The 144,179-nt window shown below is 43.8% G+C and overlaps 3 protein-coding genes across 3 annotated transcripts; 2 read left to right on the top strand and 1 right to left on the bottom strand.

Moving 5' to 3' along the window:
- The first annotated feature begins 6,744 nt into the window (after positions 1-6,744).
- LOC142012189 (albumin-like) lies at positions 6,745-36,040 on the top strand. The gene is made up of 15 exons (XM_074992044.1): positions 6,745-6,839; positions 8,198-8,258; positions 9,881-10,013; positions 12,428-12,642; positions 14,508-14,640; positions 16,330-16,427; positions 17,127-17,256; positions 19,817-20,031; positions 23,409-23,541; positions 25,534-25,631; positions 26,013-26,151; positions 27,236-27,456; positions 29,788-29,920; positions 33,561-33,626; positions 35,879-36,040. Exons 1-15 carry the CDS (start codon positions 6,755-6,757, stop codon positions 35,897-35,899), a joined length of 1,881 nt encoding a protein of 626 aa, XP_074848145.1. The 5' UTR covers positions 6,745-6,754; the 3' UTR covers positions 35,900-36,040.
- Positions 36,041-49,906: 13,866 nt separating this feature from the next.
- Positions 49,907-73,558, top strand: LOC142012190 (albumin-like). The gene is made up of 15 exons (XM_074992045.1): positions 49,907-50,000; positions 51,805-51,865; positions 54,468-54,600; positions 55,831-56,042; positions 57,183-57,315; positions 58,916-59,013; positions 59,420-59,549; positions 60,464-60,678; positions 62,566-62,698; positions 63,765-63,862; positions 65,549-65,684; positions 67,147-67,367; positions 69,803-69,935; positions 72,062-72,116; positions 73,293-73,558. Exons 1-14 carry the CDS (start codon positions 49,916-49,918, stop codon positions 72,104-72,106), a joined length of 1,833 nt encoding a protein of 610 aa, XP_074848146.1. The 5' UTR covers positions 49,907-49,915; the 3' UTR covers positions 72,107-72,116; positions 73,293-73,558.
- Positions 73,559-79,003: 5,445 nt separating this feature from the next.
- On the bottom strand, positions 79,004-97,193 carry RASSF6 (Ras association domain family member 6). Its single transcript, XM_074993977.1, has 10 exons — positions 97,134-97,193; positions 94,451-94,576; positions 93,200-93,351; positions 87,889-87,980; positions 86,465-86,655; positions 86,193-86,294; positions 83,382-83,433; positions 80,910-81,028; positions 80,720-80,817; positions 79,004-79,121 (listed from the first exon to the last, which is right to left on the bottom strand). The coding sequence occupies exons 1-10, from the start codon at positions 97,191-97,193 to the stop codon at positions 79,046-79,048; spliced, it is 1,068 nt and encodes a 355-aa protein (XP_074850078.1). The 3' UTR covers positions 79,004-79,045.
- Between the last annotated feature and the right edge of the window lie 46,986 nt (positions 97,194-144,179).

A 144,179-nucleotide genomic window follows, 5' to 3' on the forward strand; every position in this document is an offset into this window, starting at 1 on the left:
AGTGGGGCTGGTAACAAGACTGCACGGGATTGCAGAAAGAATTAGAGGAATTGAAGCCAAAGCAGAGGAAACAGACCTCATTCTCAAGGAAGCTAAGGGCAAAAGGAAGGAGAGCAGTGGGGGTAGTACTTGAATAGAGAAGAGTTTTAATAGTCATAGGAATATCATGTTATGTTTGAAGGCTGAGAGAAATTAGACTTGTGTGTCACAGAGCAGTTCACTTCCCACTGTTCTGGTGGCTCCTCTGGGACGCTCTGGGGACTAGCTCATTAGGCCAGTATCTCCCTCCCTGATTTGCACTCCATCACTCCAGCTCTGGCCTGCAGCTCCTCTTGCCCCAGGATTCACAGTATCCACTTCACTACTTAGCCCTCTGGCTAGGTCACTCAGTGTACCCCTTCTAGGCTTTGATTGGTCATCACATGGTGCAAACAGAAGTCATTTCTAGCTGATACCGCACTCAAGGAAGGGACACAAAGGGGGTATGTGATTTCAGTACATGATCTTCCATGTGACTCCTCCCCACCCCTGTGCTAGGCTGGGCACCCTGGGTTTCCCTGTCCCCTCTGAACCCTCCCTTATCTGTCTAAAATTTTACAACAGCATTTGTTAAACAGATACTGTTGTAAAATGATGCATTGGGTCCATGGTGCCAGCTGCACTTGCAGGTATCACTGAAGATCCAGGAGCTCCCCACATTGAAAACTTCTCATATGAAAGAAGGACAGGAAGGACAATCACTTCACTTTCCCTTCACACACTCTCAGTGCCTCTCTTATGTCCCTTATGTCCAAATGAATCTTCTGCTCTCCAGTAGGCCCTGGAAAGTGAAGATTCTCTGCCTTACATCTGGATTTGATGGAAAAGAGGCATAAAACTCCATGTGACACATGCATGGAATTAAAGACCAATTTGTTTTATTATTTTCCTGAACCTGATATAAATGAAGGCCAATCAAAATCACCCTGGCAGAACATGTGTGAGAACTCTTGACAGGTGAACAATGGATCAAAATCCCCATTCTCTGTTCTCTTGGAGCCAAATCCTGTTGCCATTGAAATCAAAGGGAGTTTTGCTATTGAATTCAATGGGAACAGGTTTTGATGTTTGGAGAGGAAAGAACAAACACCATTCAAGCCAGGGCTGTGTTGCTTATACCACAGGTATCAAAGGCTGCCGACTCTAGTAAGAAGGTCAACAGACAGATGATCATCGTCCATTACAAAGAGCAATCAGAGTCAATGAAACTAGAACTGGCTATGCACCATATCAAACTACTCATAAGTCCCCATGCAAAGGCTCAGGGAAATAGAAAGGTTCCAGATCACCTTAAAGTCCTCTGTCCTTTGGTTAGGAGTATATTAGTATATCCAGTGCCTTTTTTGTAAAAAGACCAACTGATACCCAGCTGGGTCCCTGCCCCCGCCCCCAAGCCAATTCCATGGCTGGGGCTGCTGAAGTGCCGGTACCCAAGTACCAATATGAAAACAGTACTGGGTATGTGCCAATAGTGTATGTTCATAGTTGAGAGCAGGGGTGGGAAATCCCCATCCTGCAGCCCAGAATCAGACTGCAGCTTGCCTGGATCAAGAGCCTGAGGCTTGGAGCTCCTCTCCCCAGCATCCAGCTCATGGTGGGGAGAAAGGTGGGGAGCCGTGAGCCTCATGGGCTGGATGAGGCAAGCTGGGGTCAGATCTGTCCCACAGGCTTTGCCTGGCAGGGGCAGGAAGTGCCTTTGCAGCTGCCATGGCCACAGCCACCAATGCCTCTGACCCTGTGGAATTCCAGCCAATCAGAGCAGTGGAGCGGGTGCTGGAAGAAAATCCTCACCAGGACGATTTTCTCCTCTCTATTGTTCCTCCGGCTGCGTGAGGGGCAGCAGCAGTGGTGGTGGTGGTAGCACATGAAGGTAAATGTCCCCCCATTGCCCACCCCACGCCTGCACTCTTTCCTTCCCAGACCCCCCTCTTGCCTATCCTGCTGCTGCTCACCTCTTCTGACCCAACTCCCACCCTCAGCCCACTCCTGCACCCTTCCTCCTGCCCAGCCAGACCCCACATCTGTTCCACGAGAGCCCTTCTCCCACATACGAAACCCTGAACCTGTGAGGGAAGTGAGGTGTCTCAGTCAGGGACCACATCAGTGAGGGTTTTGTTGGCGGTGAGGCTTTGCTTCTCATTTTTATGTGGCCCCGGACTGGTTTTTCTGTGGGTCGGGGCCTCCGACCCAAAAACGTTTCCCTAGCCCTGCTTCAGTGGTTAGAGCAGGAAAGACGGAAAATGGAGATATTTTCAGGATGAGTGCCCATTGAAGAGAAAACCCTTGTCCAGCACCCGCAGACCAGCAGGCCTGGACCCCCAGCAGCCGCAGCACAGCAGGCTTGCCCTTACCTGCATGCTAGCCATCCTCCTGGCCACCCTCCTCAGCCTTCTGTGGAAGCAGAGGCCCAGGGCCGTGTGTTCTGCACCTCCACCACCCCCTGCTGTGCCCCCTCCGACCAGTCTAACATGTCTGGACCCATGCCACCAGCATGGACTGGTGGGACAGGGTCGTCATGGGGGAATGGGACAATGACCGCTGGCTGCAGAACCTGCAGATGAAGAAAGAGTCCTGCCTCAAGATTTGCAGCTGGCTCGCCCCCATGCTACGACATCAGGATACCTGGATGAGGCCAGCCCTCTCCCTGGAGAAGCGCATGGCCATCGCCATCTGGAAATTGACCACCCTGGACAGCTACCGATTCCATCTGGCAGCAGTTTGGGGTGGGAACATCCACCGTCGGGGCTGTCATCCTCCAGGTAAGGGAGGGAGGGAGGGAAGGAAGGAGGGAAGGAGGGGGCCAGCAGGCTCAGGGGACCCCAGGCACCAATTGGGATGGAGCAAGGCTGGCGGGGGGTGGGCAGGCCTAGCCCAGAAGGGATACCACATGGCCGCTGCCGGAGGGAGGGTGGGGGTGGAAGGGGAGGGGGGCAGGGACCCCTCTGCGTATGCCCACGAGTGCGCCCATTCCCCTGCAGGTCGTGAGGGCCATCAGCCATGTGCTGGTGCGGTGGCTGGTGAGCATCAGGGACCTGGATGCAGTTGTTGAGGGCTTTGCCTCACTCGGGTTCCCCCGGTGCTTTGGAGCAATTGAAGAGATGCATATTCCCATCAGGGCCCCAGACCACAGTGACAGCCGATACATCAACTGCAAGGGGTACCACTGCATTGTGCTCCAGGCTGTGGTGGACGCCTGTGGGAAGTTCACGGACATTTATGTCAGCTGGCTGGGCAGGGCACATGATGCACAGATCCTGTGGAATTCTGCCCTCTTCCACAGGATGGAGGCTGGGACATTCGTGCCCCAGCAGGAGCGCATCATCAGGGACGTCAGGATGCCTCTTTGCCTTGTGGGCGACTCGGCCTACCCACTCCAGCCCTGGGTGATGTGCCCATACACCAGCCACCCCACACCCTCCCAGGAGCTGTTTAATGCCTGGCTCACATGGGCCCGGTATCCCGTTGAGTGAGCTTTCGTCCGTCTGAAGGCGCTGTTCAGGTGTCTCCTCATGCGCCTCAATATGGGGGTGGAGAACATCACTCAGGTCATGGCCGCCTGCTGCACGCTCCACAACCTCATCGAGGCACGTGAGGGGACCCTGCCTCAGGGCTGGATGGTGGAGCTGGGTCCCCGCTACCAGCAGCCCGCTGTGGCTCCCGAACGGCGGCATGACCGGGACGGGCTCCGGATCTGGGAGGCACTTTGGGAGGCATTCACCCGAGGGGGCTACTAATCCCTGCACCCCTTCCCCACAGGCACCCCCTACACACATCCCTATGTGCACCTCCCGCACCCCCCAACCCTCACCAACAGTACTCAGTGACACAGGGGGTGCTGAATGCTACCATATATTTAACCTTGAACCATTACCAACGTAAAAATGTAAATAGTAAATAGTGAGTAATAAAAGTAGCAACCAAAACCTGATAGGGGGTAAACTATATGCGTGGGGGTAAGGGGGCAGGGGCACCTACACCTGGACGGGAACTGGGGCAGGAATATTGGGGGGCCCTAATCAAGGGATGGGGTGGAAGGCCGCTAGTCCCGGTGCCCACAGGCGCCCCTCCCACCCCAGGTGCGCAGTCCCCTGTGGGGCGCTGATGGGGCCGGAAGCACTGGCAGGTAGGGCTGGTCAGCATCTTGCCCAGCCTCAGCGGAGGGGCCGAAGGTGGGTGGGTTGTGGTTTGGGCAACCCTCCACAGGGCCCACTGTGGCCACAGTCCATGCTGCGAGGTCCCTCAGTGCAACATCGGGCAGGCCTGGGGGCAATAGGGTGGCCAGGGCCTCAGGGTCATGGGCTGGGGACACAGGAGAAGCTGATGAGCCAGCAGGGGGGTTGGGGAGGGAATGCGGGGGGGGCAATAGCGGGGGCCTCAGGGAGCACTACGGGGGGGACAGCCGGGGGACCTTGGGGGGCACTATGTGGGGGACAGCCATGGGGGTCTCGGGGGGGGAACCTCCAGGGAGACTGTGGGGGAGGCCTGCTAGGGCCCCGCACACTGTGCAGAGCATTCCCACCACCTCCCTCCAAGTGTCTCACCTCTACTGGAGCTCGGCCTTGTCGAGGGCCGTCCGTCTTTCGGCAAGGGTGTTCTGCTGGTGGAGGGCCGCCGTGTAGGCTGCAACCTCTTCCTTGTGGTGGCTGTGTTGGATCCAGCGCACCAGTGGCCTCCGCGCAGCGGGGGCTGGTGCAGGCCCAGCTGGTGGGCTGCTGGGTCCTCCGGCCTGGATGGGGCTGGCGGGCCCTGGGCTCCTCATCCGGCTTCCCTGGCCCTCGGATGGTATTGTTGTTGAGAGAGAGATGGTGGGGGTAGAGGGGGAAGTCAGTACCAGATCCGGGACCTGGGTGGCATGGCCCCAGTCTCCCCAGCTGGTCACCCCCTCCACAGACCCATGGGATGGGCATGTGCCAGGGGAGGCCGCCATGTGGGCCTGCATGCACTCACTACGGCAGCCACTGGGGCATGATGCCGGAGCTAGGGTGCTATCCATGGTGGTCCACCCTAGCAATGGACTTGTGGGCTGGGGGGAGCTCAGCCATGAGGGGTTCCGGATGCAGCTCTGCTGCCTGGAGGAGGCCTCAGCATGGTCGGGGGTGCTCCATGGGAGAGGGAGCCGGGTGCTGCTCGCAGGCATGGGTGTGCCCTGGGCCCTGACCGGGTACGGGCTTTAGGGCTTCAGGGCCCGGGGCTGGGGCCCAGGTGTCCCCCTCCCTGCACTGTTCTTTTCCACTGTGCGCACTTTCCCGAGGTGGGCTCGTACATGTCAGGTGATGCCCAACTGGAGGGCACCTGGCTGCTGGCAGTGGAGAGCACCGCAATGACAAGAGACCCGTCTGTGGACCCCCTATCAGATAGGACGTCTACGGTGGTGGGTCCTTCGTGCCCCTCCTCCAGTGCAGCAGGGGGCTCAGTTGCAGCTGTCACCATGGTGATGTGGGGTGGAGAGGCATCATCTGCAGCCAGGAGGTCCTGCAGCTCCCCGTAGAAGGGGCAGCTGGTGGGAGCAGGGCCAGATCTGCGGGCACTGTCCCAGGCCCACATGTACCCCTGTCGTACCTCCTTCACTTTGCACCACTCTTGTTCTGGTGTCCGGAGGGGGTGGCCATGGGCAGCCAGGCCCTGGGCTAGGCGGGCGAAGGCTGGTGTCCCGGAGGACATCCTCGTCATGCCAGAGCCCCAGGAGGTCCTGAAGCTCTGGTTAGTCCAGGAGGGGGCCCTTCGTTTTGGAGCCCAGTCGGGGTCCTGGCTCCCCTTTCCCGGGTTCCTGGGGCTCCCCTGGGCGGTGTGGGATACTGGGCGGCTGGCCATCCCTGCGGGTCGGGACTTGCTGGGTGCTGCGGAGCCTCGGGGGAGTGTGGCAGGCAGCTCTGCACATGTTGCCTGTCTCACACTCCCAGCTTCCTGCCATGGGGTCTCTGGGTCCTTGCAGCTTTAAAGGCTGCAAGGACCTGGGGACCATAAAGGCTCGCTGAGGGTGTCTAGAGCAGCCCTGCTCTCCAGCAGGCTGCCTCCATGGAGGACTGCTTCTTCTGGAAGAAGCATTTCAGGAACATCTACACATGCCTTCTCCAGGAAGAATCTTCATCCCATTTTGTAATCTTGAAATGTAATTTCAAGAATTTCATCCCATTTTGTAATCTTCCAGAAGAAGGTCCTCCTCCTGATTGTGGAACAGAATACAGAATCCAGAAGAGGGGGCACCTTCTTCTGGAAGAAACCCAAAAGAGCATCTTACATGTGTAGAAGCTCCGCAAATCTTCCAGAAGAAGGCACCGTTCTTCTGGAAGATCTTGCCTGTGTAGAAACGGCCCATTTGTCCAGGTCACTTTTCTATAAATATTGGCAAAGAAAATGTATTGTTATGGGATTAAGCTAAACGATATATTAATAAGAGCCCTTGAATCACTTATGTAATTTGATAAAGTAATTCACCCTAATCATTATCTGTCTGGGTACTGGAGTGTTAATGAATTTACATGGTGTTCAGAACCAAAAGTTCCCAGACATAGACTTCATAAGCATACAATTTCATCCCATTTTGTAATCTTCTTCAGGCTAAATGGAAAGTGTCTAGCATGAGGTTAATCTTTTACAGACATCAACTGCGAAGAGTATATTAATCAATGCTCTTTCCATCAGTCTTTTTACCATTCCTGAATAATTCATCCCCACAAAATAACTCTCCCAATAAAAATAATAAATGCTAGCAACGATGAAGCAGCTAACATTCATTTCTTTTATTTTCCTCTTCAGTTTTGCTACATCCAGTGATCTGAAAGGATCTACTAGCGATGCAGGTAAGAAAGATTTATGTTAGCTACTTGCTGTCAAGCTCTTTGCTAACTTTATATTTTAAAATTATTTTGGTGTTTGGTAGAAATACAAGATCAGTTATGAAACTGCAAAAGTAGGGTGTGATCCAAAAATCAATGGAAATTAATGAAACTACCACTGACATCATTTGACTCACACCCCAAAAAGGGAATGCAGAAATCACAAACTTAGACAGGCCTGAAGGCTCTTCCAGATAATGACTCCAGTGATTACATTTCATTTACTGAAAGTCTGTCTTGCTTCACTTAGTTATTTTTCAGTGATTAAAAAACCAAAATGAATAGGTGTTATTATTACAGAATAGCTGCTATGTTCCAGATGGAGATGCATGAAGCACAGTAGTATATGACAGATTACTTTATGTACACACGTTGCAAAGATCCTTCATCTGAACAGAGCTGCATAATCATAAGATATATTTTCTACAGGCAGGTCAAACTGATTTTTATAAGCCCCTTCCACTCGCAGAAGACACTGGTGATTTGCATAGAGTGGAACAAGAATCCAAACTGAATTAGCTTTAAGTTTGAGCTTGCAAAGCAAAAACCCTTCCAACAGTTCCCCAAACCAAAATGTGTTGTCCTCAGCTCATCTTAGGTATTAATAGTACAGAGATTGTCATTGAAAGTCTCTACTTGCCAATAGTTAGTAGTATTTCAGATATAGGTCTACAAATATGGTCGACACTCGAAATTAGATTGGCATACCAATGTTGCTCAAGTGTGTGAAAAATCCACATCCCTGGGTGATGTAGCTGTTCTAACCTAAATCCTGGTGTAGACAGCACCAGGTCAATGGAAAAATAGTCATTTGATATAGCTATCACCTGCTGAGGAGGTGGATTTCCTATACAAATGGGTGAATGCATCCCATAGGCATAGGTTGTGTCTATGCTGAAGTATAGACACATGCATAGTAATTATTTCCTGTACTTGAAATAGGAACACATTTATTCAGTTAAATGCTAAGTGAGAAAAATGCCAACAGTGGGAACATTTATTTAGGATAGATTAGTACATGTAAACAGCCAGGGCAGCCAATGGTGAGCATAATAGATGGGCCAGATGAGATGAGATTGGCAAGAGGGAGAACACAGTGTTACCAGAAATGCAGGTTAAAAAGGGGCTGGATTTCTCAAGTGCTCAGCTTTGGCCTTTCTCCAATCCCGCTGAAATCTGTTGGGAAATTCCCATTGATTTCAAAAGTTAGGTTAATGCCGTACATGTTTGAAAACCCTGCCACAAATGTCCAGAGCACATTTGCTATGGGAGCACGCTTCTGTAATATAAGCCTCATTGTTCTCTTTTCCTTTTTCACTCAGAACACAAAAGTGAGATTGTTCACCGGTTCAATGATTTAAAGGAAGAACATTTTAAAGCTATGTAAGTGAACATTCGAGTTAAGTTCTGTAATGATCATCTTCTTTTTATTTTAGTTGCCCAAAAAAACCCTACCAACATAAATCAATAGAATACGTTAGACATATAAACAAAGAGACAAAGCCTGATAAATGTCCATTTAGCTAAGATACAGATAAAATTTGACTCCTGAAGCAGTCACTCTCCTGCATCTGATTGATGCTCAGGGATAAGCTGTAGTACCATTGTCTATCCTACTGGCAACACAATTAATACTACTACATCCAAAATTTAGCCAAAGTACCACAGTGACCCCCTATGGCCTAGCAGTAGTGTGTATGTGATTCCCTCCGGGTGACTGAAGAGCTGCGTCTACACGTGCCGGCTACTTCGAAGTAGCCGCGCCAACTTTGAAATAGCACCTGCCACGTCTACACGTGGCAAGCGCTATTTTGAAGTTGAAATCAACATAAGGTGGCGAGACATCGAAGTCACTATCCTCATGAGGAGATGGGAATAGCGCCCTACTTCGACGCTGAATGTCAAAGTAGGGCACGTGTAGCCGATCTGCGTCCTGCAACATTGAAATAGCGGGGTCCGCCATGGCGGCCATCAGCTGAGAGGTTGAGAGATGCTCTCTCCAGCCCCTGCGGGGCTCTATGGTCACTGTGGTCAGCAGCCCTTAGCCCAGGGCTTCTGGCTGCTGCTGCTGCAGCTGGGGATCCATGCTGCATGCACAGGGTCTGCAACCAGTTGTCGGCTCTGTGGATCTTGTGCTGTTTAGTGCAAGTGTGTCTGGGAGGAGCCCTTTAAGGGAGCGGCTTGCTGTTGAGTCCACCCTGTGACCCTGTCTGCAGCTGTTCCTGGCACCCTTATTTCGATGTGGGCCGCTTTGGTGTGTAGACGCTCCCCTGCAGAGCCTACTTCGACGTAGTGCTGCCCAACGTCGACGCTGAACGTCGACGGCACCAGACCTGGAGGACGTGTAGACGTTATTCATTGAAATAGCTTATTTCAATGTCACTACATCAAAATAAGCTATTTCGATGTAACATTCACGTGTAGACGTAGCTAAGGAGTCATAGTTGTAGATCAAAGGGACATTTGTTTTTTTGAGACAAGTCAGCTTTTAGGCCTGACAGAGCTAGCTGAAGATCTGATTATTTAACAATAACTGTTACTTCTTATAGCCCCACAGGAATGCTGACTACTAGTTTCAGGAAACACATAGAAGAAAAGTCTGAGACATTTATAATCTGTCATGGTTTTACTAGAGAAGTGTTAAGATAAACTACACATCAGAAAGAGGGGCAGGGAGAGCTACCGATTGGGAAACCACATGATCAGATTTCTGCAGTTTAAGTATCTGTTTTTTGACTGCACAATTTTTGCCCATAGCCATTTTTGCAATTGTGCATACAAATTTGTGTACATGGGTACAAAACTGCATAGAACATTTGTCCTTCACTAATCTTCCTGAGCCTACAGCAAACTTCTTGCCTGCCTTCTTCATTAAGTTGTTCTCTGCCTCGTTACCACAGATAACAGCAATGTCTCTAAATCCAGAAACAGGCTAGCAATTCAGGAAAGTTTTTTTTTTTTTAAAAAATACGTTTACATCTTTAAAAATATGCTTTGTGTTTCAGTTCCCTGATCACATTTTCTCAGTATCTCAGCATGTGCCCTCATGAAGAAATAGCAAAACAGGTGAAGAATGTCGTGGATATTGCGCACAAGTGTGTTGCCAATGAGCAGGACCCAGAGTGTTTGAAACCAGTGGTAGGCAAAGAGTCCATTGCTGTTGTGATTCTTCTCTGTTTACACTGCTAATACAATGTTGTGATAAAGCACTTAGTCACAGACTTTAACAGCAAACCAAAATTACTTACTAGTTTTTCACCCCCAAGGTTCTCAAGCTGACACTGCTACTGAGCTATATATATTTCATATGGTGCTTAATTCTTGTACATTTTAAGAGTTGGATTTCCAAAAACATCTAAATGACTTAGGAGCTTATGTTCCATTGATTTTCAATGGGATGGAGGTTCTTTAGTCTTTGCTCAGATTTTCAAAGGTGCTCAGGAGTCTGAAATGCACATAGGGACTTAGCTTGCCTTGGCATTTTAGAAATTCCCAGTAGTAGGCACCTGAACAAGTTAGGTCCTTTGTGCATATTCAGGTGCCTAAATAATTTTAAACCCATGGACCCTAGGCAACTTAGAAAATGTTTGCCCTAAGTGCATTAAATTTCCACAGCTGATGCCCAGTTAAGTCCATCCCAGTTTGAACATCTCTGAATTTTGAATGCTTTGAAATTTGGAACTAGACCTGATTTTTGCAACTTGGGCTCAGTCACATTTGCACTTAGGCAACATTCTAGTTGGGACGGTATTCTAGATGATTATAACAGGCAATTCAACTAACATGAATCCCCTGGCTTCATCTCAAAGGTTGCCCAATTGATATTTAACTATAGAAACAATAGTTCCTTCCCAAACTCACCCACTGATGTCAACAGGGCTACTTTCATAAAGAGGGTGACCATATCTCCCCCAGCCAAATATGGGACACAGGGGAATGGCTCCATCGTGGCCAGAACAGGACAGATGGTCACCCTATCTGGGAGTCAGGTGGTGGCTCCCCTGTGGGGGCTACCACCTTGGTAGGGTGCTGTGGGGGTAGGGGGGGGCAGCCGTGGCTTTCAGCTGCCCCCTGACTTGGAGCACCAGAAGAAGGGCTCATGCCCTGCCAGTGAAGCTCCCAGCTGCCACCAGGGAGCTGCATCAATCTGGCTCCCAGCTCCTGCTAGCTGAGGAAAGCCAGGCAGCAGCAGTGCCGCCACATGGGTTCAGCTCCTGGCTCCCTGCACCCAGGGGAAGCCAAGCAACAGCAGTGCCACCATGCGGGTTCAGATCCTGGCTCTCACCAGCTGGGGCAAGCTGAGTAGCAGCTGTGCCACTGCGTGGGTCTTGCTCCTGGATCTCCCCAGCCAGTGAGCCAGAACTGGAGGCTTCAACCTGCACTGTAAAATGTGGAATACGGGCCAATCAGCCCCTTTGGAAAAATAAATTGGGATGCCAGGCTAGTGCCCGAAATATGGGTCTGTCTTCCCAAAAAGGGACAGATGGTCACCCTATTCAAGGGGAGCTGGACATATTCTACAGCCTATTAAGTCAAACCTCCAGTGAATTTCGATCATCAAGCATTAAAACAATCATGGTAATAGAAATATGGGACCAGATTTTCAGGAGGTTTCAATGGGCTTAATTAAGTCAATGGAGCCATGCCATGAGATTCTGGCTCATGAATTCTAATTCTTTGCATATTACATGTGTAAGGAATGTAGCAGCAGGAACGCAATGCTGCTGAAGGCTGGGAGTAATGTGTCTCCCAGAGATCATTTGCATGGGAATGCAAAGGTGTGCATGGGTGATACCTTTCAGGCAAAGCCTAATGGGTAGCAAGTAAGCCATAAGATTTTGTCTATTATAAACACATTGTTGTAAAATCACAATTTATGCCGACAGTCAGTGTGGGAGTTGTGGGATCTCACCGATGCTCTGGGTTGTTGTGGGGGACAAGGCAGTTGCCATAGCTGCATAAGACATTGATTACACAGGGCTCCCTGGTTTAAAGCATTGTAAGGCAGGAGGGGAGGGATATTAGTTGGGTGTTTTGGGCTTGTGTATGCCTTGTCCATATGAGTATAAGCCTGGTTTGACTAGCCCTCCCTCCCTGCCTGTTGAAAGGTAGAGCTGGGTACTAGGGTTTTTATGAAACTCCACCCTGGAAGTATTAAAAGCTGAAATCACAGAGTGGCTTCTGAGGCCACACAGAGCTGAACTCACAGGGTTCTGCCTGAGGGCAATCCCCCAGCAGGTGCTGGTGGGTGGCTGGTAGGAGGAGCGGCGGACAGCATGACTAGTGGGCAGCCGGTAGGGGGAGAACTGCCTTACAGGCACCCAGCAAGTGGGGTGAGTTTGTCCCAGGCCACTGGGTGGGGGCTTGAGCTGGTTAGTTGTATCCTTGACAGGAACCCCCTGGGAGCTGAACCTGGCCCTTCTGGCAGGCTCCTGGCATTAATAGAAAGGTTGCACATGTATTTGCTAAACATCTAGAAGAGTGAAACTTTACATCAGACACTTCATAAAAAAACTTAACTCTGACCCCAGTCAACGTATTTCTCCCTGTAGCCTACTATTATTCTGGATGAGATGTGCAAAAAACATGAGAGTGCTGACGCATGTGGTCCAGTGGCTGACTGCTGTAACAAAACAGACCCTGGAAGAAATGAGTGCTTCCTGTCCTTCAAGAAGTCTGTTCCAGGGCTCATCCCTCCATATCACATTCCAGCACCTGAAGTATTGTGCCAACAATTCCAAGAAGCTAAAGGGTTGCACATGGAACAGTAAGAACGTTGATTTTATGAGATACTTTTACTTGTGGACAACGGTCGTACAGATTGGACCTCTCAAAACGGGCATTTTCTGGTCCGGCAACATGGGTGTTATTGGACCAGAGGATGTTAGTAGGGGAAGGCTGGCTGCATTGGGCAGGGGAGCCCAGAGGAGGCTTGTGTCCCAGGCCTTCGGTGTCAGGCTGCTGGAGCCAGTCTCCAAGGGGCTGGGGTTGTACCAGGTGCCTGCTGGGCCGGGCAGTGTCCAGCACCCCAGCCAGGGCTTGAGCCGATGCCATGCCAGCAGGCCAGCTGGGGCAGAGCAGGCATACACAGGGCCAGGGCCATGTCTGGCATCTGAAGAGCCAAGGCCATGACGGCAGCCCAGGAAGGGCCATGCTGGCAGCCCAGTGGCTGGAGCAAGTGCCCCCCAGGGCCAGGGCAATGTTCAGTACCCCAGCAAGGGCAGGAACTGGCCTCCACAGGACCGGGACTGTGTCTACACTGACAGCCCAGTTAGGGTAGCATCTGTGGAGCTGGGGCCATGTCTGGCAAGGGCTAGAGCTGACCTCTGTGACTGGCAGCCTGAGGTGCCTGGGCATGTGTCAGTCCAGCAGGGGTCAAGTTCCAGGCAGGAAGTAATGGATCAGGAAGAGACAGCAGACTGGGTGTCTGGAGCAGGGGACCTCCCTCTGTCTGGCAAATTACCTCGTTCAGGGCCAGTCAGGTCCCAGGGGGCCAGACGAGGGAGGTGCAACCTGTATTCACCATGTCCCTGTGCTTTCCGACCACACATGAGCATATTTTAGAAACACTGCTGAGTGTGGAAGCAGCTGCACACACCCACGTGTGAACGCTGGACTATGTCACTCGTGCAGCTTTTAGAATAAAACAGCTGGTCACAATTTTTGAGAACTTGAAATTTTAATGAAAAGTTCATGGCAGACAGTTACTAGGCTGGATTGAATTCTTTCTTCTTCAAAGCAATGTTTTTCAGAAAAAAAGAATCAGGAATTTTATTTTGATATCTTGATTTTTGGCAAAGGTTTTTTCCTTATTCTGGTTTCTGGATTTTTCCTCCCTCTTTACTTTTCCAATGTCTTTTCCTTCCTTCCTTTTTCCATTTTGTTACTGAAGAGAGACAGGAAAATGGTGAAATAAAGAAGGAGAGCAGAAAGGTGTAGCATCCTACTCCCCAAAAACCTTAATTTTGTTTGTTTGTTTCTATTTTAAAAAATCAGGGAATACTGAAAGTCTTGCCCTCAAAATAATAGACAACAAAAATTTGAGCAGTTTAAAACCTTAAGGCTATGTCTACAGAAGAAGCATCTGTTGACAAAAGTCACTGTCAGAAGGGACTTCCTGGCAAAACTTCTGTCGACAGATTGCGTCTACACATAAAAGCATATCAAAAGAGCAATCTGCTTTGTTGACCGAGAACAGCCAGACTGTTTGGCCCTCTCTCGACAGAATGGCTGACCAGAAGCTCTCCAAACAGGGCTGTCCAGTAAACTGGAAGTCCTGTCTGTCAACAAAAGGAGCCCCAAAGCGTCTACATGGCTGATTTACTGACAAAATGTTGACTAAGTACATTTTACGTGTGGACGCTCTGTGGGTTTTTTCGATAAAAGCGTGGTTTTGCCAGAAAAACCTTCTAGTGTAGCCATTGCCAGGGAGTTCACATGACCATCTCCACTACAATTGAGTACTTCCTTTGTGATGAGAACTCCATTCTTGGCACACGTATCCCTGATAGTTACTAAAGCTAGAACCGGTTTGTTTTAGTATAGAATTGTTTCATGCATGCTTTGCTTTGTATAGACTAGAAGCTATTTGTGGTTGGCAGTAACAAGTGTGATTTTGTATTTTCTTTTCAGTCGCCTGTACGAGATGTCAAGACGCCATCCTTTTCTGTATGGTCCCACAGTCCTTGCTCTGGCTCTTGAGATTGAGCATGCAGTTGAACACTGTTGCAAAGAGGCCAACAGTAGCGTTTGTTTGGAGGGAAAGGTATTCAGATTGTCAGTGTGAAAAATGAAACACAAATAGATATTAAAAAGTTGCCTTCTGATCTTAATTGTACTTATGTTTAATTTAACAAGTTTAACTTTAAGAGGACACTATCACACCTTTAATAAACATTTTCAAATAATTTTACATACATTTTTACAATAATCTTCAGAAATTTTAAAATTTAAATTTCTCTCTCTTTCTGCCCCACCCAACTTATTGTATCTTGATACACTAATCTATGGGGGTTTTTAAAAGCAGTATACACCAATGATAGACTCTTGGCATTGAAATTTATGAGATGTGAAATTGGCAGGGGCAGGAAGTGTTGATAAAATGATTTGAAAATAAGTTGTGGTTATGCTCAACATCATCTAATTGTCTGGCAAGTTTATTGTTTGAGACATTTGCATATAGCAGGTGGTGTCATGCAGCAAAATGCATATGTATAAGCACATCCCATTTTTGCACGTTTGCGCATGAAGTTGATCTTCGCCTGAATAAAATTTTGGATTTATATACTACCTGACCTCTCACTGAAAACTATCTGCTCATGAAAAGTCAGTATCTTACAGACAATCAGAGATGGTGGAAAAATTGCACATTTTGAAATTTCACGATACAAGCACATTTTTTCCCCATTGAAAATTTGGAAGAATTTTATCCCTTTTTCAAACTTCTTCTGTCAATCTACTATCATTATTGCTCTGATGTACTAAGTACGGACAATACACATTTCTTGTGGGGAAAATAATCACACGCTGATTGCCGGGGTCTAGACTAAGACAAGACAGCATGGAGTACGGGCGTGCAAAGCAGGAATAAGACACGCCTTCGGTTCAGACATGCAGGGGTAAGCAGTTGCTGCACCTCTTGCCCCAGGCAGACAATATGCAATTTTAACAACATGGGGATAAATGGGAAAGGTTTGGTTCCAAGTGCACACACTCTCTTGATTTGATACCATTATAGACCAGTAGCAGAGTATATTCATGGAAAAGTTAAAATCTAGCCATTAACTCACTTAGACTATGTCTACACTAGACTAAGAAAGTCAACTGCAGATATGCAGTTCTAGCTATGCCAATTGCATAGCTAGAATCGACATATCTGTGCTCGTCTAACTTGGCCATCCCTACTGGGGAAGGTTGATGGGAGAGTTTTTCCCGTCAACCTCCCTTACTCCTCCTGTATCATAAGGAGTACGGGGTTGATTGCGACCCGGGAGGTTGATTTTGCGCATGTCTCCTAGATGTGCAAAATCGAACTTCCAGGGTAGTACAGACCTGCCCTTAGTAATACTGCTTTCACTAGTACTCAGAACCAATGACTGACCATTCAGTCCTAATCACTTCAGCAGGGTGGTTCAGGTGGTACAGAGAGCAGCATGTAACCCTACAAGCACAGGGCTGTGTAGTTCCATCCAAATGAACTGAGCTATTGGCAGAGCAAGGTGCTCCTTACAGATGAGGTGGTTAGCAGAACTGGGGCATGCAATACACCAACATATAAAATAAAGGGCTGGAGTATTAATTGCTGAGGATTGCATAATGCACCGTGGGTTTACCTGGACTTTTAATTAATCAGGCAAAGGCTGTTTGTGTTTTTGAATTGATGCTTTCAGTGTTTTCTTTTCCAATCTCTCATTTATAATCACTTCATCTGACAATGTGCTTGTAATTATGCTAGCTCCCTTTGATACGAAAAAGGATCCACTTTGTCAGCAAAAGGAACACGTATGGTTGTGAAATCCTGAAGAAATATGGAGAAAGAACTTTCAAGAAAGAGTAAGTATCTGGCCACTGTTTTATTATAAAAATTGGTGGTTATTGTCAGACCTGAAAATAATCAATCAGAAATGAATCAGCAACTTGTTTGTATGTGGTGACTTTGATGCTCCTCCTTATAATAAACTTGGATTTACTGTTTGCAGAAGGAATTGGTAGCACTGACAGCCATATATCTTTACACGAAATTTCAAAATTTGAATGTCCATCCAAATAGAACTTGACACAAATCAACAAATACAAAATTAATTGACAGCTTGTAAATAAGAAATGTATCTTGCAACATTTTCTAATAATCAGAAATGAACATTTAGAATCTGAATAAATGTAAACTTAGCTATATAATCACTAGAATAAATGTGTATAGATAAAGTGTGTGCTCCTGGTTAGACAGGAGATGACCAATTTTGTGTAAAGGCTTTTTTGCCAATCAACTTGTTTTAATGGCTACCAGTCACTCAGACTTGCTCTTTCCTTCAGGGGCCAGAAAATGTGCAATTACAAAACAAGATTAAAATCACTGATTTAATTCAAGCTTTTCTGCTTGCTGATTAAAATCATGAGTAAAATAAATAATTTACTATTCTCTTATTTAAATAATCCATCATGATTTAGCGTAACCTCAATTGCAATGACTTCTAAGTTTAAAAATTAAAAGAGCTTTAAATCAGAAAAATGTCTGATTTCTCCCCTTGATAGGACTTTTGCAATACTTAGCCAAAAATTTCCAAAGGCTCCATTTGCAGAGATTCAGAAAATTGAAGAGGATATTTCACATGTTCACATGGAGTGCTGTGCTGGTGACATGATAGAATGTGCAGATGACAGGGTAAGTTCCATTGTTTTTGTTTAGTATTGTTTACTCACAATGCTCCACCTTTACACTCTTCGATTCTTGGCATCTCAGTGCTTAAAAAGTCATAGACGGATCCTCAGTTAATGTAAAGAGAACTATCTCCACTGATTTCATTGGCCCCAGTTTACACCAACTCTGGATCCAATAGTTACATCAAAAGAACATTCAAGTTGCAAAGTCAAGCATTCAAAAGTTAGGAAATGTCAGGAACATATTTACGTGGTTCACCTTAATTTGGCCCGCTTGTGTTTATGTGTTATAGTACAGTTTTTAATTGTGTGACAATTCCATGCAGTTTTTTTCCATGCCAATATTATTTTATACAGTTTTTTTTAAAAGCTTAGGAAATTACAAGCTGGGGTAAAACCCGGAATGTGGTCATGTGGCATCTTATTGCACTTGAACCTTTAGATTCACCCCACAGTCTGAGTTTTAGTTGTAGTATGGCATTAATCTCTATGTGGACCTGTACTAAAGTATGGGGGGCAGGGAATGGGACACATTGCCCCTGGGTTTCGTTGATATTTGTTGACAGTGGAGGAATGGAGAAACTCAGATTCTGGGTTCGATTTTGGGCATGAGAGAGGCATGTGTTCTTATGGGAACAAACTGTTCTGCCTGTTCGCTCCAAGCTTGACACCTTTTTCCTTGGCCCCTCCAACTTGCCCTTGCCCTGTGTTTACATGTCCACTGGCTTCTGGTCCCAGTCAGTCTAAAGGCCACTCCTCAGCCTTCTGTTCCAGCCTCTTGTCCAAAAAACGATCAGCTCAACCCTGCAGCCTCTGTAGTGGTCGTCGCTCCATTCCTGATCTCCCGCACCCATAGGCCTCTTTGTCCCAATGTACTTCTGCCAGCCCTCCTCCTCAAAAGCATAGGCCCCCTTTGTATTTGAATTAGTTTGACTGCTTCTCCCTCCACAGTTGCATGAGTGCAGACAGAACCTCCAGTAAGAGCACAGCACAGTCTCCTTGCTCTGAGCCCCACTCTGGTCTGCCACACACACTAGAGGGAAAGTTGGCTTCACCTCCATAAATCTGGGCTGAAGTGAGCATGCTTAGTTGCTGTATGGGGATGGCACAGGCATGATGAGTACAGACTCTTCAGGCCTTAAATATTTAAACTGTAGCAAGGTGCTGTTGAGCATGGGCAAGCCATAACCATTCATAGGTTTATAATTTTGCCAACTCCAGGCACAAGGATGGCAAAAGGCACAACCTTCATACAAAGGCCATGACTCCACCTTCCACCAGCTGTCAAGTCCCTCTATCAAAGCAGAGGGAAATGGAAACTTTCAAAAGAGGTCACCAGAATTCTTTTAGCCTGTGTTTCAGTGCAGATATCCCTAGTCTTGTTCTCATAAATTGATATATATTTTGGGCTGAAGTTTTCCAGATGCATACAGCATGAAGCAGGTGCCTGACATGGAAAATAGCCACCCAATAGTTAAAGTTCAGCAAAGTTATGAGCAACTGAAAATGGAGGAATGGAAAACATTAGTACAGCTTATTATTGTCTGCCCACCTGCCTCCTGTATAATGCAAGCAGTAGCAACGTCTTCTTAGCTCGCAGTGCTCTGGGAGGTTCTTGCAATTCATAAACAGAAAGCTCTTGCCTACCCCATGTATAAAATTCAGATTAAGGTGTGCACAGAGGGAGGGAGGATGCTAGCAGGTCAGGTGTTTGGGTAGAAGGTATTTGTTCATTATTTATTAGTCTATAATTATAAGTAGGCTCCAAGACTCAGCTTAACAAGCCTTATTCAAGTAGTGCCTTTAAAACTCAATGGGTAACACTCATGGGTAAGTATCAGAGGGGTAGCCGTGTTAGTCTGGATCTGTAACAGCAATGAAGGGTCCTGTGGCACCTTATAGATTAACAGAAACTCAAAACTTTTCTGTTAGTCTATAAGGTGCCACAGGACCCTTCATTGCTGTTACTCATGGGTAAGGACAGCAGACCTGGGTCAGGAATGTGTGGTAAACAACTATTTCACAATGCCCATGTATTTCAGAACAATGAACTGTTTTCAGACCCATAGGCAAACTGTGTCCCCCAAGCTGACTTTCTACTTTTGGGGGGTTAGTGCATATAGCAGCCCCTTGTAGAAGCCGAAGTCACTTGTGTTATAGAAAGAGATCAGGTGGTTGAAGAGGCAAAGTGGTAACTCCTTGCATCAAGGTGCATAATGACTTCTGCTTTCATTGGTAGTCCGTCCACCCCTTCTAGATATCTAATGACAAAGGAAGGGACAACATCTCTCCCTACTTGGCCAGGAAGCAGTTTCAGGCTGTCATGGCTCCAGCCAGTTTTCAACAGGTGGGAGTGCCTAAGGCTGGAAATCCATTAGCTCTAGGTAGAAAGCAGTCTAGCTGAGTAAAATTATAGCCGCCTAGAGAGTTTCTATTTCCTTAGCAAATCGGCAACACTGGCTCTGACTTTGGCCTCAAAACTGTGAAAAGAAAAAAACTGAGAAACTAAAAATAAGTAGTTGCGTACAAAACCCTTTTAACTGACCTAATCATTCCTTTGGCAGGCAGAGGTGGTGAACTATATCTGTTCTAAACAAGATATCTTCTCCAGTAAAATAAAAGATTGTTGTGAGAAGCCAGTGGTGGAAAGAAGTGAGTGTGTTCCTAGGGCGCCGTTTGATGACAAGCCTGAAGGTTTGCCCTCGATAGCTGAGAAGTACGGGCAAGACCAAGAGATGTGCAAGCACTTCACAGAAGAGCCAAATGCCTTCATGAAAGAGTATGTATGGCAAAATGCCACATGTTCTTATGTCTAGCATTAGCTTTTCACATTTGTACGTACACAGTAGGACTGATTAAAATATAATTTATGATTTATAATCTGGAATAAAGCTAAGGGCCAGAAGTCCTGCTGGTGACTTTTCTGAATTCTGTCATTTTACACCACCTGAGGATCTGTCCTGCAGGGTATTGTGGTCAAGTCTATAATGGAGAGATTAGTTTATTTGATCCTTTGCGTCGCTGACTTTTTAGTTTCTTGAAGTTCTATCCACTTTCCTCTGTTGTAATTCCCATATTTTGTGATACATGGTATCCACTATCTTCCCTTTGAAGATGAAATACAGCCTTTCTTCAGTTAGCCGGTGGGGTAAGATTCTTTTTCATGCAGGAGTTCCATGTCCTTAATTTGTAATATCTGACTTACACAAAGTTTCTTGTCCCTTCGCCATCAGTCATGCTGACAGACTGTTCTTGGCATTCAAAAATATATATTCTATTAGTCAGATTGCTGCTCCATCATCTATGCACAGGAGAACTATAGCCAAACAGGAAAAAATTGTAACACCTTTCATTAATTATAACTAAGGAAGACACATTGGTTCCTTTTCCAGCTCTGCTCTCCTAAGGATGCATTATTCTTAGATGACTATTTTCACCGTAATCCCACTTAAAACAGATGTAAATTGGGAACAGCTCAATGGAAGCCAATATCAGTGTGCAAAAACTGGTAGAAGGTAAAAACTCCAGTTAGTATGTGGGAATCTTACCAGGCTGTACGTGACAGCAGATTTTTTTTTTTGGCCTTATCCTAAAAACCGGGTTGTTTGTTCAGTGTCTCAAAACTATCTATTTCCAGGGCTGTTTGTGGTTTTGGCCCATGACTATTAGCTCTTATTCTCTCTGGGCAACTTATCTCACATACTGGCACTCTCTTAGCTGATCTTCCCTCTGCTTTTCTATGCTGGAGGCTGACTGCATCATACTGTTGCACTGCATAGCTCATCTGCTCTTGTCTGACCCACAGCCCAGCTCAGTATTTTCATTTTGGCAGTGTGAAGTTGTCCTCTCTTCCTCCTTGTCTAGCATTCTTGCCCATTTGTCATGGCAGGCCTGACAATGAACTTATAAGCTTTCCTCTTTTGTTTGCTTTCCTGAAATAATATGCTGAGAATCCCTGTCAACTCCATCCCTTTACACCAAATCCTGTCAGTGCAGCTCTTAACACTCACATTCCCATCACAGCTCAGCACTGAACCAAGGTATTTAAATTGTTGTACAAACTAATTCTGTAACATTTAATTCTATTGGTGTCTCCTGGTCTATTGACAAACCCTCACGTGTATTTCATCTTTTGTTGGGTGATCCATAAGCACTTCTCTTCTGATGCAGCTCTCTGTGGTTTTAGGTCTGTTTCTGCTTATCTTCTCAGAACAGTATCACGTCACTAGTCAGAGACTCATGAGTTTCTGCCAGATGGTGTCTACAGCATTGTAACCATAAAAATTCTCTAGAAACTCAGTCAGAGATTTCTTTAAACACAAACACTAAGTGCCATTCCTCGCATTTCTCCCTATAAATTTCTGCAATAGTGAGGTTGAAAAACTACATCCACCATTGACCTTACTGGCATGAACTTGAAAGGTCAGTGCTCTAGCTCCTCCAAATAACTTTTTCCATCCATTTCTTCCTATGACTCACTAACTTCATTCAAAACAAAAAAGCAGTTGAGTAGCACTTTAAAGACTAATACAATAATTTATTAGATGGTGAGCTTTCATGGGGCAGACCCACTTCTTCAGATCATAGCCATACCAGAACAGACTCAATATTTGAGGCACAGAGAACCAAAAAAGTAATCAAGGTTGACAATTCAGAAAAAAATTATCAAGGTGAGCAAATCAGAGCGTAGAGGGGCAGAAGGGTGACTCCCTCCCCCATTCTGCCCCTCTACTCTCTGATTTGCTCACCTTGATAATTTTTTTCTGAATGTCAACCTTGATTACTTTTTTGGTTCTCTGTGCCTCAAATATTGAGTCTGTTCTGGTATGGCTATGATCTGAAGAAGTGGGTCTGCCCCATGAAAGCTCACCTAATAAATTATTTTGTTCGTCTTTAAAGTGCTACTTGACTGCTTTTTTGTTTTGATAGTATACAGACTAGCATGGCTTTCGCTCTGTTACTACTCTAACTTGATTCAGTAATTACTACATTTGTGCATGTCTTGATGATAATTGTATGTGAGAAGAGGGACTAAATATGCTTTTCCATTGAAGAATTTTTCCAGTCCAGAGAATTATGCTGGAGAAGATCAAATTGTTACTCCACCTAGTTCCATTTCCGTCCCATCTTTTAATCCTATTTAGTGCTCAGTCTGCACCTTGATAATAGGTGTTGTGAAGCTGTTGCTCATGTATACTTCCCCTCCAGGGATTTCTTTGCATTCTCTTCATTGAGCAGTTTCTCCTGAATCTACTGCAACTGCCTAAGGATTTCATCACCTTCTCCCAGAGCTCTTCCTTCGATTTCAGATGTCAATTCTAGCTACAGCATTTGTGTAGTTAGAATTGGCATATTGGAATTAACTTATTTCCCTAAAGAAGACCTATCTTCATCTTTCACAGCTCCCAAAGCCTCTGGGATTCTTTGCTTAAATCTTGGTTAGTCTGCAACTTAATTTCTCCTCTTCCTTAAATGATGCCTCACTCTGGGCCAAAAATGTCTAAAAGGACAAGGTCTAGTGTTCTACACAGCAGATTTTATCATCTGTCTAGGCACTTAAGTGGCCAGCTCCTACCATGAGCACAGCAAAAAGATATAGCATATGATAGGGTAAGTCCATGCTAGGGAAATAAGTTGATTTCAGATTCATAATTCTAGCTATAGCATTTGCGTCGCTAGAATTGGCATACTGGAATCGACTTATTTCCCTAGGGAATACCTACCCTCTCTAGTCTTGTTTTGACACCCCCCCTGACTCCACATGGTAACGTGGAATACAGGGGCTGATGGCTGAGCCCAGAGAGATTGATTTTTTTCCACATCTTCACCAGAATCGAACTCCTGAAGATACACTGCCATTGCATTGCCCTTCTGGTAAGTATAGACAAACCCTTAGAATGGTGACCCCTTCTCTAGCTGATTTAATGCCTTATAAAGTTATGCCATAGGAATTCTGCCCTGGAAAATTACAGTTCAACAAAAACTGGTAGAAGAAAAGGCTAATGGCTAAGAGAGTCTACTGAGAAGACAGCTCAAATCTTTGTTCACCACTGAGCAGCAAACATTGATTGACAAATAACATGGTAATTAGTGCTGACAGAGAACCTGGGACTACTACATTTTTAATCTCTAATGCTGGCAGTTTTCATGTTACAGATTTCTTTATGAGTATTCAAGAAGGCATCAAGACTTCTCTTCCCAAATGCTTTTGCGAAATGGGAAGACATTCCAATCCACCCTGACGGAGTGCTGCAAGAAAGAGACAGCTTCTGAATGTTACAATCATGCAGTAAGTTCTGCTGTTCATCACACATATTAGGAAAAAATTAGAATGTTTTAGTGATGAAGTCTAATGAACTGATTATGACCAAAGGGATTTCACTGGATAGGGATTTATTGGGCGTTAATAAATGGAGATTAGCTGGGATTCACAGACTAGAGGGTGCAGCATTTCTGTATTTGTCATTTATGACAAGGACCTATGGTTTCCTGGAATGAATGAACAAACTACCAGTTGGACATGAGGTACCCCTAGCCCATGTAAAATAACTGAGATCATTAAGTTAAATTTCTAAGGGACATGTACACATATTGAAAAAGCAACCTGACAGAGGCATCTTACATGTTCACTTCTGCAGAGGGGCTAAAGATTCTGTGAACACAGGGAATGGGTAGCACCGGTATTCCAGAAACGGTCCCTCAAACTGAGTGTTACGGCAAATTAGTGGAATAGCCTGTGTTACCATTAATTTTTGTTGTTCTCTTCTTATACATTGAACCGTGTCCAAAATGAAAAGCTCTGTAACTTTTCTTAGCACTAAATCAGTTGTAATAGAGAAAAAAATACCCTCAGAACAACTGTTTTGTTTTTATTTTTCCAAAACGTGAATGGATAGATCTGAATTCAGTTTAAAAATCCTGAGCTACCAGACTATGAATAAGGGCAGCATTGGAAGTGTCTGCCATGAGGATCAGGACCACACTGTTCTAGGCCTTGCAGAAATGAACACAAAGAGCTGACCATCATTAAGTGAGCCAGTCGAGACATAATGCAAGTGGGTCTGTTAGAAGGTGACAATGAACTTATGCAAGTTGTACAGAGCTATCAGATCCAATTGCTAGAAGGTGAAGCTAGAACAATTTCAACTGAAAGTAAGTTGCAATTTTTGCAAAGAGAATAATTAGTTATTGGAAGAACTTAGCGTGATGGGTTCAGACACAGAGATCCCCTTGAAACTGTCACTCAGTGTTCTGAAATACCTCTGAGTCTGCCTGCCTGCCCTCTGAGGTGCCCCACATCCTGTCCTTCTGAGCCAGGACCTCCAGTTTCCTCCAGTGACAGCACAGAGTTGGGTCACAGCCCACAGCAGCGTAACAGAGAAAGTGAGACCAGCTCAATTCTGGGAAGGCTAGCCAACACAAAGGAGCCTGGTGCACAGCCCCAATGGGACTAGAAGCTCAGATACATACACCTTACTGTGCATAAAGTTTTACAGAAAGCAAGCACATAACGTTTGCCCCTTTATCAATGAAAGAGAGAGAGGTGCACAGCTACTGTCCCCCACCACCACCCCAACCAGGTAATTATTCACCTCCCAAGTTGGGCCTGATCCTTCTTCATGTTCAGTTCCAGTTGGTTGAAGCAGACATCTTAGATGGTAAACGAGGGTGTGCTGCAGTCTGGCCATAGCCTGTTTGATTTCAAACGTTTAACACATCCTGTGACTAAGCACAGCTTCCAAAATGGCTTCCAAGACCAGGTGACCTGGCCATAGGTCTTGGCAAGACCAGCCATAATCCAGGCTTACAGGAAAAGCAAAACTATTCATAGATCATGGTCATAAGTACCAGGCCATTAAGCTCTTTGGCTAAGTCTACACCAGGGGGTTTTGTCGACAAAACTCGGAGCATCTACACACAAAATACATTTTGTCAACAGAATCCATCAATAAAAAAGCCATGTAGATGCTCTGGGGGGCCCTTTTGTCAGAGCAGATCAAAAGATCAACCCGCTTTTATGTGTAGAAGCGATCTGTCAATAGAAGTTTTGTCAGAATATCTCTTCCAACTGTAACTTCTGTAGACAGATGCTTCTAGCGTAGATGTAGCCTTTGAATTCTACCAGTGACTCTCAGGATATATCTACACAGAAGCCTTATTTCAAAATAAGCTATTCTGGAAGAGCTGTTCTGGAATAGCTTATTTTGAAATAATGCTGCTACGCACAAAAATGCATTTTGAAATAGCACTTAGCTCTAACAAGAGGTATATTTACTTGCAGGAAGAGAAATTCAGGAGTCAAATTCAGGAGACTCAGGAGCTAGTAAAGAAGAACTGTGGTTTGCTTGCCAGCGTTGGAGAAGTTATGTACCTGAAATAGTATGTTTTTTTGTTTTGGAGTGTTTCCATGCTTATATAGTGAATGTTAAGGATTATGTAAATGTGATATTTTCCAGACCCAATTGAGTAAGACAAGAGTACAATTTAATCATTAGGATTTGTTCAGCCGGCAATTCAGAAGATGCCATTTAGAATAAGAGTATTTAGAAGTTACACTCTGAAAATACACGTAGGCTTCCACAGCCCATGAAAAGGTAAACTCATTGCTGCTTCTGTTGCTACAGGAAAGAATGCAAAAATTATTTTTACTCTGGACGGTTCAATTTGTACTTCAGTGAATGAGCCCTATCTAGGTGATTTACCTAAAAAATTTTCCATAGTTGAACTTTTTGTTCATTCTATGGGATATTGTTCTTTCAGTCTCCTTGGCCGCTACTCCAGGAAAATGCTTCAGATGCCAATTGAAGTATTGATTGAAGTCTCAAAGGATGTGGCAGCCGCTGGTAGCAAATGCTGCCAGGAAACTGAAGCTAGACACATGCCTTGTTTAGAAGGATATGTGAGTACGTTTCTCTCATTATAGTAGCTTTCTTTTTCATATGTAATTTTCTGTACTGCACCTTTACATCCCTGGGCAGGGCAGTGGAGAGATTTGTGGGGCCCCTGAGCTAGGTGGGAGGGGGCTTGGCTCCATGCCTCCAGAAAGGGCAGGGTTTGAACCCCAGCTAGTCATTCAGGGGCGTTCAGAGCATACTGTCTGGGGCTCCAGGAGTGGTTTAAAGGGCCCCAGACCCCGACTGCTGTAGCAGCAGCAGCTGGGAGGGAGCCTTGGACTCTTTTGAAATCACTAGGCCCCAGGAAAGCTGCCCCCTTTTCTCTCCATTGGTGGCCCCATCTCTGGGTATCCTGCCCAAATGCAGACAGAGCATCAGTTTTATTCTTGAAGATGCAATAGCCAGTTATGAAGCAAATACACAGTATAGTCTCTGAAGGGTTGGACAATTTTTTTTCTAAATGGAAATCTAAACTTAGGTTTCCAAATGCATCGTTGGAAATCAACCCCCTTTGCCATGGAGATGAACTCCCTAAATGCTGGTCGCCAAGAAGAAATTGTGAAAAAAGTTTTACTGAAAGGCAGTTTAAAGATTTTAGCATTTCTGAACAAAAGTCTAGAACTGGATGTGGGCTCATATTTTTGGGAGGTGATGTCATTTGTGAAGCTAGCAGAAAACACCCTGTGGGTGAGAACATGAACAAGTTTCCAATCAGTTTGATTGCTAGTTTAAACTGGGTGAAGAAGACACTCTTATTTTAAACCAAAAGCAATTACGTCACTTTTCTGGAAGATGTCTACGTTCACAGCTAAGCTCAGAAATGCCAATTGTGAATCCTTTCCTGGTCACTAATTGTCAATGTTGAAGACCTGAATAAAATACATAATGATTTCTTCAGCAAGGGCAACTTTTATCTGTGACAAAATGACTGAATGTTTTCATTTTTTATTTTCATCGAATTTCTGCTTAACAAAAAGCAGCCAGCACCCCTGCTACACTATTGTGACATTTGGAATATGTATTGCTTTTATTAGCATTAAAGCTAAAAGTGACATAAACGTTGTTTTGCTGTTTTCAATCTTTGTTCAGATGAACATGATGATTCAGAATACGTGTGCAAGACTTGAGGCTACACCTGTACATGAAAATGTCACACACTGCTGTAGTGTCTCTTATGTTGATAGAAGACCATGTTTCAGCAACCTAGAAGGCGCCAGCTATAAGCCTGCTGAATTCAACCCTGAACTGTTCACCTTCCATGAAGATATGTGCACTGCTCCTGCTGAAACCCAGCAAATGAAAGAGCTAACGTAAGTTGTCTGTTTGCTAATTTGCAGCAATTCACCTTAAATTAAGTTCTGATAGAAAAGTTGAGTCTTGGCTTAATTTTCCATGTGCAGTGTTGTTGTAGCCATGTTGGTCTCTGGACATTAGAGAAATATGGTGGGTGAGATAGTAGCTTTTTACTGGAACCACTTCTACTGATAAGAGAAAACATCTTTTAGGCCACACAGGGCTCTTTTTCAGGTGTGGGAAAGTTGTTTTCAGAATCACAGCCAACTGTAAGGTGGGTGAACCCAGACAGACAATCACTATGCTCTCAAATGAACTTGCACAGGAAAATGATAAACAAGGAACACTCTATCACCTGTTGATGAACACTTTTCACACGGGCTACGTCTACACTAGAGGGTTTTGTCAACAAAACTCACAAAGGGTCTGTACACAAAATGTGTTTTGTCGACAGACTGTCGACAAACTCGGCACGTCTGCCAACAGCATTCTGCCTCTCTGTGAGGAGGAATAATGCCTTTGTCGACAGCTTCTGTCGACAAAAAAAGCCGCGTAGATGCTCTGGGGGGCCCTCTGTTGATAGACAGGGCTTCTGGTTCACCAGACAGCCCTGTTTGCTGAGCTTCTGGTTGGCCATTTTGTTGAGAGTGCAGCTGGACACTCTGGCAACTCTCTGTTGACAAAGTGGAGTTCTTTTTAGGCCCGCTTTTGTGTGTGGATGTGATCTATTGACAGACATTTTGCCATAGTGTAGACATAGTCATGGTGTTCACTTTATAGTGGACCCTTCAGTCCTCATCCTTGAAGAAAACCCACACAACACCTTCAAAAGACAAGCCTGGGTGCTTAAATTCATTACTCTGCTAAACACTAAAAATTAGGGACTGAACAGAGATACTGTATTTATGAATAGTAACAGAGGGGTAGCTGTGTTAGTCTGTACTCCAGCAAAACAAAGCAGCAGTAGCACTTTAAAGACTAACAAAATGACGTGGGACTTTGTCAGAAGTGGGTCTGTCCCACAAAAGCTCATAACTGAATAAATCATTTTGTTAGTCTTTAAAGTGCTATATTTCTACTATATTTATGGTTTATTACAACAGTGTTTAATCCACTACCCACTCTTTTAAGCATATGACTGCAAAGATTTTAATGGGCCATTCTACTTTGAACAGTCCCTTGTTTAGCATAAGCAGTTAAAATATGTGCAAGCTGCACCAACTTGCATTGTGTGTGATGCTGGGAGTATATTTCCCACTCTTAAAGAACCCTGTGTGGCTTGAAACCTTATCTCTCTCACCAACAGAAGCTGGTCCAATGAAAGATATTTCATCACACACACCTTGTCTCTAAAATTTTCCATACACAGTGAGGAATTGTTTGCTACTTTAACACTATGGTAGCCTTTCACCAGAGACTCTTTAACACATCTGATGAATTTTCTGTCTAGCCAGGACTTTGCAGCTGCTGTTTTTCACAATGGTAGGCGTTCAGTGGGCCAAATCCTCATTTGGTGTAAGTCAGCTGACTATACACTGCTACACCGCACCTGAGAAGCTGACCTACTGCGCTGAGATTTTGAGCAAAGATTTCCAGTAGTAGAGTTAATTCACTTCATGGTTAATTCACCTAGCTTAGTAAAAAAACAAAACAATATTGCTTAATAGCAATTGCTTAAACAACAGCAATTGCTTAAACAACTATATATATATATATATATAACAAAGTCACATAGCTTAGAAAATTCTTCCTCTTGAAAACAAAACAAAAACCAAACCCCACCTGTGTTTGAGGATCCCACAGCAGGAGAGTGACTGTAGACCGGGATAATGTCAGTAAGATGACATGGTTATTCAGTTCGAGCAGATATACAGCACTGCAAAGAAAGGTGTTAATTTTCTCTGAATACTAAAAACATCTTAGTTGACCAGTTTCACATGAGCTACACTGGCAGACTTGGGTCTTAAGGAGGGACTTGGATGGTGGCTTTCCCAATCTGTGCAAAACATAGGGCCAGTGTTGCAAAAAGGAGCAAAGGTGGTTGGGGGAACAGTGGACAAACAGTGACATGGGGCTGGAGTTGTAGGTGGAGTGGAGCAAGCACAGGCGGTGGTTATTTAAAATTTCCTTTTTATATTATAGTCTGCATTTAGGCTTGATCCAAGTCCATTGTAATCTGTGGAAAAACTCCTATCAAATTCTCTGGCTATCAGACTGGGCCTCTGTGGAGTATATCATAAAGCTACAAACAGGCCACGTATCTGCACAGAGAAATGCAACGTTACAAATGATCATTCAAGCCACAGCAAGTGTTAATTTTACATTGCTGCATTTTGTATTGGTTTCAGAATGCTTGTCAACCTCATTAAATTAAAGCCCACTGCAACAGATGAGGAGGTACAGAAAATAGTGACAGACTTTACTGACATGGTACATAAGTGCTGCGCAGCCGAACAACATGAGGCATGCTTTGGAGAAGAGGTATCTCACTATTTTCATGCATCATGGACTTATTCTTGATTAGAGGTGTTGGTACTCTCCACTCATAGGCTACGTCTACACGTGCACGCTACATCGAAATAGCTTATTTCGATGTAGCGACATCGAAATAAGCTATTTCGATGAATAGCGTCTACACGTCCTCCAGGGCTGGCAATGTCGACGTTCAACATCGACGTTGGGCAGCACCACATCGAAATAGGCGCTGCAAGGGAACGTCTACACGCCAAAGTAGCACACATCGAAATAAGGGTGCCAGGAACAGCTGCAGACAGGGTCACAGGGCGGACTCAACAGCAAGCCACTCCCTTAAAGGGCCCCTCCCAGACACACTTGCACTAAACAGCACAAGATACACAGAGCCGACAACTAGCTGCAGACCCTGTGCATGCAGCATGGATCCCCAGCTGCAGCAGCAGCAGCCAGAAGCCCTGGGCTAAGGGCTGCTGCACACGGTGACCGTAGAGCCCCACAGGGGCTGGAGAGAGAGCGTCTCTCAACCCCTCAGCTGATGGCTGCCATGGAGGACCCCGCTATTTCGATGTTGCGGGACGCAGATCGTCTACACGTTCCCTACTTCGATGTTGAACGTCGAAGTAGGGCGCTATTCCCATCCCCTCATGGGGTTAGCGACTTCGACGTCTCGCCGCCTAACGTCGAAGTTAACTTCAAAATAGCGCCCGACGCGTGTAGCTGTGACGGGCGCTATTTCGAAGTTGGCGCCGCTACTTCGAAGTAGCGTGCACGTGTAGACGCAGCTATACATACATGACAATCAAATGTGCTACAACCCAGAATGGCTCCATGGGGGCAAACCTATTGGGTCTACATACAAATATTTGTGTATGTGTGTGTGGGTGTCTATACACACATGCACGGGAGAGAGGGAGGTGGGACAGAATTGCCAGCCTGTACACAAAGTGAGGGGTGCCTGGCTCTGTGCTCCCAGAATGGGCAGGGCTGGCGAGGAGCTAAGCCTCAAAGCCACCGAGGGTGCACTGTGCACCCAACAGCTACAAAGGGCCTCAAAGCTACCCCTTGTCACTACTGTGGTAGCTGTGGCTGGAAGGCTCAGGCCCTTTCGAATTGCCAGTTGGCAGGCCTTATATACGTGTGTGTGTGTGTGTGTGTGTGTACATTCCTGTAGACCACATGCACAAGGAATTTATTTGACCTAAAGAGATATTTAAATATTTTTGAACTTGCATCCAATATTTGCCTTTGTGCAAAAGATTCTTCTAGGAAATCCCAAACGGGAGCCTTCAGTGTCATCTGTATAACTTATCTGTATAATTCAGCCCATAGAGGTTTGAAGAATAACATAGAAAGAGAAAGAGCTGGGCAAATTCTCTTCTGTGGATGATCATTCGAACTTTTAAACAAGTTTACTGGACTGAGCCCTCCCTCTGATTTTTGTTTCTGTGAATGTTCAGACAGAATCTCTCTCTCTCACTCTCACACACACACGTGCACACACACACACAGAGTTAATTGTAAGCACACATTAGAGAATAGTGCAAAAAGCAATTTTTGCAGATTTTAAGCTCTGTGCTCACCAAGCTGGGAAGCAGAAGTGTGTGAGGGACTTGTGTCCAGTCACAACACTTCAGATTTCAAAATTCAGAAAGGAAATATTAGGGAAAAGGTGCTTGGGAATGACCCTGCTGAGAGTTGTTCATGGAAATTGAAAAAAATCATTTTAAAGGTTCACAGAAAACTCAGAAAAGAGTGTTAAAATTTGTCAAATATTCTTCCTATGATTACTTAGCTGATTCTTATAACAAATACCTTCCCTTTAACATTTCCTCATACAATTACAATAATGATTTATCATTTAATACTACTTCTATTATCTTCCATATATTTAGTACTAGAAGACTTTCCCAATGTTGCTCGGGCCCTTCAGGGCTGAGAACAAGGGAAAGGGAGGTGAGTGCAGGAGTTAGGGCAGGATATTTAAGATCTGGGGGCTAGGAGTGTGGGGATTGAGGAAGAAGTCAGGGTGGCAGTTCAGGAAACACAGCAAGAGATTGGGAGGTGTGGGGAGGGACTTCAGAGAGTTGGTGAGAGGTGCAGGAGTCAAGACTCAGGGCACGGACTGGGGGCAGTGTCATCATAGTAGGCCTATGATGGCTGGCTAGCATCTGCTCCCTGGGTCTGAGGTGCTTGTTGCCCCCCTGGGGTCCTTATAGGATCACACGTCTGCCCCCTGCCCCTGTGATCATTCATGCCTAAAATTATCCCTGATATCACACCCTCCACTTCCATTTGATAAAGAACAATTACTTTCAGACATACCCCATTGTCCTGGCACAACCAAACCCTGACCTTGCTTTAAGTTAGCACAAGAGGAAGATGCGCATCAAATGAGATACTCCTAGTTCTTACTGTTTCGGAGGAGATCTTGAACAAACTGACTCAGAGAAAGAGGGACACAAAGGCAGATGCATGAACTCTCTAAGGCTGCTGCTACACTACCATTGTCCTCTCAGAGGTGGCATGGTAATGGGGCAATTCGAAGCAGACTAATGAGGTGCTGACATGCATATTCAGCACCTCTTTAGAATAATGGTGGCTGTGCGAACAAATGTCGAATTTCAGATTGACAGTGAAGATGGGGGCAGCTTTGAAATAAGCGCCCCGCTTCAACATTCCCTTACTTCTGCAGAACTAGATCAGAGTAAGGGAATGTTGAAGCAAGGCATTTATTTCGAAGCTGCCCCCATCTTCACTGTCAATCTGAAATTCGGTATTTCTTTGTGCGGCTGCCATTATGCTAATGAGGCATAGACTATACAGGTCAGCACCTCATTAGCCTGGTTCAAATTGCCTTATTAACATGCCCCCTCCGACAGGACAATGATAGTGTAACAGCAGCCTAAGGGTAGGTCTACACGGCAAAGTTATTTTGAACTAACAGCTGTTATTTTGAAATAACTAGCCGAGCATCTACACAATGCAACTTCCATTTGAAAATAAGTAAAACTCATTCCACAAAGAATAGCACCTATTGTGAAATACCTATTTCAAAATAGATGCTGTTAAGACAGGGAATAGTGCCTATTTCGAAATAAGCCATAGTGCTTCCAATGGCTCTATTTCAAAATAGGCTCTGTGTGTGTAAACACTGTATTTCAAAATAGCTAAGTGCTATTTCGAAATGCATTTTGGTTTGCAGCAGTGTTATTCTGGAATAAAGCTGCTGCGTAGACATATCTTAAAATGTGTAATAGATATCCATATGAGCATAAGTGAAAAAACAGAATTGGGGGTATTTTAGAATAATTATTCATTGTATTTTGTCCTCTTTACACTGATAGCACTGGTGCCATATTAAAAATGCATGACCAGATTACAGGCAGACAGGATATTAATCTTTTGGAACTAAATTTCTTCATGAACAAGTTTTATTGCTGTTCATTGCTTAGTAACGAGGGCTTGTCAGTCACAAGTCTTCCAGCCCTTGAGGACAAGCCACTCATTAACAGGTGCATTATAATCATCTCGTCAAAGCTCTTGTGTAACTCAGACCACAGAGTTTAGTTTATGGAAGCTTCCGGCTCAGGTACTATGCAATTTACTTTCTTTGAGTCTCTCACAAATATTTGTTATCTTTTTCCAGGATGCAAAACTGATAGCCAAAATTAAAGCCTTTTCAGGAATTGAGTTGGACTCTGAAGCATTAAAGGTAATAGCAACAATATTGATTTACTGAGAGCACTGTTCATTTAGCTGATCAGAACAAATGGGCAAATAATTTAATGTGAGGTGTCATTGTTATTATTATTTGTATTACCATGGTGACTAGGAGCCCTCATAATGGGCCAGTATGCCATTGGTCTGGGGCCTGTACGAACACAGAAAAAAATTATGACATTTGCCCCTAGCGTATGTGGTTTTTGCTCTTATGAAAGACATGCCAAATTTTGCTTCCCAAATTCAGAAACAGTTTCCTAATTACTCCTTTATCATCAGGAGCACTGAACATTTTATGAATCGTGGCTAGCCCAATCTGAAGGAGAACCAACTTCCTGCTGAAATTCTATGGTTCTTATCCTAAATGACACATGCTGACAGAAGAATCCTTCATAGTAATTTTCATATATTCCTCCTTTTTAACCAGGGAAAAGATCAAGGCTGGTGTTTTCAAAGGAACCTAAGGAGAGGGGGCCTACCTCTTTTTTAGGCTCTTTTGGGGGAAAAAACAAACTATAAATCTCATGATTCTGGTTTGTATTTGGACTTCTAAATCATCCCAGTTAGATTAGTTATGGTAGGCATACAGCCATCATCAAAATGCACATTGGCTAAGGAAAGAGAGAATGGACGGCCTTGGGTGTTAGGGCACTGAATTTGGATTTAGGAGTTGGAAATCCAGTTTTTATTCCCATGTTGAGGGCAGGTTCCTCTGTACCTTAGTTCTTCATCTATAAAATGGGAGAAGTTCTTACCCTACCTTACTGGGATGTTAGAAGGACAAATTAATTTTGCAAGGTGTTCAGATACAGTAAATTCTTTCATGTCTGGCATTCTATCACCCGGAACTCTCAAATAACCAGCATTTTAACTGTAAGTAAATTTTAGTTACATTTTCCATAAGTACAGTATAGTGAAAGTAAATACAAATAAATACAGCAGACACAGTATAAGTTGAGTGTACCATACTACTGTTGATAAAGTACTCTGAGTACATTTTTGTTTGTTTCTTAATATCTAATCTTGGTTTTCTTTCCTGTTATGCATTGCTAAGTATACCTCTCTGTTATGTAGAATATTTGTATATCTGGCAACCCCAGTCCTGGGGCTGCCAGATATAAAAGAGTTTATTGTATTATGGCAACAAGATCCACTTAGGCCAGGTCTACAGCAGGAGATAAAAATCAATTTTAGATAAACAAATCCAGCTATGAGAATTGCCACCATCCCCACAGTGGGAGGTCAGTGAGGGAACCTCTCCTGTTGACTTCCCTTAAACCTCACGAGTACCCCAGGAGTACCGGGGTCGACAGTGTCCCCATGAGAGTATGATTAAGTGTGGCCTACTAGGGATGCCAGCCCTTGTCATGTCCACACAAGTTTTATTTGTGCTCTAATTGAGTTTGGCAACTCTGTGCTTTAACTTGGTCCTCTGGCACAGATACAGATATAGACAACTAGAACTCTTAACTGTGACACCTGTACTTGCAGAAATGGATTGTGTCACCTTTGGTTACCACACATTGGCTATGTCTGCACTAGAAGCATTTGTCAACAGACATGGGATAATCTCAACAGAACCTCTGTCAATAGATTGCATCTACATGCAGCTTGCTCTGTTGACAGAGAACTGCCAGACTGCACTGCTCTCTGGTGCCAGAAAGCAGAATGGCAGTTCTGCAAAGAGGGCTGCCTGGCAACCGGACGCCCTTTCTGTCGACAGAAGTGGCCACACTGCACTTTTGTTGACAGTACTATGCCCCGCGATTGTTATGCCTCAAAGTTTTGAGGGATAACACTGTCGAGGCAAATGCAGAGTTCTGTCGAGAATCTATCCACCAAATGCTTTAAGCACGTAGACGCTCCCTGAGTTATGTGGACAGAAGGCCCCTTCCGTCGACAGACAAAGCTCTGTAGCGTAGACCCAGCTATACAGAAGTATTACATGCAGTGGTGTTGTATCCTTGTTGGTTCAGGATATTAGAGGCACAAGGTGGGTGAGGCAATATTTTATTGGTCCAACTTCTGTTGGTGAGAGAGGCAAGCTTTTGACTTCACATAGCTCTTATTTTTCCAAAACTGAAGGACAATGTAAACTCAAAAGCTTGCCTCTGTCACCAACAGAAGTTGAACCAATAAAATATTACCTCGCCCACCTTGTCTGGTACATACAATTATTGGTGGTTTAGATGTACATTTTAGTTTCATCAAGTTATTTTTTTTTTTGTTTCTCCTTCTACCCAGCTCACCAAAGGAGAAAGGTGAAATTCATCAATACAAATTCTCTTGTACTTTGGGCCTCCCATGTGGCACTGACACATAGTCATAATGTTGTTTAAAATCAACTCAACATTTTAGAAACCAAAGATTCTTTAGAAGCTTCTCAGCTCTTAACAATAAAGACCTTGTAAAATACCCTCATTGTCCTAGTCTGTTGATTAATTTTGTTATACAAAGTTACATAGAATCATAGAAAAGACCTCAAGATGGGGTCATCAAGTCCAGTCCCCTGCACTCATAGAAGGGCCAAGCACCATCTGAGCCATCCCTGACATGTGTCTGTCTAACCCAGGGGTCAGCAACCTTTCCAAGGTGGAGTGCCTATATTTGACCTTTTGATCTGGATGTACGGTCCGAGTGCTGGTGTTAATTTTTAAAGTCACTAATAGTCTGACTGACAATTGGCAGCCTTCTTGTGACCCTGGCATTGCTTTATAAAGGATTGAAAGTACAAAGTCCACTTTTTGCTGGGATCTGGAATGTTTTTTTCCCCCACAATTACCCAAAAGTGCTGACTCCAGCAGGGGCCACATGGTGGGGGCTCCAGCCCCAGGTCTGTGCTGTAGAGGAGCCAGCAGGGGCTCTGGCCCTAGCCAGGCTGCCAACTGCATGGGGAAAGAAGGGGCAGGGCTGAGCACCTGCCCCTTGCATGCCAGTGATAATCAGCTTGTGCGCCACATGCGTGCCAGGGGTTGCCAATCCCTGCTTCATTCATTCTCCTCATCTGCCACCCTATGGTGGCTACCTAGTCTGCTCCCTCTCTTTCCCTGTCAAACACTACCACAACCGCGCTCTGGCCAGTTCTGGTCCTTCCCTTGCAGGCTTCTGGAAATACCGTCTCTGAGGCTATTCTGGGTAGTACGGTAGGAGGATGGTCTGCGTAGAAACGGGAAACACTAAGTTATATTTGGGGTCAGAAAAGCTCTCCACTAACTGAAGAGAGGGCTTTATTCAGAGTTACTAAAGGGAACACCAGAGAAAAGGTATTCCGTAATATGAGTGTGTATGTACAGTGGGCAGTTTTGGATTTCTCTGCTTGCAGTTTCCATCTAGCATTACAGCATCTTTGCAGCTCTGGCTCAAGAAAGGAGAATTAATTGCCAGGCCAGACCGTGCAGATAGAATCAGTCAGCTCCCACCACATGTATCTTTTAGAGGCACGCTTTGTGCCTGGCAAATATTCTTGCTACCAGCAGCTACAAAACGACAACAATTCCCACTCTTTCTTGGCCTTGAGCAGTGAAACAAATAATTTGCCAAAATCTGCCAAGAGAGGTCATATGTGGTTCTTTTGTTTTGCCTTGGAGAATATACAGGCAAATCCCAGCCCAGATAACTGAACACCTATAGATGATACTTGGATAATGACACAAGCACAATAGAATTTCGGAATCCTTCAGAGCCCTTTTCAAGCTCAAAAACTGTATGCACAGTTTCTGCTTTTTCAAAAGCAGCTGTCAAGCCAGTCCCACTAAGTACTTTATCTTTCTGGGTTGGCTTTCTGAAAAATAGTTAAATAACCAACAGTAGGTTTTCCCATTGAGACAGTCCTTAATATTCTGCTGGGAGGAAAGATAATTCTTTCCTGTAGGGTCCAGGTAAGGCAAACTCCAAAGTCAAACAAACGTCTCTAACGCTGCAAAGAAAATAACCCTTGATTTGTATTGAATTAAATAAACATTACATTATGTGAAGTAGGTTCATATTAGGAATGAGCAAACTGATAAAATAAGACCGTATCTGAATATCAAATAAGACCCTCCTCAAGCCAGATTGCATGATCTTTGGTCAAGGACTGGCCTTTGGTACTCTGCCTGGCGCCCTGCACTCCAGTCCTGTGCCCAGGCAGGGGCTCCAACCCTGAGCTCTCACCCTGCTTCCTGGCCTTGTATCCTGGCAGGGGCTCTGGCCCTAGCCTGTGCTGCAGCAGTGGGCTCGCTCCCCCCCTTGCCCACCGTGTTGCAGAGGGGCTGGCAGGTGCTCTGGCTCTTGGCCCCAGCCAGGCTGTGGCTGCATGGGGGGAGGATGGGCAGGGCTGAGTGCCTGCTGTTCACTTACCATTGACAATTGGCTCGAATGCCCACAGTTACTGACCCCTAGTCTAGCTATACCATGTCTACTAATTCTCCCCCATCCACAAGGCTTGGACATTATATTTGCCCTTTTCCCCTCTTCTGGATTCTCTCCCATCTTCCTTGACTGTTTCAAAGATAATAGCTAATGGCTCATGTATCTCAGCTTCTTGTGTCTTCTACTATGCATTTCATCAGCTCTGGAGGCTTGAAGACCTCTAACTTGTCTAAGTAATTTTTAACTTGTACTTTCCCAATTTTAGCTTCTGACATGACCTCACTTGGATTCACTGTTACATTTTCAGTGACCACCAGCCCTGAAAACTGAAACGTCATCAAGCACCTCTACCACTTCTACATTTTGTTATTGTTTGCAATACACTATCCTCAAATAGAGATGGGTCCTCTTGTCTACTCATCCCTTCTTTTCTGTTGCGTGTACAACTTTAGTCTAACTATCACGATAATGAATTATTGCAATATTACTCTGGACCAGATATTGATACCCATTACACAGGTCCCTAACCCAAACTAATCATTTGGCTAAAGAAATAAGAATTCCATAACCCGGAGTATGTCAAGCTTGGGGTTGGGAAGATAAAAGGGAGAAAGTTTCAAAGGCAGGGGCCTTCAACTGAGAGAAACCAGGCTGCTTTGTATAGTATTTCAAACTAGGAACCTCAGTGTGTGCTCAAGAAGCTGCAGCACATGGCTGGTATTGCCTAGAGTAGAGCCTGGGCACCATCCAATCAGAGCATTCACACAGTAGTGAAAGCAGCACATGGTTATGGAGGAAGAGCTTCGCAGGTGTACTGTTGTAAGAAGGGAAGTAGACACTGCCCCATGAAGGCAGAACGGAGAACTCCCTCAGGAGAACAGGGTTCTGCATGGTTTAAACATTGATCATGTTTCTCATTTACTCGAAGGCAGCTTTGCTCTCCTCCTGCTGAATTAATGGTCTGGCAGGGAGTGAAAAGCCATTTTAAGTTGTCTTTTTTTGCCACCAGAGTGGTATAAATGGCACATCAATGTAAATGTGAACCAGGAATACTCTCTCCATTATGGGTAACGAGCCCAGAGGAGTCAGCCGTGGCAGGAGAGCTGATCCGGCTCCACAACTGTTATTAGCTGCCTGAGAAACCAGCTCACTCCCTGCATGCTCAAGCCTCAAGAGACATGCAGGTCCCACTGGTCATTCAATAAGGTACTGATCTAGGCTAAACCAAAATAAACCTCACTTGAATTGAAGTAAGAGCATCCTCCCAGGGGCTGATTGGTGTGACTTTCTCATGGATTTAAAGCGTCAATGGAGCCTATTTGCTGTTTATCTCTTTCCACAGCCCCCACATTGCTGCCAGAATGCAGAGCCTCCAATCTGTGTTTTAATGATGAGTGTGTGCAATCTGTGTTTTAATGATGAGAGTTTGTACAGCACATAGTGAGGAATTTGGGGAGAGAGAGTGGGATTGCACTGGTATGTCTGAAGAGGTAATAAACCTACACGATCTTTACTCATGTTACCTTCACTTCATGCACACAGAGTTAGAAAACAAACAAAACCCCTTTCTGAAAGGAGGCAATGAAACCATAAGAGTTCCAAACCCTAACATACAACAGTTTAGTACAGGGATGTGCATAACAGGCTGGTATCTAAAAGCAAGTCTGTATTTAAAGCGCGGCGTTTGTGCCACTGTAGCGCTTCAGTAAGCGACTGCTACACTGAACAGGAGAGCTTCTCCTGCCAGCATAATCTTCCTCCTCAAGAGTCAGTAGGCTAACAGGAGCCCTCCCATCAACATTGCACTATGTACATGAGGGATTAGGTCAGTATACCAGCGTCACTCATTTCATAGCACAGACATAGCCTCTGGCAAAGATACAAGGCTCAACTCCCCTTGCTCCAGGCTAGCTCATTTGCAGACCACGCAGATGGCACACTTCCCTAAGGGAAGTTCCCTAGCCTGCACACAGGACTAGGGTATCCCCTTAAGGCTTGAAGTGATAGCTTGTAGTACCAACACACTTTTCAAACACACCACAGTTAATAGCAACTGTCACAGACTAACCAGCCTGGAGAAGCCTCTTCTGGCACAATTGGGTACTGCAACCACTCTGCCTCAGCCTCCCCACCCTGGTCTTTGGTTGACTCCCATTGTGAGGCGGGCCTAGGGCTGCTAACTTTTCAAAACCGGGTGCTACAGGCTCCCCCTTGACTCGTGCTCTCTCCCAGGGACTTACCACCTGCTGAGTCCAGCTAGGAGTCGGTAACAGCCTAAGTGGGGCAATCCAGTTCCCAGAGCAAAGGGCCAAGGGACAAGCTGGGTCCCTGGAGACTGAGAAGGCAACACAGGGCTCAAATACCAACCCCTGTCTGGACCCCTCTCCCCCGTGTCCTGACACCTACCTCTCCATGGGAGCCGGAGCCAGTTCCTCACACTAAACTTCTCTCCATCCATAGAGCTCCTTGAGCAGCAACTGCTCTTCCTGCTGCCCCAGCTGTGGGGAGGGGGGCAATTGCCATTACCATGGGAACCAAGCTATGGTTGTCTGGTTGCACTACTGCACAGATCTCCTTTCAACTGAACTTTCTGGTGAAAACCCAGAGGGCTGGTCTCCAGCTGAGCTACTTTACAGCCTTCAATCCCACCTGGGGTAGCAGAGTCCCCTAGTCTAGGCCCAAAACCAACATCAAAACAAGTCTTCAGCCCCAACAGGCTCAGGCTTCAGCCTTCTTTCCGACAGGCAGGGTCCTGGCAGCAATGACCCAGCCCAATCCAATCAACCCAACCCACTAAGCCAAGTCTAGCCTCCTACCAAGGCTCTCTGCCAGGGTGTAGCTAGTTCCTAGCTGAGCCCAAATTCCTGCCTCACATGGAGCAGCCTGTTCACTCTCTTCCCCACCTGGCCTAAATGCTGGTGGGCTTTCCTCCTTTTAAGCCAGCTCCACCTCCGGTGGTAGTACTCAGAGATCAACACAAGAGATTCCCCCACCTCAGCCAGTCCACCTTCTCCAGGAGATTTTGGCCACTTTCCCCTATGGCTAATCCTCCCCTTGTCCCTCAGCTTCTGCTGTCTCCTTTGGAGTAACACCCTGTGCAGCTGCAGCAGAGGATAGCTAAAGGAACAGAGCTGGGCCCTCGAAGCAGCAGGCCGCCCTATTGCAATGATGATCCCTGAGAGTTGAAGAGCCCACCTTGAGTTTGTAGGGATGGCAGCTAGGGGAAAAATAAACAGCGACCTCTTTTATTTGGTAATCTGAGCGAATCTGATCTGAAGACACTGATGAGAAACGTAGAAGGCTGGGAGGTCATTTCATAATCCCCTGGAGTAGATACAAAAAGGGAGAAAGTGCCTCACTGCTGCAGAGGCGCAGACAAAATCCAGGGTTTTCTGTAGTAGAGCTGCTGCTCCCTCACACCTGCTCCTGCTTGTGGCATTGCAGCCCCCTTCCCTCGGTTTCCCACCTCTAGCCCTTGGCCAGCTCCAGCCCTAGGTGCACCTAGCCCTCCGGCCAGATCACGACAGAGCGCTGCTTTTTCTGGGGCCACAGTGTCTTTTACTAGCGTCTGAGTGAAACAGGGACAAAACCGAACCCTCGTCTTGGCTGGGCTCAGCTGGAAGCCATTCCTCACCCCGGTGCCTCCACTGCTGTACATTGTCCTCCCACAGGCAGTGGTGCCTCAGTCAACACGGGGGAGTGACAGACACCTCCCCTCACAGAGGTGCTCAGTTGCTGAAGGTCCCTGCCTTTATGCAGGATTCTAGCTCACTGGAGCAGCCTGTCTGCTTTTCTCTGCAGTTCAGCTTTCCTTCAGACCGCTTTTCAAAGCGCAAAATTCGCAACCTTCCACTCTCAGCCTCTTCCTCACCCAGCTGTTGTGGGGAGGGGAGAGAAGAAAAGGGTGTGCTCTCCTACAGCTGGGCTTTGTTTTTAATTAAGCCTGCCTCGACCTTTAGATGCACCCAAGCTCATTTAAATGGCCTCATATTTATCATTGCAGTGTGTGTTGGATAAACACTTCCAGCCTCTCTCTCTGCTTCTCCCCCTTCTGTAAGAAAAGCAGCATGATTTAGACAGGAGCCATTTCACATCATCCATGCAACAGTAAAGCTTTTGTCTATGTAAAGTACTCACAACACTGCACAGACCAGCAGTCTGCACTCTGGACCACTGCCAAGAAGCAGGGGAAGAGGGCACATGCTGACACCTGAATGTTGACTCGGAGTCCAAATCTAGCCACTGATTGGCTGAAATTTCCTCGTAAGACCTAGGGAGATACCTGTAACCACTGACCCTTTATACACATGTGTACAAAGGCCAAAATTCACAGGTTCTGCATTGTCATTTTAACATTCAGTTGCCTGAATATAGGTTGCGATTTGGGACATGAGGAAAATGCACGTCAGTTTTGCCACCCTTTAAGGGGGGCCATAAACTTGGAATCTAGGCAGTTTCTAAAAAATTTAATTGAATGCTGCATGTGCCCTGGAGCTCTGTCATCAGTTCTGGAGTTTTGGAGTAACACTTTTCTCTTTGTTTGTTTGTTTGTTTGTTTCTTCACACGATACACAGTCAACATGGGAACTCGTTGCCAGAGGGTGTCATGAAGGCCAAGATCACGACAAGGTTCAAAAAGCTGTGAATGGGAGAGAGGTGAGGGATCGCTAGATGATTCCCTGTTCTGTTCGTTCCCTCGGGGGTAACTGTCCTTGGCCACTCTCAGAAGGCAGGATATAGGGCCCAATGAGCCTTTGGTATAGCCCAGTATGGCCGTCCTTACCACATGCCTTTAACATGCCATTGCTGTTTCATGTCACACACAACTAACAGCTCCATTTGTACCTCTATGGACCCACACAGCATAAAAGCCATTTCTGCTTGATTGATACGCATCATAGTTCAAGCTGACCAGTGGCATTAATATGACAGAGGCTTCCAAAGAGTGTGCATATCATGTATTATAGAATTGTAGGACTGGCAGGGACCTGGAGAGGCCTTCCAGTCTATTTCCCTGCACTCAAGATTTGACTAAATGATAACTTGCCCATCCCTGATGGGCGTTTGTTTAGATAACACTTAGTTGTCAACTTATTTCATGTCAGCAAGGCAAATTCCCTGCTTGGTGACACTGGCGCAAAAATACCCAGATGAGCTGACAAATTCAACTTGTTGCCCATAGATGGTGATGGATAGAGGGAGAGGTCCATCAGCCACGGAAGTAACTGTAAAGCAATAGATGACCTGAGCTTATTTTACATCATCCATATAGAGCTGCTTCTCTGTTTCTATTATTGCTACCAAAGGGTTTCTGTTTTATAGAGAGGGACTCTGCAAGTGACTGAGCACTCCTTAGAGGAGTGAGGCCTTTCCAACTCTGACTGCATCCCTGATTCTGGGAAGCTAAACTGGGGGGAAAAACGGCTGAGGAGAGATGGCAGCTTTTCAAAGGGACATCATTAAGGGCCCAAAAGCAAGCTATCCCGCTGCATAGGAAAGATAGAAAACATGGCAAAAGACTGCCTTGGCTTAACCAGGAGATCTTGCATGATCTCAAAATAAAAAAGGAATTGTATAAGAAATGGAAACTAGGACAAATTACAAAGGACGAATATAGGCAAACAACACAAGCATGCAGGAGCAAGATTAGGAAGGCTAAGGCACAAAATGAGCTCAAACTAGCTACAAGCATAAAGGGAAACAAGAAGGCTTTTTACAAATACATTGGTAACAAGAGGAAGACCAAGGAGAGGGTGGGGCCATTGGTCAGTGAGGAGGGAGAAACAGTGACAGGGAACTTGGAAATGGCAGAGATGTTTAATGATTTCTTTGTTTCGGTCTTCACTGACAAATCTGAAGGAATGCCCAACATAGAGAATGCTAGTGAAAAAGGGGTAGGTTTAGAAGTTGAAACAAGAAAAGAACAAATTAAAATTTACTTAGAAAAATTAGATGTCTGCAAATCACCAGGGCCTGATGAAATGCATCCTAGAATCCTCAAGGAGCTGATAGAAGAGGTATCTGAGCCTTTAGCAATCATTTTTGGAAAATCGTGGGAGACGGGAGAGATTCCAGAAGACTGGAAAAGGGCAAATATAGTACCCATTTATAAAAAGGGGAACAAGAATAACCCGGGAAACTACAGGCGAGTCAGCTTAACTTCTGGGCCAGGAAAGATAATGGAGCCGGTAATTAAAGAAATCATCTGCAAGCATTTGGAAAGTGGTAAGGTGATAGGGAACAGCCAGCATGGTTTTGTTAAAAACAGATCATGTCAAACCAATCTAATAGCTTTCTTGGATAGAATAATGAGCCTTGTGGATAAGGGAGAAGCAGTGGATGTGGTATACCTAGGCTTCAGTAAAGCATTTGACACGATCTCACATAATATACTTATCAATAAACTACGCAAATACAACTTAGACGGGGCTACTATAAGGTGGGTGAACAACTGGCTGGATAACCGTACCCAGAAAGTAGTTATTAACGGTTTTCAATCCTGCTGGAAAAGTATAACTAGTGGGGTTCCACAGGGGTCTGTTTTAGGACCGGTTCTGTTCAATATATTCATTAATGATTTAGATATTGACATAGAAAGTACACTTATTAAGTTTGCAGACGATACCAAGCTGGGAGGTGTTGCAACTTCTTTGGAGGATAGGGTCATAATTCAAAAGGATCTGGATAAACTGGAGAAATGGGCTGAGGCAAACAAGATAAGTTTAATAAGGACAAATGCAAAGTGCTCCACTTAGGAAGGAACAATCAGTGTCACACATACCGAATGGGAAAGGACTGCCTAGGAATGAGTACAGCAGAAAGGGATCTAGGGGTTATAAGCCACGTCTACACGTGCTGGCTACTTCGAAGTAGCCGCGCCAACTTCGAAATAGCACCCGCCACGTCTACACGTGGCGAGCGCTATTTCGAAGTTGAAATCAACATAAGGCGGCGAGACGTTGAAGTCGCTATCCTCATGAGGAGATGGGAATAGCGCCCTACTTCGACGTTGAACGTTGAAGTAGGGCACGTGTAGCCGATCCGCGTCTCGCAACATCGAAATAGCGGGGTCCGCCATGGCAGCCATCAGCTGAGGGGTTGAGAGACGCTCTCTCTAGCCCCTGTGGGGTTCTATGGTCACCGTGTGCAGCAGCCCTTAGCCCAGGGCTTCTGGCTGCTGCTGCTGCAGCTGGGGATCCATGCTGCATGCACAGGGTCTGCAACCAGTTGTCGGCTCTGTGTATCTTGTGCTGTTTAGTGCAAGTGTTTCTGGGAGGGGCCCTTTAAGGGAGCGGCTTGCTGTTGAGTCCACCCTGTGACCCTGTATGCAGCTGTTCCTGGCACCCTTATTTTGATGTGGGCCGCTTTGGTGTGTAGACGCTCCCCTGCAGCGCCTACTTCGATGTAGTACTGCCCAACGTCAACGTTGAACGTCGACGGCACCAGCCCTGGAGGACGTGTAGATGTTATTCTTCGAAATAGCTTATTTTGATGTCGCTACATCGAAATAAGCTATTTTGATGTAGCATTCACGTGTAGACGTAGCTATAGTGGACCACAAGCTAAATATGAGTCAAAAGTGTGATGCTGTTGCAAAAAAAGCAAACATGATTCTAGGATGCATTAACAGGTGTGCTGTGAACAAGACACGAGAAGTCATTCTCCCGCTCTACTCTGCGCTGGTTAGGCCTCAGCTGGAGTATTGTGTCCAGTTCTGGGCACCGCAGTTCAGGAAGGATGTGGAGAAATTGGAGGGGGTCCAGAGGAGAACAATGAGAATGATCAAAGATCTAGAGAACATGACCTATGAAGAAAGGCTGAAAGAATTGGGCTTGTTTAGTTTGGAAAAGGGAAGATTGAGGGGGGACATGATAGCAGTTTTCAGGTATCTAAAAGGGTGTCATAAGGCAGAGGGAGGGAACTTGTTCTTCCTTGCCTCTGAGGATAGTACAAGAGGCAATGGACTTAAACTGCAGCAGGGGAGGTTCAGGTTGGACTTTAGGAAAAAGTTCCTAACTGTCAGGGTGATCAAACACTGGAATGAATTGCCAAGGGAGGTGGTAGAATCTCCATCACTGGAGCTATTTAAGAAGAGGTTAGATAGATGGCTTTCAGGGATGGTCTAGAAAGTGCTTGGTCCTGCCATGAGGGCAGGGGCTGGACTTGATGGCCTCTCGAGGTCCCTTCCAGTCCTACTCTTCTATGATTCTATGATTCTACAGGCTTGGCTTTGACCTTTCAGTATTGACTTGCATGGGACTTTAGTACACATTAAAGCTAAGCACATGCTTAGAGGCTGTATTGTCTAGAAATGCTTTCCTGAATCACGGCCTTTGATGGGTGCTGAGGGGTGCTCAGCATCTTCCTGAATGAAGTCCATATTGCTACCGGAAATTCCACGGTGCTAAAACAACTTTTTTTTGGGAGGGGCAGGGGGGAAGCAGGAATGGGGAAGGAGGCAGTTGAGAGTGGCTTGAAGTATAACAGAATTAATTCCTGCCTCCTTCCTACTTCTTGCTTTTAATTTGGTGATTTGTTAAAAAGCCAGGATGGCTGATAAGGTTGGCAGAGATGGCAGAAGCAAGAGTAATTATACTGCTTAGACAAAGGATGAGAAATAAGAGGTCATAAACATCTCTTTACACATTGAAAATGAGGTTTAGCTTTACAGCCCTTGCATAAAAATATTCACCATTTTCATTATGCGTGACACAGAACACCACTCATTCACCAGCCCATGAGTGTACGTGGACTTTGTGGGATATTGTTCCCTAACGTACTCAAACCGTGCTTTCCCAAACCATTCATCTGTCCTTGAATCCATGCAGGTGAGCTGGGTTATTGAATCATTTAGGTTAAACTTGTTTGTTCTGTGAACAGGGTTCATTTCGCCTGTCTGCCAAATACAATCCTCTCTGATTTAAAGCCGCCGTCTTTAAACAGCACAGAGCACTGCAGCCCACAAGTGTAAGAAAGTGAAATATACCTTCTCCCAGCTATAGACAAAGTAATTGCAATTACATAAACCCAGGTCGCCAAAATAAAAGACTCTTACACATGCATAGATGGTCATGAGATCTCTCTAGAACATGTCTTTCTGTTTGCTCTTCAATGCACATTGAAATACCCAAAAGCAAGATACTAAGAGACAGGGTTCAATATTCCCTTTAATTGTTTTCCAGTCCATGGGTGGAAAGAATTTTTTTATGTGTACCAAGGCACCTGCAGATGTGTCTCACCAATAGAAACACATATTCCCCACGGTGGGTACTCTGCTAATCAGCTGGGTAGCACCTGACCTGCTCCTGGATGGCTGCCCAAGCACTCAGCATAGAGGTAACGCTGCAGGGATGTAAGGGTTTGAAGAGTCAGCCATCTGCTCTGTTCTCTTTCTGATGATGTACATTTACTCTGTCTTCATAAGTTTCTTGCATTCATAGATATAAGACATCTGCGCCGAGAGGGTGTGCTTTCTATAGAGGGAACATAACAGCCAGGACCTCAGTTATACATATATATACCTCTTTTCCCAGACTGGGTTTCTATAACAATCAACTGCATAAGCAACATTAATCTGCATGTGACCGGCTGACTGAGCCATCCTCAGCCCTTCCGTGAGTCTTTTCCTAATAGGAATAATCTACATGTCTGACTCCTGTGCTCCCAGCTCACTGTCCCAGTGGTTGTCCAGCTACCCTCGCCTCTGGTGTTCTCTGAACTGCCTCTGAAAGAGTACTGCCACAGATCTGCAAAAGGGGAATTTATGCTGTGTGCAGGAGTCCCCAGGATGGACTTGCTTGGTTCACACTCTGTCTCTGGATCCAAAGGAGCAAACTCAAGAGAAAAAGAAGTTCTGAGGAAAAGACAAAGAATGAAAGCCACAAAACAGGCCCACCGGTGGCTGGGATTGAAGAACTGCATGGGCTAATCTACCATCGCCCCATGAGAAGCAATTTAAGGATGTAGTCCCTGGGACTGATCCGCAGACAGGTCACAACCAAAAGGGAAATACCTATCAGATTAATGCACTGAAACTAGCATCCTAGTACTTTCTGGGGGCTGGATATAACGTGGGTGAAATCATACTCTTGGAATTCAGAGAAGGCAAGACATGTTTGCCCTCTGTGACCATTTCTTCTGCATGAGAGAACTCTTCTGTGGCCTGTTGCTGTGGGTCTGACAAAGTACAGAATTTGAACAAATGTAGAACAGTCGGCAGCTTCAAACACGCGTTCCTTTCCCCTCACACTCAGCTATCTATTATCGGAGGCCTATTGGGTACTGATGTGTGTCTGAGTTGAGTCTTTCTAGTCTTGCACGGTTCTACCTTATTTTCAGTTCCTCTGTGTTAACATGGATCTTCCCAGTTTCCTTAAGTTTTTGTGCATGCTTCCACTGGCTGGGTAATGCTTCATCTGACCTGTGCTTCATATCTCATGTGTGTGGTCTGAGGGTTCAGTGCTCTTAAGATGTACATTTTAAACTGTGTTTCCCTTCTGCCATGGAATTTTCCATTTGATACTTCTTGTGCTGTGTCTCCAACTGTTTCTTACTGGGTGACTTTTGAGTAACTACGGCCAGTGGATCAGCTGTACCCCCTTGCAGAGGTTCAGAAACTTTACATTAATGTCTGATGCAAGTTCATTGTATAAAATTCCCATTACTATGCTATCTTCTACGTATTCTTCTTGACTGGTCCCATGAGCCAGCGCTCAGGTTTATTATATAGGAGTGTCCAAGTTTTCTGTGGATCTTGGCACCTTCTGGTAAAAAGTCCACCATTTGTTCATTAAAAAGATGAGTGTAATTAAATGCTCACCCATTGTAAGTTAGGCTCCTTCCTGAACAAAGATGAGTGCTTTATAAATACCTGCAGCTTAAGTGAGTTACTTACCCCTTTGTGAAGAGCTTCATTGCGCTTGACCATCTGAAGAAGTTTCCCCTCCTCTCCAGCCAATCTGTGGGCTTCTCAAGTGGAAAGGTGTAGGGAGGACTGGGTTCTGGTGGGCTCATCCATGCTGGTTCAATGTGAGCATCTGATATCATATCTGGTTTTTACTAGCAGGCAATGAAGAATTTCATTAGAAAGCTTGAAAACATAACCCTGAAAGCTATGCTGTCTTTGCCCCTCTTACAGCTTCACATGAGCGGGATGGTTACCATCTTCAGGCTACACTACACATTCCCCCATATTTTATTTGTTAATGGTGCCTGCGGTAGCATGAATAAATTAAACAGAAGTCACTAAAATAGGAGTGTGGTTTTGCATTTTCCCTCCATTTTATATCCCTTGGATCAGGTTTGTTTCAAGCTCTGGAAGAAAGTTAGAGAGAACTTTTACAAGTTTCTGGATATGTTCTAATGTGAATCAACAATTTTGCTGATTCTGTATCTTACATGGTCCCATATTCCAAATTTTCCCACCACTGTGGCACTGTATCTGGGAAAGAAAACTTACTCAGCAACCTGGGAAGTAAAGGCCACACATCCACTTTTGAACTAAGGGTCTTTCACTCGACCTATGTGCTTTTAGAAAAACAGTATGCCTTTGAGCAAATACTGCTGAGGGTGCAAGAATCGGAATATGGGTTATAGGCTAAAGAGCATGGTAATGAAAAAAACGTAGTTTGTTTAAATATCTTGTTTGTAGTGTGATAAGTTAATTTACAAAAGTCTATTTGTCAAAATTCTGAAAGATTAATAAATTTACAAGGGCTTTTTGAGACAAGCTGTCCTGTTAAACATAATGAGCAAATAATTTTATCTATTTAATTATTAGCAAGAATATTCCAAAAGTTCTAACGTCATATGTGACAGCAAAGGGGTTTTTCCATTAACCAGACATTACTTGACACAGCTATAAAAGAAACACTTTTCTCTTCTGTCTTTCTACTTTTTGCATACATTCCAGCCCCCCCAAAATCAGACACCATGAAGTGGGGAACATTCATTTCTTTTATTTTATTAGTAAGCTTTACTGAATCAAAAACCCTTCCCAGAAGATATCGGGATGTAGGTAAGAATATTTTTTGTACCTTATCTATGTAATACCCACACACAACTTGTAATCATTTGGGGATCTCAGATGGTCATGGGTCATTCTAAAACAAATGAATAACATAAAAGTTAACAGTTATAATTGATACACATGAATATTATATCACTTATGTAATGGCTCTGACTTCACAGGAATGAGATCAAAAGCATGTGGTGGAAACAATTTCTCACAATAGCTATTACATTTCAGATACAATAACTAATTACCTATTGGTCTGATGGACATGGTTTAGAAAAACACTGAATGTTCTAAGTTTCTCTGCAAGTACAATGTTTCTTTTCGAGCCAAATCATGCCATTATAACATATAATATAAAAATCATGCTTACTTTTTCAATAGTAAGGTAAACAAGATTTGGCTATAATGCTGTTTGACAGCCCTGAAAGTAAGAATCTTGGTACTATTAGAGTTTTTAAAAGTGTTTTGAAGAACTAACTGGCTGAATATTTAGGACCCAGTTCTGCCACCCCGGCTTAAGTTGATTAGTATCTTACTCTGTGAGCAGTGCAATTAATTTTAATGAGAGACGATGGCTGAATCTAGCCCTTAATATTTAAAATCTAGAAGGCATTTTTCTGGGCCACCTTTTCCAGTTTCATATGATCATGTTTGTAGCTTATTAAGGCTGTGAATATCCATATAATATATGGGACAGGAGACTATTTAATTAGAGGTGTAAATATGCAAGAAGATAAATATGCAGGGCAGGTAAATATGCAGAGCGTCATCATATTCATGTTGATTGTACTTTCATCTTGGTAGCTACTTACTTTATTGTGCTTTACATTAAGGCATTCTGTAGAGTGGGATTTCTTTGAGCATCTTAATGACTTCAGTAAGTGGAACATAACTGGCTTCGAATCTGGAGCCAACAGGGTTGTTTCCTCTGTTATCTTGGGTCCTGATCCTCTTCAAAGACTTCATTGTGACTTGGTAGCCTTTTACGCACGCCCCCTGGAACAGGTGTAAATAACTATACAGGATTCTAGACATGTAGAGGAGGGCCCTGTATTTAAAAGTGCCTAGTAGGGATCTTGGAAAATTCCTAGAAAAATGAGGCATCCTTGAGATTCCTGGTTGAAAGTGTGGTTTTCTGAAACGCTAGTGGGCAAAGATTTAGATTTTCATCACAGATATCTTTCTGGCTACCTTCTCTGAGAACCACTTCTTTCACTCCTGTGCTTCTGAAACTATCTTAAGTGTGTTCAAGCTTGGGACCATTAGGAAAGAGGAAAAAATTGCATGCAATCTTCATTCACTAAGCCCCATTTTGTTTCATTGGGGCATATTCACCCTGTGTGTACAAAGGGGAACTCCGTTAATTTCAAAGAGTTTGAGCCACACATGCAGGGCTCATTTTAGCTTAACTTTAACTACATAATCCTTAGTTTAATTCAAACTAGCTGGTGATCGGAGACCCTTTTAAGTTTTCAGACTCTGCCTAAAGTATTAAGTATTTGGCTCATCATCACCAAATTATCAAAGCCATTAATTGTTAGTTTATTTATCCTCATCGCAGCAACTGTGCCATGTGAGGAAGTGTTGCTGTCACTGTCTCCGAGATGGGGAATAGAAGCAGACCTGCCTAAGGTCACACAGGAAATCTGTGGCAGAACAGAAATGGACTTGGAAGACCCAGAGTAACAAAGAGTAGCGCCCTAACCACTCAACCACCCTTTCTTATAGATCAAGAAAATGCTTCTTAAAATACCAATGTCCTTCATCTTTGGTAAATCAAAGGCCAAATTATCTTCTTTTTCAGACGAAGAACACAGCCTGAGCCATTGTTTTTCTGTGCTACAGGAGGAGAATTTTAAAGGCGTGTAAGTGTGATTGATAAAAATCCAGCTGATGGTGTGCTGCCAGCCATCCTTACAGTGTATTGTTAGCTGATTCAGAAACGGGAGAGTACTCGTGAACCAGATAGTGAACAATACAATTTTAAAAAACGGGCGGAATCAAAGTTGATCTTCAAAGCAACCAAACAAATCAGGTGAACATCAGATAAAGTGAGACGAGTTAGGGAACTTGGACTTTGCTCCCATGTGTGAGGGAACGGGGCAGTAAGAGCCAGCCATGACAGCTCCATGGCGACTACTCAGACCGACCTTGCTTGCGAATATGCAGGTGTCAATGGCCACTGTGCACCTGCTAATCCTCAGCTAGCCCCTGCAGGAAGGGAGTGGGGTAGGCAGAAGCAGAGAAGAGGCAGAACCTCCCCCCAGACGAAGGGCTGGCATGCATCAGTGCTGCTCTGTGCAGATGTGAGTGGGGCCCAGCACAGTGGTCCATGCACCACTAAGGGTTGGTGGCCCCACTCCCTCCACCCTTCGCCCTGCCCCTTCTGGGTGCAGAGCCAGGCCCCTCTCCCACTTTGCCCTGGAGCCCACAGTGGCTGTCAGCCCACTGCCATGGAGGAAAGAGGAGCATGGGAGAAATAATGACTCAGAGGGCTGGTGGTGAATTATCAAGTCTGCTGGGGCTGCTCCTAGGATGGTAAAGCTCACACACCACCCTTGGCTCAGAGATGAGCCTAACAGCATTGGCTAGTCCTAAGTATTAGCCACTCATTGTTCCCACCAGTTCATCAATTCACCTCCAAGAGATACTTCCCATTGCAACGATCAAAGGAAGCAGAGTTCTAAAAGAAAAGCATATGTCTGGCTAACAGGAAACGTGGCAGCTAGAGACAAACCAAGAGCAAAACAACAACAGGGAAGTTAGATGTTGTTAAATTAACTAAGAGTAAGGAGTTGGTAAGGCACATTAAATTGTTCCCAAAGATGGCTGGGACATCCATGCCAAATGTGCAGAATCCTGCCAGCATTGCTTCCCTGCCCTGATTGCAGTCCGCTGACTCTTCCCACCGGATATGATTGCAAAAAGGCTGAAAAAAATGTCCAGTTGAAAGCCACTGTCTGTAGTACAGACTTCTGCTGTCTACACAGCCCAGGGACAGGGGAATACCGAGTTCGGTTTTCAACAAGTTTTTGTTTCTTCCCAGCAGTGTAGATCTCATTTACAGTTATCGATTCCTTATGAAGCTTACGTGACACTTTAAAGAAAACACAGTTCTTCCCAAACTCTTTGCTTGGGAAGCCTGAAGAACAGTAAGACATTTCCACCATCTTGGTATTTCTCACTCCGTATAACTTAAGGGTGTTTTTCACAATAGCAGGGTCCATGTTTGAGAGTACATCAGCAGTTACCAGAGTTAAATAGGGTTAGGTACTTAATGATGATAGTTCTTACTAACAGAATTAAATGGACAAATCTGGAGTCAAGCAAACAGACCCATGCCTCTAGGATATATTGGCAGAGAGATTAGGATTTTTTGCCTTGCTTGGGAACAAATATAGATCATTGGTAAGACTGCTGCCGGGGAGAGGTGGTTCTCACATTATCAGTTTTCTGTTACTGCAGGAGACTTGGTGGAATTTGGTTGCCTCCTAACCTTTCTATTTATATTCTTGTATCACAGAGTTATCATTTCAAAGGGGGAGGACAGACAAAAAGTAGGAGGAGGTGGGGGTAATACAACAGCCTAATGATCAGAGGGAGAAATACTAAAAAGGACATACAACGAATGAGAACTAGAGGATGATTTGCCATAGTAATGGAAGCAGAGGGGAAATGGAAATCTCTATTGTGATGCATTTGCTCTTTCTTGGCTACACAAATGCCAAGTCATTTAAACTGCCTTAGCAGTTCAGCATTGCCCCTAAAAAGTAAATTTTCCAAAAGCTTTTTAGCAAGTGTCCAAAGACTACTATTTCCTACTTAATATTTCCTGCGTCTGCCATTCTCCTGTGAGTCTGAGATGGATTCTCATCATACTTTATTCCCACATAAAGGAAAACCCATGACTATAAGTCTGACTTCACATTGACTTTACCCTGGTTTAAGAACAATTGTCCTTAGATCTATCGTTCAGGTTCTATGTTAGACCTGTCTTCCAGCCATGCCAGCTTAACCACCTCCTGACCTAGTAGGAAGTTTGAACTCTGGATCATACTTAGCAGTCAGTGCTCCCTGTAAGCAAAGCCCTGCAAGGGATACAAAATTTATATTCACCTCTTTTGCAATAAATAGCCACAGATATCCTTGTCCATATCTGAAGATACAGATCTTGGTGGATATAAAGCAGCTATCTGTGGATTTATTGTGTGCATCTGCAATCAGCTCAGGAAAGATTTGACTGGTGCCCAGATGATTAGCAGAACACTCAGAGCTGCCATCAGCTGACAGCATATGTTTCCACTGGTGGTACACATCTGCATGTGCCTTGGTGCACTTAACAAAATTTATTCTGCACATGGATGGAAAAAAATCGGGGGGACATTGCTTGGGACTCACACATCTTGAAGAAATCCATTTTGTTTGTTGGCAGCTAGCTATGTATGTAACAGTATTACCTTGTTGCAGTTCTATGGTCATGTTCTCTCAGCTGGTGCAGACAAGCACTTATGAAGAAGCAAAGAAACTGGTCAAAGATGTCACAGACCTTGCAAAAAAATGTGTCACCGATAAGGAAGACCCTGAGTGTCACAAAACACTGGTAAGCAAAGCTAGGATTTGTGACCAAGATGATGTGATTGTATCACGACAGTACCTCAACATAGATTTTTCAGACAGCAATTAATAACATTATTGGCAAAAATGAGACTGCAGCTGATGAAGTGGGTCTCTGTGCACGAAAGCTTATGCTCCATTATATCTGTTAGTCTATAAGGTGCCCGAGGACTTCTCGTTTTTGCAGACACAGACTAACATGGCTCCCCCATCTGCTACTTAACATTATTGGAAGATACGTAATTTTAAAAAAATAATTGAATGTAACTTTCCAATGTATTTAAAACTTATTTTCTATGACAATTTTTATTTATCTTTTCTTTTGTCCCACAGGCCCCCTGCCGTATCCTCATTGAACAATTCACTGCCCCCCGCCCCCACCCCCCGCCCGCCAGGGGTCTGTAGAGCCCAGGTGGGAAACACTACAACAGGGCAACCAGCTGTTCTGGTCTGAGTAAAGATTTGAATATTATCTGAACCTCAGTGGGAATCACGAGATAAGTGGTGGGAAACCTGCACCCCAGGGGCTGCATGTGGCCCCCGGGGCTCCACCTGTGGCCTGCAGACCCCTGGCCTTCCCCCTTCTCCCTCATGCCTCTTACTCATGGGGGCACGGGAGCCTCACGCTTCCTTGCCCCTCCCAGCACGTTAAGAAGGTGCAAAGTCCCTGCTCCTTCCCCTCCCGCCCAGAGCAGGAACAGCTGCCAACAGCTGATTCACAGTGTTCCAGCTCTGGGGGTGGGGGGCGTGGGAACAGAGTGCGAATTTCAAAAGTGCTGGGAAGGAAGGGGAGGAACAGGTAACTGTGGGGCTCCAGTATCCTGCTGCACATGGAGGCAGAGGGGGGGAGGCCACAGGTGGAACCCCAGTGGGCCAAGGGCTGCTGCGACCCAGTGCAGTGAAGCAGGACCGGTCCTGTGGCCCACTCACCATTCATGGTGGCCCATCCCTGTGCTAGGTGTTCATCATGTTTGAAAGTCATCCCCATTGTTCGGCTGCACAAACGTGGAGTTAGGAGCCTAAAGCGCAGTGCCGATTTCGATAAATCTTCCTACTAGTTTAAGGCCCAATCCAATTCCCGCTGCAGTGGAAGTAGGAAGGAATAAAGAGAGGAAAAATACCAAATGTTTATGTGAGCCAGGGCTCTGCTAATAGTTCTTTCAATAAGATGACCAGTGTAACTGCAGACAAACAGAAATGTTTCTTCTTTCCCCAGACTGCCATTTTCCTGGATGAAGTCTGCCACGAGCAAGGCTTTTCTGAGAAATACGGCTTGGCTGACTGTTGTGCTAAAGTTGACCCTGAAAGAAATGAATGTTTTCTTGCCCACCAAAATCACACACGAGGATTCATTCCTCCTGTAGTAAAACCAGAACCTGAAGTTGCATGCAGAGAGTACCATGATAATCGACAAGCACTTCTGGGCTTGTAAGTAAAACTCATTGTACGATAGAATGGAAGGAGTTACATGCAGTGGTTCTCAGTTCTGTGAACTTACTGCTAGGCTCCTCTTTGTGAGCGGGCATGTGAAACCTACTCTCTCCTCCATGGGGCCACCTGCTGACAGTCGTTCCAGCACTGCAGGGATTTCTCTGCCAGGTTCTTGGCCCTCAGACTGAGTCACCGTCTTGCCCCACCTTTCTGGAGTCACATTTGTTGAAACTAGAAGTCCCAGACACATTGTAACAGAAAGAAAATCGTTCTGCCTGTTTGGGGCTAGTTCTCAGCATATCTAAGGCTTAGCCTGTGGCCCATTACTGGGCTCCATACACCTAGTGCTTGTAGTCCCCTTTCCCTGGGGCCAGTAGGGGAACCTAAGTCCATCATCTACTTGGGGTTTTGTCCAGGGACCCTTTACTGAGCAGCTAGTCTGCAGCTTCACTGGGTCTCTTCTACCCACTCTTTCCAATTCCCCATATGTCTCTTCCCTGCTTAGGCAGGGTCTTCCACTGCCACCCCATCTCATGTGCTTTCCTCACACTCTCCCTATTTGGATCGCCCTAGCAGTTTCCTTTGTACCCAGGAGTCCAGCACTTTCAGCCAACAACTAGCAACTCATCCTCTCTCTTATTACCTGAAAGGCCTTTTTATCCTCTAGCTACCCAGAATGGGGTCTTCGGATGCCCTTTGCCCCAGGAGGGCCAGTATGCCCCTGAGCAAACACCAAGTACTATGACCTGCTGACTGGAGTCTTCTTTTGCGGCATTGGGTCCTGCAAGGTGCCAACAGCACTGGGTTGAGCAAGCAATGATTTTGGGCTTAACTTTGAGCACACATGAAGTTCCCTTCAAGTCACAGGTGCTTAGAGTTAAGCATGTGCTTAAATGTGTGGCTGGATGTGGCCTAGAGCACTCAGCGTCTTGCAGAATTGAATCCTTAAATTCCAGTAAAATCTCAGCACCCTACAGAATTCCTTTGTGTTAAATCACATTGGATTATCCCCTTCCCTGTTATAATGGCCCATGAGGGTGGCTGTTAGAACAAGCTGCTAGACACTTCACAGCCCCTTTGGATTCCACCCTGGAGAGTTGGTGCTCAAACTTAATCCAAGGTGCCTTTCCATTTTAGATACATCTACGAACTTTCCAGGAGGCACCCTGCCCTTCATTCCCCCACAATTCTTCTTGCTGCTAATCACTATGAAGTGATGATGAAAGCCTGCTGTGAAGCTGAAGACAAGGCTGCATGCTTCAAAGAAAAGGTATTCCATTTTAATATGGACAGGTGCTTCACAATTTGATTCGTAGTACCTGTAGCCAGGGAGGCCAACAGACTGGCCAGGCTCTCGAGCAAAGTGTGGAGGCCTTGGTTCTGTGCTCCTGGAAGAGGCGGGGCTTTGAGCGGAAGGGGTGGAGCTGATGGCAGCCCACCCTCAGCACTATGTCCCCATCCCTGGCAACCCTCAGAGCTGTCTGGAGTGTGCCACATGGTACACTGGTGGTACTTCAAAGGGCCCAGATTCTGGCAGCCACCACAGTAGCAGCAAACCTCACACCCTTTTGAATTGCTGGCCCCTGGGGTAGTTACCCCTTTAGTTCATCCCATCGACGTGACTGTTGTCGCTGGGGAAAGTCTTAAAGCTAATCTGGAGTTCAGCTTTTTCTATTTTAGTCACTTAAATCTTTATTTAGGCCCTGCTTCCAGAAAGCACCTCCACTCAGGTCAGACATAAGTACCTAAGTGCTTTCCTGAATGGGGACCTTTGACTTGAGAGAAATCGTCTGAAAGGGAGCACCAAAAATACACCTATATTTGTTAAGAGAGAGCACCATTGGGATTGGAGACTGTGATTTTCATAGCAGTGTATGGGATGTAGGCATGTAACTTTCCCCTAACATTCCTGGGGTGCCTGAATCTTAGTCGCCTGGAGAGCTTTGAAAACTCTCAGTCAAAATTCGATTCTATTCTATCTGATCCAGCTCTTTGTTTCTGCCTGTTGATGTAGTACTGATGAAGCCCTTCTCACTAGTGAACTGCAAGTGTATGTAACTCTTTTTATCAGACAGATATTACTGCAATCAGTCTGTGCATTTGACTGGTCTGAGGCCTGTTATGGCAAGGTGCTGAGAGCCACTGTCTTCCACTGATAGCTCTGGCAGCAGTATACTGACACTGAGTACGTTAAGAGGCTCTCAGCACAGTGTGAAATGAAGCCCTTGAAAAGGAGGGTTATGTACTGTAGACCATCCGAGCAGACTAGCCATAACTGCACAGTTTAAAAACAGAGTAGCATTAAATAAGACTTTCTCATGGTCAGGACTTCACAAAACTAGACAAGGGGCTGATGATCCAGCCACATGAATGAAAAACTGTGACCCTGCACCTTCCTTTTGCTTTGTTGGACACTTTATACAGGTTGCACCTCTCTAGTGCAGAACTCTCTTGTCCAGCAACATCCATAATCCAGCATGATTGCAGTTAGTCAGATGACCACATTGTGGGTGTGGCCAAGTTTCCCACAGTCCCATAAAGTTTGTTTATAGCCAGCAGTCCTGGCTCTCAGTTTTCTGTGTTGTTACTTAGCTGTAATTTACCCCTAAATGTCTTCTAAGAGCCCGGTAAACAGTGGAAAGTGTTGGTGATGCTGCCAGAGACAATATTGATCTTCTGGGATTTGGAAAATGTTCTTGTTTGGCAGCAGTCAGGCATTGAGGGTGCTGGACTGGAGAGGTTCAACCTGTAGCTAAGCAGGAAAAAAAACCACATGTATGTTTCTGTTAAAATTCTTTTGCTGATTCTGCTTTTTCTAGTCATTTGATCAGGCCTTTTTTTGTTAATGGTTGACCTCAACTTTTTAACAGGCAACAGCTGTGATGAAGGAAGTGAAAGAAAATGGCTTGGTTGAGGCAAACACATGTGAGGTTTTGAAGAAGTTTGGAGAAAGAGCTTTGAAGGCTATGTAAGTCGGTAGCTTGTTTATTTAATGTGCATTTTGGTTACTCTGCACCCACTAATTTTTCTCTGTGGGTACACTGGCCCCAAGGCACCCAGAGTCTCAGCACCTATGCCCCAAGTAGTAGCTTTGTTTTGGCAACCACTGTCAACCAACAAACCCCTTTTAAGGTCCCTCCACTACTCTGAGTCCTAATGCAGGAGCTCTACAAATAGCATCCATGTGCTGCTTCCTGTAATAATTGCTGATATTCCCTGGACCACTTCTCACATAATCTCTTCATCTTCACCCTTACCTCAGGGCTGAAGTTCTCACAGAACACCATCCTCCAAACTCACCTCTGACGTCTCTCTTGAGCTCTGGCATTTCTCACTCTGCTGGTTCACACAATGTTTGTATTTATTCTTTCTAGGAAGCTTGCTGATATCAGCCAAAAATTTCCTAAGGCTGATTTTGCCACAATTGAAAAACTTGTACATGGTGCTGTTCACTACTTCAAAGAGTGTTGTCATGGTAACCAGCTGGATTGTCTTCATGAGACGGTAAAAGAATAACTTATTTTTACCACTTCTATGTCAAAAAAGCAGATTTTCTTCCTTCTGGCTTTGAGTCTTTTTGCTTATCTTTTGTACATCTGGTAATTGTTCTCCAAATTATGATTGTAAAGCCTGTGAACAAAAGAGAAGAAGATGAGAATTTTTTCATCCTGCTAAATTATCCAATGTGACTGTCTGCAGTGAAATAGGCAGAAAGCTTAAGGCACAAGGATGAATATAAACCTGAGGCACTGGACTGGAATTCAATAAAATTAGGTTCTTTAGTGCTGCCAGAGACTATGCGTGTAATCTAGGGTAAATTACTTATTTCTCTTTGCCCACCTCTTCAGAGGCAGTTAGGTGTGTATATCCCACGGGAGTTAGGCACCTAAGTACTTTCGAGGCACCTTCTGCTTGAATGGTGCAGTTCTTTCTGCCACTCTGTCAGTCTTGCCTATTTAGATTGCAAAAACTTCAAGTCTGAGACTGCCTCATACTTTGAGTATGCACAGTGCTTAGTACAATGGGAGGCAGTGTTTCCTAATGGATACAGCATGGCCTAACACTAAGGTTCAAGTCCCATTACTGCTGCTGGCTCACTTGCTGCCCTTGAACAATTCACTTCATCTCTTTGTGTTTCAGTTTCCCCACCTATAAAATGAGAATAATTATACTGACCATTTTAAAACCAATCTCCCACGTAAAAAAACAAAAAGCAAACAAACAAAAAAAGAGCCTTTGTGATGTACAGATAAAAGTCACTGTAATTACTAGTAAGTGGATGTTAATAGGTCTCTTTATCTCAGGTAGGCTCTACTGTATTAAAATTTTTCATTGAGTGGATGGGGGCGGTTCTCAATGCAAAACAATGAGAAAAAAAAACAGACGTAAGTCCTAATTTTGTTTGTTTATTTGTACAGGTGGCATTGTCAAAGTATGTCTGTTCCCATCAAGATGCCATATCAAGTAAACTCAAAGACTGCTGTGAAAAGCCACTGCTGGAAAAAACCCCATGCATAGCGCATTTGGAAAATGACGACAAACCCGCAGATTTGTCTCCCACTGTCAGAGAGTTCATAGAAGATAAAGACGTGTGTGAGCGCTTTGCTAAGGAGAAAGATGCCTTCCTGGCCAGGTAGTGCAAATCCCAATCTGCTCTGCCTTTTCTCTGTCATTTAAACACAGCAGGCCTGGGCTGTAATTTAGAAGCCAGGGATTTGCTTGCAAAACATAGACTTGTGAGTTAAGCCAGTATGTGGAGAAGTGGTCAGTTGCAGAGGCCCAAGTCTTGACCCATTGTCTAGTTTAGGCATTGAGTAGGATTACTGCAAGCAAACAAAAACAAACAACAAAAAAAAATAAACCAAAACAACCCCAGCATGTCTAATTTTCAGTGAGGTTTGCTTTCATTTGTGTTTGCCTTATATTTGTCATAGGTTTTTATAAGCCTTTTATGTGACCAAAACAACGAAAGAGCTGCTCTTCTTACAGTAAGATAATTCCATCATCCAGTAACTGAACTATATGACTTTGGGCTCTGTAGATGGCTTAATGGAATACTTAAAAACCCGTGAAAACATCAGCACAAATATAAACAACTATTTGGTTTTACTGAAGTTTCTCTGACTACTGCTTGTGTTTTGTTTTGTTTTGCTTTTTTTTAAGAGAAGGTTGGCAGGGAGTGGAAACAGATCATTCATGGCTGATGAATGTGAGAATGGGTGGGATGGAAGTAACTGAGGAGCATGTGATTTCATGAATTTTTTGTTCTTTGGGATGATAGTTCATGACCAAGATCAGGGTGAACATCTCAAGTTTCCAGTGCTGCCCATTCCAGTCCTGATTCAGCCATAAACCTGAATGTGCCTAAACTAACCCAAATCTTAATCTTAACATGTCTGCTTCAGTCAGATTCTGCAACGAGGTGTCCTCCCATTGTAATCACTTGCAAAGTTTTCAGTGGCTTTACTGGAAGTACAATCACATCCCAAATTAAACCCAGAAGCTGTTTAGGTCAAAGTAAATACAATGATTTACTTTAGAAAAGTGATAGCCAACATATATTCTGGGCCAGATACTTGGTTAGTGTGAGTGGATTACGTCTCTTTAAGTACACCATTTGTAGCATGTGAGGACTTGGCTCCTTGCTGGAAAGGATTTCACTAGCATTTAAATGTGATAGAAATGGATAAGCTATGAACTTTTCAAATGTCTTAGAGAGGGCAGAAATTTTTTGATAAGATTTTTTGATGAAAATACCATATTGCACTTTCCTCCACTTTGGAAACCTCTCCTCAAAAAACAAAAACAAAAACAAAAAACTGAAAAGCCATTTTGACGTTTTCAAACTCTGCAACCTTTGTTATTTCTCTTTGATGAAAATTTGACAAATTCATTAAAAATTAGGCAAAAAATCTTCCTTTTCTGAATTTTTCATTGCCTATGCATTTCCCAACCAGTTGTAGAACAGGCAGATTAATTTAGTGGAACAGGAGAGTCTCAGCACGTATCTGGCGCAGAGCTAATAACGCTGCACACCAAAATGAATAAACAGTTCCTCTTTTCCATGAACACTGCAAATGAGTAAATTAATAATAAAAGTAGCATTTTTGGTCAGTGGTCATGTACAAGTTGTACATTAATCCTCTGCTAAAATAGAGCCGAATTTTTCATTAATGGCCTTTCACTTGACCTACTAACGTCAAATGAATTAAGGAAATATATCTTCACCCATATTGCCTAATTGGTTTCTGAGAAGAAAACCTTCTTATCAACTTTCATTGTCTTTATGCTTTAAGTGATCCCAGCTGACAACAATAAGTGTGTTGGATGGGCCACAAGCCAGGAGTTGGTTACAGAAATGTGAACCAGTTCAGCTACAAGAAGTTGGGCTAGAAGCATCAGGAGGAAGGCGATGGGCTGCCTTCTGCAAGGGGTCAGATTAGAATACAGAAATAGGGGGGCCATTAAGCTTTTGCAAGGCCCTAACTGCTGCTAAACCTGCTTCTTTCATGTGTTGCAGCTTCCTCTACCAATATTCAAGACGACACTCTGAGCTCTCTGGTCAGATGCTTTTAGGAGCTGCTAAAGGCTACGAGGAATTGCTGGAAAACTGCTGCAAAACGAGTAACCCGCCCGAATGCTACGGCAAAGGGGTGGGTGCCACTGCACTTCAACAGGAGGCTTGAGCAAAATTCATAAGCCGTCAGTGTCTGACGCTGACTGAGGCATGAGATGGAAGCATTTCCATACTCCTGGATAGGCGAGAAGGGCGGTAATAAGGGTTTATGGGTATTTGAGATGGCCGCCATTATCGCACCCTTCCGTTACTTGAATCACGTGTGGTTTTCTGGGGGTGAACCGGGAGGGGATGGAGGGAGGTGGGATGAGAAACTAGCAGTCCTCCTCTGATCGTCCAGGGCACAGAGCCTAGAGTTAGCGGTTCAAACAGGAGCTGATAGTCAGTGGGGACTCCTGCCCATTTGACACAAGTAAACCCCCTCTGTTGTAAGTCCGATGAACCCAGGTTGTTGGCAGGAGGGAATGAACCTGCGACCTTTGAGACTAAAGCCCTGCATTCTACCACATGAGCTAAAAGGCAGGTGGCCCTCAGCCAAAGATGTAGAGCAGAGACTTCACCGTCCCTCGTCCGTGGTCCCAGTGCCTTTGAGGTTACACTTGGAAAAGAGGAAACGGGGGGACAACTGCAGCGCCCTCTCCACACACAAACACTTGTGTTCAGAGGGTGTCTCTGATCCCTCTGCCCCTTCCGTGCACCTCCATGCAGATGGCTGCTTCACATGGGCAGTACGTGTGAGGTGCCAAGGAAGGGAGATCTCAGTTCTGTGAAATCCCTGAGTCCTTTCAGGCCTTTGTGGATTCCAACCAACAAGCCTCTCAGCCTCCATAATACATCTGCTTGATTGTCCCCAACATGTGTCAGCCCAGCCGGGAGCTCCTTTGGGGCATTTTGAGTCCCCAAGGCCCATAGGATCATGGCCCAGTATAAAGTCAGTTATTTCAGGGATCTAGAGGGTTATGTGCTATGTACTCACTGTGTCGAGATTTCAGAGAGTGAAGGGAAATGTGAATGCTATCATCAGAGATATGAGTGGATAAGAGGTAAGAGGAAGCTGTGGCTAATGAGAGCTGCTTTGTGATACAATAGTATTCTGCATTGTATATGGATCCCTTTAATAATATAGTTACACTGTTTTTCAGGAAGAAATTCTAAAAAAAAAACTCCAGGAAAGCCTTGATCTGCTACAGACAAACTGTAAACTTTACCATGATCTGGGAAAGTACCACTTCCAAAACGCGTAGGTTTTTTTGTTCATTCATTCGTTTGTTCCCTAACGAACATCCAACCTGAATTTACCATTTTAAGTAATGGAGGTCCATACCCTCAGCTGGTTCAAATCAGTGTCAATCCATTGACTTCAACAGAGGTATGGTGATTTTCTTTGGCTGAAAGTCTGGTGTAAACAACTTGAGGTTTTGTCAAGATAATGTCCTATCTCGTGAAACATGTCTATATTTCAACTCATGATGTGTGAGAGATCATAAATATATTTGTTAAACCACTTGGTCTCCTGTGTGTAATACTGGCCATGTTTTCTAACTGCTATCACATGCAGCACTCTGGCTAAATTCTGAACCTTGGCCTCTGACTTAAAAGCCACAGTCTGGCTCAAAAGGAGTTCCTTGCCCTGTCTCATAGGCTGTGTCTACACTTGCATTCCTCTTTCGAAAGAGATATGCAAATGAGGCAAGTTGAAAATACAAATGAGATACAAATTTGTATATCAGGCCCTTCATTTGCATATTCTTATTTCAAAATAGCTTCTTTCGAAATAAGAAAACCAGTGTAGACACTGCTCTTTCAAAAGTAAACCCCATTTTCGAAAGAATCCTTCTTCCCTTTTTTATAGGAAGAAGGATTTTTTCGAAGATGGGGTTTACTTTCAAAGGAGCAGTGTCTACACTGGTTTTCTTATTTCGAAATAAGAATATGCAAATGAGGGGTCTGATATGCAAATTTGTACCTCATTTACATTTTCGATTGCCTTATTTGCGTAACCTCTTTCGAAAGAGGAATGTAAGTGTAGACAAAGCCATAGTCTCTCTCTATGTGTGCTACAAATACGCCCTGCTAATCTGCTAAACTGGAGCAAAGGGACCAAAGCGTGAATAGATTGAGCAACAGCTTTATCCTACCATGGCAGCTTGCTGAACATTAGGATGTGGGAAGCATGGACAAGCTTACAATGCTGCTGGCCGTGGCTCAGCATGGATCTTAAGCAGAGGACTAATTTTAAGCACAAGAGTACTCCAGACAAAGTCAATCAGCTTACTCATGTGCTTAGTATCAGGCAGCTTCTTAAGTGCCTTGCTGAACTAGGCTCTTCGTCTCTGAAGACATGTGCAGGATGTGTTGCACTCTCCGTCTGGTCCCTCTCAAATCAGAAAAGGCCCTTGGAACAGGAGACATCATCCAGAAGAACAGGTTGATGGCCAAGACTGGTTATCTTTCACTCCACAGTTATTGTTTGTCTTGCCACACTTGCTAATGACCATGCTGTGTTTAAAGAAGAGTGTGTTCTTTTCCTGAACACCTTCTGCCTTACTACAGCCTTCCATGAAGTCACGCTGGGTTCAGTCTTGAATTCCCATTGAAGGCAATAGTGGAGCAGTGTTGTCAAGTTTCAGAATCCGGCCCATTATGTTGAATTTGTGTCATCAGCTTCATTTTTATTCCGATGATGGGATGTCATAGTATAAAATTGGTGGTAAGTGAGAGACTTCTCAGTCAAACACAAAGGGAACTTGATTCTTGTTGCTCATACTTATGTAAATTGAAACATCAGGCTAGGGCCTCAGCGAGCCTGAATGGTTGGAGTTCCATTAAAGTCAATCAGAGATATGCTGATTTACACTGGCTGAGGAGTTGGCTCATTACTTATTCACCTGCTGGACCACCAGTAACAGGACGATTACCGTTTTAGGCTTCTTATCCGCTACACCAAGAGGATGCCTCAGCTGTCAGCTCATGAGCTGATTGAGACCACAGGGCAACTGGCGGAGATTGGCAAGTGCTGCCAGCTCAGTGAAGACAAAAGATTCCCTTGTGCCGATGGATATGTAAGTATGTTTCTCCTTTCATCTTAGTCCCAGGTTTCCTGGGAGATGCTGCTGTTGTCTTGATATTCCCAACCTCCAGCTACGCAGAAAGCCTCCAGAGAACCCCTAGCTCAGAACCTCTGTGTGGTAGCAAAGTGAATTACTGGCACTGACTTAGCCTTGAAGTGTAGGCCTGGTGCTGTGGTGGTGTAAACAGGCATATTACCATTGAAGCCAGTTGATTTATGCTGATTCACATTAGCTGAGGATCCAGCCTGTAGTCTTGCAAACAAAAGTGTCAGAGTGCAGTTAAGTGCCCTGTGCTGAACCAGGGCATTAATTACACGTACTGAAATTCTGACCCTGCTCCCACTGTGGTAATAGCTTGGGAACAGAAGAAGGGTCTGAGCATATAGGGCATGCAGTTTTATGCGGTGTTACATCCACAGATCCCTAGTGGTGCTGTAATGGTTTGAGCAGTTGCCACCGTGGCATCTCCTGACGGTCACAGTGGGAATTAGCTCAGTCATCAGCAGGGCGCCCTCCTTCTGGCTGGTGTCTCACCCATTCTGGTTCTGGGCTGTTGTTTGGCTCTGGATCCACAACACTTCATGGACTTCAGCATCTTCTTCAGACACTGCCCTCTGGCAGTGCCCACTACTTTGGTCTCTCACCCCTTTCCGAGGGTATCAGCTGTCCTCAGTCTCACCTGCCTTTTTGGCCAACTCCAGCCCCAAAGTCTGGCCCATTGCTTCAAAGGCATGCCACAGTATGTATAGACCACTCTCCCACTGGCAAGGCGTGGTGTGAGGAGGAAAGGCAGAAGACCCAGGCCCGCCCAGCCCAGGGACTCTATGGCAGCAGCTTTGTCCTGCCCTCCTTCATTCTCCCCTTACTGCCTCCTGTTTCTTGGGCCACTTCCCCTCTCATCCTTGCACCCTCCTGGCCCTTGTATTAAGGCTTGCAGCCTATCAGGTATCAGATTGGAGCAACTCTCCTGATGGTCGGCCCCTTCCCAGTACCGCTCTCTTTAAGGTGCTTCTTCTTGGGAACCAAATCCTGCATTCTTCCTGGTCAGGACCCAGCTACCCTCTGCTCTGTTGAGCAGCCACTTATAACAGGTCTGCTCCAGCAAGCTGCCCTCTCATTGGCCCCCCTATAAGATTATTTCTGATTGGCCAGGGCTCTGCAGAGGCTCCTTCTAGACTTCTTTAACACCTTCTGGCCAGAAGTCAGATGGCTATATGCCTTGTGGCCTATGCACAGAGGCCACTGTTTGAAAATCTGGCCCCATTTTGTGTTGATGGCACTCAGATTTCAATGGGAGTGCGGGCTGATGCTTTTGTTTAAGAAATTTGCTTTAAGATTATAAAGGTTTTAATGCAGATCTTTGAAATCCAAATGAATTTACCAAGGATAGCATGTGCCCATTTCTTTTAAATGACAATGTAAAATAAACAGTTATCTTCCTCTTTCTTTACAGCTTTATCTTGTCTTTGGACAACTATGTAGAAGACACTATGACAATCCTATAAACCCTAATGTCTGTAAATGCTGTAAGAACTATGCTGTCAGAAGGCCATGCATGAGTGAATTGGGGCTTGATGAGAAGTATGTGCCCGTACCATTGACTCCTGGACTGTTCACTTTCCATGAAGACTTGTGTTCAGATCAAGAGAAGATGCTTCAGCACAAGAAGCAGGAGTAAGATATGCCCGTTAATTCTGTTTGCCTCAGCTTCTGTATCATCATCCTGCTAATCTGCACCCTCTTCTTGTCTACCCAGCTTTCTCTCTGGTGCATATGGCATTGTCTTCCTCTTTCACTTCCCTTGTCCCTCTTCCAGAAATGTTTATTTCTGTCATCCTCTCACCCATTCCCTGTATTCCCCCTCCTGCTTCCTGAAGTTTTATTCAGTTCTTGTTTGGGCTTTGTTCCCCTGTCTGCCTTCCATTGTAAGCAATTTTCAAATTTAGATGTCTATGTTGGTGTCACAAGTAACAAGCTGTCCTGCAGCACTTTAAAATCTAACACTTTTACAAGGCCATGACCGTTCATGGGTTGTGTACGCAGTCGTCTGAAGAAGTAGGTCTCACCCATGAAAGCTCATGACCTAGGCTATGTCTGGGTTGCCGAGAACTGTTGGCAAAGGATACGCAAATTGCACAATGCATTTATGTACCTTTTGCCAACAGTTCTGTTGGGAGAGGCTCTTCCAACATGTGGCTCGTCCACCCAGGGCCAAATGTTGAAAGCCCCCTCTGTCAAGACATCCCTTCTTCCTCGTGGAACAAGGTGTACAGGGATATAGACAGAATGCTTCCGAATGGCACATCTCTACTGCCAGATCTGCAGTCTGATCAGTCTGCAGGCTGGACGCACACTCTGTTTACAAAACTTCTGCAGAAGCCTTCAGTCTAGACATAGCTCCAATAAATGTGTTAGTCTTTAAGATGCTACAGGACTGCTTGTTATTTGTGAAGCTACAGACTAACACGACTCCCTCTCTGAGTTTACATTGATACCCCTCTGAGACTTCATAATCCTAAATTACATAAAGTGCAGCAAAATCTTTTATCCCTCAGGTTCAAACCTGCCCGCAATGTTATCTTTGGGTGCCCACCATGAGAGGCTGTAAAGAGGTTTGAAAATCAAGCACTTTTAAGATGTCCCACACTGCAAAAACTGAACGACCAAATATTAAGTTACTTTTGAAATTTGAGGGCTCTAAATATGCATATCTGGACACTAAATCAGCACATACATTCCTAAAATAGGCATTTATGTACCTAAATATAGACTTAGGTGACTAACATTAAGAGACTAGCAATCCTGTAAATATGGCTTTTGTGGTACTTACAGGGCTCTGTAACTGTAGTATCTTAACACCTCAAAATCTTAGAGGTCTTCAGCCCAGGACCTCTGTGAGGTGGCACAGTATTATTCCCATTGTACACAATGGGAACTGAGATACCAACAGTATGTCTACACAGGATTTTGGAGCTAGCCGCTCAGCTAGGTTTATACTGATGCTCTAAACAGAGTGGTACAGACAGTCCTTGGAAGTTGGGCCTGGGACAGGAGTCAGAGCTCTGAAGCCCACCTCCTCCTTAGTCATCAAAGTCTGAACTGCACCTTCAAGTTACTCTACCTATAGGTTTGCAGAGGCTTGCGCCCCTTCACCCTCTGGCATTGGGCCTGCACAACATTTTGGAGGTTATGTGACTTGTAAAAGGCACAGAGGAAAGCAGCAGCAGAGCAGAGCAGCTTGGCTCTCCTAGATTTGCACCTTCATCACTGGGCCATCCTCTGAGCCTCAAAAGCGTTAGAACCCAAATGTTTCACCCCTTCTTCACAGAAGCCCTGTGATGTTCTTTAGAACTAAGAATAACCTGTGTTCTTAGTGTAGTACCCAGAGGCACTGAGCCCTCATCTGGGGTGAGTGAAGTCTCTGCTCTACAGCCTCAGCTGAGGGCGAGCTGGCCTTTAGTTCATGTGGTAGAGTGCAGTGCTTTAAACTCTGTGCTTCCAGGTTCTATCCCTGGGGCTGGCAACCCAAGTCCGTTGGCATTACATTAGCATGGTATCTCATCTTTCCCAGGGAGAACAACTAAGGAACTGCATCTCTTCCTGCTGCTGAAAACAGACCCCTTGGCAACTCTCTCCCCCAGAGACCTATGTTTGAGTAGGAACAATACCAACCAAATGCACACCCTCTGGCCATATGCACCCTTTCTGATGCTTGTAGTAAGTTGGCTGGGCCTGCTGGTCTGCCCCTCTCCCCCAAGCAAGCAGAGAACTCTGATGTGCTGAGGGGGTGTAAGGGCTTCTCCTCGGAGCCATCAAAGTTGCAGGTGGCTACAAAAACATTTACACAACTGAATACGCACTCCGGGCTAATCAGCGTTCAAAGGAAAAGTTTTATATTTATACTGCGGTAGAGTTCAAAGATGTCTACTTACATGGCTAGTCCTCTGAGGGGCAGTAACCGAGCCCAGTGAGAATACACTAAAGAAAGGCAGTAATAATTTAACTCTGGATGAAGGGGCTATAGAGGTGGGGAAGCAGAAGCATTTTTGTAAGTCATGTGTTACATCTTCAGGCGAAGTGGGCATTGCTGTGGTTTGTTCTCCTTTCAGACTGATCGTCAACCTCGTCAAACATAAGCCCACCATTACAGATGAACAAGTGAAAACCATCTTTACAGCTTTTACCCACATGAGAGAAAAGTGCTGCAAAGCAGAAGACCACGAGGCATGCTTTGGAGAAGAGGTAGCTCACTTTCCCAGCCCCCATTGTATCTTTAATCAAAAAGGAAGGCAGGCCTAGGGCGTGTGACTAACTGCATATTTTAAAAATGTCAGCTAGCCAGAATGGTTCTACTTAGACCTTTAAAGAAGGTGCCAGGTAGCCTGCATCTAAATACGCAAACTGCAATAAGTCAAAGGATGTACATTTGCCTAAGCTGGCATCTAGTATTAACCTTTTGACCATATTTAGAAGTTTACATCTACCGAACGCACTCTGCATTTATAGCTTCATGCGTATGAAAGCTGTTGGATGTTTTACTGGTTTAGGCCTTAGTTCAGGTTTTCAAATCTAATCTAACAGTTTCTCCAGAGGGGCAATTTCTAATTTAATTTCTCTCCTCCAGCCCAGCTCTTGACAAGGAGTTTAAGTTAGGTGAAAAAAATGTAGGTGAAAGCAGCTCTTTCTAATGAATTTAGTGACTGAATTTCTCAAAATCTTTCAGATGGCTCCATTTCTGTGCCTTCCCCATTCTTTCCCATATTGTTTAGATTCATTTCACGTTACATCACTCAGCTTTCCCTTGTTTGACTCCTGACCTTGCTTCTGTGCATCTTTTTTCTTAGGGCTCTTCCATTTTTTGGATAGTCCTTAGTTACCAATCCCACTGAGCCAGAGTGAAATCCAACTCTTTCTCCCAAAGCTGGAGTTGCTCATTAAGCAATCTCTTTTTTATCAACAGAGAAAGAATTTTTGATTTGGAATCCACACAACATGAAGATGCATAGAGCCAGAAAGGCCTTTTTTACAGGCCCTTTCAGAGTGGAACTGCAATTTAAACACAGGTTGAACCCTTCTAATCTCGTACGCTTGGGACCTAACTGGTGCCAGACAAGAGAATTTACCAGACCATTGGAGATCAATAATGTGGAACAGCATTACCAACATTTTCACTGTTTACTGGGCTCTTAAAAGACATTTAGGGTGTGTCTACACTAGCCGGCTACTTCGAAGTAGCCGGCACAACGTGTGCTGTTTTGATGTTGAAATCGACATTAGGCGGTGAGATGTCGAAATCACTATTCCCATCTGAAGATGGGAATAGCGCCCTACTTCAACGTTCATCGTCGAAGTAGGGCATGTGTAGACAATCTGCGTCTTGCTACTTTGAAATAGCGGGGTACTCCATGGCAGCCATCAGCTGAGGGGTTGAGAGACACTCCGTCCAGCCCCTGTGGGGCACTATGGTCACCGCGTACAGCAGCCCTTAGCCCAGGGCTTCTGGCTGCTGCTGCTGCAGCTGGGGGTCCGTGATACATGCACAGGGTCTGCAACCAGTTGTCAGCTCTGTGGATCTTGTGCTGTGCAGGGCAAGTGTGTCTGGGAGGGGCCCTTTAAGGGAGTGGCTTGGGGCTTTGCTGGCCCCTTATTTGGACGGGGAGCGCTTGTGTGTGTGGACGCTCCACATTTCCTTCCGGGGCAGCTCATTTGGATGTTCTCTGTCGCTACTTTGACGTTGAACGTCGATGGCACCAGCCCTGGAGGAAGTGTAGACGATACGCGTCGAAGTAGCCTATTTCGATGTCCTAACTTCGAAATAGGCTACTTCAACATAGCGTGCTAGTGTAGTCATAGCCTTAGTGATAATTTACAATGAAATAACAGAACAGAACACTGAGAACCAGGACTGGTAGCTGGAAACAAACTTTATCAGACTATGCGAAACTTGGCCACACCCATGATAAGTGATCACTCAGCTATCTAAAATCATGCTAGATTACAGATGAGAGAGATCAAGATTAGAAGGGTTCAACCTGTATTTTTTTAACTTCAGCATCTTTCACTAAAATCTCAGTTCAAGAGTAGCAGCCTTAACTGTTAAAAAGAAAATCTCACTATTTGGCTTGGGTTCTACTGAAGTATTTCAAAGTTGATTCAAGCAACTATTGGGATTGTGTGAAATTTCTTAAAGAGATTATGTGGCATCTTTGTGTTCTGTAGACGTAAACATCTGAATACAGCCACGTACAACTGTATGTTTTTAAAGGACAGGAAATGCTCCTAAAATTAGGTGCTTATATTGTCTGCCCAAAGATACAGGCTCTTCTTGGACTCTCACCTATGATTGTTTGTGTCTGTTTCCCCTGCAGGGTCCAAAACTGATAGCAGAAAGTCAGGCTACATTGGCAGTATAAAACATCTCAGGTAATCTCGGTGGGAAACGTTCTCTGAATCACTTAAAGGAGAAATAGAATTTAATAAACTGTCTATTCCAAATTGCCTTGAATTGTGCTTTGGAACTTGTGAAATGCTGTGGTGGAAAAGAGAAAGAAATAGATTCTCTGCTGCTATGAATTGCCAGAGCTCTGTTTAAGTCAGAGGAGCGGTGACAAGCCACACCAAGAAAGGCTCAGTAATTAATTTGCTATCAAGACTCCTATGGTATACGCCTCAAAGACAGGCATAAACTCTCCATAAGGCATCTGGCCAGCTGAGGAATACTAAGGCCAGTCTGGACACAATGTTGCATCAGTTGAACTAACAGTGTGCTTTTAGAATTAGTTTAATTCAGCCGGTGCAAGAAGCCATGTGGTTTATATCAATTAAGCTCAATAATGATTAGGGACAGAGAAAATAAGCTGAAGTGAGCTACTCAGACCCAAAATGAAGTGTGTCCACACAGTGTTTTTCATCAGTTTAACTAAACTGATTAAAAATGATTAAACTGGTGCAACTTCAGTGTTTTGACAAGTCTCTTGTGTCATGGAGGTAGGACTGGTTCCAGGGTTGTTCTGTGCAACATAAGAATTAAAAATCTCTATAATTTTTAGGCAATGTAACCGTAGATTCCATTAATTCATAGGGTGTAAGTGCCAGTCCCTTTGGCCCTTTTAAATTCCCTCTGAGTCACTGCATAATAATAGACTCACTTAGCATTGCAATAGCATTTTGTCGAAAGTACAGGACTTTAACTTGCTAGTGTGTATGATACAGCAGCAGCACAAGGGAACCAATGAGGCTGCTTTAAGGCATCTGAAGATTCTCTTCTTGGGCATCCTGAACAGCGGTAGAGTCAAAGGCTGGCATCAAGGCAGAGGAAGGATATGGTGGATGCAGAGTTGGAACATGGCTGCCTGGATGCCATGAGGTGGTTGTAACTTGCAGTAGGGATGTTTTGGCACTCCTGTGTGTCCATATAAATGTGTGATGCCATCAAATACCAAAAGATAAATATCTCTACCGCCTCAGGGTTTACAAAGAGGAAAACTTAGATATTCAAATGCAATGTGGTTCATTTAAACTGATTTCTTACTGTCCTGACTAGGAAGTCACTGTCTTGTTTATCACTGTAAACACTCATTTTTTTCTCATTTTTCCTAGCTTACCGGTGGAAGAAGATGGAGATGAAATTCCTCTCTGCCCTGTTTACTGTATTTGCTTGCTTTTTACAGGTAGTCTCTATCATAGTCCTCTGATTCAAGGAAGCAAAGGCAGTTCTGCTTTCCCTTTCATCTCTCACTGCTGCCTTAAATTCAATAATGAATAAAGCTTTGAATAAACTCTTTCCTTGTCCTGATCAGTTGACTCATCGCAGTGGACAGTCTCCCTAAAACAGTTTCTCACAACATCATTGCCACATTTGCAAACACTTGGTACCATGACAAACTCATTCCTTTAACAGTTCAGGCCACAGAGACATTGCATAAAAACTACGCAGTCCCACACCAGGCAGGCATCATACTAATTTTTATAATGACCAGAAGCGTTAGATGTTCTACAAACTTGGAAAGGTCTTTGCCCTAAATTACATATAACGTACGTATACAGCATACAAACAAAGGAAAGAGGAAGGAATTCAATCAGACAACGCTACACTTAGAGGATATAATTGACTTTCAGTCTCAGCCAAGCCAGTGGGACTTATGCTTAAAATTAAGTATGTGTTTTGTTTCTTTGCTGGAACACCACCAATTTTTTCTCCCTTTTCTGGTTACTTATATTTTTCAAGTCTTTTTAAGAACACTTACCTTTTATTTGTATTTTACACATTGATAAGTTTTTGACATAGTAGAAATTGATAAGTTTTTTCAAGTCTTTTTAAGAACACTTACCTTTTATTTGTATTTCACACATTGATAAGTTTTTGACATAGTAGAAATTGATAAGTTTTGTTTCTTTGCTGGAACACCACCAATTTTTTCTCCCTTTTCTGGTTACTTATATTTTTCAAGTCTTTTTAAGAACACTTACCTTTTATTTGTATTTCACACATTGATAAGTTTTTGACATAGTAGAAATAAACACAAAAGTCACATTACCAAGCAAGACTAGCACACCAAAGTTAAGTGTGCCCCAACGTGTGACTTATTAGAGTCAGGCTGAGAGGCCGTATTTCCATTGCCTTTTTCACATATCGGCTCAGACAAAAACACGAGCATGGGCTGCAATATTGCATCTGCTTGTGATCTTACAGCACCAAATGGAAGAAAAATGAAAAATGTGAATTGGAACAATAACCACAACAGCTATGTCTATAATAGAGAGTTTTTGTCAACAAAACCCCGGTTTTGTCGTCAAAACTCCTGGAGTGTCCACATTAATAATGTGGTTTGTTGCCAGACTGTTGACAGAACTTGGCACTTTTGTTGACAGTCTTCTGCCTTTCCCTCAGGAGGCAGAATGCCTTTCTTGACAGAATCTGTCAACCAAAAAAAGCTGCATGGGTGCTCTGGATGGCCCTCTCTTGACAGCTAAGTCTTCTGGGTCACCAGGCAGCTCTGTCTGCTTTGCTTCCGGTTGGCCATTCTGTCAAGAGAGGGGTCAGTCAGTCCAGCCATTCTCTGTCAACAGAAGGGATCAACAGATTGATCCACTTTCGTGAGTGGCCACGATCTGTCAACAGAAGTTTTGGTGGAAGATATCTTCCACCAGTAACTTCTGTCAACAGGTTGCTGTAGTGTAGATGTAGCCAATGAGAGAGTGACTAAGGCCCAGGCAGATAGACTTGTTTCATGCTTAATAGAGGCATTACCTTAAGTGTAACAAGGATAACTGGAAGTGATCCTGTTTTCTTCCATAATAGTTTTTGTAAGGGCTTTTACTCTTATCATTTATTCACTGGAATGCAATTATTTTATTTGAAAAACAGATCTATTATATTTAAAATACCTGAACTCTAGCCACTTACATTCCAGTGGGACCAATTTCACAACTTTTATGGAGATGCAAAGCGCCCTTCTATGGAGGCCTGATTTGGTTAAACAAATAAAGCCAATGAATTTAAGAACTTTCTTAAAGTTAAACAAATATGAAAGTGCTTTGCTGAATTCAGATGAGTACGCATAAACTGTGGTGAGACCAGACCTGATACGTTCCCAGCCATTTTCCAGGTGGTCTGCACATGGATGTGCTTTTACATCTAGGCAAAATCTCTGAGTTATTAATATTTTAATATGTTAACATTTTTATGCTCCGTATTTATAAATAACTACTCAACAGTTACTAGGCTAAAGTATAAATCTCATTACAGCTTTTTCAAACATATAACGCACTGGATGCATCCCAAACCATTGAGAGAGACCAGTTACAAAAATTGAAATTAAAAACAGTGCAATATATTCTTTAGTCAATATAAATAAGATGAGATCACTTTTCTAGTTCCTTCTTCCTACATTGGCTCCCAAAAATAAATGGGTGCAAGGGATGTCTTTTACACTCATCATTGAAGATCAGGACAATTTTGCTATTAATTTAAATGGAAGTAGGTTTAGGCTGTTGGTTTTCAGGTGTTTGAGCTCAGAAGTACAGCTGCATGGAGTTTGGCAGTTTTTGGGATCAGGGATTTATGCAAACCACCTACGTTTCCCCTTGAATGAAATCAAACCATATGAATATGAAAACAAAAAGCAGACAAGTAGCACTTTAAGGACTAGCAAAATAGTTTATTAGGTGAGCTTTTGTGGGACAGACCCACTTCTTCAGACCATAGCCAGACGAGAACAGACTCACTTCTGGTACGGCTGTGGTCTGAAGAAGTGGGTCTGTCCCACGAAAGCTCACCTAATAAATTATTTTGCTAGTCTTTAAAGTGCTACTTGTCTGCTTTTTGTTTTGATAGTGTATAGACTAGCACGACTCCTTCTCTGTTACTATTCAACATATGAATGTGGTGTTCCATTTTATATTTTACATTACTTCAGGCAGAGCAATGGTTCAGCCCAGCTACAACAGGTCTTTTGTAACATCTACTTAACCAAAAGGCATGTACTCCAGTTACGCTAATATAACAATAGCTAGCTGGGTATTTGTAGTGCCATCTAACCGGTGCCAGAGGCTACACTACATCTTTTTGTGAATCAAAACTCAGAATGAAATACAGCTAAAACTGTAACTTGAGCTTGATTTTGGGTGTAAACCACACAATCATTTAATTGGTCATTGTCCGAAATCAGGTGGTCCAAACTGTATTAAAATACGGCCTACCTTTACATGACTAAGGCTACGTCTAAACTAGCCAAAAACTTCGAAATGGCCATGCAAATGGCCATTTCGAAGTTTACTAATGAAGTGCTGAAATACATATTCAGCACCTAATTAGAATGCGGGCGGCTGCGGCACTTCAAAATTGACACGGCTCGCCACCACACAGCTCGTCCAGACGGGGCTCCTTTTCGAAAGGACCCCGGCTACTTCAAAGTCCCCTTGAGGGAAAAGGAGCCCTGTCTGGACGAGCCGTGCAGTGGCAAGCCGCTTCAATTTCGAAATGCTGCGGCCACCTGCATTCTAATGGGACGCTGAATATGTATTTCAGCGCTTCATTAGTAAACTTTGAAATGGCCATTTGCTTGGCCATTTCAAAGTTTTTGGCTAGTGTAGACATGACCAAAATCTTTTGGATCAAATTTCTCATTTTTAAGGAGTGAAAACGCAACTTACCCATGACTCCATCCAAATGCTATAACAGCACCTGTATTCATACATTCAGTTGCTTAAGGGATTGACAGTTCTAGCTTTCAGATATTTAACACTAAGTATTCCTGTCTCCTGAATGGTTCTAGCCAAAACCAAAGCCATTTAATAAAAAGTGCATACGCAGATTTACAAGAAGCTGTACATTAAAATAAAACTTGCTGCTAATCAATAATAATTCCCATGAATACAGGTATTTTAATTTTGATGCACCCTATAAGTTACGATAGCTCAGGTGAACAAAATGTTTACATTTGCCTAATTTATCCCACTATATTGTATGGCAGCGTATTCTGCATTATAGTAAAGAAACTGCTCAATGTTTGTCCTACATAATCTGCATAAATAAATGCTCATCATGGGACACAGAAACCACAAGCACAAAGCAAACACAGCATGATAAGGGGGGCAGTGAATTACTCATGTGAATTATATGGGCAGTATTTACAGCTTGGCAAGTTTGGCTTTAGCAAAATGCCCCAGATGCATATTCCAACTGAATGGTTTTAAGCCAGAGACAGATAATGACTCTGTGCTGTAGCTGCAAAAGGCTTGAGCCCTGTATCTTCAGGCACATAGGGGAATTAGGTACATCTATGCTTACTGGGAATATTGATGGCTGCTATGGAATTTTAGTTATGCCGATCGCGTACCTAACATCGTGTTCACAGCCTTGGACGTTGGTCCCTGTCCTCACAGCAGAATGTCGACAGAAGCGCTCCTCCCGCCAACATTCCTTAATCCTTGCGGCTGTCAAGGAGTTCCGGGCTCGACATTGACCCTGGAACATGCCATTTTGCACATGTGTGAAATGGTGCATCAGAAGATTGAACCTAAGCGTTTAATCTTCTGCATCTAGTGCAGACTTCGCCCTAGTCTGTCTCAACAGTACTTCCTGAGATTGTACTGCCTGCACATGTTTTTACCAGCTGAACAGCACCCTCCTCAGTCTCTAAACAAGAAGAAGGAAAAGGGAAATGGGAAAGTTTTGCATTTCTTATCTCAGAGGAAACACCTCTAGTGGAGACTTTAAGAAATTGATCAAATATAACAATGTATAGCGAGAGCTCATTATGCAGAAACTTAAAAAGAAGTTTCAGGCAAAAAAAATCCCTTATTTTAATCTATTGATTAAATGGTAAGTATGAATAGAACAGTCTTTTTTTAGCTCAAGCTAAAACACAAAGGCTGCGTCTACACTACAGAGATCTTTCAAAAGAAGCTGTTCCAGAAGATCTCTTCTGAAAGAGCTTCTTTCGAAAGCGTGCGTCCACATGCAAAAAAGCGGCTCACAAGAGTGATCTGCTCTTTCAAAAGAGAGGGTCCACACAGCCCCCACTCTTTCAAAAAAACAGGCCAGGGATCAAAAATGGAGACTGTTCTGTCGAAAGAAGGGCCTTGCCGAGCATCTACACACGTTTTCTTTTGAAAGGAGCTATCGAAAGGGGGTGTGCTCTTTCTGAAACAGGAAAGGAAGAGTGATTTCAAAAGGAGTACCACATTCTTTCAATTTTTGTGTGTAGACACTCCATGGGCTCTTTTGAAATCTTTTGAAAGAACTTGCTAGTGTAGACGCAGCCAAAAGGTCTGATTTATAAAGGAATTAGGTACCTAACTTTTGCCAACTTTCAATGGGATTTCTCTCTCCCACCGGTGTAGGTGCCTAAATACCTTTGTAAATCTGGCCCTAAATCCATCAGAGAACTCTTTTAGGATTAGATTAAACAATTTCTCCAAAGCAAAGACAGCCTATGGCATTATTTTCAGGCTTCTGCACGTTCTTAAGCAATCAGTGTGATTCTGGTGTTTATCTATATTCACAGTGCTCCGGCTTGTGGGTTGCAAGTGTCCAGGTTTCAAAACTGGGCCCTTTTAACTGCCTCTTCTCCTGTCTGAAGTTTTGAGTTACGTAAGTGTTCAGAATTGCCAGGAACAACAGGATTTTCAACAGCCCTTATTAATTCCCATTCAGAATCCAATGAAGATAGTTTTTAACCCACAGCTACACTGCCACCAGAAACAAACCCCACTCATTTTTAGAGGCCTGTGTGCTGGGGGTGTCACAGTTACAGAGCACGTTCTCAGTGTTTCCAGGGATATGAGGAAAAGAAAAGTAAGTCTCCTTTGGCTTAGAGGAAGTGTTTTATCAGCAGCAAACTGTGACACTATAGAGTAGTCTCTGATTTAATTAGTGCTTTACTGTTCAGGCGCTGGCGTATGAGATCCTTTTCCCTACTGTATCTGAAACAGAGAGACAGAGAGAGAAAGAGCGAGCAATCATTTCAAACACATGGCATTATGCAGAATTATCAATAGTTAAACACACGGAATTATACAGAATTATCAGACATTTGAGTGGATCCGAACTTTTTCGTCCAAAACAAATTCTGATGGAAAATGGCAACTTCATTGTTATAAAACCTCTGAATTTTTCTGGATGCCCTGACTGGTTTGTTTTGGCCAGATCACCACCTGGGTTAGCATGACATACTTCTATTGACCTCAGAGACAAGCATGCTCCTCTTTTAACTATTGCTCTGTATTTCCAAACTGCCTGTCACATCCTTGGCTGGGCATTCATGTCAGCTGGCAGAAGAGCAGCTTAAGAGGAGCTCAAAGTTAGATATCTGATAGACTCTGACCATTCCTCAAGCTTTAACATATTTAGCCTTGTAAACACTGTACTATGAGCCTCCTGTCATCACCAGAGCGCTGAGGTCGTGTGGAGCAGGGTGCTGAATCTGAGTCTGCTAGCACCCTCTCCCTACTCATGAGCACATCAGTATTAAGTGCTATGCAAAGATTACAGAGATTGTTCTGATATTTACAACCACCGCCTCTAAGGGTTTGTGTGGGTGAAAGTTTGTGTGCTTGTGATGCAGCTGTGCTCCAGCCCAGCAGCCCTGGAGGCATTCTGTCGGACTTAGCAAGCATCTCCGGGAGCCCTGAGATTGTCATTTCCAAGTGGGAGCTGCAGCACCATTCAAAGGGTGCAGTGTGCATGCTCTGCTGACGAGTGTGCCCAGTGCAGCTGTCAGTCGATGACATCCACAAGCCTTGCACACTGTGATGGTGATCAGTGAATCTGTGGCTGCTGCTTGGCAGGTGTGCACAAGGAACAAGAAGGGCTGCCTGTATCCTCTCTCCATTTTCATACAACTGTGCAGAGCTAGACACAACATAGCACCATGCTCTGGGCAACAGGGGAGGGATCACGTGATGACAATCTGTCCTGTTCATGCCTTCTGGGACACCAGGTATTGGTCACTGTTGAAAAACAGGATGCTGGGCCAGATGGATCTTTAATCTGACCCATTATGGCTGTTCTGATGGGCACAAGCTGGCTGTGCCTATACTTGCATTCCTCTTTTGAAAGAGGTATGCAAATGAGGGGAATCAAACATGCAAATGAGGTGCAGATATGCATATCTGGAACCTCGTTTGCATATTCTTCTTTTGAAATAGCTTCTTTTGAAAGAAGAAAACCAGTGTAGACACTGCTCTTTCGAAAGTAAACTCCATCTTTGAAAGGATCCTTCTTCCCATAAAAAAAGGGAAGAAAGATTATTTCGAAGATGGGGGGGGTTACGTTGAAAGAGCAGTGTCTACACTGGTTTTCTTCTTTCAAAAGAAGCTATTTTGAAATAAGAACATGCAAATTAGGTGCCACATATGCAAATTTGCACCTCATTTGCATACCTCTTTCGAAAGAGGAATGAAAGTGTAGACACAGCCACTGTGCATAGGTGCTAATTTGTAGAACCCACCAATGACTTGGAACATAGTGTATTTATTCAGACTGTAAACAAATCAAACGTACGTAGTTTATTTCTACTTACTTTGCAATCGTCTGTTTAACCTCCCGCTCTTCTTCCTCATTTAGCTTTTGCAGAATGGATTCCAAAAGAGGAATGTGAAATTTAAGGTACTGAGCAACCTGTTGCAGGGAACCACAAGAAATGCGCATCAGTGAGGTGGGTTAATGGGAAGAGAACTGGGAAATACGCAGAGTGATGATGACATACATACATCACTGGTAACTTCTTCTGCATTCTTGTCCATGAGAAAAAATTGGGCTATCTTTTCCGAGGGACCTTGTAAGAGTCTCTCCAGCAGTGGAGTCTCTGTGTTCTTCAGCCTTTTCTTTTCTGGGAATGACAACAAATGAATGGATGTGCATGCTCATTTTTGTGGCACAACATACAGCAGCATTAGATAATGTCTAGAACAAATACAGGTTGAACCTCTCTAATCCAGAACTCTCTTGTTCGGTAACATCCATAATCTGGCATGATTTAGTTACCTGGATGACCATTTTTCATGGGTGTGGCCAAGTTTCTTGTGGTCCCGTAAAGTTTGTTTCTAGCCAACAGTGGTGGCTCTCTGGCTATGTCAAGACTACGGGCTCTGTTGACAAAATTTCTGCCGACAGAAATTTTGTTGACAGAGCACGTGTCTGGACTACAGAACTCGCAGAAGAGATCTGCCAGTTGGGAGCATTCTGTTGACATCCCTGTATGCCTCATTCCACGAGGAAGAAGGGATGTCTCGACAGAGGGCTTTTTCCGACATTTAGGTCTGTGTGAATGGGCCAAATGTTGGAAAAACCTTTCCCAACAGAACTGACAGCAAAAGATATTGCTTTGAGCAATTTGCCTATCTTTTGCCAACAGTTCTCAGCAATATAGACATAGTCTCAGTGTTCTGTGTTGTTATTTAGTGCTAATTTCTGATGTCTTCTAAGAGCCCAGTAAGCAGTGGGAAGTGTTGGTATTGCTGTTAGACAATATTGAGCTCATTTGGCGCTGGTCAGGTCCCAAGGGTGCTGCACTAGAGATGTTCAACCTGTAGCATGGCCAATATTTTGCTTAGGCATATTCCTTTCCTACTAAGGCCATACACTGCCTTTATTTAACACACATAATTGTCATTAACATGAATGGGGGTGTCACATGCAGATCGATGGGTATACTTGCTACCATGGACCTAAGGCCCCAAATTCCAAACTAGGCACCTAAGTTTGGGACCTAAGCTTATACCATAACCTCTAAATAGAAATAGCAGAGAAGGAAGCAGGAGCTGCTCTTTAGGTGATGAAGTATGGATTTATGAGCCTAATTTCCAGCCCACTTGATTGCGCATTTTAGCCTTAGTTTCTCCTCAGTAAAATCCCAGTGAATAATTCTGCAAACCATTCTTTGTCCTTCACATTTTGACATGAATGACTAATAAATTTTCATCTGTTCAGAGTACACCTAACCATTTTGCATGATACTTTTAACATATGAAATGTACTGTTTTCTAATGAAGTAAAGGAAGCAAGGTATTTTGCAAAGCTCCAATAAATGCTCTACTGCCGGCACAATAAAATAAGCTGGATGATAAATTATAGACCTGCAATATGGACAGCCACCATTTCAAAGCAAATCTTTGGCTATTGATGCCTTATGCAAGTATTTTGTCACCCATTGAGAGCAACACACAATGGCTACGTCTGCACGTGAAGCCAACATCGAAATAGGCTATTTCGATGAGTAACGTCTACACGTCCTCCAGGGCTGGCAACGTCGATGTTCAACTTCGACGTTGCGCGGCACCACATCGAAATAGGCGCTGCGAGGGAACGTCTACATGACAAAGTAGCACACATCGAAATAAGGGTGCCAGGCACAGCTGCAGACAGGGCCACAGGGCGGACTCAACAGCAAGCCGCTCCCTTAAAGGGTCCCTCCCAGACACAGTTGCACTAAACAACACAAGATACACAGAGCCGACAACTGGTTGCAGATCCTGTGCCTGCAGCATGGATCCCCAGCTGCCGCAGCGGCAGCCAGAAGCCCTGGGCTAAGGGCTGCTGCCCACGATGACCATAGAGCCCCGCAGGGGCTGGAGAGAGAGCATCTCTCAACCCCTCAGCTGATGGCCGCCATGGCGGACCCCGCTATTTCGAAGTTGCGGGACGCGCAACGACTACATGGTCCCTACTTCGACGTTGAATGTCGAAGTAGGGCGCTATTCCTATCCCCTCATGGGGTTAGCGACTTCGACGTCTCGCCACCTAACGTCGAAGTCAACTTCAAAATAGCGCCCGGCGCGTGTAGCCGTGACGGGCGCTATTTCGAAGTTAGTGCCGCTACTTCGAAGTAGCGTGCACGTGTAGACATGGCTAATAGGTTTCAAATACAATGACCTCAAACAAACATAAGTGTAAATTAGGGCAGAAATTTTATTTAAAGTTTAGTTCTTGAGTATATTTTTGCTTTTTCTAAAATAAAGTTAACTTGACACACATTTTATATGCAAGGCATATGATGAAATAGGCTTCATTTTCCATTGACAGAGGTTTTCATGAATGCTTTTTCACCAACCTAATCCTCAACTGGTCAAGCACAGGAAAGATTCCAGTGCCTGTCTCTTTTGTTAGAAATATGAGCAACCCCGAAAGCCCTTTGGAAACATAGTGAGAAGTGGAGCCACAATGAAACAAACTGGCTTATTTACCTCCTGATGCATGGATGATATAAAGTGCAAATTCTTGTGGACTGTTTTCAATCTGACAAAGAAAAAACAAATTTGGCTAAATACACGGAGGGACAAATTTCACATATGCTACAATTCCCCAAATTGAAACTGCCAGCAGATATCAGAGATGTACCTCATATTTGTGGCATTAAACCACAATCTGAGGTTTGGGTTTTCGATACCAATAGTAGGTAATGTTTTTAGGTTGGCACCTTGAAAGATTCTGGACTTTAGATCAGGTTTCACAGTAAGGACTTGTCTATACAATGCAGAAGATCAACCTGCTCAGGAACAGTCTTCCAGAGCTTGATTTCTGACATCTGGCAGAGTCGCGCAAAATCAGTTTGGGGTTGGCAATTGACTCCTTGCTATCATGAGGAGTAAGGGAGGTCGACAGGAGAAAGGCTCCCATCAACTTTCCTTAGTGAACACAGTAAGGTAATCTGTTTCAGATATGTTGATTCTAGCTACGCAATTATAGCTACAGCAATTCCATATCTGAAATCGACTTATTCCCCTAGTGTAGACCTGGCCAAAGCAACCATTTTCCTTCCCTCTGCCCCCAAACTATCACTGTACCATCCAAAAGAGTAATACATCACCACAGTGGATCATTTCACAAAAAAACACTAGACCATTACTGCCGTCTTTCTCTGGAAACACTGTAACACTCCATACAAACCTTTTTGTGACAATCAGATTTACTTACCAGCTTTACAGACATTGCAATAGAGAATTTGGATTTACTGCCACCCATTTGCTTGAATAACACTATGAAATTCCCAGGCTTTTTTATATTTAACTCATGATTTATTCTCTGCAGTTTTACCAGACACCCATTAATCAGATTAGTTATGTGGATTGTTCATAAAAGCCTGCATTCTCCCCTTAGCATTTTATTTCACAACATGTTCCACTGCATTTCAGTGACTTCACACTTAATGGTGCTGTACTGCAGCAAGAACAGATTAGAAACATCTAAAGCCCTATATAAAAACTAGGTGCTGTACTGTTAATACTACTACTACTACTAATAATAATAATAATTATCTACAGAATAAAGTGATTCAGAAATGGCAAGAACTGCAGGTGGATGATTATTTTTAATAATTTAGAATTGCTCTTTGGCAACTTTCAAGGTCACACTCAAGTATAAGATAAGCTCTGGGCATTGGCCTAGTGGCATGGAAATGCATGAGAGTTTTGACTGACGATAGTAGGCTGAATTGATCTCCCTGGAATAAAAGATCATTGCAGCCTATTTTAAAAGCCTTTTTGCTTCTGCAAATTTCCTTGGCTGTCTCCCCTGTTTATCACTGAGCTATGAACAAGGGATCTTTGTCACTTGTACCCAGTCTTGCCACTGAAGGAACATTTCTTTTGCTGTAAGCAACGGAGGAGGGCAATTTTACTTATTTTTGCCAGTGTGGCACAAATCACAAAGTATTTTTTTCCATCCTGCCCCTTGTAATAGTTCTTATCCCCTTTCCTTGTTTATAAGTAAGCAGCAGAAGGCAGAACAGGCAGCTGGAGAAGCCACCACCATTGACTTCTCAGGAATGGGGTCTGCCGCATGGGGGAGAAGGCCAGGAAGGCACAGGCCCCTTCTTGCCCTTTACAAACCTCCATAGCTTGGATGGAATTGCTGCAATCCTGCTGTCACCTCACCAAATACTGGCTACCGCAGTAACACCCTTATAAAGTGAGTCCTGGGTAGGATATTGCTATGGTAACAAAGTGCATTAAAGAGGCACTATTAGCTATCCCAAGATTTGAGCCTCGCACAGCACTACATTCTTTGGCCTTTTGGGCACTGAGTTTCACTACGGGAGGGAGTGAGTTGTGACATTTAAATCAAATCACAGTTTGCTTTTGACTGATAAACACGCAGATTTAAGTGAAAAAGAGTTTGCAAAATGTACTTTGTAGCCTCCCTGGCTTGGGCTGACGAGCTGCTCCTGACTGTAAGCAAATTATATTCTGAGGGCCTGTCACTAGAGGGAGACAGAGTCACATGCACTAAGCCATACGTTTGCCTTCCTTTCCGGACAACGCTGAATATAGCACTTTCCTTATTGTAAATGTGGTTATAATAAAGTTATTCTCTATTTCTTTGGGAGCTACAGAAAAGACAGCGTCCAGCACTTGTCATTAGTCTCAAAACAGCTATCAAACCTTAGCAAAATAAAACCTACCCGCATCCTTAAAAGCAGCAATAGCAAGCTATTCATTTGTTATGCTTTTGATTTGTGGCAAGGCTGCTTATTATTTCTGTCCTAAAACATGGCTAGCCTCTGGCAAAAGACCTCCCAGATGCCTCCAGTTGCGCTACAAAGATGTCTGCAAGAGAGACCTCAGAGAGGTAGACATTGAGCTGGACAACTGGGAAGAACCAGCAGACGACCGCAGCAGATGGAGGCAGGGTTTACACAGGGGCCTTCAGAAGGGCGAGATGAGGATCAGACAGCTAGCAGAGGAGAAGCAAGCACACAGAAAGCACACTAAGGACTTGCCAGACACCCACTACATCTGCAAGAGATGCAGCAAGGACTGTCACTCTCGTGTGGGTCTTCATAGTCACAGTAGACGCTGTAAATGAAGTCCTCAATTGAAACTCTAAAGGGCACGATCCATAGTCTATGCAGATTGAAGGATGCCTACTACTACCACAACTAAACACAGTAGTGCAATAAAAGGCATTTCTATATTCTGGTTATCTTTTCTGGAATCCTGGAATTCAGTTTTTGCACGTACGTGTAACACACACACGCACAGACAGAATTACATTACCTTAAATTTCTGAAGCAGTTGCTCTATTACCTCTCCTGTTTTCATGTTACTGTTGATTCTTATTTTCGTTTCTGATCCAAAGGCTGGAGTGAAAACTGATGTCTAAAATACAAGAGCGGCAACAAAATATGACATTTCTACCAATTCGGTGAAACCACACTGGTGAAAATTGATCTGGGATTATAAATCATGCAATATCTGTATATTACTCTTCCTTTGCCTGAAACTGTCTGCTTCTAGAAATCAACTTTTAACAAGGAGAATGTTCATACCTCGTAGTTGTAGAAATGCCCGTTAATGGAGAACCGGTGCTTTTCCACTTCTTGTCTTGCGATTGCGGGGGAATTCACCCTTTTTCTCACTTGTGCAGCATCACTCATGGTTCTGGTTCTGTGCAGGGTCTGGGAATCAAGCTCCTGCACACTCCTGGGCTTTAGCGTGCTGCTCGCAAAAGAGGAGCCACCTGGGCAAAAGAAGACATTATCAGCACAGTAAATTGGTACACCACCTCCCTTTCAGTATAGTCCATAAAAAGAAAAAGGTAGTCCAGTAGTATAGCCCAGGAAGCTTTCAGCTTCATAGGTCCACATACCTTCTCTGGAAATACTATCACTGGACCTAACCAGGTTATTCACAGAATCACCAGCACTTTCTCATGATCCTCAACTAACATCATATATGCCATCATGTGCCAACAATGCCCAGATGCTTTGTATATTGGACAGACTTCTAACTCCCTTAGACAAAGGGTCAATGGGCACAAAACAGACATCAAAACACTCCAGATCCACAAACCAGTTAGTCAACATTTTAATGGAGTGGACCATTCTGTTAATGACTTAAGAGTATGCGTGTTACTGAAAAAAAATGTTCACACTGCTATTCAAAGGGAAACAGCCGAGCTGTCTTTTATATTCAAATTCAGCACATTAACACGTGGTTTGAACCGGGACAGGAATTTTCTGAGTCACTATAGGGGCTCGTCTGCTACTTGGCTTAATCTAATTCTTGACCTTCCCCCCAACCCCATCACTCTCTGATTTGCTCACCTTGATCATTTTTTTCTGATTTATCCTCCTTGATTACTGTTTTTGGTTCTTTGTGCCTTAAATATTGAGTCTGTTCTGGTGTGCCTATGGTCTGAAGAAGTGGGTCTGTCCCACAAAAGCTCACCTAATAAATTATTTTGCTAGTCTTTAAAGTGCTACTTGACTGCTTTTTGTTTTGATATTATATAGACTAGCACGGCTCTCTCTTTGTTACATTTCTACAGTTGTTTGCCAGTAGGTGTCGCTGTTAAGTAGTTATAATGCATTGGAGTGTTCATAACACAGCCAGAGTTCTATGCTATTTGAAGTGGCTACAGGTTATGCAATTGAGTCTTTGGGGATAACAACCTTAGAGACAATATAAAGTAGTATTATGGACTGACTGCTATACAATAATGAGCAGATGGGGGCTGGACTCAATAAGCTTCTGAGGTCCCTTCCAGCCCTGTGATTCTACAATGATTCCAGGTATTGCCATCACGGCTATTTATTATAGTGTGTTCAGATAGTGGCTAACTATCCTAACTGGAATCAGGGAAAGCTGTTTCTTAATACTTCTGCCCACAGATACAGCTAAGTTTTGTCATCACTTATACCTGTACAGCCACATAAAGTAACTTTCTGATGAATATACATAGAACACTGACCTTTCTCGCGGTTTAGAGTTTCTTCTGAAGAATTTGGTGTCTCTTCGCTAATGTGATGGAGATTATCGATTTCTCCCCAACGTATCATCCCCCTGAAACAGGGATCAAGAACATATTTACAGGCTGATATTCTTTCTGAGTTGAAGTGAATTCAGTTTAGGCTCCTGCCAAGCATCTCATAATAGATGGCTGTTCCTGTTCTTTAATACTGCAACCAGCATGTTAGTCTCTCATTAGATTGTATGAAGTTGGTAACTTTAGCACATCACAATATAGTGTTTTATGAAACAAGAGTTGTGGGACCAAGGGTACCACAGGGTGCTCATAAGCCTAAAGAGTATAGGTCAAATATGGAAAAATGTCAAATTATTCATGCTTTATTAATATTGATTTTAAAATTAGACCTCAAGGCCCCAACTGAGAAGAAAGCTCCATATAGCCTAAAGGGCTAACCTATTTGCTTGATTATGGACATATTTTCTTATAGATTTCTTATTTCCTTATGGTTTGAGCATATGATTATTGTAATGGGTTGCCATAGGTTTACATTAAAATAGTTTGGCTGTAATGCAAGGGACCTACAGGTCACACCCTGTATGTTGAGCTATGGGAAAGTCAGCACACATATGTTCGGGATCATTCACGTAAATAGCAAAGTCCCTAAATAACCAGTTAACACCAGACCAAATAACTGGGTAGGAAAAAATCATAACAAATGTGACATATAACCACAAAAGGGACCAAAGTAACAAACTGATCTACATGATAATCAGTTAAGATCACTGATATACTGATCAGTAGGAAAAAGACACTTACTATTAGCAAGGGAAGGAATACAAATAAGGAGAACGGGAAACATCTCTCACTGAATATTTATCTAACATAACGATGGCAGTATGAAGTATTATAAAAGTGGCATCCCGGCCTGTGAGTGGTAGGTGAAGGAGAGGTAGCCTTGGGAGGTGCCAGAATGATGGCCACTGCTGACAATGGGGAAGGTGATGGTGATGAGGAACATGATGGATAACACTTTAATTTCCTCTAAAAGGACTGGTTTGCCTATATGGAAATGGAGATGTATGTTCCGTAGTTATCTTGGGAAGCTGGGGTGTTTCTGACTGTGCTAAATATATTAATAAATGATATTTGTAAATATACAAAAGTTCCTATAGTGTGAGTGTTACAGTTAAGTACATCAGAGTTCTCAACCATACGATAATTTAAACACCGGGCCTGATCTTGAGACAAAGACCTGCCAACCCTCAAAATGGTAACAAAATCCATAGGTAATCTATACAATTATATACAATCTAAAGATGAGACAAGCTCCAATAAGCTGGACACTGTGCAGAGACGTAATACAAGATGGCTCCTTTCTGAAGAGCTTACACTATAGACCAAGCAGGCCAAGGAGGTCTCAGTAGCTCCATTTTAAAGAAGCGTCAGAGGGGTAGCTGAGTTAGTAAGTGTCTTTAAAAACAACAAGAAGCCCTGTGGCACCTGATAGACTAACAGATATTTTGGAGCATGAGCTTTCATGGGCGAAGACCTGCTTGGTCAGACACGTGAGTGGGGTCCAAAGTGAGTCCTTGCCCACGAAAGTTTATGCTCCAAAATATCTGTTAGTCTATAAGGTACCACGGGGCTTCTTGTTATTTTAAAGAAGGAAACTGATGCACTGAGAAATCTGGGCTCTGCGCACGATGGGGTGCTGACCTGTGACTTGGGCTGCTATGCACTGTGATTGTATTAATAAAATAAAAATGAGAGACTTGCCTTAGGTCACACAGGAAAACTGTGGCATCACTTGGACATGAATGTAACTCTCCTAAGTGCCATGAAGTATCTTGGTCACAAGGCCCAACTTGTTCTCTACAGATAAATTACTTTTTCATTAAGTTAGCTGACAAAATAATCGTTCACTATCTACTGGCTGCTGACAGACATGCTGGGACCTACGTGAGGTGGGTGGGAGCTGCTCCAGAGGTTCAGAAGGAGCAAACACTCAGGTGGAAGGCCTGGGGTTGGGAATACAACCCCTCTGTCCCCAGCTAGCCCTTCAGCGCTGCTGGACTCATGCTGCTCTGGGCTCTACCTCCTGCTGTCTTAGCAGTGGCAGTGGCCAGAAGTCCAGGTCCCTTTAAACTGACAAGCCCCAAGGCAACTGCCCATTTTGCCCCCAGTTGGAACCCCTGATCAACTACAGTATGGGTCAAGTACTGCAGTAAACAATTTGTATGCAAACGTATTCAACAAAATAACAGTAAAAGCATCAGTTGCTGTATTTGGGGAGTTGGCTGATCCTATCATCAAGTGGATGGCTCATACTTTGGTATATGTAGTAGTTTAAAAGGATATCTGGTGATTTATTTGAAAATCAAACAAAAATATCTTCTGGATATAGACTCAGATTTTAAGGTCAAAAGGGCCCATTGTGATAATCCAGTCAGACCTCTTGCATGTTGCGGGCCACAAAACTTAATCTGCTCCTGCCTGTAAGAGATCTATAGCCTTTGGCTATTAATGAAATCCTCAAACCATGACTTCAAGTTACAGAGAGATCACCATTTATTCTAATCAGACCAACACGTTACCCATGCCCCATACTGCAGAGGAAGGCAAAACCCCCATTGTCCTATTCCAATCTAACCTGGAAGAAAATTCCTTCCCAACTCCAAATACGGAAATCAACTGACCATTGAGTCTCTTGGCAAGACACACCAGCCAGACACCTGGGAAAGAATTCTCTGTAATAACTCAGAACTCCATCTCTAGCCATTAGTCACTGATGTCCCACCATTCCCTCCACCATCCCCTCCATAAAAGCATCAAGCTCAGTCGTGATGCCAGGTCATTTTTTGCTCAAATTACGCCTCTTGAAAGACAACTCCAGAGCTTCACTCCTCAGGGGTTAAAAACCTTTTCCTAATTTCAAGCCTAAACTTATTCATGTCCAGTTGATATCTATTTGTTTTTGAGCCAACTTGCTGGGCAGTTGGGCAAGGTGTGTGCGGGAGGAGGCCTAGCTCTGCTTTCCCAGAAGAGGCGGGGCCTTGAGCAGAAGGGACAGGGTGAGGGACAATCAGTCCTCAGCGCCACTTGGAGTGCATAGCGCCCATCCCCCCATGGCTCTCACAGCTGCCAAGAGCTCACCGTGACCATGCTCTGGCAGCATTTTCAAGGGCCTGGGGCTCTGGCCACTGCTACAGTAGTGGTGATGGGAGCAGATGGAGCTCTGGGCCCTTTTGAATTACTGGGCTTCAGGGCAATTGCCCCACTTCCCCCACCCAGTGGGGGGCCTGTTTGCCAACATTGATCCTTAACTTAACTACATCCTTTCTCTCCCTGATATTTATTCTCCTGATGTATTTATAGAGAGCAACCATCTCTCCCCCTTAGCCATCTGTTGGTTAGGCTAACCAAACCAAGCTCTTTGGGTCTCCTCTCCTAAGGTCGGGTTTCACTAATCAGACCATCCTGGTAGCCCTTCTCTTCACCTGTTCCAATTTCATTTCTTCTTCCTTAAATATGGGAGGCCAGAACTACCTACAGTCTTCAAGATAAGCTCCCACCAGTGCCTTGTATAATGGGGACAGCACTTCCCTACTGCTGCTTGAAATACCTCTCCTGATGCATTTCTTGGTTTGCATTAGCCTTTTACACTGCTGCATAACATGGATGGCTCATAGTCCTCCTGTGATCAACCAATAGACCCAGGCCTTGGCAATTCCAACTAGGATTGCCATCAGTTCCTTATTAAAAAGGACATCTCTCTCTCTTTTTATTTTTCCATCTCTGTGTCAGAGGATCAGGAGTTGTTGATGGCTGCAAAAAGCAGCAAGAAATACCACTGGCAAATTAAAATATAATATCAAAATAATAATAGGAAGAGGGATGGGGCTAAGAAAAGTGCTCCTTGTTTTTGAAATAGAATGGTGGCAAACCCACTTCCAACTCATGCGTCCCCAGCTGATAGCAAAAATTCTTGGTTTTGGTCCCTAAGAGCATTCCATTATGAAATTTCATCCCATTTGTATTTCTCTAGTTTTCTAGGTTTTCCAGATTTTACTGTATTCTGTGCTGATCCTCCTCCATATTAGCACTACCTCTCAACTAATTTTAATAGGTAGCATATTTAAAACCAACAAAAGGAAGTATTTCTTCACAAAGCACACTGTCAATCTGTGGAACTCTTTCTCAGAGAACGTTGGGAAGACCAGAACATTAACAGGGTTCATAACAGAACTAGATGCATTCATGGAAGATAGTTCTGTCAATGACCCAGGGTATGTTCTGAGCCTCTGCATGTCAGAAGCTGGGATTGGGAGACAAGGGATAGATCATTTGATTATTTGCTCTGTACTTTCACTCTGGGGGGGCCTGTCATTGGCCACTGTCAGATGACAGGATACTGGGCTAGATGGTCCTTTGGTCTGGCCGTTTTTATGTTCTCATGTGTTATCTGCATATTTGAGTAGCTAACACCTACTCTTGTGTCACAGTTGTGAATGAAAATGTTAAATAAGATTGGTAACACGCGTGATCCCTGACAAACTCCACTAGTAACCTCCCTCCAGCCTGACAGTTCATCTTTCAGTTTGACCCTCTGTAGTCTCCCCTGTAAACGGTTCCTTCTCCACCTTTCAGTTCTCTTCTTAAGCCCCCTCTTCTCAGTTTAACTAAATTTTGTTTGTGGAATTGTACCACATGCCTTACTGAAATTCAGCTGAGTATTACTGAATTTCTCTTTGCTAAAAAACAATTATCTTCTCAAAGATGCAGTGGCAATTCAGCAAATTCAAACTTGCTGAGTTTCCCATTTCAAGTAAAGTCATAGAGAGGTAGCAGGGTTAGTCTGTATATTCACAAAACAAAACAAAACAAAAAAAACTCCAACCCTGTAGCACTTTAAAGATGAAGAAAAAAATTATTAGGTGATGAGCTTTCGTGGGACAGACCTGGTTCTTCAGATGTAGACCTCATCAGAATTTTCAAGAGCTGAAGAAAATTTTGTCCCACAAAAGCTCATCGCCTAATAATTATTTTGTTAGTCTTTAAATTGCTGCAGGACTACATTTTCATTTCAAGTATGCAAGTTGCCCCCACAAGTGAATGGGTCTTTTTTGTCATTGATTTTTGATTACAGAAGCTGTCACAAAGCCAAGCCAGCAGCAGATGCAGGCTTCCACAATGCTAAACACAGGCAGAGGCAGGACGGAATCAGGTGTGCAAACGTCACCTTTATTTCACATTCTCAGTTGGACTGTGGAAAGAGCAGCCTGACTGAGGCTTATAGAAGTTAATACGGTACCTTTTACTAGGGAACAAACCCACACGTTCCGGTGACTTCAAAGTCACAAAAGGGGGAATTTGCTTCTCATCTTGGATTTTTAACCGGATGGGACATCGCAGGCCCCAAAAAATTGCCAGGATTCCTTCGATAACTGGTTTGCTGCCTTCTGGCTGGGAAAAAAAAAATCAGGAATGCAGTGTTATGACAGGCTGAGGAAATCAGGATGCACAGGTAAATGAATGCCAACGGCTCGCCAGGGGCTAACTCTGGTGACCCGTGTGTGGCTCATGGGCTGCTTATAGTCCACCCTGGTCTAGACCATCCTTGACAAGTGTTTGTCTAACCTGGTCTTAGAAATAGCCAATGATGGAGATTCTACAACCTCCCTGGGCAATTTATTCAGTGCTTAACTATCCAACAGGTAGGAAGCTTTTCCTAATGTCCAGCCTAAACCTCCTTTGTTGCAATGTAAACCCAATGATCGTTGTCTTATCCTCAGGAGGTTTTGGAGAATATTTTTCTCCCTCTTCCTTTTAGGTATTTGGAAACTGTTATGTCTCCTTTTAGTCTTCACTTTTCCAAATTAAACAATCAGTCTTCTCTCATGGGTCATGTTTTCTAGATCTTTAGTCATTTTTGTTGCTCTTCTCTGGTGCTTCTCCAATTTGTCCATATCTTTCCTGAAATGTGGCACCCATATGTGGATATAATACTTCAGTTGAGGCCTAAGCAGCACGCAATAGAGTGCAAAAATTACTTCTAATTTCTTATAACGCTTCTGCTACTACATCCCAGAATGATGTTTGGTTTTTTTGCAATTATGTCACACTTTTGACTCATACTTAGCCTGTGGCCCACTCTGACCCCTAGGTCCATTTCTGCCATACTCCTTTCTAGGCTGTCATTTTCCATTTTGTCTGAGTGCAACTCATTGGTCTTTCCTACATGGAGTACAGTGCATTTGCCCTTATTTACCTTGGACTGTTTCTCCAGTTTGTCCAAATCATTTTGGATTATGATCCGGTCCTCACACTTGGCAACACTTCAGTTTGATTGTAATGTTGCTTTTATATTGTAAAGCTTATATTATAACTGAAGCAGCATGCTCCATCTTATACATTAATATACCAGTAATGCCCTCCCAGGGTATTAGAAATCCCATGTTCCACAGCTCACTTACAGTGTGCACCTCTAGCTCATTAGAGCCCCTTCTGCAGTTATCCAGTTGAGCTCTTCAAGCACAAAGCTGTGGTTGCTTACATTTCCTACCTGATTATAGGAGAGTTGCAGATTCTCTTGGTCAGCATAAAAATAGTTATATGTCTTCAGTAAAGAGTTAAGCTGATCCCTAAAAGAAATGATCACAATGAGACTATTAAAAATATCTCTACTACCCTAAAATCCAGATGTCAAGGTCAACATTTTCAAATATAGTTACACTTCTAAATCCATGTGTAGATTTCAGAACTACTCAGCTCCCACCATCAGAGTGGTCTTGCTGTCAAGTGTTGGTGGTTGGCAGTTCTGAAAAATCATGCCAGTTATTCTGGTAGCAAAATATTAATTTAGGTAGTCAATTTTAAAACATCCAAGTTTGAGATGTCGGCTCAAATACAGTATTTAATGGGGAAGGCACTTTACAGTAACAATATAAAATAAAGATAATATACAATAATAAATGTCTACATTAGTACAGTAACAGGAATGGGAACAGCTGATTCCAGAACTTTCCTTTGGAACTCTGGACTTCCTGTACTGGAAATTGGGGATTTGCTATCTCATGGAAAATGAGACATTTGGGAGTTTTTTGAGGTTAAAAGATCACATATATTAATATAAATAGTTTCTCAACCCATTTGAAGGGGAGATGGAAGCTGGCTGTTGAACGATACATCAACATTTGAGCTGCAAATTCAGATTCTCAGCCTGCACTCATTCTGCTTGAACACATGCTAAAAAATAGCAGCGTGTCTGGGACAGCTCTGGAGGCTGCCAAGTCTAGCTGCCCCATGTACAATCCTTCTGGACCTTCTTGGCACATATTTGTGCAACTAGACTGAGCTGCCACACAGACACACTGCAGGACCTTTAGGCACTAGTTCAAGCAGAGAGTGCAGGCGCAGCTATGCAGGCTGGGAAATGAAAATGTCAAGCAGGTTGATACCACTGAATGGGTATACCCAAAAATGAGCGAGGAAGAATATTAGAAAGAAAGCTGACATTCATAGTTCATCCAGACTAGGGAACTTATAAACTTTGCACTGCTCCTAGATATCAATCTTAATAACATCTCTGACTTTCCACATGGAAACAAGCAGGACCAGGAGGCTTGTGAATTTCTGGGTGATAACAGTCGGGGTACAGAAGGCCAGTGTAAAATGCTCCTGATTCGGGATGTCATTATGGAATTGACAGGAAAGAAAATTCTTATTGTAGATCCATCGGGAATACACATCTCTGTGAAAGAGAATGGCAGAATTCTGAAACTCTAGATCTACATTTGAACTATTTTGAGGCAAACATATGGGGTAAAATATTCCACTGTAGTATTGCCACTGATGTGCACGGAGGGAGGCTTTCATTCATGCGATTCAAAAATTAAAAAGTAGAGAATGCAACAGCTTATGCTTTTACCATATGCAAACAGATCTGAACTCATGACTAAGTTTTAAAAACACATGTAGGAAGCAGTCATCTCCCCTAGCGCCAATACTGAAAGAGAAAATATGCTGAGATTGATATATACCAGCAATCAGCAGAATTGCTATACACACAAGCCACTGTAAGATATGAGAGAATGAGAAAAGTATAGTCAGCAGTTACACAGCAGAGCTGTGTGGAGGTTTTCTAGAGTTTAAGACATATCCTGTTGTAGGTCATATTTCCTGCTGAATATTGGACTATGTTTTTCTATCAATGTATTTAAACAGATAGGATGAGATGAGAGTCAGAGTGGAATGTATTTAAACAGATAGGATGAGATGCAAGTCAAGGCTGTTTTAAAATCTGACTCAGTTGCAGTAATAGTACCGAGTATTCTGCATTTTGTACGCAGATTATATTTATTAATTAATAGAGAAGCAAGCAGGAAAATTCACCTTAAATAAATATTATGCTTTATTATATTTACTTTGAAGAAATTCACTTTGGTGAGAGACACATTAAGGGGTAGGAGGTTTGGTAACAGCATTTCTTCCGCCTTAATTCGATGGAGCTATTAAATAACTACATGAACAACACTCTCCTTTTGCTGTCAGAGTTACAGAAAAATGTATCAAATCCACATTCAGCGGAAGTGGGCCAGAGAATGGGAATGAAGACAGCTGTCTTCCATCAATTCCTGAGCAAAGACGATAAACCTCAGCCCTAAGCTGGAATGCTGTTCAGTAATAAGCATAGAATTTCCTGCAATGAAATCGTGCAATTAAAATATTTAGAGCCCTGAAAATCCACACTTACTCATTTTTTATCCGCACGTATCTGCATCTGCAGCTTAATTTTTGCAGATATGGATGCAAACACAGACACAAATTTTCTAAGCAGAGCCCCGCAAATTTGTGGATATCTGCTTTATATCCATGGGCCTCTGCATCTGCCAATATCAATGCAGATATCCACAATTCATTTCTGCACATACAGATGTGAATGTAAGTTTTATATCTGCACAGGGCTCTCAAATATCAGGTAAAGGAGACTGAATGTCCCTGGTCCTGCTGTTTGGTGCTATTTATAGGTAGCTGGCATTTAAAGCTGGCAGAGGAAAAGGATGTAAGTGCTGAAGCCCCATTGTGTCTGGACTGGGTTTTCTCTATCCCTGGTTAAATACACTCACAACCTAGAGAAAAGGAAAATACTCTAGGTCAGAATGGGGAAAGTTCCAATAATATGTGAAGGCCCTTACTGATGAATGGTCTTTTCTTCCTGATTATACATCTTATTAATTGCATTTTACCACAAGTACCACAGTGACATCCTTTTGAAATACCAGGCCCTTGAGATCAAGGGTGACCATAATGGCAGTAGTTTTACGCTCATTTACCTTAATTTAAGACGAGAGCTCTATAAAGATTTTGTAATGAAAGCCCCCAAAAAAGGAAACTCACTTGGTTCCAGTTTATATTACAAGCTTGAAATTCAAACCATCCATTGAATGATTCACTAAATGTTGCTAGCAAATTTAGGATGATTTTTGAACAAACATGGCAGAATTTACAGATAATCAGGAAAAAGGTGGCAGTTTCAGCTGAGCTGATATTAGCTGTAGATTCTGGCTTTGATCAAACCAGAAACTGAAAGCAAAAGTAATGGCATAGATCACTGCCAGAATGCCTAATCCATTAAGCACTATAAATATTAATAAAATCTACCAGTCTGCAAAGCAAACACACAGCATCTGCAAACTCTTCCAAGTAAACAAATGATACGTACACGGTTGTTGAAAACACCCTAGTCACAGCTATTCTTGGAGCTACTATTTAATTAATCCCTTTGCAATGTTGACTTACATAGGGAGTGGAAAATTACACGAATGTGTTTATAGTCCCAGCAGGAAAAAAAGTGACATTTAAATCAGATGCAGAAGCATACAGAGAACAGATTATTGTGTAACTATCACACCAACAGCCTGATAGTTGAACCTGAAGAAGTACCATGTACAATAGTTTTATATATTTTAAAGCTTTAGTGCTGGAAATGGGAATTAACTGTATTGATCATGGACAAAATGCTGCCCTTAGTGACTAGAAAGCCTGATGTGAAAGACTAAGGTTTTTTTAACAGTGTCTCAAGCGTGTTACCTATCACCTCCTGATCGCTATATTTACCTACATGCTTCTAGCTTCCATCCTGCACACACAACTAGATCCCTTGTTTACAGTCAAGCCCTTAGGCACAATCACATTTGCTCTGATCCTGCTGACAGAGATTGAAAGCTACAAGATCTCTACCAAATATTCATAAACCTGAATTACCCACCAGGAGAAATAAAAAAAAACAAATTGACAGGGTCAGACGAATACCCAGAGACCAGCTACTCCAAGATAGGCCCAAAAAAGCCAAGAACAGAGCACCACTGGTCATTACCTACAGCCCCCAACTCAAACCACTGCAACGCATTATCAAAGACCTACAACCTATCCTTAATCAGGTTGCCACGCTCCAGAAGGCCCTAGGTGACAGGCCTGTTCTCTCCTACAGACAGCCTCCCAGCCTTATGAGGATTCTCACCAACAACCACAGTTTATACCGCAGGAACACCGGTCCTGGAACTTTCCCTTGCAACAAGGCCTGTTGCCAGCTTTGTCCACATATCTATTCTGGAGATACCATCACTGGACCTGACCTGGTTATTCACAGAATCACGGGCATATTCTCGTGTTCCTCAGCTAACATCATCTATGCCATCATGTGCCAACAATGCCCACATGCTTTGTATATTGGACAGACTTCAAACTCTCTTAGACAAAGGATTAATGGGCATAAAACAGACATAAAACACTGGCGATTCACAAACCTGTCAGCCAGCACTTTAATGGAGTGGGCCATTCTGTTAATGACCTGAAAGTCTGTGTTTTACTGAAGAGGAATTTTCACAGCAGTTTGGAAAGAGAGGCTGCTGAAATCTCTTTTATATTCAAATTCGACACATCAACACGTGGCTTGAACCAGGACAGCAATTTTCTAGCTCATTATAGGGACTCTTTTCCATACTTTGCTTCATCTAATTCTTGACTCCCTGCCCTTCTGCCCCTCTGCTCTCTGATTTGCTCACCTTGATCACTATTTTTGGTTCCCTGTGCCTTAAATATTGAGTCTGTTCTGGTACGGCTATGGTCTGAAGAAGTAGGTCTGTCCCACAAAAGCTCATCACCTAATAAATTATTTTGTTAGTCTTTAAAGTGCTACTGGACTGCTTTTTTGTTTTGTTTGGGATGTGGGAGACCCAGCCTCAAGTACCTACTCTGTCTCCTTTACAGAAGATTTTTTCATTCTAGCTAATTTTGAATCAGACTCATCAGGGACTTAAACCTGGCTCTGCCATGTCCCAAGGCCAGTTCCAACACAGCATATTTTAACTAACCTTCATTTACTCAAAAATATTCCAAACAGCTGGAAGGGACAGCCTACTGTGACATCATTACTGGAATCATTGTCTCTGGAAAGCGGGACTCTCCCAGGAACAGGACCAAAGCACCAGTCCATCATCATGTCAGGCACTGCAGCCTCATTCTTGGAAGCATAGATTTTTATGGGAAACATTTTTAGGAATGAGGGAAATATGATTATTTTCATGCCAGTCATTCAGAGTCGATTGCAGATCCACTGACATGGGCTCTGTATAGACATGAAGTAAAGAGAAAGTCCTTGTCTTGTACTTTCCTAAGAAGGATGTAGGACTGAAGTGACTCCTGAAACTAGTATATTTTCTGGCAGCATGACGTTCAGTCAGTAGCAGGTACTAGGGCCAACTAAAGTGAATAGGAATCTTTCCATTCATTCCAGTGGACTCTGGGTCAGGACCCTAATGTACAGGTCAAAAGCTCTGTTGCCTAAAGTGATCCTCTCAAAACTAGTTTTCCAGCAGCTTCGCCTACTGGCGACCAGTTTTAGAGCCCTAAGGTTTTGACTATCTTAAGCAACTGTTAGCTGCCTTTCATCCTTGCCTTTAACCATGGTAAAAAGGTTGGTGAAATATATCCCTGTGTTTGAATTGGATTTACTTGTCGTTTGTTTTTTGTGTCTAATCAGGCAGGAAAGAAAAACATCCAAGAGGGAGATGCTTGAATCACCCCAGAGCAAAAAAATAAATGGAAACCTTAAAATACAAAAAGACAGATATGACAATTTTCTCCAATATTCTGGAGGCACATTATTAAATTGAGTCTATTTAGGGTCCATTGTATGAAATGAATGGTTTATGTATTATTATGAGCCAGGATTGTATGTAACTTCTTTCTAGGGGTAAAGATGGGATGTGAATCCTGGAAAGTGTAATGAACTTCAAGGGACTGTGCTGAAAAACTGGCCAGATAAGCGTGCAATTTTGGGACAAAACACGTCAAGTGGCAGTTGGGAGAAAACACTCTTCTAAAATTTCTTTCTAAAAAAAATGGAACATGTTTCCCACTCTGTGCACTGTGAAGACTGGATATGCAGAATAAAAAATATCAGTCACAGTTTTTGTTGATATATTCTGAGGTTTGTCAGAGATTTATCTGCAAAAACTTTATAGTAAGGACAAGACAGTTGTCCTGCTGAACGCAACAGGACAGTAACAGGAATCCATAGTGTAGCCCTTCTGTGTTTTACATTTTCTTCACCAGTATTTCTAAAATGATTTTATTTTGAAAAATACTCTTAAGCCTTCACAAATTAGTTTTTCCAGATGACTACATATTTAAATAGTAACAGAGAGGTAGCTGTGTTAGTCTGTACTCCAACAAAACAAAACAGCAGAAATGTAGCACTTTAAAGACTAACAACATGATTTATTCAGTGATGAGGTTTCATGGGACAGACCCACTTCATTAGTGGGTCTGTCCCATGAAACCTCATCACTGAATAAATCATGTTGTTAGTCTTTAAAGTGCTACATTTCTGCTGATCTATATATTTAAACTCACTGAAACAAATACACTATTTTAAATGAATCAGTCAGAGCTGTTTAATGTGTTGGTAACAAAGTCCATTGCTTTTAGAAAAAGGGAACCCATTTATTTTCTGTGATTATTCATAACAAGACATTCTTATGAAATTTCACTCTGGCTGCATCTACACCAGCAAGTTCTTTTGGAAAATCCAGCCATTTTTTGAAATAACATGAGGAGTGTCCACACACAAAATGCACTCTTTCGATCCAAAATTGAAAGAATGTGGCTCTTCTGGAAGCTGTCTTCCTCGCCCAGGTCAGGAAGAGCACCTCCCTTCAAAAGCTTCTTTCAAAATAAAGTGTGTGTAGACACTCCTCGAGCCCTTGTTTTGAACCAGCATTCCTCATCTTGCCGGATTTTTTGATCTCTGGCCCGTTCTTTCAAAACAGTGGGGGCTGTGTGGACACACAAAAAAGCAGATCGAAAGATCGATCTACTCGTTTGATAGAGTGGGTGCACACTTTCAGAAGAAGATTTTTCAGAAGAGATCTTCCAGAAGAACTTCTTTTGAAAGAGCGCTGTAGTGTAGATGCAGCCGACATGTTTATATTAAAATATGTTTCCAAAGACTTTAGGCATTTCAGTGGATTTTATATCTTAGTAAGTTATAAGTAAGTAAGTTATAAGTAAGTATAAGTTATAAGTAAGTGATTTTGATGGAGGGTTCTCTTAAAACTAGATAATCAAATAGTCAGAAGTGGAAGGGAACCTCCTTTGTCCAGCTATCTGAAAGAAAAGGATGTTGTCTGTTTAAGGGCTCTCTTCATTAGGAGGGGTGAAACGAGGGTAGGGCTGGATAGAAAGAACAGGAAGATTTTGGAAGCAAGTTTTTGTAGGATAGTAATTGAAACTCAAATGTATTTTATATAAGGGTGGTCTTTTGAACAATGTATTCAAAAAATTACGTATGAAGATCCAAGCATTTAAGGCTAAAGCTGAATACTTAGATTGTACATCTACATATCTATGCAAGGATTTTTTTGAGATGTGATTTTATAAGTTTCAGCCACAAACTAATGAAATATTGAAAGCAAATTTTAAGCTGAGGTCCTGTAGATATAATAATGCACAACTGGTTTTGTCAGTAAATTCAGGGTTCGCACATACCTACTAAATGATTTTAATTATTACTTCATGGCTCTTTCAAAAGTTCAGTGTTATGCTAAAAGGTCTGGCAAGCTGAAAGGGTTTTCACTTTTAAATTAACAGATACACTTCAGGAAAAGATATCATTCAGGAAAAGAGTTACCTCTCTGCAAGCTGCAGCAACCTGTTGTAGGAATCTTTGGGAGCTGTCAGAATAGAGAGAGGAAAAAGAGAGACGTTGAGTGCTAAAACCCAGGGGAGGCATTGCCTTTTAAACCCCTGGCCCATAGATAAAGAGGTGAACAGGCTTCACCAAGAGCTTTTTAATGACTCTGAGAATCAAAAAGGAATGTTACAAAATGTGAAACATGATCAAGTTTCTAAGGATGAGTACAACAGAATGCACAATAGATAGAGACAAAAATCAGGAAGGCTAACATATCAAATGAGTTACATCTAGCAAGGAACATAAAAGGCAATAAGAAAAGGCTCTATAAATAGACAAGGAGCAACAAAAAGATGAGAGGAAACAGAGATCCTTTTCTTGATGGGGAAAGAGATAATAATAGATGAAAAAGGCGCTTAATGCCAGTTTTCTTCAGATTTCACTATAAAGGTAAATTGTGACCAGATACTTAACACAATATTAACAAGAGGGAAGGAATGCATGCCAAATAAGTAAAAGAAGAGATTAAAGAATATTAAGATAAATTGGACATGTTCATGTGAACTGCACCTGAATAATTGCACCCGAGAATACTTAAAGAACTAGATGAAAAAAAAAATCAGAATAACATGAAGTCCTGTGGCACCTTACAGACTAACAAATGATTTAGGTCATGAGGTTTTGCGGGCAAAACCTACTTCCTCAGATGAAAAATGGAGACTCACATAGTTGTGAGTTCTTGTTATTTGTGAAGCTACAGGCTAACACGGCTACCCGTCTAAATCTCAGAATAGTTAGTATTATTTTTGAGAACTCATAGAGGATGTATGAGGTCCCAAAGGACTGGAGAAGGGCAAACCAAATACCTATCTTTAAAAGAAAGGAACAAAGAGGACTCCAGGGAACTATGAACCAATGAGCCTTTCATACCTGGAAAAACATTGGAACAAAGTATCAAATAAATCAATATTTAAGTGCCTAATGATTATGGAACTACAGTACTAGCCAACAAAACAAAACAGCAGAAATGTAGCACATTAAAGACTAACAAAATGATTTATTTGGTGATGATCTTTTATTTGGTGATGAGCTTTTAGGGGATAGATCCATTTCATCAGCCAACATGGTCAAGAACAATGCATGCCAAACCAATCTAATTCACTTATTTGACAAGATTACTGTCTTAGTGGATAGATGGGAAGCAGTAGTGTGATGTATCCAGATTTTAGTAAGGATTTTTACACAGTCCTGAATGACATAAGCAAACTAGGGAAATATGGTCTAAATTAAACTGCAAGATGTGCATACAACTGGATGAAGGATCTTACTCAAAAGAGTAGTTCTCAGTGGCTGGATGTCAAACTGATGGAGCTGGGGGAGAGGGAAGGTGGTTATCTATTGGGGTTCTGCAGGAATCCGTTCTGGGACTGCTACTATTCAGTATTTTCATTAATGACTTGTACAATGGAATGGAGGTTATGCTTATCAAATTTTCAAGATGAGCCCATCTGGGAGAGATAATAGGAGAGGATTACAATTCAAAATGACCTTGACAAGTTGGAGAGCTGATGTGAAATCAAGAACATGAAATTCAATAAAAACAAGTCCAAAGTCTGATACTTAAAAAGGAAAAAAAAATCAGTGTGCAAATGTAAAATGGGGGAATGACTGGATGGTGGTAGTACTCCTGAAAAGGATCAGTTGATTGAAGTGGATCACAATTTAGATGATAGCAAACAAATCTAATATTATGGGCTGTAATAACTGCAGAGGGAGACAGTTGTCTCACTTTACTTGGCAACGGCGAGGAGTCAAATGGAGTAACTAGTTCTAGTTCTGGGCTTCACACTTTAGGAGACAAATTGGAGGGATTCCAGAGGAGAGCAACAAAAATTACAGAAGGTTTAGAAAACTTGACCTATGAAGAGAGGTTAAAAATCTGGGCATATTTAGTTTTAAGAAAAAAAGATTGAAGAGAGACCAGGCAAGAGTCTCCAGAAGTTAAGGGCTGTTACACAGAGGGCCATGATCATGCCCATTGATGGGTGGGTGGGGGCAAAAAGAGGACAATTTTCTGAGGGCCCAGCAATTCAAAAGGGCCTGGGTCTTCCAGCTGCAGCCACCACTACTGTGGTCATGGTGGTGGCCAGAGCCCTGGGCCCTTTAAATTATCAGCATTGCGTGTGCACTGGGTGGCTCTGAGGGCTGCTGGGGTGGGGACAGAGGACAGCATGCACTGGGCAGCACTAGGGCCTGGCTGCCTCAGCGCTGTCCATTCTGCTTGAAGCCCTGCTCCTTTCCAAAGCACAATACTGTGAACTCCTCCATCCCCTGCCCCTTGTCCCAAGGGCTCAGAAAATCTATTAAGAACATAAGAACGGCCATACTGGGTCAGACCAAAGGTCCATCTGGCCCAGAATCCTGTCTGCCGACAGTGGCCAGTGCCATGTGCCCCAGAGCGGGTGGACCGAAGACAATGATCAAGTAAGTTGTCTCCTGTCATCCATCTTTAGGCTCTGACAATCAGAGGCCAGGGACACAGTTCCTACCTTTGGCTAATAGCCTTTTATGGACCTAACCTCCATTAATTTATCTAGCTCTTTCTTAAATTCTGTTATAGTCCTAACCGTCATAATTTCCTTTGGCAAGGAGTTCCACAGGTTAACTACATGCTGAGTGAAGAAGAACTTTCTTTTATTAGTTTTAAACCTGCTACCCATTAATTTCTTTTGGTGTCCTCTATTTCTTGTATTATGGGCACAAGTAAATAACTTCTCCTTATTCACCCTTTCCACACTTGTCATAATTTTATATACCTCTCTCATGTCCCCCCTCAGTCTCCTCTTTTCTAAACTGAAAAGTCCTAATCGTTTTAGCCACTCCTCATACAGGACCTGTTCCAAGCCCCTAATCATTTTAGTTGCCCTTTTCTGAACCTTTTCCAGTGCCAGGAGATCTTTTTTTAGGTGAGGAGAATCTATTGGCCCCACACCACTGATCAACTGTTTTCCATGTCCACTGAAGATAGTGGAAGAACTAATGGGCTTATTGAGCGGCAAGAGGGACTTAGTTTAGACATTAGGAGAAACCTTTTAACTTTAAGGGTACTTACACCCTGGAATAGGTGCCCAAGACAGGCTGTCAAATCCGCATCACAAGAATTTTTAATAACAGGTCAAACAAACTGCTTTTGGAGATAGACTGGATTTACTTGGTTCTGCCTCAGAGCCGGGGTTTGGACCAGGTGACCTCTTAACCTCTCTTCCAACATGATTCTGTTGTGTTCTCAGTGGGCACCTTTGAAGGGGGATGTTTATCAAGAGAAGTAGATGCTGCGCATGCCAGCCAGCTCATTTCACACACCCTCCTTTTGTTCTCTCTCTCCAGCCACCCCTTCTGCAAATTGATTCTCTTGTGAAACACCATGAAGAGCAGGACAGAAAGGCTACATCTACACGTGCAGCCAACATCGAAACAGCTTATTTCGATGTTGCGACATCGAAATAGTCTATTTCGATGAATAACGTCTACACGTCCTCCAGGGCCGGCAACGTCAATGTTCAACTTCGACGTTGCTCAGCCCAACATCGAAATAGGCGCAGCGAGGGAACGTCTACATGTCAAAGTAGCACACATCGAAATAGGGATGCCAGGCACAGCTGCAGACAGGGTCACAGGGCGGACTCAACAGAAAGCCACTCCCTTAAAGGGCCCCTCCCAGACACAGTTGCACTAAACAACACAAGATACACAGAGCCGACAACTGGTTGCAGACCCTGTGCCTGCAGCATAGATCCCCAGCTGCCGCAGAAGCAGCCAGAAGCCCTGGGCTAAGGGCTGCTGCCCACGGTGACCATAGAGCCCCGCAGGGGCTGGAGAGAGAGCATCTCTCAACCCCCCAGCTGATGGCCGCCATGGAGGACCCGGCAATTTCGACGTTGCGGGACGCGGATCGTCTACACAGTCCCTACTTCGACGTTGAACGTCGAAGTAGGGCGCTATTCCTATCTCCTCATGAGGTTAGCGACTTCGACGTCTCGCCGCCTAACGTCGAAGTTAACTTCGAAATAGCGCCCGACGCGTGTAGACGCGACGGGCGCTATTTGGAAGTTGGTGCTGCTACTTCGAAGTAGCGTGCACGTGTAGACGCAGCTAAAGAGGCACATATAATAACAGCAGATCCAAGGTTATGAGGATGGAAAGACACAATATGGAAATTATATCAGAAGTGTTTTTATTCAGCAAACACTATTTTAATGCCCATTGATTTTCAAATTTTCATTTCCCTCAAAGGAGAGAAACTTTCATAGTAATAAGAAGATTGAAAAGCCTCTGCTTTGATCCAGATCTCTCAGCCAATTAATTAGGCACATGTGAATTTACAAGACGCAAAAGAATTTGCCTAGCTTAGTGTGTTACCTGGAGCTCATGCATTTGTGTGCTGTGCTCCCACAAATTTAAATTAGTTAATTATTGGTGAGACCACAGCACGATGAGCTAAGGCGGAATGCTCATAAAGGGACTGATGATTAAGCAGGGAGTACATCATTATTACCTATTAATGTGCCCTGGGTATGGTTCTCTGATCTCCCTGTTTACACTGAGTAGTTCTATTGAGTAACCTTGATGAAATCAACAGGTGCACACAGAGTGAAAAGCTACTGAACTGGAGTAAGGGGATGAGAGTCTGGTCTGATATTTGAAAGTGTAAACACTAAGGGCCAGATTGTGACGGGCCTATTCATGAGGACAGAGAGTCACAAGCACAGCCCCTGTACTTGCTTAGGGACTGTTCCCTCCGTGGGTCCCTGAGGAGTACATTATCCCAAAGCTGCTCAAAGAAGTGCAGGGAAGACCTGGGACAATGGACCCCTTTCCTGTCACACTGTATCAAGCCAGGTACTACCTGGGCCAGAGGCTCTTCAGGAATAGTCCTGAAGTGTGATGCAATCTGTAATTGCTTTGTGCAACAGAAAGTTTAAGGTTTAGCGTAATATCAGGAAAATCTCCAAAGAGCAACATCTACCCCATGGCTGTGGAACAGCCTGCAAAGGAAATACAATGCCAGCTCCATTCCTGGACATTTTTCATTTTTCAAGCATGACTGAACAAACATTTGCATTTGTAGGATGATGGAACTGATGATCTAATAGCCCTCTGTGCATTTCTCATCTAGAGACTTCTTTATGCAAATATATGTTAAAAAAATTTCTTGTCCAACTATTCAAAAGGCCTCCAAACCTATATTTAGACCAATAAATTGGCTTTTAGAGGTGCTGAGCATCCATTTCTCAGAATTTATTCACCCGTGTTATAAAATGTTGACCTCAGAATACAAAAAAAAAAAAAAAAAAAGAAAGTCAACAATGTGAAACAGTTTTGTAAGACCAGAATGCATGAAGGCTTGTTGACTTCATCAGCAGCTCTGCACGTAGAGAGAGGGTAGGATCAAGATCTAAACATCTGCTCTATTATTGAAGACTCAATACTTCGCCTGTACAGCATCTAATCTTAATGAGTAAGTGGAACAGATAATTGCCAAGACATCAAATATTCTTATAGAAATTTACCTGGTAATGTGCTTTTCCTCATTGATGGAAATAGCAGCTGGTAGATGTTGTGATTTCATGGTCACTTTCTTCATTTATTGGGAATAGATGGCACTACATAAAAGAAACAAAATATTTTAAAAGTATTAATCATTGTTGATTACATCAGTCAATATTCAGTGTAGTTTTACTTATGTGTTGCCCTTGGAAAAATTAATTTGTTTTGATATACTTAGTTTTTCCAAGAGTTTACGATATTACATTAAAATGTTATTTTTGTTTGATGGAAAATACATTCTGTGCTGCCATTATAAAGGATGCCATTCTCACTATATGTGAAAGGATTAATAAGCACAGCCTATACAGTTCCTGTAATATAAAGGGATATATGTGCTAGGCATAGTAACAGTTCCAAATATTACAGCTTACATTGGTGTTAATAATTCAAAAGATTTGCAGTAAGTACTCTAAAATACTTCAGTATTACTTATAACTACAGATACTCTGGAACCCACACTCACGCATCTGACAAAGCGAATTTTGTACACGAAAGCTTGTGATCTGAAATATCTGTTAGTCGATAAGGTGCCCCAGGACCACTTACTGTTTTTGAAGATACAGACTAACTCAGCTACTTCTACGATACCTGTACTAGGTTGAGAATCCTTGGCGCAGCGTAGATTAAGCTCATGGATAGCTGATGTAAAGTTGCCTCAGGTCACAAAGTGAAAGTGTCCTAGCAAGTAAACCTACGCCAGGCTCCTGTCGTATTGGATGGGAAATGTCAAAATTCCAGTTGATTCAGTGAAGTCCTCTGGCACACAAAGTCAAAAGCAGAGGTATTAAAAAGAAACCAAGGGTGCCATTTATAACATTATCTATTGCTTTCCATGGAGCTGTCTCAGCACTGCCAGACCAAAGAGACTCCAACAGTGAATTCCTGGGAAGTATGATTATGGAATTTCATCTGCTCTCAGTTCATTCCATAGAATTAGAAATAAAAGGCAGGCTGAGTAGAGTTTAACTGGATAGAATCAAGTTTAAGCTTCTCCAGTGAAGTATCATTTGTCTGTTTTGTGTGGGGCAACTAAGTAGTGCAAGGACAAGTAAGAATGAAATCTCCCAAATATCTAAGGGCTAAATTTGAAGATCCTTACTCGGCTTTTACTCCATCCATACTCAGGCTAATGTCAACTGAAGCCATTGGCATACCTTTATTTGGGGAATGAGTTAAAAACCAATGTCAAATGCAGCTCTCATTTACACCAGTGTAAGATGAATATAGTTATTCTGCATTTACAGAGCTGATCTGGACCATGAGTAAAGACCTAAAGGATCCTTGCTGGCTTGATTCAATTCCCACCAAATCTAGCCAAAGACATTTCATTCACTTTAGTGACAGATGAGCCTTTATACAAGCTGCAGGCCCCAGGGTCCAGGTCAATGGAGGATCTGGGTGATCCTTCACCTTTACATCTATAGTAATGAATGCAGCAAAAGCATGTGAAGGAGCAAAAGTTCAGAATGGCCAGAAATTAGAAAAGGGGAAATTAAAACTCAGGATTATTTGGTGGAAAGATGTATGCTAATCTTTTTCCAGATTGCTCATGCGCACCTTTGATCTCTCTCCTTTACACAAGACTTGATCCTTGAATAGAGATCTTTATAGCTGTATAAATTTATAGTTTATAAATATTCCAAATAAACACTTTTAAGCAAATAGCAGCAAGCAAAGAGGCGTAATGCCCCATTTATAGATACCTTTATCCCTTAGTCCACTGCACCTTGACAGAGAAGCACATCTCAGGCAGCACAGAAAGAAAATTTGCAGTCACAAAAGCAGGAGACACCAAAGGATGGGATGGCTCTGCAAACTGATTGTCCCCATTCTGGGCCAAGAACGTAGGAAAAGGACCCTAACAGAAAGCCAGTCATTTCCATGGATGCATCATTATTTCCCACTAAATCTAAATCCTGACACTTAATCTATAAGAACAGAAGTGACTATAGTGAAACAACTTTGTGGGTAAAGGAGTGCAAGAAACTTTTCCCCCTGCCAAACTCAGAGTCCAGTCACTTAACAAAAGCTTGTTGAGGTCCACTGAAATAGCTGCTTTGACTTTAAAGGACATTGTATAATGCTGAGTCCAATTAAATAAACCTTCTGTGAAATGAAATCTGCTTAGTGATTACTGCACAACAGGGAAGGGTGAATGACTGAGAATGGAGATCCCTATGTATAACTTTTATTATACTACAATCTCTTCCTCAGTGGGTCTGACAGGAACCACTTAATGTGCTCTGAAGTAATTTTCTTTGATTTAATCTGATTTACGAACACTGCTAGGTTCAAATGGCTATAGCCCAGTGTGGATACAAAATTGGTATCCACCTTCACCTCCGCAAAAATGATTTGCAGATATATGCACCACACCCAAATCCACGGATACAGATGCCCACAGATATAAAACAGGTATCTGCAGATTTGCAGGGCTCCAAAATAGACTGTACTATCATTCACTGATAACAGCTAAGAAAACATAAGGACTCGGCCACATATATATAATCCTCTTTCCTATTTTGACAATTTTTTTTATATCGATGGTGGCATTGGGTCTCTGGCAATACACAGTTAGGTTTGCCCCTTATAGCTAACAAAACGTAGCTGATCAATAATAGCCCAGTGACAAACTGCCTCTTGGACACCCAGCATTATTGAATCTACTTCATTTGTGTTAGAACTGCTTTGTTGAACACAGTGCTATCATAGATTATTTGTTACATTTGAGCAGTCACGTTACACATTCAGTAAGGAGTGAATCCCAAGAGCTGCAGATGGCTTCCTACACAGTGGAGAACGTCTTTCCATATCGGGGAAGGTTTTGTACTGCACACAACAACAGCTCTCACTTAAAGACGTTTGTCATAGATGGGCTCAGGAGAGCTCAAAACAGATTTTGATTCATTGATAAAACTTTCCATCCCAATTTCAAAATTTTGATGGAGGGCAAAGCCCAAGACAGCCAACCAACCAGCAACATTTTCACAAATTTTCCTAAGGATGAAACTGTTAATAGTTCTAATTTTGAAAAGCAAATATATAAAAGGGTAGGGGAAGAAGAGCCGAGAAAATTCCCTTTTACTTTTGCCCATTATCTCAGCAGTGCTGCTTATAACGCTCTTCTGAAATGGGTGTTTAGGTCAATCTCTTGTGCCATAACTACATGGTGAACTAAACCTGGCAGCCCTTGTACCCCTTTAGCTACACACATTTATACTCAGACCGGCAACCCACAAGATTTCTTGTACAAACCCACATAGTTGTACCGGTTCCTGTTCTCTTCTCTGCCACCAACAGGACATGACAGTTGGGCTGTTGATTGGTTTCCGTAGCAACTCAGTTCCTCATCTCTAGGCTCTACACATTCCTAAGGCAGGTCTGGTCCAGATCTCTCTAGGCCAGACCCAGGTTTCAACTGGTCTGGCTCAGCTTCCTCTGGACACAAAGGCTGTTGTGTATTAGGCAGCCAGCACTGTACCACCTCAGTGCAGAATCTCCCATGTTGCCTTACTTCAGGAAGGGCTCTGGTCTCTCCTACCTCAGGTAGGGTGACTGATCTAGGAAACAAACCACCTTTCCCCCACAGAGAGATGATACAAAAAAAAAATAAAAATAACCTACCGCCACTAATCACAGCAGTTTCTTGAACAACAAGAACTCTTGTGGCACCTTATAGACTAACAGATATTTTGGAGCATAAGCTTTCGTGGGCAAAGACCCGCTTCATCAGATGCATGAGTGGGGGGGGGGTTTCAGAGGGGTATTTAAAGAGTGGGGTCCCGGTAAGAGAGAGGGCCAGAGCTGACAAGGTCTATTCAGCGAGGTGGAAATGGCCCAGTATCAACAGCACTTATCATAAGAAGAAAAAACAAGTCAGATCAGACAGGGGGATGTGAGTCTTTGTCAGAGTCTAATGGGGAGCTGTTAGCACCCAGAGCAGAGAAACTGCCTTTGTAAACTGTGAGCCACTCCCAGTCTCTGTTTAATCCTTGGTTAATGGAGTCAAATTTGCAAATAAATTGCAGCTCAGAGATTTCTCTCTCTATTTTTGTGTGCCTTACATGTGGCCGTTAGGTAATCATGTTTTCAGTTCCTTCTTTGTGGCTGTAGGTGGACTAGATTATATTAATCCTATGCCATTTACTTTTAGATTGCTTCAAAGCCAATGAGTGTTGAGGGCATTCAGCACCTCTCAAAAACATACACATGATGGAGCTGTACAAATGAATATAGTTTGGTGCTGCACAGTTCTACAAAAGCAGCCATTGCCCTGCTGTGCTTTGGTTAGTCTGCCTCCTGTATCACCTTCATGTTTGTCTCCTCCTCACAAAGGGAGCAAAGAGCTTCCAGCATTATTTGTATGCCGCTGCCCTTAGGAGGACTGAGCAGGAAGCAATGAGGGGAGACTGTTCACTATAGGAAGGACAATACAAACTCACCAGTTCTTGTTGCGTTACTTTGAGCCTGGCAATATTATCTTTTTACTCCTTCTCCTGCTATCTCCTGACATAGAAAGAGAGGCTGGGAAGAAGAAGAATGTGCTAAATACTGGGCTCGAGCCTCTTCTCTCAAACCAGTTTTACTTTGGTGTGTTTCCACTGACATACATGCATTTCTCCCAATTTAGACCAGTGCAGGGGAGAGGACAATCAGATATTCTTCCCAACAGTAACTGGAAACTGTGTGGGTGGGGGCAGGGGAGAAAGCTGAGCCAAATCAACTGAAATTTTTCATAATTCCTTTACTTTGACATAAATTTGTTTGCCAAAGAAACTCCAGACAAAATCACAATGTTCCATTGACATTTTTAAATGAACTCTTTCAATGTTTCCATCAATTATTAAAACAAAAAGCCCAAGAAAGCTCAAAAGTGAAATGAAACTTTGATTTTGAAGTGTTTTCTTTAGACCAAATGGAATTTCATCTTCTAATTCACCAAAAGCTCCCCCTTCCAAACAAAAAAGAAAATCAGGTCAACCTAAAATGATTCCCGCCCCCCAACACACTTTTTTCTTTTGGAGTTGTCATCTAACTAAGACATTATTTATTCACCTAACCTTATTATTTGCCTCAGGTTCCACTGCAGTTCAGCTTTCAGTATTGGAAAGATTGTTTAACAAAATGTAGTAAATTGAAAGTGCTGCACAGTTAGCAGGTATTGCATTATAGATGCCAGGGTATATAAGTGACCTTTAATCTTTTTTCCTTAGATTCCCTGGGCTCTAGTGCTTTATTATTTCTTTTCTCATGTACGTATCCTGGTATTTGTTTTTGTTGGTTTGGTTTTATTTAACATTTGTGGATGTCAGTATATTATGTAAAAAATAATGCATTTTCTACCAACATGAAATGGATTTTATCTGCTTTTACACTGTTCTGTGATGCTGTAAGCTAGGTGTTACATCCTGAGCACTCAACATAGGGTATGTCTTCACCGCTCAGAAGATCGACCCAGTCACTTTAAAGGACCTTACTTCTTCCCATTGGCTCACGGAAAATAAACTGTATTCCTGTTTATATTGCATCACTTTGGAAGCTCAGAAAAATGGGGGAAGGAAACAAAAAACAAAAATTCCAAGCCAGTATGTTTCAATGAATAACACAGGGCCAGACTCGCCAGTGATAAACCCAACTTTAACAGTCTAAATAAGTCAGGTTTTACAGCTAGCTTAGATCATTGTAGCAGTGCAAAGCAGCTACAGTTTATTGATAAGCGTGGCCCAGTAGCTTTAATGTTATGTACAAAGGGGTAGAACTACAAACATATTTAGCCCTATTTGTATAGGTAAACATTACACAAAGGAACTTTAATAGAAGACTTACGTGAGCTAGTCTGGTCCAATAATGAAGGACTGATATTTATGTAAAGAAAATATTTTAATGACTCCTGTGACCTCAAAATCCTGCTATCAGGAAAAAGCAAGAGGCAAGTGACCTTTTAAAACATGGTTGTGATAGAGTTGATTAAAGGTAGAAGCATAACCTCACTGGAGACTTATGGCTTCTGTTTATATACAGGACAGGTACAAAACAATTTCCTCTCCCTATGTTGCCCCCATCCTGAGTTGCAGGGACTACCTTTAGGTATGAAAGTCATCTCGTAAGAGATCATGTCTGAAGGTGTGCCCTAGCATGTCTCCTTTGCTCTCAGTACCTTTCACTGACTAGCTGAAAGAAATTTGACATGAGGTCTCTGCAGTTCCACAATAGCTAGTCACTTACTGACACTGCACATGAAACAGAAAACAGAGGCGCAGCTCCAATTAAATTCACTTACCTGTACGTGTGATCAAAACAAATTGAAAAGTAACAGAAGAGTTTCACACGCCAGTTTACTGAGCCCCTGATGATACATGACAGACCTCTGACAGATGTCTCCAAATAGGTTTATATGAGAGTCCAGGGAGCTAATAATTGTTACTTTGCCCAACACACAAGGAAACATGAGACACTCCCTCTACCTTGGTGCTTGTTGAGAGTGTTTACCTTCCTTCCAATGAGCCTCTGATAGGAGCACTCCTTATTCACGCTCCACACCCTAGGGAAGTGGGTTGACTATTCTTGTTAACACTTTACTGGCTGATTTTATAATAGAAGGCAGAGTGCTGATGCTAAATAACTATTTATTGGCCAGATGCACCCTAAAAATATTCACCACCTGTTTGTGGAAAGTAAATCTTTTCCATACGTATTTCCTGGGCCCTAGACGGCAGTATGTTCTCATCCTTTTAATGGTTCGGTACCACAGTGAATATGTACAATTAGTAAATGAGCAGAATGCAATATGAGACTTTTAATGAGGACAGATCTTGGTCAATGAGACCCCCATATACAAGAATATAGTGCAGTTATAGTAGGATATTATGTAGTTAGGAAATGTTTATTTATGACTTATTTGGAAGTGGGTTTTACCCATAAAAAACTACTAATAAATAAGCTACTTAAAATAGCAAGTTACATAAAAGCTACCTAATAAATGTTTTAGTCTCCCATGTGCTCCATGACTGCTTGTTATTGATCAAGATCTGTCCCAACGGGGAGGCATATGTCAGTGTTAATTGCCCATCAACTAGCTGTTTAATTCAGCAACTTGAATAGTAAGTTGCAGTTGCAATGCTGTTCTATGTAGTACTCAGGACACATCACAATATTTTGGCCACTCTTTTATCTTGCCTATCTAGCAAAAGCCAGCTCAGAGAAATTAAAATCATTGGGACACATAATGGGAGGTTTGTGGTGAAAAAGAAACGGCAAAATACAGGCCCTGAGTTTTTTTCCTCAGAAGCCAGATTTCCTTGTATGTCCAGTGACTTCCATAAAGTTACTCCTAATTTAAACCAGTGTCCATAAGCTTCCACTCAATATAAAGGGCATTGCTTCGTATCCTCGAAATATTTAACTTCAAGTCTCCCAGTTTCCACTTACACCTCCGCATGTTGGGTGGTGGGCTGGCATCCCAGAATGCTGTATGTATTTGGTGTTTGGGAAGTACACTGACGTGACACAGTTTGGTTCTACAGCTTATGAGAGTGGCAATTGTTTCACATTAACATTTCATGTTGTGTATGTGCAAAATGCACAGATGCCAAGTGTCTCAGAGATGAGCCTTTTTCCACTGTAGCGGATTGCAGTGAGAGAGGCACTGCAATGGCTAGCTAAGCAGATTAGTTTCATCCAGTCCATGGGTGCATGAACGACAGTGCGCATGGTGTTGAACTGTTGTTCCAGGTTTCCTGCTGCGGAAGCAGACCATATGATTAAGTTTACAGCACAGGCTTCTCACCTTAACGCTGTTGATGGGTCTGAGGCACAAAATCCACATATGGATCTTGATTTGAAGCTGACTAAAAGTCACATGTGCTTAGATCCAGGTCCACCACAGCTTAGGACTCGTGAACATTTCACAACTTTGCAAGAGTGAGCTGAGGAAAAGGATAACACTCACACTCATGTCTGTGAACTGAAGTGAAGATACAAGCATCCAATGACTCTAAGTGGGTCACCTAGCTGAAAACCTGGACCACCACTACAATTTTCCCGTTCCACTTCTTGCCTGGAGTATTTTTGAGGGGTCAGTGGTTGGTTCTGGAAAAATAATATTTAAAATTTAGCTTCAGGTCCTAAATGAGCATAGTTTCCCTGCCGTTGATGATGTTACACCAATATACAACAGCCTAGTAGCTCTGACAAGCCTGAATTTGATTTGTTTGCAGATATTATCCAGTTGGTACATGGAAATCTTAGAAATGCAGGGCTGGAAGAGACGTTGAGAGGTCATCAAATCCAGCTGTTTGTACTGAGACATGACCAAGCAAATAAAAACCATCCCTGACATCTGTTTGTCCAACCTGTTTTTAAAAACCTACCATGATGGGGGGTCCACAAACATTGTTGAAGGCCTACTTCAGAGATTAATTACCCCTCCTACTTAACGATGGGGGGGAGGCCGGAGACTCCTCTGACTAGTATGGCAAGGAGTCAACCCCCACATTCTTATAGGTCACCTTAAATCTCCGATGAGGTGGGTGAGTGGTAATGTCCTGGCAATGGAATTGCTGGAGGCACTTGTATAGAAAATAAGGAGCTGTCATCTGACCTAAATCTCCCTTGTTTAAGAGTAAGCCCATTTCGAATTATCCTACCTACAGTTAACAGTTGACCACAGTTGATAATGGCTGGATGCCCTTAACATATTTGAAGACTTATCAGGTTCCCTTCCACCCCTGTCTCCCCCATACACACACTTTCTTTTTTTAAGACTAAACATGTCTGAGGGGATTGGGGGTGGTGGTGTTTGAAGCCTTTCTTATAGTTCAGGTTTTCTAAACCTTTTGTCATTTTTGTTGATCTCCTCTGGCCTCTGTCCAACTCACTCACCTCCTTCCTGAGGCATTAGTGCCCCCACTCAATCACAGCACTCCACCTCAAGCCCCAACACTGCTGAGTAGAGCAGGACAATTCCCATTACCCACATCAAACATGACATTCCTGTTAATATACCCAGACTGGCCGCATAGTTGGCTCACATTCACTAGTTGATCCACTGTAACTCCACGTCTCCTTTAGCAGTACTTCCACCAGTTATTCCTTCTTTTGTAGTTGTATATTTGATATGCCCCTCCTGTGTGAAGACTGCTGCACTTCTGTTTGTTGATTTTCATATTGTTGGTGGCAAGCACAGCTGTTCACGCCATGGGGGCTTTCAGAGTGCTTCGCTGCACTGAATGGATACAAACGTAATACACACTGGGAACTTCTGCAATCAAGTGTCAAAAGTTCAAGGAGAGACCCAGTTTAAGCAGAGATGTAGCTGACTGCGAAGGCTTTGATTAAACAAAAAGAATTCACTCTTTATCTTCACTCCGTTTTTTGGATATTTTTAATACCACTGTGACATATTAGGGCCAAGTTCCCAATGGAGCAAACAGACAAAAGTGCAAGGGGGTGAGGGAGATTGATGGTCTAATGGCTAGGCCATTTGACCAAGACCTAGGCTGAATTCTCAACTCACCTTCAAGCTGTCCAGAGTCACTCAGAAAGTTGTTTAATCTACCCCCTGCCTCACTTCTCCATCTTTTAAAAGGAATTAGCAGTTCCCTACCTCATGGGCGTTTCATGAGCAGAAAAATCCATTAACAAACTCAAAGGGCTTAGACATTGGATGATTTAGGCCTTGCAAGGACCCACATAAATTGTAAGAATGCCATGCCTGTCTATGCAGTAAAGAACTTGGACCATTTACTTCAATGGAGTTATTCTTGATTTACACCACTGTCACCGAAAGGAAAATCAGGCCTGCTTAGGTGGACGCCATACACCTGGTTTTGGTGGAATCCGTACTCGCCATTGCCTACTCCAGGGCTGGCCAACCAGAGCCTGAGAAAGAACCAGAATTTACCAATGCACATTCCCAAAGAGCCACAATAATACATCAGCAGCAACCTCCCCTCCCACCCCCAGCACTTCCTGTTTGCTGGCGGCCCAGCTGATCAGCACCTCCCCTTCCCTCCCTGCTCCTTCTACCTAGGAAAGCCGGAATAATTTGTGTAGTGGGGGTGCTGAGAGCCATTGAGCGAAGCTGTAAACCCTGGCAGGAGGAGGAGGCGAGGGTGCTGCAGTCTGGAGCTGCGTCTACACGTGCACGCTACTTCGAAGTAGCGGCAGTAACTTCGAAATAGCGCCCGTCACGTCTACACGTGTTGGGCGCTATTTCGAAGTTGAAATCGACGTTAGGCGGCGAGACGTCGAAGTCGCTAACCCCATGAGGGGATGGGACTAGCGCCCTACTTCGACGTTCAACATCGAAGTAGGGACGTGTAGACGATCCGCGTCCCGCAACATCGAAATAGCGGGGTCCTCCATGGCGGCCATCAGCTGGGGGGTTGAGAGATACTCTCTCTCCAGCCCTTGCGGGGCTCTGTGGTCACCGTGGGCAGCAGCCCTTAGCCCAGGGCTTCTGGCTGCTGCTGCTGCAGCTGGGGGTCCGTGCTGCATATACAGGGTCTGCAACTAGTTGTTGGCTCTGTGTATCTTGCACTGTTTAATGAAAGTGTGTCTGGGAGGGGCCCTTTAAGGGAGCGACTTGCTGTTGAGTCCGCCCCGTGACCCTGTCTGCAGCTGTGCCTGGCTCCCTTATTTCGATGTGTGCTACTTTGGCGTGTAGACGTTCCCTCGCTGTGCCTATTTCGATGTTGGGCTGAGCAACGTCGAAGTTGAACATCGACGTTGCCAGCCCTGGAGGACGTGTAGACGTTATTCATCGAAATAGACTATTTCGATGTCGCAACATCGAAATAAGCTATTTCGATGTTGGGTGCACGTGTAGACGTAGCCTGGGAGTGGGAAAGGGGCAGGGATTTTGGGGGAAGGGGTGGAGTGGGTGCAGGGCCTCCTGCAGAGCTGGGGATCGAGCAGTGAGCAAGCCAAAGTGCATTGGAAAGCTGGTGCCTGTAGGTCCCTTCCTAGAGTTGGCGCCTATGGAAGATGCTACACATTAGTTTCTGAAGGGCTGCAGGCAGCACCGGACCCACAGGTTTTTAGTCTGTAGTAGCAGCAGAGGATATTATAACTGTTTGCAGAAAATCTGATGCTCTTCATTAAAAAATTCTAGACTGAGAAGGAGTAACAACAAATACAAATTGCTGCGTTCCATAGTTTTTCACTCTGTTACTGTTTCGGAGCAGAGTAAGAGGCAGATGCATTTGAGCTCTGCAAAAGGATGCAGCCCTGCCAGGATATAAAATTTGTAACTTCAACTGATGTGCAATCTACAGCCTTGGTCTGCAGATATCCTCATCAGCAAGTGTAGGTTTCCAAGGATCTAAAGTACATGTCCACAGATTTGCTGGGCTCTAAAGATACGATGTAAGTCTGTTTGGATGAGGGGTTACTCACCTTGCTAGTCCATAGTTGTTCTGCTGTTCTACAGATCTCCTCTTGAAATTTCTGTACTATACACAGACCACAGATACCGTATTTCTGAGCCATAACTCTGCTGATATCAGTAGAGGAATGCTGCTGTAAAATGATGCAAATAAGAGAAGAACTGGCATGCCTATTTTGCAAATGGACACTGCTTTAATTAAGCAGCACAACACTTGTGTTACATGGCAAAATGGTACAGACAGGTAAAAGAAATGTATATGGCTAATGTTGAATTATATAGCTAGGCTGATGTTTAAAGAGCTGGGTTTTCAAACACGTCCAAGTGGGATCTGTGGTCTAACTAACTTGGACCCTTTTGGAAATCCTATCCACCATGTGCACTTGAACAGAACCAGGGAAGACCCAAAGGGAGAATTCAAATCAGAAGATAGCTGCTTCCGAGCAGCTCAGCCTCACGTTTAGCTGTTTGCATAGATCACTGAAGTATTGTTTCTTTCTTACCATTTCTATCCACCCTCATGTGTCTTTTGGGAAGAAATACTCTGAACCACCTGTTAGACTTGGTCTACACTAGGCAGGTAAGTTGACTGCAGATATGCAATTCTAACTATGGCAATTGTGCAGCTAGAATCAACTTATCTGCAGTCGACTTTCTTCTCCATCTTCCTAGAGGGAGGGAGAAACTCTTCCATCAACCTCCCTTACTCCTCACGAAATTGAGGAGTACAAAGGTTGACTGCCGACCCCAGATAGTTTGATTTCATGCATCTCTAACAGGTGCATGTAATCAAACTTTGGAAGATTGACCCTGACCAGGTTGATCTTCTGCATAGTCTAGATGTACCCTTAATAAAGGGAAGCTGCTCTCAAATTCTTCTTTCCTTGTTATGGCGCCATCCTTACAATAATGCACCAAATAGCCACTCACAGGGAATTTCAGCCTTCCACTTCCACTTACAAATAATAAATGTCATAAATACATCACAAGCTAGCTACTGCTGTTGCCCCATTCAGGTAGCTACTGTGCCGCATCATCATATTGTCAGTATTTCACTTGTTTATGCAACCTGCCATGCAAATGGCAAGGTTTCTAAAGAGCAATTCCGTTCTGTTGACGTTCATTTCAGCTAGGCTAGAGCCATTATAGAAGTGGTTGCAGGGCTAACTTCTTCCCACAGTGCTCAGACTTCACATCACTGCCATGGGATTGCATGGGTGTTACCAAGGGTAGAGTTAGGGTTCGAGGCTATAACGTGCTTTGGGATCCTTCTGGTTTAAGAGTGCTGTATAAACACAGTGAAGGCAGGGAGAGAAGCATTTATGAAACTACGTGTTATATTTGTCTGTCTTGGGACACGGGTGCTCTGCAAAGGAGCTAAGCCAGTAAATGCCAGTCAGGAAAGCACAGAAATTACAGGAAGAATCTTTCTTCATGATTGTTCACAGGGTGTGTTTCAATCTGGAATTCTATCCACTCACTTCTGTTGTTCTCAGCCCTGCAGGCAATACTTATGATTCCAGCCAACAGACGTGCCCCAGCATGTGAAAAATGTCAGCAAGCTACCTGCTGTGAAGGAGCGAATACAGCCACAGAGGGGTCCTATCACCCTGGTGGCTGCACAGCAGGCTGTGGTGGGAACGTGACCTAGGTAACACAGAAATTAGTAACCTCTGGGCAAATCCTGGGAGCTCCCTTCCTATGCAGCCAGTGCCATTCAGGTCTGCACAGCTGCCATGCACAGAAGGCAAGTTCCACAGAGCAGCCAGATGATGGCATGAAAATGGGAGTGTCTCCAGGACTGCCAGAGCCGTGTTACACTCCCTCAGGTCCACGCCCACAGCACAGGTTCTAACTGGTGCATGAACTAAAGCAACCCCAGGCTTGAAATCAAGTGATGCTGCAGTCAGGGTATATGTCTAGTGGAGCAGTGCTAGAGCGGCCAGTACCATGCCGTTCCTGAGAACTGGGGACATGGACTCACAGCCAGAAAGGGCACAATGATTGTGCATGTTCATTGAACCTTTCTATCCAGTTATTTCTGATAGAAACAGCAGCTGGACAGAGAGCCACTAGTGTGGACAGGGATGGTCAGAGTATGCTGCTCACTCACCTAAGAAAAATCACTTGTAAGGTTGTAGCAGCACCGTCTGGTGGCTCCTGTCATAAGAGGAAGCACTACCATTAACAATGTCAAGAATGGTCACTGGCTTTGAGTGCCTCAGTTTGAGACATCTGCCTGAAACACAAAGGTATGTCTAGTGGGAAATGCAGACACCCCTCCCTGCCCCACTCCAAGTTAGTCGCTGCTTTTGAAAATATTGGCCTCGGGCACCATCCTCTTGACACAAAGACCTTTGATTTCAGACAGGTGCAGCACCCTGGATCTCTGCTGTCTCTGGAGAACTGCCTTTGCTACATCACGTTGTTTCACCTCAGGTGGTGTTTCTTCAATGGGGTGATAATACTCCCTCTTTGCACACCCTTACAGCCAGCACACAGTACAGGTGGACATTCCTTCAGCACAACAGAGACCATTCAGCTACACTGCATGCATCATTCTTAGGCTCTAACATGAAGATTAACATCTTGTTGGGAAACTGCAGAACTTGGTTTAATGATTCGCTGTTGACCTCTCTCTGTCGCTCACACATACAAGGCAACAAAAATGGTTTTCCCTTCCAGAAACAAATGCCCAGTAACACCTCCCACAGACCTGTAATTACTGGTTGACTGGGAGGACCTCGCAAATGGAACAGAGAGGTAGCCGTGTTAGTCTGTATCCCAGCAAAACAAATCAGCCGTCATGTGGCACTTTAAAGACTAACAAAATAATTTATTAGGTGATGAGCTTCTGTGGGGCAGACCCACTTCTTCAGATCTGGAGACAGTGCTGTACTGGACTATCTCCAGATATGAAGAAGTGGGTCTGCCCCACAGAAGCTCATCACCTAATAAAATATATTGTTAGTCTTTAAAGTGCCACACGACTGCTTTTTTGTTTTCACCAAAGGAAATGGTACTTGCTGTGTGATCCTCTTGGTAATGTTGACTAGAACCAGAAAGCACACAGGCAGGACAGGGGGGAGACAGGACAAGTATTTTTAGTATAAAAGACCACCACCAGCTCATCGGTGGAAAATTTCAATCACAAGGAAATTGCATTTTCAAAGTAGATTATAAACATGAATGGACAGATTCTGGCCTCCTGACTCATATTTGTATCATACTCCATCAGACAGTCCAATTAATATTGGTCTATTGCTCCTCACCAATCACAATGGCTCCACAGTCTGGACCTAAATCTCACAAGAGGTAGGACCTGTGTGCCAGTACTAGCTCTATTTTACACAGGTGAAACGTAAAGCAGAGAAGTTAACACATGACTGCAAGAGACCGTAGAGGGTAGTCACTGTGGCAGGAAAGATGAGTGCTAAGGAGCTCCTAAATCCCCAAGCCCAGTGTTCAGGACACTAGGCTATATACTCTAGGACCTGCTCACGTTAGTCTACTGTGAGCATTTACTTGCAGAGTCTTGGGGCTGAAAAGCCTGCTGAGTTCTGGGGACCTTTACTCCTCAAAAAGAATCTCGTTGTTCATTTAAAAATGTAAAGCACATTTCTAGCCCTTTCCACTGCCTTGAAATCTAAGTTTATTCCTAGTGCAAAAAAAACCTGAGTAATTGTTTTTATTATTTCTATGGGCTGTCCATGGCCCCAGTTACAACCTCTCAGGATGACTTTGCAGCCTGTAAAGCTCATGCTTGTGGATCCCCTGATTCTCTGGGAAGAGGAAGGACGCAAGGAGGATGATGGTGTTAGGACGTCTACAGATAACACTGTCTGGCTACTGCTGATCCAGCTCTTCCACTAAACTGGGTGGACCGCTTCCAGCTGCCAGGGAGGGGCAGCACAGAAGCCAGCTCAGCTGCAGGTAGAAGGAGGAAGCACCAGCGTACCCTTTTTTGGGTAAATGCACCTCAGCAATGTCAGTGGCAGCCTCTGCTTTGCATGTGTTCCTGCAGTGTATTGTGGTTACTTGGCCAATAGTCTATGTAGAGTGAAGTGATCACTCTGGGCCCTCATGTTGTGGGCTGCAGTCTTCCAAATGACCTCCACAGCTCTGAGACCAGGTCAGACCAGAAGGGAAAGAGCCTTCTCTTGCACAAGTCTTCTTCTGCTTTTCACCCCTGCTAGCTCAAGGCCTTAGCAATCCCTGATTGAGTCACATGACCTTTGCATTTTCCCTGCATGAGGAGGAAAGTTAGTCATATCATAGGTGGGGCTGAGACCTTAAAGGACCAATGACCTTGTGACAGGAGAGGATTTCTGATACCTGGTGACAGCATTAGCCCTGTGCACTGAGGCCACAGATTTGACAGCTTGTAGTGCTACATTAGAGGAGAAAGTTGACATAAGATATGAAACTCCAGCTACAAGGATAGCATTGCTGGAGTTGAAGTACCTTAGGTTGACTTTTCCTGTCACCCCCACAGCGGGAGGTCAATGCAGTATTGGGGTTGGCAGGAATGCCACGAACATTCGATTTGACATGTCCCTACTAGATGTGCTAAATCGAACCACGAAAGATTGAGCTCTGGAGCATTTATCTTCCTGTCAGTATAGACTGCCCACAGTTCTCTCTCTGCTTTCTGCCTAGTTCTACGTTGCTTCTCCTCAGTCCTCTTTCTCCACAAATCAGGATCAGTTTCATACGAACAGGTTCCAGTTACAGCCTATCCTTTTCTTAAGAAATATTTGAGCACGGTATTATCATGCGAGAATTCAAGTGTCATAAGGAAATACAAGTACGTTGCCCAAGAATGTGCATCACTCCTCTTTAAGGAATGAAAATGAACAGTTATTGGGCTGCAGTGACCTCTGGTGGCTTTTGTAGTAAGACAGGCATCCAAGCCATATATTTAATGGCCTCTACTTCCTTCCTTTAGCTCCCAAATCCAAAAAACTAACCTCAGCTTGCAATATATTCAGGTTCCATTCAAGTCCCATCTTTCCACAGGGTTTCTGATGTAGCTGCTGTTTTTAGTGTTCCACTGTGTTAAAAAAAGAAAGTCAGTAATCAGGAAGAATTTACAAAACCTTCAGGCCAAAATGTTCATGCCTGGGGCCAAATGGTAGGGTTCTAAACCTATAGTTAGGAATCTAAATTTGTGGCTCGAGTATCAGAAGAGCTAAGCACCCAGCAAATCTCACTTGACTCTATGAGAGCTGCTGAGAGCGCACTACTTTGGAAAATCAGCAGAAAACTTTTTTTTTTTTTAAGGGAATGTGATTTTTATGAGAAATGGGTGTTTTGATTAAGTGGTCATTTTTGAAAAAAACCCCATTTTGATCAAAATTTTCCATTTCTATGCTGAATATTTGTAGATTTCAGCTGACAAAATACATAAAAATGGTGGGGTTTTGCAATGATTTTTAATTTTTAAAGTGTCATCAAAATGTTTGCAACAAAGTAAATGAATAAATAAAGACAATTTCCAACTCTAGAGCAGGCCTAATGTCCTCTTAGTTCTCCATACTTGCTCTCATGACTGGCATCATGCCTTTCCAGATCTGGTCTGTCTTCCCCCACTCACTCCTCAAGCAAGTCTCTCTTGATAACACACTTCTTTCAAGGAGTCAAGTAGCACTTTAAAGACTAGCAAAATAGTTTATTAGGTGAGCTTTCGTGGGACAGACCCACTTCTTCAGACCATAGCCAGACCAGAACAGACTTTCTGATTTGTCCTCCTTGCTTACTGTTTTTGGTTCTCTGTGTCTTAAATATTGAGTCTGTTCTGGTCTGGCTATGGTCTGAAGAAGAGGGTCTGTCCCACGAAAGCTCACCTAATAAACTATTTTGCTAGTCTTTAAAGTGCTACTTGACTGCTTTTTGTTTTGATAGTGTATAGACGAGCACGGCTTACTCTTTGTTACTATTCTTTCAAGGAGAGTTTTAGACCTGTCCCCGCACTCTCACCCCTTGCAGAGCGACTAACAGAGGCAGTGATAAAGGTGAGCTAAAACTCCATTTAAAACAATCTGTGCAAAAATCCTGGTACTTAATTAAACAGTGCTTAATGTGTCATTTCCATCATGCTGCTCTTCAGCCTTGCTTCTTTACTTTGTTTAGCTGAAGTTTAAACTGTAAGTTCTGTGGGCAGCTTCTCTTCCTCCCTGTCTGTAAAAGCCCCAGATATTGTACTGTTGGTGTGATAAATACAAACAAACAAAATTAACACAGGTACTCCCCGAGTTACAAACATCCAACTCATGGACATCCAGACCTATAAATGAAAGCTCACCGACAGCCTCAGACATGGATGTCCTTAGGATTTATAGGAACCTACGCAGTACTATTAAACCGATGCCCTGATGCTCAATGACAGCTGAGGGATGATTATTGTTTAGAGATGTGATTTTATAATCTTCAGCAACACACTAATGAAATATTTTAAAGCAAATTTTAAATTCAGGTCCTGTTGACTAACACAGTAATTTGAGAAATGGATAGTATACACCCAGGGTTGACAAATGCCTGTTAAATGGCTCCATTACCACCTGAATGGCTCTTCCACAGGTTCAGTGGTCTGCTCATCAGGCTGGCAGACTTTTGCACTTTTAAGTTAACGAGATCGTCTCCAGAGGAAGCAGAGCCATAGAACGGGGGTAGGGATAGACAGGTGGGTGGACATTAAGACACAGTGGTGACCCATATTTTCAGGTGCCCTGTGCAGCTGCATGAGTGGTTTGAGCACTGGTCTGCTAAACACAGGGTTCTGAGCTCAATCCTTGAAGAGGCCATTTAGGGATCTCAGGCAAATAGATTTAAAAAACATCTGTCAGGGATGGTGCTTGGTCCTGCCAACAGGGCAGGGGACTGGACTCATTGACCTCCTGAGGTCCCTTCCAGCTCTATGAGATGTGTATCTCCATGTGCAGTGTAAGGGTAAGGATGGCCCTGGCCTCAGGGTGTGGTGGAGGGTAGGCAAGAGGCACAGCCTGTGGAGAGCAGTGCAACTGTGGGCCTAAGAACTCTGGATGAGGTGGAGGTGGTCAATCAGCCAGTGGCTGAAGAGAAGCAGCCCTTTGAAGGGGAAACTGCCCTTCCCTCCCAGACTGGCTGCTCCCTGCTCCTTTGGAGTCCTCTGACCTCTGCTCACTCCACTCATTGCCTTGGGGAGTGGAGGCTGTGGGAAGGAGCATTTCTAATATTGGATTAGAATATTGGAGAGAAAGGGGGTAGGAATGGCTGCCCAGGCTTCCCCTTTAGAATCTCTACCTACTTCCTCATCCTCCTCTAATTAAACCTGCCTTTCCTCAAGCACTAGCATTCAAGATTAAAGAAAAACATATTTTTACTATTTTTCATGCAAATATACAGTATTTCAGCTACCTTATGAATAAACTAGGCTTTTGTGGGACAGCGGGGGATCCTACCTACCATTTGTAGCAATGGTTCTGTGGAAACATGCATGCCGAGTTCCAAACAACCAACTTATATCTGAACTTTTGCACCACAATCCATTCATAAATTGGGGACTTCCTAGAACGGATTTTTTAAAATTATCCATCTAATGAATCTGTAGCATGAAAAGAAAGGATTCTTACTTGGCTATAAATCACCTCCTCCCCCAGTGTCTCTGAAGCAGGACAATCAGGCTGCAGTTGACCACATGGTGGGGCCATCTCACAGGGCTTTGAGTCTTTAGCTTTATATGAAGGAAGCCGGCGTACCAAAAACCTGCCACTGCTCATCTCTACACAATTATATGCAGAACTCAGTGTGCCTGTGATAAGCAACTCCCAGACTCCTGGCAGGCCCAGCACAGCAGCGCTGTATCAGAGCTATCAAGGAGATGGGCAGCAATAAGATACATTATTAATATTTAAAGCAAAGAAATGGAAAGAATGTGGACACTGTGGAGACCAAACAGATCAGGTTTTAAGAAAGCAATGAAAAAGGAACAGTGGCACAACATTTTTTTTAATAGTGCATCATAGCAATCTGACTTACTCAAAAACTCCCTTATATGTCAAAGTTTAATGCATCGTTAAGTGGTAGGCATTGAAGTGAGACTTTCACAGACGTGGTATCCTGGCATGGTCCTCAGAGACATCTTGCACTGACTGATCTTTGAGATAGGACACCAGACCCTCAATCAGATCCTGTCTGGCAGTTCCTATATCCCTGAAAGGAAGAGGAAGCTGACAACTGTTACTTTCCCATTAACATGAAACACAAAGGCTGCGTATCAAAAATATATAAGGTGTCAAGCAGGATTCAAGCAGAACTGAAAGGGGAAAAGCAAACTGTTCCATCGAATCTTAGGGATAATAATTCCATGTTCTAATAATAAGAATATAGCAGTAGGGATATATTACTGACCATCTGACCAGGATGGTAACAATGACTGTGAAATATGAACAGAGATCAGCGAGGCAATAAATATAAAAACCTCAATAATAATGGGGGGATTTCAACTTTCCACATATTGACTGGGTACATATCATCTCAGGCCAGGATGCAGAGTAAGTTTCTTGATACCCTTAATTGAATGGTTCTTGGAGTAGCCAGTTCTGGAACGCATAAGAGGAGAGGCAATTCTTAAATTAGTCCTAAACTGAATGCGGGATCTGGTCAAAGAGGTGATTATAGCCAACTGCTTGGAAACAGTGGCCATAATATAATTAAATTTAAAATCCCTATGGCAGGAAAAACATGACAGAACACCATGGGATTTAATTTTAGAATGGCGAGCTACACAAAATTGAGGGGATTAATTAAACAGAATTAAAAGGTACAATGCAAAAGTAAAATCCCCAAAAGATGCATGGTAACTTTTCAAGACACCATAACAGAGGCTCAAGTTCAATGTATATCCCAAATTTAAAAACACAGTAGAAGAACAAAAAAGTGCCCCTGTGGCTTAACAATCAAGTAAAAGAAGCAGTGAAAAATAAAAAGACATCATTTATAAAGTGGAAGTTATATCCTAGTGAGGAAAATAGAAAGGAGTATAAACTCTGTCAAATGAACTGTAAAAATATAATTAGGAAGGCCAAAAAAAACCTTGAAGGCCAGCTAGATAAACCCTCAAAAAGTAACAGGAATTTTTTTAAGGTACATCAGAAGCAGGAAGCCTGCTAAACAGCCAGTGAAGCCCCTGGACATTCGAGATGCTAAAGAAGCACTTGATGATAAGGTCATTGCAGAGAAACTAAATGAAATTTTTGCATTAGTCTTAACAGTTGAGGATGTTAGGGAGATTCCAAACCCCGAGCCATTCTTTTAGTTGACAAATTTGAGGAACTGTCTCAGATTAGGTGCCATTAGAGGAGGTTTTGGAACAAAATGTTAAACTAAACAGTAATAAGTCACCAGGACTAGTTGGCATTCACCCAGGACTTCTGAAAGAACTCAAATGTGAAATTGCAGAACTACTTACTATGGTTTGTAACCGATCCTTTAAATCATTGTTTGTACTAAATGACTGGAGAGGATAGCTAATGTGACGCCAATTTTTAATAAGGGCTCCAGAAGTGATACTGGCAATTACAGGTCAATACATCTTACTTCAATACCAGTCAAATTGGTTGAAACTATCGTAAAGAACAGAACTGTCAGACACATAGATTAACTTAATCTGCTGGGGAAAAGTCAGCATGGTTTCTGTAAAGGAAAACATGCCTCACCAATCTATTATAATTTTTGAGATGGGTCAACAAGCATGTGGACAAGGGGGATTCTGTGGCTATAGTGTACTTATATTTCCATAAACTCTTTGACAAGGTCCCTCACCAAAGGCTCTTGAGTAAAATAAACTGTTGTGGGATAAGCGGGAAGGTCCATGGATGAACTGATAACTGGTTAAAAGACAAGAAACAAAAGGTTGGACTAAATGGTCAGTTTTCAGAATGGAGAGATGTGTCTAGTGCTTTCCCCCAAGGATCCGTACTAGGACCAATTTTATTTAACTTATTTATAAATTATCTGGAGAAAAGGGTAAACAGTGAAGTGGTAAAAGTTCCAAATTATACTAAACTGCTCATGATAGTTAAGTCCAAAGCAAACTATGAAGAGTTTCAAAAGGAACTCACAAAAGTAGGTGACAGGGCAACAGAATGGCAGATAATGTTGATGAATGGAAAATATCATCCCAACTATATATACAATGATGGGGACTAAATGGTCTGTTACCACTCAAGACAGAGATCTTGGAGTCATTGCGGATAGTTCTCTGAAAACATCCATTCAATGTGCAGCAGCAGTCAGAAAAGCAAACAGAATGTTAGGAATCATTAAAAAAAAGCATACGGAATAATAGCGGCAATAAGATATTCTCTGTCTATAACTCCATGGCACACTAACGTTTTAAATACGTCATGTAGAAGTTGTTGTTTCATCTCGAAAAAGATACCTTGGCATTTGAAAAAGTTCAGAAAAGGGCAACAAAAATGATTAGGGATATGGAACAGCTGCCATATGAAGGGAAATTAATAAGACTGGGACTTTTCAGTTTAGAAAAAAGAAAACTAAGGTGGGTATATGATAGATATTGATGAAATCATGACTGGCATTGAGAAAATAAATAAGAAAAGTTTATTTACTTGTTCCCATACCACAAAGACTAGGGGCACCAGAGGAAATCAATAGATAGCAGGCTTTAAACAAACAAAAGGAAGTATTTCTTCACACAACATACAACCCATGTAGCTCTTTGCCAGAGGGTGTTGCGAAGGTCAGGACTTTAACAAGGTTAAAACAAAATGGAAAATGAATGGAGGATAGGTCCATCAATGGCTACTAGCCAGGATGGGTGGGAATGGCTTGTCAACAGCTAGGAATGGGTGACAGGAGATGGATCACTTGGGCTGGGTCTACACTTGGCCCCAACTTCAAAGGGGGCATGTTAATCAGGGTGACAGGAGATTGCTAATGAAGCGCTGCGGTGAAGAACCGGCACTTCATCAGGCTAATGCTCCCCCGCGACAACTTCTAAGTGTTAAACTTTGAAGTGCTGGCACGCCAGGTAGCTGCGGGCACTGCAAAGTGCCCACGCTACTTTGAAACACCTTTACTCCTCATTGACATGATTAACATGCCCCCTTCAAAGTTGGGGGCAAGTGTAGACCCAGCCTTGGTGATTACAGCATACACATATGGCTGGAGAATTCCGGGGAGTAATCAGGAAAGTGAAAGCACAATTGGAACTGCAGCTGGCAGGGGATGTGAAGGGAAACAAGAAGGGTTTATACAGGCATGTTAACAATAAGTGGGTTATCAGAGAAGGTGTGGGGCTGTTACTGGATGAGAAAGGTAACCTACTGACAGATGATGTGAGATAAGCTGAAGTATTCAGTGCTTCTTTTGCCTCCATCTTCATGGACAAAAACAGCTCACACAGTATGGTGCTAGACAGTGAGGTATGGGAAGGTGGACGAAAGCCATGTGTGGGGAAGGAACAAGTTATGAGCTATCTAGAAAAACTAGATGTACACAAATCCATGGGTCTGGATTTAATGCACCCACGGGTACTGAGGGAATTGGCAGACGGCTTTGCCGAGCCTTTGGCCATTATCTTTGAAGACTCTTGGAGATCGGGAGAGATCCCAGATGATTGGAAAAAGGCAAATGTAGTGTTCATCTTTGAAAAAGGCAAGAAGGACAATCCAGGGAACTATAGACTGGTCAGTATGACCTCGATCCCTGGGAAAATAATGGAGCGAATCTTCAAGGAACCCATTTTGGAGCACTTGGAAAAGGGGAAAGTGAGCAAAAGTAGCCAACTTGGATTCACCAAGGGTAAGTCCTGCCTGACCAATCTGATTAGCTTCTATGACGAGGTAACAGGCTTTGTGGACATGGGGAAGTCAGTGGATGTGATATACCTTGATGTCAGCAAAACTTTTGTTACAGTCTCCCACAACATTCTTGCCCACAAGTTAAGGAAGTATGGAGTGGATCCATGGACTATAAGATGGATAGAAAGCTGGCTTGATGGTCGGGCCCAACGGGTAGTGGTCAATGGCTCAATATCTGGATGTCAGTCGGTTTCAAGTGGAGTGCTGCAAGGCTCGGTTCTGGGTCCAGTGTTGTTCAACATCTTTATTAATGACCTGGATGAGGATTGCACCCTCAGCAAGTTTGCGGATGACACAAAGCTCGGGGGAGAGGTAGATGCATTAGAGGGTAAAGATAGGATCCAGCATGATGTGGATAAATTGGAGGATTGGGCCAGAAGAAATCTGATGTGGTTCAACAAGGAGAAGTGTAGAGTCCTGCACTTGGGATGGAAGAATCCCAAGCATTGTTATAGGCTGGGGACTGACTGGCTAAGCAGCAGTACAGCGGAAAGGAACCTAGGGGTTATGGTGGATGAAAGGCTGGATATGAGTAAACAGTGTGCCCTTGTAGCCAAGAAGGCTAATGACATTTTGGGGTGCATTAGGAGGAGCATTTTGAGCAGATATATAGAATCCTCAAGGAGCTGATAGAAGAGGTAGCTGAGCCGTTAGCTCTCATTTTTGGAAAGTCATGGGAGACAGGAGAGATTCCAGAAGACTGGAAGAGGGCAAATATAGTGCCCATCTACAAAAAGGGGAATAAGAACAACCCAGGAAATTACAGGCCAGTCAGCTTAACTTCTATGCCAGGAAAGGTAATGGAGCAGATAGTTAAGGAAGTCATCTGCAAGCACTTGGAAGGTAGTAAAGTGATAGGGAACAGCCAACATGGTTTTGTAAAAAACAAATCATGTCAAACCAACCTGATATCTTTTTTTGACACGGTAACGAGACTTGTAGATAAGGGAGAAGCAGTGGATGTGGTATACCTAGACTTTAGTAAAGCATTTGATACGGTCTCGCATAATATTCTTATCGACAAACTAGGCAAGTCCAACTTAAATGGGGCTGCAATAAGGTGGGTGCATAACTGGCTGGCTAATCATACCCAGAGAGTAGTTGTTAATGGTGCGCAATCCGGCTGGCAAAGCATAACAAGTGGGGTTCCGCAGGGGTCTGTTTTGGGACCAGTTCTGTTCAATATCTTCATTAATGATTTGGATATTGGCATAGAAAGTACGCTTATTAAGTTTGCAGATGATACCAAGCTGGGAGGGGTTGCAACTACCTTGGAGGATAGGGTCATAATTCAGAATGATCTAGATAAATTGGAGAAATGGTCTGAAGTAAACAGGATGAAGTTTAATAAAGATAAATGTAAGGTGCTGCACTTAGGAAGGAATAATCTGTTTCACACATACAGAATGGGAAAAGACTGTCTAGGAATGAGTACAGCAGAAAGGGATCTAGGGGTTCTAGTAGATCACAAGTTAAATATGAGTCAACAGTGTGATGCTGTTGCAGAAAAAGCAAAAGATGATTCTGGGATGCATTAGCAGGTGTGTTGTGAACAAGACACGAGAAATCATTCTTCCGCTCTACTCTGCGCTGGTTAGGCCTCAGCTGGAATATTGTGTCCAGTTCTGGGCACCCCAATTCAAGAAAGATGTGGAGAAATTAGAGAAGGTCCAGAAAAGAGCAACTAGAACGATAAAAGGTCTGGAGAACATGACTTATGAAGAAAGGCTGAAAGAATTGGGCTTGTTTAGCTTGGAAAAAAGAAGATTGAGGGGGGACATGATAGCAGTTTTCAGATATCTTAAAGGGTGTCATAAGGAGGAGGGAGAAAACTTGTTCTTCTTGGCCTCTGAGGAGAGAACAAGAGGCAATGGACTTAATCTTCAGCAAGGGAAATTTAGGTTGGACTTTAGGAAAAAGTTCCTAACTGTCAGGGTGATCAAACACTGGAATGAATTGCCAAGGGAGGTGGTAGAATCTCCATCACTGGAGCTATTTAAGAAGAGGTTAGATAGATGGCTTTCAGGGATGGTCTAGAAAGTGCTTGGTCCTGCCATGAGGGCAGGGGCTGGACTTGATGGCCTCTCGAGGCCCCTTCCGGTCCTAGTGTTCTATGATTCTATGATTCTATGATAAGTGTTTGTTCCCCTCTATTCGGCACTGGTGAGGCCACAGCTGGAATGTTGTGTCCAGTTTTGGGCCCTCTCAGTATAAAAAGGATGTGGATGTGCTGGAGCAGGTTCAGCAGAGGGCAACAAAAATAATTAGGGGGCTGGAGCACAAGACCTATGAGGATAGGCTGAGGGATTTGGGCTTGTTTAGTTTACAGAAGGGAAGACTGAGGCGTGATTTAATAGCAGCCTTCAACTTCCTGAAGGGGAGCTCTAAAGAGGATGGTGAGAAACTGTTCTCAGTGGTGTCGATAGCAGAACAAGGAGCAATGGTCTGAAGCTACAGAGGGAGGGTGGTGAAGCACTGGAATGCGTTGCCTAGAGAGGTGGTGGATTCTTCATCCCTCGAGGTCTTTAAATCCTGTCTTGATAAAGTCCTGGCTGAGATGACTTATTTGGGCTTGATCCTGCTTGAAGCAGTGGGCTGGACTAGATGACCTCCTGAGGTCCCTTCCAGCCCTAGGATTCTATGATTACGTGTTCTGTTCATTTCCTATGGGTTGCCTGTCATGGCCACTGATGGAAGACTGGTTATTGGGCTAGATGGACCCTTTGGTCTGACTCAGTAAGGCAGTTCCTAAATGGAGACATCCTCTAGTAGAAAAAAATGTTTCTTTTCTTCTTTAAATATGAATGGGCAAGTTTAAGACACTGGTAACTTTTTGGCAGTTTTTTTCACTTTATTTTTATTTTTAAAAAATGACTTTACTCACTAGGACAGAGGCATTGAGAAGTCCTGTGACACCATATAGACTAACTAAGTTTTGGAGCACAAATTTTCATGGGCAAAGACCCACTTTGTCCAATGTCACAGACTTCTCGTGATTTTTGCGGATACAGACTAACATGGCTACCCTGCCGATAACTAGGACAGAGGTTATCAGGAATTGAAGGTGTCATTGTATCTGCAGGTAGAGGGCTGGGCAGGTAGAGCCAGACAACATCTGGGCAAAAAACTCCAAACTGTATTGTCAGTTTGCTTTCCAGAAGGATCTGGCATTTAGATGACTGCAAAATTAGCCAGTAGAATAGTAAAGTATTGGGGGGGAAGCCAAACCACACCTGTTCTGGAAAGACACGGCTTCCAGGCTTCAGGGCATAAACTAACCTCTGAATTATGGAGGTTAAGAAGAGATTTTGTAAGAGACAGTGAAATCACTTGCCCTTGGGGAGTTTCAGCTGAGCCGTCCTTTGAAACAGCCAGTACTGACCAGAGATTGGATACTAGACCCAGTGTTGTTTTCATGCAACAACTGCTGTATTTTTATGTTCCTGTCCTACAAGGCCCACCTGTGAGGGTAACAGGCAGTGCAGTCATCCTGTGCATTCTTGGTTTATCCCCTCTGTGAAGCCTGCTAACAAGTGAGGCAGTGAGTAGCAGTTTTTATGAGGGAGGCATCTGTCCAATGGGAAATGGTTTGCAACCATGATACGTTGTTCTTCAATATCCTTTTGCATCGTTTCCTTTTCGTCTCCTTGGAGCATCTTTTCTTTGTCCACTCTGAATTCTTGGCAGGTTAGGGGAATTAATCAAACTGTCCAGGTTAGTAAACATTGAAACAATGCTACAACGATGTGTCAGGGTCTAAACTACAGTAAAGGTTTTGACTCATGAATGCCTCAGGCTTGGTACAGCATTATTTTAGCAGAGAGGAAGCTGACCAGGTGTGCATGAGAAGCACCACTCCTATGGTTTTGGTTTGATGATTTTTCATAACCTTTTAGTAAGCGGCAACGTGACTCTGAGTTTCTGCAGTAGCATCATGTGGGGAAACCTCAAGTAACCTGACCCGAAAGGTTAATATTTGTTGCAAGACAGTCATGCTCCAGTTGCAGCAATACACGATTTTATGGCAGGCCTCTGATTTCAGACATTCGGACAGGGCTACAGAGCTCTCTCTGACATCCTTAAATCCAGCGATTGCCCTAGACAGTGACCCCTTTGCATAACCCTGATGGAGCTAATGAGGCTTGAATGCAAATGGCTGTACCCAGCTGTGGATTTCCCTGTTGAGGGGGGAACGTCCCCTGCCCCCCACCAGCCAGCATAGCCAGTTCTGAGTGTGCCTCACTCCAGCTCCCAACATAAAGGCTCTTCCAGGGGGTGGGCTAGAATGCTGCATGCTCCAGAGCTCCCTAAGGCAGATGGCCTCTTGGGGTTGCTACTAACTGGTGATCTTCATCCCTGAGGTTGCTGTAACCAGCTGCCCTATTTTTAAAGGGACAGTCCCATATTTAAGCCCTCCTGCAAGGGTCCCTAATTTTATTTTGTTTCAAAATGGGCCAATTGTCCTGTATTTTCCGTCTCTGCCTTCCAGCGTTCCCTGTAAGCTGGGCAGCCACCCAGGAGGGATTCAGACGCTGCCCAGCTGATTAGCAGAGCACCTACAGCCACCCATAGCTGGTGGCATGTGTTTCAGTTGGTGGTGTACATTTTCACATGCCCAGGAGCACGTAATATTTATTCTGCCATAGATGGAAAACCTTAGAAGGAACACTTCTCCCCTCACACCAGTACTAGTGTGTCCAACTGCAGGCTGGATCCTCTGCCAGCAGTGAATGGGGCAATCCAGTGACTGATGATGGAGGCGAGCGTGCAAGGCTGGTGACTGGGCAAAGATGCAGCAGTAAGGCTGGCCGCTCACTCTGCTGGTCCATCGGTGCAGTCCCTGCTGCGTGCCAGCTCTCGGCCAGCAGACTCCTCCTGTACCATTTCCAGCCAGCACTGACTGCTTGCAGAGGAGGCTGGCTACATGTCACCTCTGCTGTTACATGCTTCTTCCTGCACTGTCCTCTCCCTGCTGTGCCCGGACATCCCACCACTCACTCCGTGTCTCCTCCATATCCTCACCTGGCCAGGTGGGTTCTGCTCACAGCCCCGTGCAGAGAAGCAGCCCCTGGTCAGATCATTCAGCTCACTAACAGGCTCCTTTCCCATGCTGCCTCTGGCAGGCTGGCACCCAGGGACAGCTCAAGCCCTCTGGCCTGGAGCACAGGCAGGAGGAGTCAATCCCTGCATGCGCGAAAGCCCCACTCAACACTGGCATGGGGAAGCCTCTCCATCCCTCATCTAAGCTCTGTGGTGGTAGGGAGGAAGCTATTTCAAGACTATCTGAACCCTGACCCTGCAGGTCCTGAGACAGAGGCACTTAGTACCCTCTCAACACACTGCCCTCCCCCTAGTCCCGCCCCAAGGGAGTTCAGGGCTGCTCTGTCCCCTAAGTACCGTCCCCTGCTGAGCCACCTCTCTGGCTGGGGTGGCTGAAGCCCCTGAAGTCAGGTTCCCTGGGCCCTGATGTTCAGTGCATCTTTGGGGCTTAATTCGTTCCTGCCCACACTGTAGCCAGGGGACAGGAGGCAGCTGCATTATCTCAGCAGCTTGGAGGTATTGGCCGACTTTCTACACTGTGCAGGCAGGAAAGAACCAGCTGCTTCGAGCCACAGGGAGCAGGGGTGACGGGGGTGGGAGGGAAGAGGCTGGGTCATCCCTACCCCTATCTCCCCCCTCTCCCCATTTCAGCTGGAGCAGTTCTCCTCCCTTCCCTCCGCCACAGCATTGAAAGGCCACTGCTGGTCATGTTCTGGTATGAACACCGACTGCCTGGGCCTCTGCATGCTGCCCACATGTCTCCTTGAGAAGTGGTACCAGGTACCAGGCGAGCTGGGTCCATTCCAGAGGCCCAGCCAGGCACGGAGGTTGTAGAGTACTGGGTAGGGAGAGTTGGGTCAAGTCAGAAGTCACCCCCATCTGTGCGAGCGGCAAAGGGGAGTGCCAGTGTCACCTTAAAGACAGGAGGATAAATAAAAAGAGACTCCAGCTATGCAGCATTTCTTTTCAACAGGGGCCCAACCAATCTGAGGTTAAATTGGCCATTTGTACAGTGTGGTTCTGAATGCCATTGAACTCCCTTGACTATGAATAATTTTACCAGGTGCCCCTCATTCAGCAAAGGGAAATATGGTCACCCCGGTTTTACAAAGGCAGGGGTCATTATAGGGAACAGAAAACAGTATCTTTGTGGCTGCCTCTCTCTCCCAGCAGGAGTTAGATGAAGCTTAGAATTTAGCTTGGCATCAGTAACTCAGCAGTGCACCTTAAATACCACGTAAACTTGGGGCAGGTTTCTTTCAAGAGCTGAATCCTGGGCTGGTTGTCAAAGGCTTTGAACAGTCATAGCACACAGTATCGGACTTGGTCCTATTTATGCAGCTGGATCAACTTTTTTCAAGGCGGCCCGTACCACAGTTTGTAAAGACAGCCAGAAGTATCAATTGGGCTCATACCATATCAGGAGTACCTGGGGTGTCTTTCATAGGTGCATTACAACTAACCTTCACCCCAAAGGAAGGACACACACAATTATTTCAAATAACAAAATATGATAAGGAGGGTACCACTCATCCTTAGTTATCACTTCCTTAGTCACTATATCCATCTAAATCTATATTGTCCTCCTAGGAAGCCTTCTTTAAGAACGTCTATATTTTGGAGATCAAGTCTGATCATGATGCTGATCATATATGCTGAGTCTGCTATATAAGGCAATGGATTTGAAGTTGAATGGGATTTCCTAGGTCATGCCACCTTTCAGGTCCCATATGAGTGCATTGGTTCACCTGTCCTATTTCTGGTCCCATCTCTGTCACTATGATGGGACTGAGATTCATCCTCTGAGTCAGTACTGGAAAAAATCCTCTGTGCAGACTTAAGTAGCATTGTGCTATTGGAAAACCTTTCTCCCAGAAGACACATCAAGCCCAGGCTGTCTTTACCACTTGTGGTTATTCATTAATCTCCTGCATTATGTGCTAGTCCAGCCTCATGGCTAAATTCCACTATGGGTGATTATATGCTGCTTTCAGAAAGCCCTGAGTCAGGGCAGCACTTGAGCATGTTAATCTGCTTTCCTGGACTGGGACCTAAAGGTCCACTGTTGTCTCAATAAGCTGTGCCACTCTTCTTCCTTTTCATGTGTTACATAATTGTAGAGCGTTAAGTATGAGCTGTTAGAGAGCTATGTCGCTCCATTGCAGAAGTGGTTGCATTTCAACAGTGGTCAAAGCGATTGCTGTAGCATGCAACCAGTAGAGAGACTTTCAGAATGAATGATGTAAGATATTGTTGTCCACAGCGGTATTACACAGCACACTTTGTAACTTTTGCTGGGTCATACTGAGGAATGATTAATGTATGACAGAATTTCCCTCTAATCAATTTCAGTCCTCTTTATAGGAGAATGAGGCATTTTGATTAAATTGTTTTTGTCAGTAGTAGCTACTACTCAATTTTCTAAGAAGTGTTTTACCTTGCTTATCTGAAGAACTAGACAAATAGTATTCACAGTTTGGGAGTTCAAGCAAGGATGACTAGCTATGTGATATCAGACCCTGCTAGTCTGAAATTCACATACATTCCAAGATGCTCTAGTCACAGAATGACATATGATAGTCATATGTGTGTTAAAAATCCAGAAATTCATCCTTCTCATTGCATCAGAGAAAAAAATTCATGCCCTGAACTGATCAACCCATTTTGTTACTGGCAACTTTGGCTTCTGTTTACATGGTCCTCTACGGAATACTTGAATGGAATAATTTAACACAACAAATAAGCCAACAGTGCTCATTTCTGTAACTGAACATTGATCCACACTGGCCTGTAATTTTTACGTAAGTGAACAATAATGAAATCTCAAGTCACCGTAACATTTTAGAATTTTTTACTGCTGCTTCCAGGACTCAATTCAGGAAAAACAAACAAACAAACTAAACAAAAAATAAAAACCTTCTTTCCAGGTAACACTTAAGCACATACTTAGCTTTAAGCATTGTCAGTCATGCTGAAGTTAATAGGACTTAAGCCTGGGCATAAGGATAAAAACACGCTTAAGTATTTTCCTGCATTGGCACCTACCAGAGAAGGAATGGCTTTATAGATTAGGACCTAGACTAGGATTCAGAAGAGCTGTAGCTCATTTACTGGCTCTTCACAAACTCATTGTGTAACACAGTTCAAGTCACTTAGACCCCAGTACAGCAAAACATTTTAAGCCCTTGCTTAACTCTAAGTATGTGACCTGTCCCATTAAGTGGGATACCCACATACCTAAGTGCTTTCAAGGAGCTGGTCTTAAATCTTTGGGTGCTTCCGTTCATTATTTGTAAAATGGCAAAGTCTTCTTTTGTCTCTCCTCTGTCTAGGGTGGTATTTTCAAAAGCACTCAGCATTGGCTTAACTCCACCTCTTTTGAAGTCAAGGCCTTACAGTCAGGTGGCATAATTCAGTATATTATATAGCAAAATGCTTCGGCAGAGTTAGTGAAAGCAATACATGACAATGGTAGTAAAATAGGGACATACATAAGAAGAATCTTGTCTCCTGACAGACTGAAATGTCACGCATTGAGTAAGATCTCACCTCCTGGTCTTGGAGGAAATTCAACTCTCTTTCCGGGGAGGTGCTTCCATCTCCTGCTGCAGCCCGGTCCCCTTCCTGTTTGCCATAGGTCTCTACAATGTTCTCCCCTGTAGTCCATTTCCCAGCTCACTGTGGGGAGGTGGCTTTCCACAGAGACGGATGAACTCATGGGTCAAGGTCTTTCAAAGAATTTTCATCCCATTCTTAGCCATGGAAGTGGGAAGCACCTGCATGATGGACACACAGCCATTGTTCTAAAGCTGGTATCTGTTAAGAGAAGGAAATACCTCTTGGCTGCAGATAGAATAAAAATCAAAACACAAACAAAAAATAAAAAAAACACACCCACAACACCACTGCCCCTTCCCCCAAAGCCACAACTCATGGCTAACCAGTTAAACAAGCCGCAATATTACATCAGGGAGAGGTTTAACAGTGGACAGTGTGGTCTGTTCAGTTTAAACTGTGTTTATTTTAAATCAGGGTTTCTAACATTGTTTTAAATCCTAGTTATTGACAATTCTGATTTTTGCCCTCTGTTTTAGTGGTGTCATGTATGTGGGTTAGTGGTTAGATGCATGCAATTTGTCTTAGTCATGTCCTATGTCCCTGCAGGGTGGCACATCCTGTTTAACTAGTACAAATTGTGAAATTTAGTAGACGTGGATACCAGCTTTCAGAATTGCAGTGAAAAAGTTTTGAAACCACTGCTTTGTTCAGGGTGATTGAAAACCCTGGAACATGACACAGTGACTGGAACAATACTTTGTACCGTGCATGTGCTAATGAAAACTGCTTGATTATTGCCCCAGTGCAGTTATAGTTTCCTCTCAGTGTCCAAATATCTGAACTTGAGCTGCACCAACTATACATGGACTATTATACTGGTTTAGTGTGGACTGTGTAATGTCCTGAATGGGAAAGTTGGGTACCAATGAAAGAACTGAGACAGGCTACCATTCTTACTCTGAAAGTATCCCTCAGGTCAAGCACTGAGCTTCCCTACTGGGGAATATGTAAAGAGGAGGTTACGTAGGTGGCTCCTTCTTTTGATAATAACAGCCACAAGCAAGCAAGTAGCCATCTTCTGCCCACAGCCAATGTGAGCCGCAGGAAATGGTGTCTGTTTGCACCATTTCCCATAACTCCCTTTGGCCACAAATGGTGATCTGAGGCCAAAAAGAGTTGCGATCCCCTGTACTAACCTTGGCAGGCCACCATTCTTTTGTTGCCCATCATCATCATCATCATCATCAATAAACATGGGCTCAGCGCCCGTTGGTGTCTGATGCCTCTCTAACTATTTCCTTCCATCTTTCCCTGTCCAGTGCGGAGTATCCTAGTTTCTGTAGACTAGCGTTGCATCAATCTACTATATCATCTACCCATTCTCTGTGGGGTCTGCCTCTCCTATTCAAACCATCCATTATGCCGAATACCAGGGTCATGATTTCCCGTTCATCATCCATTCTGCAAATATGCCCAAATAGTTGTAGCTGCCATTTTATCACCTTCTGCAGCAGGTTCTCTTTCAGCTGTATCTTTCTATATAATTCCTCATTGGTGACCTTCTGAATCCATCCTGTTCTCAGAATCTTTCAATAACAACTCCTTTCGAATGCCAACATTCTTCTCTTCGAATCCTTTGTTATCACCCATGTCTCACATCCATACAACATGCTGCTGAATACACGCTTTCAAGACACTCAGCTACATTCCTAAGCTAATCCCTTTGCTTTTCCAGATCTTATCCATCACCTTCAAACTGGCTCTTGCTTTCACTATTCTAGTCCCTATTTCCTTCTTACAACCTAGATCATACATTATAGAGCTCATCCCTGGCTTAAAATCTGACCACATTGTACTAGCAGATTGGCTTTTGATTAATTTTATATGACTAAAGTACATATAAAAGGGAGTTTAACAGTACCAGGAAGCTGTCATTAATTAGACTAGAAAGGGGCAGTTACTTCAAAGATAATTGATTGTACACATGCTTAAAAACATTTCCAGGAGTTAGTTAACTATCTGCATGGGTCTTTCCCTGAATAAATATTTGTAATCAGAACCACATTAGGTCTGGGAAACTTTTGAATCATCTGTTTGATAATGCAGCATCTGGAATCAGCAGAGTTCCTGGACAGCAAGTGTTTTTCTATGCCTGTGTTAACCTACCTTATCAGCCTTCCATACGTTCATCAGCAGTTGGTTTTAGAGGAGACAATCCATCTCGTGGGTTTGTGGAGCATTGTCACTGCATTTATTGGTGCAGCACACTGGGTTGCCACTTGCAAGGAGAGGGAGTGCCTGAAATGCAAGTTTTCATTCCTTCTCTCTGCAGAAGGTGCTGATGGCTAATTGACAGGACAGAACACAACACACAGAGCCCTACCTCTGCTGTCATGCGTGTGTTCTTGGATTCAGGGGAATAAGGGCTCCTCAGCAAAGCTGGTCCTAGGGCTGGGTGAACTGGGCTGTCGCCCAGGGCCACCAATTTCAAGGGGCCGCTGAAACGGACTGGCCTATGAGGAGCTGGAACCAATGGGTGCTTGCTGTGCAGGGAAGGGCAGCTGAGTGGCCTGGCAGCTGGGGCATGTCTGTATAACCATCTACAAAGAGTAGGGCAAGCTGGGGCAAGCTGGGTGTGAATAACAAGAGGGGATCCACGGAGCTTGGTTCTGGGTCTGGGTCTATTCAGTGTCAATGAGTTAGATAATGACACAGAGAACACACTTGTAAAGTTTGCAGATGTTACAAAGATACGAGGGCTTTGGAGGATAGGGTGAGAATTCAAAATGATATGGACAAACTGGAGAAAAGGGCTGAAGTAAATAAGATGAACTTCAATGAGGACATGTGCAAAGTCCTTCCCTCAGGAAGGCACAAAATGGGAAGCAACCGTCTAGGAAGGAGCACCGCAGAAAGGGATCTCAGGGCGGAAGTGGACCACAAGCTAAATATGAGTCAACAGCATAACTCTATTGCAAAGAAAGCAAACATCCTTCTGAGATGCATTAGCTGGAGTGTTATAACCAAGACCCATGAAGCAATTCTTTGCGCTGCTCTGCACTGATTAGGCCTCACTTAGAAGACTGGAATTCCTCTCGCTACGTGGCTTCACGTGGTTTGAAACTCGCTTTAACACGACTTTTGCACAACGTGAAGCTACTAGGCACTCAGCCTGCCCAGCTTTCTGCAGCTGCAGGCAGCCAGGCAGGCTACGAGCCCCTTCCCCTGCTTTCCCAGAGCCATGCTAGGCGCCTCTCTGGGAAGGTAAGGGGAGGTTTTTAGCCCACTTAGCTGCCTTCCCCTGTGGGCAGTTAGATAGGCTAAAGCCTCCTTCCCCCACTTCCCAGAGCGGCGCCACTTGACAGCCACGCTGGTTTCCCCCCCATTAAACATCCCACCAGCTCAGTCTCCCAACTCCCCAGCCCCCGTGGCCACAGATCACACCCTCTGCGTGCGCTCACCTCCCCCAATGAGGGCCTCCAGTCACACGCCGGGGGATTCCCTCCAACCCCCAAGCCCCAACCCCCCCAGCACACCTGGGCCCCAACCCCCATGTGGCCCCATCTCAGCGTGCGTGGATTTCCAAACCACCCCCTGCCTCTAAGCACCCCGCCCCGTGCACCCCGTTCAACCCCTCCCCCATGCAGCCCAAACCCCCCCCCCCCATGGCCCCAGCTCACAGCTCTGTGCACAGGGGCTCCGGCTCCCAGCCCCCGATGTGCTGCATGGGGCTCCAAACGCCCCCCCCCCCGCAACTCAACCACCCCGCCCCGGTGCGCCCCCCCGTTTAACCCCTCCGCCCGACTCAACCCCCCCACCCCGTCCCCAGCTCATGCCCCTGGCATGCGCTGGGCTCCCAGCCACCAGCACACACAGGGGCTCCAGTTGTCATGAGGCTCTACTGCCCCACCCCAGCCAGCTAAGCCTGCTGCCTCGGTTCACCCTGTTCAGCCCCCCAACTCCTTGTGGCCTCAGCTCACCCCCCGGGCACGCAAGGCTCCAGCTTCATCCTGCGCCCAGGGTGCCCAGCCCCTGGCGAGTGTGTGCATGTGAGGCCCCAGCTCCAACCCCTCTACCCACCACCCCCATCACCCCGGCTCCAACTCCCTAGCCAGGCTTAACCCCCTGCTGACCAGGTCCAACCTCCTGCACACTGCGGCTCAACTGCACCCTCACGCCACCCCCTCCCCAGTCCTAGGCCACGCCAGGCCTAACCCCCTGCCCCCTCCCAGGGCCCTAACCCATTCCCCCAAGCCCTCCCCGCCTTACTTGAAATTCAAGGCACCTGAGAGTTGCGTGGAACCTCGAGTACCTCAAGGGATTACTGTATTGTGCCCATTTCTTGGCCCCACATTCCAGGAAATATGTGGAGAAATAGAAGGTCCAGGGAAGTTCAACAAAAATGATTAAAGGCCTCAAAATGTGACCTTGGAGGGAAAACTGAGAATTCTGAGTTTGTTTAGTCTGGAAAAGAAAAGACTGAGAGGGGACAGGATAACTGTTTTCAAGTACCTAAAAGGCTGTTAAAAGCAGGAGGGAGAAAATATTATTCTTCTTAACCTCCGAGGGTAGGACAAGAAGCAATGGGCTTAAATCGCAGCAAGGGACTTACATTGTACATTAGGGGAAAAAAACCGACCTA

This window comes from Carettochelys insculpta, chromosome 4, assembly GCF_033958435.1.
Source record: "Carettochelys insculpta isolate YL-2023 chromosome 4, ASM3395843v1, whole genome shotgun sequence".
Taxonomy (NCBI): Eukaryota; Metazoa; Chordata; order Testudines; family Carettochelyidae; genus Carettochelys; species Carettochelys insculpta.

Bases quoted from the DNA above. Each gene is read 5' to 3' on its own strand.
- LOC142012190 (XM_074992045.1), top strand. From the start codon at position 49,916: ATGAAGTGGGGAACATTCATTTCTTTTATTTTATTAGTAAGCTTTACT. The intron at 50,001-51,804 runs GTAAGAATATTT...CTTCTTTTTCAG, and splicing joins CAGAAGATATCGGGATGTAG to ACGAAGAACACAGCCTGAGC. The intron at 51,866-54,467 runs GTAAGTGTGATT...ACCTTGTTGCAG, and splicing joins GAGGAGAATTTTAAAGGCGT to TTCTATGGTCATGTTCTCTC.
- RASSF6 (XM_074993977.1), bottom strand. From the start codon at position 97,193: ATGGTCACCCTTGATCTCAAGGGCCTGGTATTTCAAAAGGATGTCACT. The intron at 87,981-93,199 runs GTACCGTATTAA...TCCCTGTTTCAG, and splicing joins GGTTTGTTCCCTAGTAAAAG to GGGGATGATACGTTGGGGAG. The intron at 79,122-80,719 runs GTAAGTAGAAAT...TCTCTGTTTCAG, and splicing joins GTTAAACAGACGATTGCAAA to ATACAGTAGGGAAAAGGATC.
- LOC142012189 (XM_074992044.1), top strand. From the start codon at position 6,755: ATGAAGCAGCTAACATTCATTTCTTTTATTTTCCTCTTCAGTTTTGCT. The intron at 8,259-9,880 runs GTAAGTGAACAT...TTTGTGTTTCAG, and splicing joins GAAGAACATTTTAAAGCTAT to TTCCCTGATCACATTTTCTC. The intron at 27,457-29,787 runs GTAAGTTGTCTG...TATTGGTTTCAG, and splicing joins CAGCAAATGAAAGAGCTAAC to AATGCTTGTCAACCTCATTA.